Source organism: Alnus glutinosa, chromosome 1, assembly GCF_958979055.1.
Source record: "Alnus glutinosa chromosome 1, dhAlnGlut1.1, whole genome shotgun sequence".
NCBI classification, from domain to species: Eukaryota; Viridiplantae; Streptophyta; class Magnoliopsida; order Fagales; family Betulaceae; genus Alnus; species Alnus glutinosa.
The window spans coordinates 9,604,912-9,745,423 of NC_084886.1; the positions used below are offsets into that span (position 1 = coordinate 9,604,912).

General features: G+C 36.9%; 13 protein-coding genes and 2 long non-coding RNA genes across 20 annotated transcripts in view; 7 read left to right on the forward strand and 8 right to left on the reverse strand.

Annotated features, from left to right (window-relative positions):
* Positions 1-1,174: 1,174 nt before the first annotated feature.
* LOC133871435 (kinesin-like protein KIN-12B) lies at positions 1,175-14,001 on the reverse strand. 2 transcript variants are annotated; one of them, XM_062308893.1, is made up of 17 exons: positions 13,463-14,001; positions 12,614-12,754; positions 12,445-12,528; positions 12,243-12,368; positions 12,090-12,149; positions 11,948-12,001; positions 11,770-11,862; positions 10,677-10,772; positions 9,712-9,857; positions 7,620-7,769; positions 7,401-7,530; positions 7,092-7,308; positions 6,010-6,980; positions 5,828-5,926; positions 5,586-5,738; positions 4,717-5,517; positions 1,175-1,662 (listed from the first exon to the last, which is right to left on the reverse strand). In XM_062308893.1, exons 1-17 carry the CDS (start codon positions 13,757-13,759, stop codon positions 1,351-1,353), a joined length of 3,930 nt encoding a protein of 1,309 aa, XP_062164877.1. In that variant the 5' UTR covers positions 13,760-14,001; the 3' UTR covers positions 1,175-1,350. The 2 variants fall into 2 exon arrangements, with proteins under 2 accessions (XP_062164877.1, XP_062164872.1); XM_062308888.1 differs by having other exon boundaries at positions 6,010-7,308.
* A 3,398-nt stretch (positions 14,002-17,399) lies between these two features.
* Positions 17,400-20,089, reverse strand: LOC133871454 (probable jasmonic acid carboxyl methyltransferase 2). The gene is made up of 4 exons (XM_062308905.1): positions 19,930-20,089; positions 19,407-19,811; positions 18,035-18,289; positions 17,400-17,912 (listed from the first exon to the last, which is right to left on the reverse strand). Exons 1-4 carry the CDS (start codon positions 20,002-20,004, stop codon positions 17,559-17,561), a joined length of 1,089 nt encoding a protein of 362 aa, XP_062164889.1. The 5' UTR covers positions 20,005-20,089; the 3' UTR covers positions 17,400-17,558.
* A 6,578-nt stretch (positions 20,090-26,667) lies between these two features.
* On the forward strand, positions 26,668-27,398 carry LOC133858491 (cysteine proteinase inhibitor B). Its single transcript, XM_062293965.1, has one exon. It carries the CDS (start codon positions 26,783-26,785, stop codon positions 27,200-27,202), a length of 420 nt encoding a protein of 139 aa, XP_062149949.1. The 5' UTR covers positions 26,668-26,782; the 3' UTR covers positions 27,203-27,398.
* A 3,153-nt stretch (positions 27,399-30,551) lies between these two features.
* On the reverse strand, positions 30,552-52,347 carry LOC133871447 (probable UDP-N-acetylglucosamine--peptide N-acetylglucosaminyltransferase SEC). Of its 2 annotated transcripts, XR_009900857.1 has the most exons (29): positions 51,939-52,347; positions 50,603-50,748; positions 50,207-50,305; positions 50,066-50,116; positions 49,228-49,344; positions 49,090-49,146; positions 48,492-48,611; positions 48,052-48,114; positions 47,878-47,956; positions 43,412-43,521; positions 43,243-43,296; positions 43,073-43,140; positions 42,856-42,958; positions 42,416-42,618; positions 42,205-42,301; positions 37,588-37,659; positions 37,404-37,480; positions 36,856-36,972; positions 36,692-36,776; positions 36,418-36,585; positions 35,991-36,101; positions 35,821-35,907; positions 35,577-35,704; positions 35,408-35,490; positions 35,175-35,280; positions 34,857-35,003; positions 34,207-34,327; positions 31,089-31,384; positions 30,552-31,018 (listed from the first exon to the last, which is right to left on the reverse strand). XR_009900857.1 is itself a non-coding variant. In XM_062308898.1 (28 exons), exons 1-28 carry the CDS (start codon positions 52,099-52,101, stop codon positions 31,271-31,273), a joined length of 2,946 nt encoding a protein of 981 aa, XP_062164882.1. In that variant the 5' UTR covers positions 52,102-52,347; the 3' UTR covers positions 31,030-31,270. The 2 variants fall into 2 exon arrangements, 1 of the variants encoding a protein (XP_062164882.1); XM_062308898.1 differs by lacking the exon at positions 30,552-31,018 and having other exon boundaries at positions 31,030-31,384.
* An 8,155-nt stretch (positions 52,348-60,502) lies between these two features.
* On the forward strand, positions 60,503-64,091 carry LOC133871462 (small ribosomal subunit protein eS8). Its single transcript, XM_062308909.1, has 5 exons — positions 60,503-60,657; positions 60,760-60,832; positions 61,780-62,110; positions 63,565-63,734; positions 63,822-64,091. Exons 1-5 carry the CDS (start codon positions 60,654-60,656, stop codon positions 63,904-63,906), a joined length of 663 nt encoding a protein of 220 aa, XP_062164893.1. The 5' UTR covers positions 60,503-60,653; the 3' UTR covers positions 63,907-64,091.
* Positions 64,092-65,541: 1,450 nt separating this feature from the next.
* On the reverse strand, positions 65,542-70,123 carry LOC133858489 (peptidyl-prolyl cis-trans isomerase FKBP62-like). Its single transcript, XM_062293964.1, has 13 exons — positions 69,725-70,123; positions 69,539-69,625; positions 68,234-68,494; positions 68,067-68,141; positions 67,898-67,978; positions 67,610-67,804; positions 67,411-67,497; positions 67,085-67,260; positions 66,839-66,961; positions 66,572-66,718; positions 66,353-66,480; positions 65,904-66,024; positions 65,542-65,807 (listed from the first exon to the last, which is right to left on the reverse strand). The coding sequence occupies exons 1-13, from the start codon at positions 69,909-69,911 to the stop codon at positions 65,754-65,756; spliced, it is 1,722 nt and encodes a 573-aa protein (XP_062149948.1). The 5' UTR covers positions 69,912-70,123; the 3' UTR covers positions 65,542-65,753.
* Positions 70,124-72,302: 2,179 nt separating this feature from the next.
* On the forward strand, positions 72,303-82,389 carry LOC133871471 (protein transport protein SEC23 E-like). The gene is made up of 12 exons (XM_062308916.1): positions 72,303-73,332; positions 73,424-73,597; positions 74,530-74,691; positions 75,020-75,162; positions 76,117-76,192; positions 76,331-76,503; positions 76,626-76,707; positions 77,572-77,649; positions 78,194-78,355; positions 78,471-78,734; positions 78,997-79,101; positions 81,752-82,389. The coding sequence occupies exons 1-12, from the start codon at positions 72,580-72,582 to the stop codon at positions 81,896-81,898; spliced, it is 2,319 nt and encodes a 772-aa protein (XP_062164900.1). The 5' UTR covers positions 72,303-72,579; the 3' UTR covers positions 81,899-82,389.
* Positions 82,390-84,046: 1,657 nt separating this feature from the next.
* LOC133858593 (protein PUTATIVE RECOMBINATION INITIATION DEFECT 1) lies at positions 84,047-92,608 on the forward strand. The gene is made up of 9 exons (XM_062294072.1): positions 84,047-84,596; positions 85,473-85,582; positions 85,709-85,884; positions 88,375-88,680; positions 89,082-90,045; positions 90,143-90,857; positions 90,936-91,216; positions 91,289-91,958; positions 92,152-92,608. The coding sequence occupies exons 1-9, from the start codon at positions 84,132-84,134 to the stop codon at positions 92,386-92,388; spliced, it is 3,924 nt and encodes a 1,307-aa protein (XP_062150056.1). The 5' UTR covers positions 84,047-84,131; the 3' UTR covers positions 92,389-92,608.
* A 2,162-nt stretch (positions 92,609-94,770) lies between these two features.
* LOC133871480 (uncharacterized) lies at positions 94,771-102,102 on the forward strand. 2 transcript variants are annotated; one of them, XM_062308922.1, is made up of 13 exons: positions 94,771-95,421; positions 95,607-95,793; positions 96,051-96,123; positions 97,095-97,242; positions 97,432-97,541; positions 97,875-98,015; positions 98,091-98,232; positions 98,303-98,446; positions 99,148-99,308; positions 99,409-99,483; positions 99,643-99,781; positions 100,582-100,851; positions 101,753-102,102. In XM_062308922.1, the coding sequence occupies exons 1-13, from the start codon at positions 95,197-95,199 to the stop codon at positions 101,906-101,908; spliced, it is 1,971 nt and encodes a 656-aa protein (XP_062164906.1). In that variant the 5' UTR covers positions 94,771-95,196; the 3' UTR covers positions 101,909-102,102. The 2 variants fall into 2 exon arrangements, with proteins under 2 accessions (XP_062164906.1, XP_062164909.1); XM_062308925.1 differs by having other exon boundaries at positions 100,760-100,851.
* Positions 102,103-103,028: 926 nt separating this feature from the next.
* Positions 103,029-106,567, forward strand: LOC133866309 (G-type lectin S-receptor-like serine/threonine-protein kinase At1g11330). Its single transcript, XM_062302857.1, has 8 exons — positions 103,029-104,562; positions 104,738-104,838; positions 104,889-104,913; positions 105,038-105,195; positions 105,273-105,483; positions 105,699-105,936; positions 106,032-106,182; positions 106,269-106,567. The coding sequence occupies exons 1-8, from the start codon at positions 103,209-103,211 to the stop codon at positions 106,548-106,550; spliced, it is 2,520 nt and encodes an 839-aa protein (XP_062158841.1). The 5' UTR covers positions 103,029-103,208; the 3' UTR covers positions 106,551-106,567.
* A 280-nt stretch (positions 106,568-106,847) lies between these two features.
* Positions 106,848-109,751, reverse strand: LOC133871488 (pentatricopeptide repeat-containing protein At4g14190, chloroplastic). Of its 3 annotated transcripts, none has more exons than XM_062308941.1 (3): positions 109,254-109,751; positions 107,780-108,935; positions 106,848-107,059 (listed from the first exon to the last, which is right to left on the reverse strand). In XM_062308941.1, exons 1-3 carry the CDS (start codon positions 109,668-109,670, stop codon positions 107,043-107,045), a joined length of 1,590 nt encoding a protein of 529 aa, XP_062164925.1. In that variant the 5' UTR covers positions 109,671-109,751; the 3' UTR covers positions 106,848-107,042. The 3 variants fall into 3 exon arrangements, with proteins under 3 accessions (XP_062164925.1, XP_062164921.1, XP_062164917.1); XM_062308937.1 differs by lacking the exon at positions 106,848-107,059 and adding an exon at positions 107,162-107,522; XM_062308933.1 differs by lacking the exon at positions 106,848-107,059 and having other exon boundaries at positions 107,593-108,935.
* A 4,857-nt stretch (positions 109,752-114,608) lies between these two features.
* LOC133863224 (uncharacterized) lies at positions 114,609-115,217 on the reverse strand. The gene is made up of 2 exons (XR_009899376.1): positions 115,111-115,217; positions 114,609-114,959 (listed from the first exon to the last, which is right to left on the reverse strand). It is a non-coding gene; the product is annotated as an uncharacterized LOC133863224 (long non-coding RNA).
* A 4,429-nt stretch (positions 115,218-119,646) lies between these two features.
* LOC133872648 (uncharacterized) lies at positions 119,647-120,349 on the reverse strand. Its single transcript, XR_009901063.1, has 2 exons — positions 120,260-120,349; positions 119,647-120,028 (listed from the first exon to the last, which is right to left on the reverse strand). It is a non-coding gene; the product is annotated as an uncharacterized LOC133872648 (long non-coding RNA).
* Positions 120,350-122,121: 1,772 nt separating this feature from the next.
* On the reverse strand, positions 122,122-127,974 carry LOC133871505 (uncharacterized). The gene is made up of 5 exons (XM_062308946.1): positions 127,795-127,974; positions 127,362-127,550; positions 126,905-127,138; positions 123,506-126,019; positions 122,122-123,047 (listed from the first exon to the last, which is right to left on the reverse strand). Exons 1-5 carry the CDS (start codon positions 127,829-127,831, stop codon positions 122,374-122,376), a joined length of 3,648 nt encoding a protein of 1,215 aa, XP_062164930.1. The 5' UTR covers positions 127,832-127,974; the 3' UTR covers positions 122,122-122,373.
* Positions 127,975-134,947: 6,973 nt separating this feature from the next.
* Positions 134,948-140,512, forward strand: part of LOC133871518 (protein TIC 22-like, chloroplastic) — a 5,991-nt gene continuing 426 nt past the window's right edge. The window contains exons 1-3 of the mRNA XM_062308958.1: positions 134,948-135,612; positions 135,735-135,809; positions 137,300-137,356. Coding sequence (XP_062164942.1) covers positions 135,082-135,612; positions 135,735-135,809; positions 137,300-137,356 — 663 coding nt within the window. The 5' untranslated portion in view covers positions 134,948-135,081. The remainder of the gene's footprint in view (positions 135,613-135,734; positions 135,810-137,299; positions 137,357-140,512) is intronic.

The following is a 140,512-nucleotide window of genomic DNA, read 5'->3' on the forward strand; positions in this document are numbered from 1 at the left end:
ATCTATGGCACCTTCCTCCCCTTTATGTCTCTATCCTTCACCTAAATAACTAAAGAAGCAGTTGCCTTATCTTCGCTTGGTTGAAGACCTTTTGATGGTGTGGGGTTAACAAAAAAGCACAGCTGGCCGGCCTGTGAACAAAAGTATATCATTTTGTTTCACCAACCATGACCAATTTATCTTTCTCTTGCATGCAAAATTTCAACTGTTTGGGAGCCTGGAAAAAAAAAAAAAAAAGCATCCCAATTTTCAAAACAATGTTCGAAAGTCTGCAGGTCTAGACAATCTGAATTCAGTTCACCTCAGACCTCGTTTCTCTTCTGTAGGGCCAGCTTCCAAAGTCCAAACAACTCTTCGAATCTGGACGATTCTCTTTTACCTCTTTTAACGAAATGGTTGGTTTTGAATAGAGGGTCACTTTCAAACCCATTTCCCTCTTTAAATTATGACAGCTCCGGTGTTTCTGGTTCCTTTCAAAATTCCAATCCGGAAATTAATGGCTGGGGTTTGGAGGCCTACCGGTTTCCTTCCATCCGCACCCTCCTTTGAAATGGAAATGGTCCACTGGTAGGGATAAATTCAAGTCAGAGGACAAGGCCACAAGCTTCCTGTTTAATGGTCTCCATGACCTGATATTGTATGGTAATATATCAGGAGTCGGGAGGTTGCCAAGTAAGTAGTTGTGGACAGTCTGCTTTTGCCTGCCATTTGACACGGAAGGGGCAATGGACATACTTCTCTGATCCACTTGAAGATTGCTCCCTATCCTCTTGACACGCAAACCAAACACATAAATGACCTAAAGCCTGAACACATGGTTATAAGTATTTTTTGAGAACTTTCAACAGGTCCAGTGTCTCTGCAGCTGGGTCCACCATATCCATACACTACACTCAAACTTGTAAAAGCCCCATGTTGATGCAGACTAACATCTCCCTTTCCTTTCATCAACACCACATTTTGGAATATGAATTGGATGGAAAAATCCATTACGTAATGTGTGTATGTTGGATGCTTGTTACTGAACATATGCATGTGCGTGTCTCATTTGGTAGCCAAGAAGATTGGGGGTGGGGGTGGGGGTGGGGGGGAAGAGGGTAAAAGGACAAAAATTACAAATTCCAAGAAAAGAGGGAATTTTTGTTTTTTTGTTTTTTTATGCTGCAAGCAGGGGTGAATTAAAGAATATGATGATTCATTCAAATCTTATGAACTCAGGAATCTGAATTGACAAACAGAAATAAGAGAACATATATGTTGGTAATCACAATTGCTACAAATCTTACCAACCAGATCATCAACAGTAAAAATATGCTACAAATCTTACACCCTGAACAGTAACTTTCAGTTTTATATGTTGCATCGATCATAACCAGAGAACCATGACGAGGGTTCTGTGAGTTTCGGCAACTCACCATCATCTTTGCCATCATAGAATGACTCAAATTCCTCTCTCCATCTCTGGTCACTTGCATTATGGGCGTCCCCTGCTTCATACTTGGCATTATGAGAATCATCATAAATTGGCTGTATTGCTTCTCTAGGTAAACGAGAAGCAAGGACCTCATTGAGGGTGTTAATCTCCTTTTCGTGTTTTTTCTTCAATTTATCAACCTGTTTGTAGGCCTTCTCAGTTTCTTGCTCTGCCTCCGTAGCTCGCCTCTGCATATTTTAATGAGATTCAGGGTAGTCTATTTATCACAATAAAAACCACATTTCATGCATAAAGACTTTAAATTATGTAACTCTAACTTGGTGAAAGTTGAGACAGAAAGATTCTGCATGGAGAAACACTGAAGCATTTAACTAAGATCATAACTTGGCTCTATATTTTACGAAGTTCACGTCATTCAAATTTGAAGCAATAAGCTGTAACAACTTTTATAAATTCTAGAGCATGAGTCTTAGGAAATTGTGAAGCTTCGACTCTAGAATTATTTAGTGAAAAGTATAAGGTTAATGTGTTACATGTAGAGCTGCACAAAACCAAGAGTTTGGTCCACTTTTGAGTAAAACCTCAGCACCATTAAAAGAAAAAGAAAAATAAAACTGCATGATTTTAAAGTTGTGCCTCAAAACAAATATAAACATGTACCGCAAAACAACTTATGCAAAATGCAGGCAGAAAATGAGAGAGCAGAGCTGGTTAACTAAGAAAATAAGTGTTAACATGAAAGATAGTATAAGGTGTGTATTGGTATGCTATTGGCTAAATTTTTTTTTTTCTTCTTTTTAAATTTTATTTTATGAATAATATTGGCTAAAGTCTACTTGTGTGACACTATGGGAACAGACAATGAAGAGAGAGAGAGAGAGAGAGAGAGAGAACAAACATTATGAGGAGATTATTCGAATGAAATTAATCAAGTGGTTTGGGGGTTAAAAATCCGATTCAGTTTAATCGAGCTCTTTTGGGAAAATAGTTGTGGCAATATGCTACGGAGAATGAGGCTTTATGGGGATTGGTGATAGATACTAAATATGATAATTTAAGGGAAGGTTGGTGCTCTAAGGAGGTAATGGAGCCATTTGGAGTGGCGGTGTGAAGCTTTATAAGGGGGGGAAACGTTTTCAAAACTTGTTAGATATGAGGTGGGTGATGGATCAAAGGTCAGTTTTTGGCATGATGTGTGGTGTGAGGATCAACCATTTAAGATATCTTATCCGGACTTGTTCAATACTGCACGTACTAAGGATACATGGGGGGTGGATGCAGGTCCGACATGGGACTATTCATTGGAATGTAATTTTTACTAGACTCGTACAAGATTGGGAGGTGATGTGGTCTTTTCTTTCTTTGAGATGTTGTATTCTTTCAAAAGGCGCAAGTTTGAAGTGAAGTCTTATTTACCAAGTGTTAACCATTCCTATTGGATCCCCTTTTCATTGGAAAAGTATTTAGAGAGTTAAGGCTCCTTGGACCTTTGAGGGTAGTTTTTTTTGTGTGGATAGCGCATTAGGGAAAATATTGACTTTGGATAACTTGAGAAAGAAGAATGTTGTGGTGATGAAGTGGTTGAATGTGCACAAAGAGATGGGAGTCAATTGATCACCTTCTGATTCATTGTGCATAAAGAGATATAAGGAGCCTACATTTCAATTTATTGGGTGTTGATTCGGTTATGCCTAGAAAGGTGAGAGGGTTATTGGTGAGTTAGGGAAGTCAGGAGGGGCATGGTAACATTTTGGTAAATGAGCAGAATGCTCAGACCTTTAAAGATATAGAGATTTCGATGATTAGAGCTAAAAATGATTATGTTCAACGCTTTATACACTTGTTTCCAGCACATCATAACTTGTTTTTTTTTTTTTTTTTTTTTTTTTTTTTTTTTTTTTTCTAGTTTTTCAGATTTTTTTAACATTTTATCTTTGTCTCCTTATTAGGGGGGTAGAGCTAAAAATGATTATGTTCAACGCTTTATACAATTGGATACCAGAACATTGTAGCTTGCTCTTTTCTAGTTTTTCAGATTTTTTTAACATTTTATCTTTTCCTCCTTATTAGGGGGTTCTCTTGTATACTTCTTCTATTCTAAGGTTGCATCCCTCTAAGGATACATGGGGGGTGGATGCAGGTCCGACATGGGACTATTCATTGGAATGTAATTTTTACTAGACTCGTACAAGATTGGGAGGTGATGTGGTCTTTTCTTTCTTTGAGATGTTGTATTCTTTCAAAAGGCGCAAGTTTGAAGTGAAGTCTTATTTACCAAGTGTTAACCATTCCTATTGGATCCCCTTTTCATTGGAAAAGTATTTAGAGAGTAAGGCTCCTTGGACCTTCAAGGGTAGTTTTTTTTGTGTGGATAGCGCATTAGGGAAAATATTGACTTTGGATAACTTGAGAAAGAAGAATGTTGTGGTGATGAAGTGGTTGAATGTGCACAAAGAGATGGGAATCAATTGATCACCTTCTGATTCATTGTGTATAAAGAGATATAGGGAGCCTACATTTCAATTTATTGGGTGTTGATTCGGTTATGCCTAGAAAGGTGAGAGGGTTATTGGTGAGTTAGGGAAGTCAGGAAGGGCATGGTAACATTTTGGTAAATGAGCAGAATGCTCAGACCTTTAAAGATATAGAGATTTCGATGATTAGAGCTAAAAATGATTATGCTCAACGCTTTATACACTTGTTTCCAGCACATCATAACTTGTTTTTTTTTTTTTTTTTTTTTTTTTCTAGTTTTTCAGATTTTTTTAACATTTTATCTTTCTCTCCTTATTAGGGGGGTAGAGCTAAAAATGATTATGTTCAACGCTTTATACAATTGGATACCAGAACATTGTAGCTTGCTCTTTTCTAGTTTTTCAGATTTTTTTAACATTTTATCTTTTCCTTCTTATTAGGGGGTTCTCTTGTATACTTCTTCTATTCTAAGGTTGCATCCCTCTATGTTTTTTAATGAGATTGAATTGCTTACAAAAAAAATGTATAACTTATCAGTTAAAAAAGAAGAAGATGTGTGGTGTGTAAGAGTGTAGTGGAGGTGAGATGAGGGGTTCAAACCCACCAGGTACGTTTGTAACTTTGAAATTGAAATAAAAAAAAGAAATGTCATGTTTATGGTATGGATATTGCCAAGTTAGATATACGATCATTGCATAAAAAAAGTTATGAAGAAAAACATTTGCATCTAAACATATTTTATTCAACATGAATCTCAGCAATCCAAAGGGATAACGCATCAAAACAAAAAGCCAACATAAACTCACCTGGGCAGCAGCGACAGCCTCTTCTGCTTCTTTCAACCGCACAAGTAATTCTCCTGCAGCCTGCACAGCTTCAGCAGTGTCCCTCAATTGAGCCTGAAGTCCTTTATTCTCATCCCTAAAATATCTCCGCTCTTTTTCTCTTTCTACCCTTAATGCTGAAATTTCTGCAGCAAGGGCATTTATGAACTTCGACTCAGCACCCCTAACTCCTGCTTTTGCAGCTGCTTTCTTGACATCCTCTATTCCTTCCTGGATCCTCCTATGCCTTGCAAGCAATTGAATATGTTTCTCTTCCAAATCTGCATACAGTTCCAGAATGCGCGCATGCCCCTCTATAGCCATCTGCATTGCTTCCTGTAGCTCTTCGGTACATCTCCTCTCAGTTTCTAGTTCTTGCTTCCTCTTTTCGGCTAGTGATCTGCTAGCTTCAAGTTCAATTCTCAATTCTTCACAGAGAGAAATCCATCTGCTTTCTGCCTCAGTCCAACGTATTCTTTCCTGCTCAAGTTTCTCCACAGGACCCTCCTCAGTTGACTCTGGAATTGCACTAAGAGGTGGAGCTGAACTGGGCTCACATGAATAAGTCAATTGCAGTAGTGGATTTTGTTTTCGAGAAGCAGTGGAAGAAGAGTCTATGTAAAATTGTAGCTGGCTTCTTAAATCTTGTATCTCTTCCAACAACACTTCCCTCTCACCCATATCGTAGAAATTCCGATACTGTTCCAGCTCATCTTGAACTCTTTTTAACTCGATTTTTGTCGTTGAAACTTCAGGGTGATTCTCATATTTCTCCTTTAAAATCTGTAGACAACTCAGGTAAGATATATGCACAATATACTGAAAACGGAACTTTGAGAACAAAATTATACCTTATGCTCCTGTGTGAGGGACATTAGCTCTTCCTCCATGAACTCCTCAGTGGGTAAAACACCATCCATAAGGTTCTCCAGGCGAAGAATTTTATCCTCCCTTGTCTGCGCTATTATGGCGTTGCATTCCCTCTCATGCTTGTATTGTTGCACCTGTAAATGATCAATAGAAAAGGTCAGGCCAACACTAAAAGAAAATAATTGCTATAGTTGACTATCCGTAAAACTTGCAAGGGGCATACCAAGCGGTTAAGCTGCACAATCTCAGAAGTTTGCTTGGCACAGAAATCTTCTAGTGCCATTTCTCTCCTGATAGCTCCTGCCAAAACCTTCTCCACTGCCTGTGTGATAAAAAAAGAAAAAGGTCAACAACGCATGAAGAGTCCAAAGCGATATTTGTAAATCCAGCTTTCTCTAAACTTACTTTGGGAACTTGCTTCTTCAATTTGTCAGTAGACTCTGAGCCATCAACAGGCACTAGCTGTAGGTTTGAACTTTCATCAGCCTCTTTGACCTCTAGCTGCATTCTATTCTTGCAACTAGTACACATAAATGCAACTGAATCTTCTTCTGGTATATCACCAGGAAAGGTTTGCACACCGACGTCAACTTTGTCAACCAGCAACATTGGCTTAGATTCTGCAGGTTTGAACGAAAATCTGAACGATGACCGCCTTAGAGCTGAACTTTGGCGATGACTATCAAGAATTTCAAGACCATGGCGGATGCTTGCTGCCAAATGTTCAGTTGGTGAAAGCAAGTTCTTACTTTTTTGAGGGGACAGGGCATTAGAAGAGCTGCTTCTCATGGATTTATTGGAAGAAATATGAGCAGCCTCTGGGCTTAACTTCTTGTCATCCTGAAGATCTTTCTGGGAAGCAGTCAGCATTGATGAAGTCCTCAAGCTTTTCCGGCTGCAGCTGATTCTGGGTGAAACACTTGGAGTTGGAGACTTGAGTACTGGGGATACATCAGTCGAAACTATGCAGAGGCTAGGAGGAGACATACAATTCGCTGAGCCATTTGAAAAATCATTTGGTGCATCTGCACTGCAAATGCCAGCAGAAACTCCATTAAGAGGTTCAGAGGCTGAGCAGGAAGAATTATCCCTTACACTTTTGCTTGGTGATTCTTCATTTAGCAATTTACTAATAGATGAGCTAAGAATAGTTTTCTCCTCAGCGGCCGGCAGAGAGGGATCCCTGTCAAGTGTGTTACTTTCTACATGATTTTCCTCTACAAGGTTATCACAATTCAACACATTAACATTGGACAAATTTGAGGTGTTTCTAACAGGTTCTGCACTATCAACAATCATTATCTCATCCTGCTCAGATGCTCCTTCTTCCATCTTAACATCTGTATCCTCAGAAATTTGTTCCCTAACAGATCCACCTGCAGATGTGTAGCATCGAGACACATTAAAATCTTTAGGTGCCACAAATAACAAGTCTGAAGTTACTGTTTCTCTATTGCATTGATCAATTTTATTGTTAGCTTCACTACCGGCTATTTGCTTATCAACTTGATCACAGAGCCTCTCAACAGCTTCCTCATCAATTTCCATCTCCTCATCACCATCATCGTCAACACTATGTAATGTTATCGAACAATTGAGGTTAGACTTTAATAGACTCAAACTTCTACGGATCCATGCTGCTGAGTGGCCTCCATTTGAATCACTGGGGTTGTTGCAGTTTGCCTTCATTCTATGTAGTTCATCCTGTTGAATTAATCTAGTTAAAGTCATACTTACATGTTTAATTTTGTTTATTGGAGAAACATAAAAGAATTTTATTATGGATAAGAATATACCCTTAGCTCCCGTATCACTTCACGCAAGTGATTCACATCGTCCTGCATTACTTCATTAACAACTGCCTTGTTCTTAATAGCCTTGGCACGCTGTGCAAATCTCAATGTACTAAAAGTTTCACTCTTGCAGCTGCAATATATTGAGGCATGTGAACTTCCATTTCACAAAAGGAGAAGAAACAAGGCTGCTATGAGGAAAGAAGGTTTGAGCAGTATTACCTTTGCAAGGGAGAAATAGCACAAACCATTGCTAATTTTGCATTTCCCCCAAGAGATTCCTGCAGTAAGAATGTCAACCTCGAGTCTCTATAGGGGATATGTCTTTGCTTTCCTGTTTGAGAAACTTCAGCGAGAATGTTTATCAAGTTCCTGCACTCCAATAATTGACACAAATCAGACCAGAACTACAAAATGTTCTCTTCACACAACTCCATCAAGTTGAAAAAAAAATAATAATCAGTCTTGCCGGCAGTCTGCTCAAAGTCAGGAGATGTAAATTTAGACAGAATAAACATGGCAATGTTATTGGTACTTATTAGGAAAGATGCTGGCTTCCACTACCAAAAACAACAGTAGTTATCCTTTTTTCTGTTCTTTTTTTGCCTTTCTAGTTCAGATTGACATAGGCCTTTTTCCTCTATTCAGCTCTAACAATTAACTGCCAGTAATTGTCAAAAGCAACTCCATGACATGCAGTGTACCATGTTAGTAAAAATCCTGCTTGGGCAGTGAGCAACTACTATTGGGCAATTGTTAAAATTGTAAGTTCAGATAATGTCTAATTATTGAAAAGTTGTAAAACCAGCTATATGCGCATATTAACACTAACGTCTTAATTTATCTGTAACAGTCTGCTTAATGTTTCCCTTAATATTTCTAAACCTCTTTCTAAATACCACAAGTGGTTAAGTGCTTTGAAGAAGCAAAAATCATTTTTCATTGAATTTAGTTATATTAAGACTGCAAATTTGCAGGACAGAACTTCCATGCATAAGATTTTTTTTTTTTTATTTTTTTTTTGGTGGTACTTGTAAGAATTCAATAGCTTCAGAACAAAAATCAATAGGTACACGTTTTTTCCTTCATTCATGCTACAGTAAAGATTGTGTCAGTATCCTGTTCCAAAGTGTTAGTTCTATTCTACAACATTTTTGGTCCTGCCATTTGTCTGTTATGTTTGTCCTTTCAATTTATCTACATATTGCACGAATAAGTTGTTACCTTCCTTTCTCACTACTTCAGTTATTATTTCAGATTGATAACAAAATTCAAAGTTATGATCAGTGTACTAGATAAAGCGAAGTGTTACATATTACTCTTACACTAGTTAACATTTCAAAAAGTTAACTAATTTCTAATTTCCAAGAAAATAATGGGCTCATTTGGCAACGCTTTTTAGTAAAACTTTATGCTTTTTAGTAAAAAAGCAAAAAGTATTAACAAACAACTTAAAACACATAACACTCAAAACTATTTTCACCTTTATGTCATGTGACAACCAAAAAGTGAAAAGTACCCTCTTGTTAAACAAATCCAGTATTTTCAAGTACACTTGCTTTCTAAATGTCCTAAGCAAAAACAATAAGATCGGCGTCCAAAACTAATTTTAAATGGCACCTTTGATGTTGTACATTCTTGTACACTTACCACATATGCCAGTCTGTCCTTATCTTCAATCTACTTTATAGATAAGAAAGGTAAGCTAATATTAAAAAAAAAAAAAAAAAAAAAAAACCCTATAACGACAGTTTTCAGTTGCTCTGGAGCTTGATCATTATTATTATATGTCAAATAATATGGAGTAGAATCAACTCTAGAAGATTTTCCCCATCCATTACTCTTTGCTTTTTCTTTATTTCATTACTAATGAAATTGAAATGTTGACAAATTACACTTTCTATATATTTGCACTAGTATTAGGTCCTTTGGATTCTTGTTGTAGGCTGCTTTGGTTGTTCCTGTATATACTTCATGTGTACTTAGAGGCTTACTCTTTGCTTTTTCTTTATTTCATTACTAATGAAATTGAAATGTTGACAAATTACACTTTCTATATATTTGCACTAGTATTAGGTCCTTTGGATTCTTATTGTAGGCTGCTTTGGTTGTTCCTGTATATACTTCATGTGTACTTAGAGGCGCATTACACTTCTTTTATAAAATCTTTATTACTTATAAAAAAAAAGGTATTAGGTCCATTGGTCACTTTTTTCTGCATTTTCTCTGTTCAGTTCGTACATACTAGGTAAACCTTACATAAAATGAACATTGACATGAAATAATAAATGCAAGAAGATATGTTAAACCATACCCAAGCTGTGAGAGTGATCGATTTATATTCCCTGCTTCCTTTAAACGCTCCCCTGCTGCACCAGTTAACTTTTGTCGCTCTGAACCAGCTAGATCAACAAGATTTATTCTGCTTGTTTTGAAGCTGCTTAAACCATCTGCCTTGCTCTAAAAAATTGACGGTTTACTTAAAAAATTTCCAGCAAATATTTTGACACGGGGAAATAATGAAACAGAGATATTTATGATTTCTATTGTTTGTCAAAGCATCCAACTCAAAAGCAAAGTGTAAGGAAGTGGGCCAACCAGTATTGTCAAAGGCGAGCCAGGCGGTTGGGCAAGGCAAGGCATCTCTGAAACCTTGAGGCAAGGCTTCTCTAGTGAGGTGCTCACTTTTAGTGAAGAAATGACCGTAGAGTTCAGGCAAGCGCCTTAAGTTACAGGTGCTTGAGGCAAGCACTTCTTTAAAAGTTCCTATAAAAGTTCCTATATGTTCAAGATGGACCAAATATTTATTTAGGGAAATGTCTTTTAAAACAAAAGAATTATTTTTTTACCAGCATAAGTGACTAGAATCAATATAAGTGGGGCATTTCGTGGGTCCGACCAAGCGAGCAAAAGGCCAAAAGGCAAAACATTTTGGGAAGAAGAAAAGGCAGATCACATGTTTTATAGACTAGCTCTTATCCATTAGGCACAAAGTCACTTGATTATAATGTTCCAAGGCATTAAATACATATAATTTGTGGTCGCCTTTTGCCTTTGACAACATTGGAGCCAACAATACATATCAATCACGCTAACACCTAACGCACCCCCTCACGGGCAGGTCTATATAACAGTCAAGAACCAATGTGGGTCTTGCACTTACCGAGCAGAAGACATAGCCAAGAAGTGTTTCACACAATTTGGAGCAAAGACATCTCAATGAAAAATTGCAATTAATTACCCAATAATCTATAGTTCTCCATCATAAATAGTAATTACCTTGCATCGTGATTCAACAACACAAGTAAAAACAGTATGTGAACGGGAGCTCTCAGCATTTATACTAGTTGCACCGATCCTCCTGTTTGACAATCCCTGCATAAATTATTTGGTGGTAGTAAATATGATGCTTGAAAAACTAATCAGTTCACACTTACAAGTTGATTGTAAAATATAAAACCATCTTACCAAAGTAAAAAGCTGAAAACTAGGAAATCATTTAGAGATTAATCTTTGAGAACAAATGGAACAAAGTATGAAGTGTATGCACTATTAGCTTTAAATCGTTCTTTCAAAAAAAAAATCATTTGTTTTTTCGGTAATCTGACGAATGGCTAGACCTTATGTGCACATCCCCATAAATAAGGAAAGAACCCAGAAACGAGACATGCACTTTACATAGCCTTACCTTATTTTTTAATTTTTATACGATTTGTTAAGAATGACTTAAGGCTTAATGCTCTTGTGCCATACACCACTATTAAAATGCTTGAGGCCCAAGACACTTGAATTTTTTTATCCTTGAATCTCTCAACCTTAAGAAGCAGACATTAATATGTATTCTTTAAGATGATAACCTTTTTTTTTAATATGTATTCTTTTGGCATTCTTTGTCCAGTATCCTATCTATGCCCCCTTATTGCTTTAGTGAGAAGTAAATAGTTCAGATATTTTGATAAGTTTGCTAGACTGGAGAATGCTCTTGAAAACTTATACCTTTTGATTTGAAAAACATTAAACTAAATGATGCCCCTTAGAAAGTAGAATTTCTTAAGCTGGACCAACAATGCGAGGCACTCCAAAATATTATGCTTCCGATCATAATACTGCAGTAACTTTTTGCTGTATTTCAACTTCTTAATTGGGAAAGGAACTCCAATTACCTTATTCAAATCTCGCACTAACAAAAAGAAATTATTTAATTTCATGTGTATGATCCAATGACTATCAACAGAAGGTTAAGAACAGGTCTCTAAATGCATTGCTCAAAATTTCTCGTTCTGTGTCTAGTCATTCATAGCAAGGTCACAAACACCGTAGCACAATATGTATTGATGCTATACCTATAGTAGAAATACAACAAGGAGCTAACCTTTAATAAGAGCTGAGTCACATCCTTCATTGTACAAACAGACTCCTCTGTGAGATTTTCAACATAGACGCCAGATTTGACATCTTCTCTTATCTAGAAATATGCAACAAAGGACCTAAGAAGACTGGGTTTATAGCATAATAAAATTAAAGATGAAATAATTATAAATTCCTGTTACCTGGAGATTTCTTTGATTCGGATCCAACAAATCTGTGATTTGCTCGTTGTAAATCTGCAATAAATTTAAAAATCAAGTGGCATAACCTTACAAGCACAAGTATGTCAAGTATAACAGAAGTAGAAGTTTATAATTGCTCAACCTCAAGACAAGAACAGTAACACTGATATTCAAGTTGCTTGTCAGCATGCTTAATTTGCTCCTGTTAGGGAAACACAAAAGCACAAATTAGGACCATAGTTCTATAACATGATATTACCTCCAATGACTTCCATAAAGTACAGAATTAGCTCACCTCATTTATACGAGCAAAGAGTCGCTCAAAAACACGGGGGGTCAACCCTTGTTGATCACCGGACAAGTTTCCTTCCAACGAGACATTGGCCGGACCCCAAATAGTATAAGTCTTTCCGCTTCCCGTCTAAGAAAATCAATTTTCAGATTTATATGTAAGATAATAAAAAAGTCAGAAAAGAACAATGCAAACTGGAAGATACCTGTCCATATGCAAATACAGAACTATTGAATCCAGCCAAACAATTTTCAACAAGGGGTGCTCCTACAAGCTGGAAGATATCTTGCTGCAAGTAAAATAATATTTAGCACTCGACACCAGTAACCATTTGTTCATAAACCTAAAAACAATCATGTTGATATGGATCATGCCTGTGTGGCCTCAATGTCAGCGACTGAGTCAAATGTGAAGGTTTGTCCATTAATGGATAGCGAATCACTGGAAATTTTCTGAACTATCACATCACCTTCATCATCCGTCTCCTTGTGTGGCGGCCGCATTCGGACTATTACCTGAAAATTTGTGACAAGATCCTCAAGCAATCAGTAAAAATTTTTATGCTAATTCAGCTACTGAGAAAATGTAGTAAATAAAGATATCAAAATCTACAGTCTCAAACCTCAATAGCTTGGGTGTGCTAAAACAAAAACCACTGCGGAGTTAATTCCAGTAAACCATTTAATGGAACTAAGCACAAATGGTTTAGCATTCAAAAACCAAATCAACTTAAGCGACATGACTGTATGAGTTTGTTGAGGTGTCTTTATCATTTCTTCGGTAACAGAATAACAGAAAACATAAGATATGAGATTCAGACTATTTTACCATTTTGCCAACAGCCAAACCAAGATCATAAAACACAATTATCCAAGATTTCGTCTCTTCTGTTTTCCTTTCCTCCGCTTTCCAAGTAACCAAACATAAATTTAGTTTACTATAGGTAACGTGAGACTCAATTTCGGGAAAACAGAACTTTCTAAACATGATATGCGACGTTCATGTCCATTTCTCAGAAACAAAACAAATCAATCAGAAGCCGGAAGCACCAATAAGAGGTTACAAAGAAATCGAAAACATAGAAATCTTAATCCAGTTCAGATTAATAGGATGGTTTCACATTTTCTCAGTAACCAAACACACAAGACTCTGATTTTCTCGGTAGGCAAAAAGATAGAAAATCGAAATGAAACCAAAACCCTAGGGTTTACGAGAACAGATACCTTGACGCCGGAATCCGAACCTCCAGGTACGGAATTTTCAGGCACGGTCTCCATTATTAGCTTCCGCTTGAGAGGATTCGAAGACGGCGGCCTCGGTGGCAGCGGACTCTTCAACTTGGCCGGAGATTGCTTCGAATCGCAAGGCATATTGGGATCTGTCGGTGGCGCGTTCTCCTTCGCCGATTTCGGCTTCCTAGACGGCCTCGGCTTGGACAAGCTAGGGCTCAGCGACGAGGGTGGATCCGTCGAATGCGTCTCCCTCAAGATCGCGTTCCTTGGTTGCATGAAGTGCTTCATTGTGAGCACAAATCACAGAGACTTCTGGAGAGAGAGAGTGGAAATGACAAGGATTAATATTTGGGAGGACAAGGAGGCGAAAGAGAAGGATGGGGAAGAGAGAGAGAGACAGAGATGTAGCCGTTGGAGGAGGGCAGGGAATTTGAATTAGGGGAATTGTGAAAAGCACGTGTGTAGGGTCCTTCTTATTGCTGTTGTTATAGCCTTAAGGGAGGGAGAGAGAGAACGAAAACTTTTTTGAATATTTGTGTTGGATCTGGATCGGAGCGCTGTGAAGGGGGTTGGGACAAACCCGATGCTTAGACATGGGACCCGGCCTAACTAGTGCGGAAATGCTTATACGAAAAGAAATGGTACATGGACATTTTTAGGTGTATATTCTCTAATGTAGTAGTTGAATTAACGTTGAATTTCTTATGGATTAGTATTATATTTTGGATTCAATGATAATTTTTATCGACATGTAAAGGAGTATGTAATTTGAGGTGCATATAGCATTTCTCTTTACTAAATTTGATCTAAATTCAAGCGAATTTTTTTTTTGCTACAAGTAATGTTATATGCCATACCACTATCTCATAATTATCTTACAATCTACTTTTAGATCAGTCATTGTTAAAAGAAAATAAAAGAAAAATAATAATAGATTGACAATATCACATTAACATAGTGGGATAGTAGTATGGTATATAGCATTACTCTTTAGCTATTAGTAATTCTTAGAAAATTATTCTTCTTTTTTTATTTTTTTCATTTTAGACCTCAATTTTTAATCTGACCAATTTAATATGCGAGTTTAAAGAGATATTAAATTTAAGAATTCTGGACTCCCCTAAAACGCTCTCAGGGGACTCCCAGCCCACACCTCACCGCCGTTTAGATGCTGCTGTTGTGTTGTTGTTGTTGTGATTTTTTTTCCATCTTTTGTATTTCTTGGCAGTTAAATTTCTGTGTTTTTGTTGTATTTTTTTTGTTATGTAGGATTTTCTGTTGTATATTCTGTTGTGATCTCTGTAATGGTTACCCAATTGGTGTTTGGATCCTTCGGATTCTGCATCCACCATTTACTACCTTCACTGGTGGCTCAGGTTCTTGGCATCTGTGTCAAAGCTCAATAGGCCCGCATCTTCGGAAGCATTACCTCCGCGTACTTTCATTCATAGTTTTTAATGTTTTTTTATGTTTTGGGTTGCCTAGCCCTAGTTAATGGAATTTCTTCTTCACGTAACTATAAAAAATAATAATAATAATTTAAGAATTCTTACCATTTTTTACTCAAATAATATAAAAAAAAATACTATTATACATTTCTTAATTAAAATTATATATATAAAACTTGAACTGGAGTGGCTTGCGGGCACCGCCAATAAAGGAAATAGTGGCTCGTAGCTAGGGTTGTAGTCAAGCCAAGCCGAATCGAGTATTGAGTTTTTCATTTGTTTTCCTGAATTATTTGCATCAATCCACCTTGCTAAAAATTTCACCAATTTGTACAAAAGGTGATTCCTTGCATTAATAAAAGAAGTACAAAACAAGTTATAACAATGCCTACTTTAATAAAAGAAAATATGCACAAAAACACTAGTATCATAAGTTTTCTTAAAATTGTATATATTCTTGCATATTGCATCTCATTCTACTGCGTGCGTGCCACCGAATCACATGCAACCTTAATTAATTAACAATCAACCATGCTTGCCAAAGAGGTAATTAAGTGTAGCACATGCAGCTTGCACAATCACAAGCTGGTCCACTGCCAAGCCCCAAGGCAAATTAAGGGCAAGAGACTTGCATGTACTAGTGTTGCTAAAGAGGTAAGTCCGGCCCATTGGTCTTTGTGAGTGGATACTAACTGTTCTTAGAACTGAAAGAATAATCATTTTGCACATATGTAGACTTGCATCTAGCAAAAGGTTTAAGAAAGCTGCTACAACTATCAAAATGAAGAATAATCATTTTGATACTCAGCCACCACCTTCACAGCCTGGTGCACATACTAGAAGTGTGAGCATCTACAGTTTTTGTGGGTCCATTTCTTACCAAATTAATTTATAACATGAAATTAGTGATCATATCATACCATCACTTAGCATTTGTTAATATTGATCATCATTTTGCAAGCTAAAATCACATTAGTAAAACATGCAGTTTAATCTATAATACCGTTGTAAAAATCTAGGGTTTAATACATGTGAATCAAGAGTTTCATGCACAGTTTGAAATACATAAAGCTTAGCATTTGGCATCTTTGTTGTTGATTACTTACCTCAAGCGATAAATTTCCAAACATAAGCTTATTGCAAATATTCTAGCTCTTTACTCTATATTACACTCTAATATTATCCAAGGTTCTAAGTTAAAACCCTAATTTACACATTCTACCCCCAAAACTGTCCAAGCCTTCCCGAAAATCGTTGGGCCGGTCTCCACCATTAATTAGGACGATATTCGACACAATTCTTTTTTTTTTTGCCCTATAATGCATATTTTCTAATTTTCGCCCAACAAGCTCCTACCTTCCCATTTTTCCTTGACTCTAACGTGTCTATAAATTATGAACCCTTTTATATATATATATATAAAAGGTCACAACTTTAAAGCAAAACCTCAAAGATCCCAACTTTATTCATTTTCTCACACTTCCCGCTTGCTAAACACCCTAGGGATGTTCTTGATATGTCAAAAGTAAAGGATCATGTACTGACATAGGCTCAAAATGAAGTCTAGTCCCCCTAAAGTCTCAAGCTTTCATGCAATTAATTAAGGTCTATGTTCTTCTACCAAAATGATCTAACTTTCTCGAATTATCAATAAAAGCCAAACAAACACTTATACTAACACAAAAATAAGGCCCCAACATAGATGGTAACGAGCAAAATGGTTTAAGTTAGGGTTCTTTAAGGTTTTATACAAACTCTCGTGTTTTTCTAAGTTTTGGACGTATTATAGTTGTATGCAGATTGTGACTGTTTGAATGATTGTCCAAACCATTAGGACTTTCCTAAAATCTTGTTACTTACTTCATATAGCGTTGTTCAAACATTCTGACGTGGCATCGTTGTGACGATTTAGGGATTGTTCGGATAATATTAGTAAATTTTAAAATTCGAAGTATTTTGAAAAAACCAAAAAAAAAATTCTATGCTCTAATCATTAAAAATTATTTACCGACGCGCGGATCCTCCTCTCCTTCGTCTTTGCTGGCTATCTACCGGTGGTAGCACCGCCCCATTAAGTAGCTGCATAAATTTTTGGGAAACATTTGTCTAAACTGAGCTATGAAACTTTGGGAGTATCATACGATCAATTTGGAAGTGAACGGTAGTTGAAGGAGTAAGTGTAATTAACCCAAAATTCAACTAAGATTATAAATATATTGCCTTTTAATTTGTCTCGATGCAACCAATATTAGAAAGATTAAATTCTAATTGAAACCAATAGTGTTTTGGCGAGAAGATTTATTTTCCTAGTAAACTTCAACCAAATAGAACGTTTGTTCTGTGAATTAAGTTGGTTCCCATCATGTACATGTATGATCATGTGGTTTGGACTTGAAGGAAAACTTCAAATAGATATCTAATCCTTTATCCTTATTGATTTATATATGCACAAAACAAAAATTGTGAATATTTTGTCTCATAATAGCAAATTAAGCAAAGTGATCGATTGACGCATATTAATTATTACATAACTTTTGAAAAGTTTTAATTACTGAAAAAATTACAAGTTTAATTAATTATTTTTATTCAAGGGCAAGCTGGATCTACGTAGCCATATATATATATATAGCCTTAAAGATCTACTTCTTTGTCATGGAAAGGACTATATAAAAGTCTGCTGTCTTTTCTATGCACAGATGCTCGGCCACATGCTGTGCAAACCTTGCAAATAAGCTGTCCATTGCCGTTCCAGCTCCAAAATGAGTAGCCAGCATGGGCTCTGTTCCAGCTCTGATCCATTTTGCTACATTTTGCCCGCTCACACAATATTGGTCGTCCTCACTGGTGTCGCTATTATCCCAATCCACCTCAAATGTTTCAAGCTTCTCAATATTAAAGGACCCCTCATTGTCAATAATTTCCCTTACTTCACCCTTGAAGGGTCTATAGAGAGGTAAATTGAAGGAATCCACGTCACCCTCTTTAACAATCCCCTAAAATACAAATTAATAGTAATAACAAAACATTAATTATTTTAACGCCAAAGTAGACATATATATATTTCTCTCTAATTCATATTAATTAACATGCAATTTGAACCAAAAAAAAAAAAAACCTGGGCCACCAAATCAAGGAGCGATTTGGATAGCAGCTCCGCCATTTTACAACAATCATTGGTTGTAGGATCCAAGGCGCTCCTCCCAAGAAACGTAAGAAGCATATGCCCCCCGGGCATAATTTCCACAGCGCGTGAGCGTAGAAATTTGGAGAAATCTCTACGAAATTGCTCTTTGTACGCTTTAAATACACTGGGAGGGCTCGACTTTGCTATGAACACGTTCGCCTTGTTGTTGGAAAGCCCGTTAGGAACCTATCAATATTCTTAGCAGTACTGTTAATTAGCATATATGTTGCAGACATTGCTCAGTGAAAGGGTAAAATAAATTACAAGCTAAGCAGTTGGTTGATCAAGACAAAAGGGACTTGGGAGAAAAAAAGAACACGTATACAATCCATAGAGAATGAAAATTTGGTTAAGTCTCGCTACTGGAAAGAAGAGGGAAGAAGAGTTACACATCAAAGAGCAAAATCTGTTTATCAATTATAATATGTTCCCATTAAAGTGCAATAGAACACTTAAATTGATACCCTTAATTTGACTGACTTTAGGTCGAACCCATTATTGAATTAAAAATTAATAAAAACTCTTAAAATTTGAATTAAATATTAATAACCTAAATCAAACTAATAATCTAGAGTAATGCTAGAGACCGACCTTTTATCGTCCCAAAGTTGATATAACTTTTAAAATTATCATTATCATTACTTAAATAGATGTGTTTGGTGTCTTTTTTTGTCCACTTTCGCAAATTCTCAATTAAATCTGTGAAATTTACATGTGGTCTCACAAATTCAATGGTGGATATTCATATTTTTTGTATAGAGATTAACAAAAGATGTGCAACAAAATGAAACCAAACATTTTTCTAATCTAAATAAAACTAAAAGATCCAATTATTTATTTTTTGTCTCACATCACAACACTTTCTGAATTTTGTTTCCCTTTCTCTTAAAACAGTTTTTTTTTTTTTTTTTTTTTTTTTTTTTTTTTTTAACTATTTTCTGAAAACACAACCAAACAAAATTTTCTCAAAAAATTACAACAATGACACAATTATGCAAATATATGAGAAATGTTAGAGTTCTTTCTAGTATTCTTATGGGGTCCTTCTATGCTAACATGACACCCTATTTTTAATAAAAAAAAATATACAACTTGATTTTTCTTTCATGTTTTTATTAAAAAAAAAATGGTGTCATTTCAGCATAGAAGAACCTCAGAAAGACACTAAAAAGAGCTCTAACATTTCTCCAAATATATATATAACGTGATAGCCAATTAATCTCCTGCTTCACTTAAATATATATATATATATTCTCGTTATATATAATGAACGAAATAGGCCCATGATCGAAAAATAACGTACCTGAGAGAGCCAATGAAGACTGTTGGAAGAATGTACAAAATGTAGACTTTGGCTGGGGAAAAGCCTTCCATAGAAAGAACCTGCAAGTCCTGAAACAAAACAAGGCCCGAAGTCTCCCTTCTCTTCCTTCAGCTTCTTATAAAACGCAGGTAAAGACTTGAAAACAGTGTTGAAGTCATTCCCTGGAAGGTCGTTTAGGAAAACTTGGAGCTCCGGTGATTTGTTATTGGTCTGTTGATATATCCCATGGACGGTGTCTACAATTTCAGAGATCACCAAGAAGGTGTTGGGTCCTGAAGAGCAACCTAAGTCCGCCACCTGAATACATGTCGGAAAGGTGGTCATGCTAACCGCATTCTTTACAGCGTCTTCCATGATTGCCCGAACTTTCGTTATCGCTTGTCTCTGAGAAGTGAACAATTAATATTGAAACAAAAATTAGGCCAAGTACGTAATGAATGAACAAAAACAAAAAAGGCAATCAATGAAATTTGAAGAGAGAGAGAGATAGAGAGAGGCAGACTTGATGGATTGAGTTATTGGCATAGCTAGTTTCTCCCTCTCCTGCATTCATGTTTAATACGTTTTCAACATCCATGGCTTCCCACTAATTACTGCCGCCTATATGGCCTGTGTACTTCTCCTATATATAATTAGCTAGGACTTCGTACCTTTTTCTCTTCTTTTTTTTTTTTCCATTTTTTTTTTTTCACGTAAATCTTTCAGGCATTAAGAAGAATCATAACATAATATTTTGAATAAAAACGTACAAGACAATCCTCCATCTTGACTTACTTTAAACCATGATCGAAACACTACAAAAAAAAACTCCAATATTCGCGGGCGTGTATATATACAATACTTATTTTTACAACACACCACTAATTAGTAGGTGTCAAGTTATACCAAACTACTATTTAAATTTAATGGCGTTTAGATTTTGTCATGTCAGTACATATATAGTGGTATGTCATCTTGACAGACAACTAATGTAGTGGCATGTCATCTAGACACGCCGCTAAATAGTAGCGTTTTATATGGACACGTCATTGAATAGTGGCGTGTCTTTTTATTCACTGAAAATTCAGTGATGTGTCTAGATGACATGCCATCATTTAGTGGCATGCCTATGTAGTCACATCATTAATTGTTTATAGAACACTCTGCATACGTAATTCTAAACATTTGGTAAAATAGTAGCATGTTATAACTAGGGATAGGAAGCGGAACCTAAGGGAGTTTGCTCTAAATAATCTTTAATTATGTGTTCAGTGTACAAATTATTTGACGCGACCTAGATTTTATATTGAAATTCTAGCTGGAATATCGCTAGCTTACTCAATACTCGACCAACCAATCTTGGCTTATTCAACACGTACAGAAAACGTTGCCTCCTCAGTCCTGGCCTTCCCCGTACATATACCTTTTCTAATCTTATTCAACACATAAAATTATTTCTTTATTCCAATCTTATTGATATTCGTTACTTTCTTTCTTTTTTGGAATTAAATAATTTTTTTTATTTAATTCAGTGTACAAATTATTTGACGCGACCTAGATTTTATATTGAAATTCTAGCTGGAATATTGCTAGCTTACTCAATACTCGACCAACCAATTTTAGCTTATTCAACACGTACAGAAAACGTTGCCTCCTCTGTCCTGGCCTTCCCCGTACATATACCTTTTCTAATCTTATTCAACACATAAAATTATTTCTTTATTCCAATCTTATTAATATTCGTTACTTTCTTTCTTTTTTGGCATTAATTAGAGAAATTTTTTTATTTAAGTCGAGAACTGGCCCAGCTAAATGACAAAGTGACAGCTGCTGACAAATACCTTGCAACCAAAGTACTAAACTGTGGTAAGTCGACCAGCAAGTTTGAAAATGGGACATGGCTTAGGTGCTGTAATTAATTCAAACCCTTACATTAATTATAGCATAACTGCCGTAAAAAATTTACATTAATTATATCATAGGTGCCGTAAAAAAATTTACAAAAAATAGCCCACGTAGACTTTTTTAGTCCTTTATTCACATACTTATTCACATAATGCATCAAATACACCCGCTCTTAGCCAAATACACCCGCTCTTAGCCTCTTCAACGAAGCTTCTCAGTTTGTAACGTAGCGCTACAAAAAATTTGGTTTTTAGTCACGTGCAGTTAATTACGTGGTTACGTGTAGTGAATTTAATTGTTGCTATTGTACATTTAGCAACGTGGCCTATTATATATGTGACTATTTAGCCACGTGACTTTTAGCCTTGTGCCACCATTAAGTGGCTAAATGTATTTTTATTTTTATTTTAAAAAAGGAAAATTATATATTTTTAGCCACCTATTCCTAACCCACGTCGCCAAAATCAATATTTTTTTTTCCTTCCAAATATTGTTTATGATATACGTATACGTACGTATATCTCATTGGATCTGTAGAAAGGGCCGGTGTATCCGGCGAGATACGCGCCGGGTCTTCGTCCAACTCGTCGTCAACGACGTCGTCGAGATCCGGCGATAATACCCATGCCACCGATCGACGAAAATACCCACTCCAAAAATACCCATTTGGCCGAGAATGAGCAAAAAACACCAAAAGACACCAACTACTCCAGCGACTAACAAAAAGAACAACAAAAAAAAGTAACAAAAAGACCAAAAATCACCATCAAAAGGACCCATAAACCACCGGCCTCTTCTTCATCACTGACGACGAAAACGAGCTTCTCCGGGTGTTGGCGATCGAGTCGTGCATCCGGGTGGGGGAGAGTCATCATTTGTTGAGAAAAAAATACAAACAAAGTGAGAATTTTTTTGTGATGAAAAATGGGGAGAGATGAGAAAGCTGGAAAAAAGAAGAAAATGGGGAGAGACAAGTGAGTTGAAAAAAATAAGAAAATGAGGAGAGACGAAAGATAGAGAGATTTCTAAAAATTAAGAAGATCTGTCGCCTTTTTAAGGCGACAGATCCGGCTTTTAAAAAGAAACGAAAATAAAAAATAAAAAATTGAAATCAAAGACAAACGAGAGGCGCGGGACCCTTCCCTCCAAAACATGCAAATGACGACGTGGTTTATTTGCCACGTGGCCAATTGGCCAGCGACATGATCATAAAGTACTCAATTTAAAAAATGACCTAAATGCCCTTAACTTAAAAATAAAAAAAAAAAATTAAAATAAAAAAAAAATTAAAAAAAAAAAAAAAAAGAAGAAGAAGAAGAAGAAGGAAAAGGGTACTGCCGGAGGGGGTGGCCTGCGAGCCACCCCCAGAGGTGGGTCCGGCCACCCCACAACCTGGGGGCCGCGCGGCCACCCCAGTTTTTCTCTAGGGTGGCCACGCGACCACCCTAGGTTTTTTTGGGGTGGTCTGCGAGCCACCCCCAGAGGTGGATCAGCCACCCCAGAGAAACACTGGGGTGGCAGTCACCCCCTTTTCTTTCTTTCTTTTTTGTTTTTTTTTTTTAAATATATTAGTTTTAATATTTTTTATTAATAAATTTAAACCAAGTTAATAAACCAGTTTTTATTATTATTTTTTTTATTAATTGAGGGTATTTTTGTCTTTTAATCAAAATTAACATCCAAAATCGGCATATTCCGTCCATGTTAACAGGTCCGACTGACAGAAGGGGGTAAAATGTGTAAAATTGGTAGTTTGATGCTCTTTTTTGGTCGAATTGGTAGTTCATGGGGGCATCGCGCATTTTTTGATAGTTCATGGGGGAAAAGGTAATTACCCCAAACTAATAAATTGTTTTTGTTGGCATAATATAACAATGATCGAAGCAACAAAAATATGATATTGCAAACTATGCAAAAACATGAACAACATAATGCAGTTTTACCAAGCCTAATGGCTTTATGACACTCTATGATGAACTAGTTTACTATATCCTATACCTTCCGCAGCATCAGATCGAATTGGAGAAATTGTTGAGGTTGTTTGGTAAGTAATTGTGTAATGGAATATTTATTTGAATAGTAGTAAGAAGAGATTAATGTGATATAAATTTTGAGAATGTTTTATAGAAAAGTGAAAAAAATTTGTTTTGCAGTTAGTTTTTTTATTTGAATAGTAATAAAAAATTATTGATGTGATATAAAAAGTATAAAAAAGTTAAGATGTTTTTTATTTGATATTTTTGGGAGAAGTTAAATGGGAATTGAAAATTTGCCCTTTGATTACCAAACAACTTCGTTATTAGGAAGCTACATAGCTAGATAGCATGGTCTTTACACTGAATAGAGCTTCTAGTTTAAGAGCATCATTAGTGAGCTCTCCAAATTTTAGCTAAAAAATCTACTTTTGTTATTTTTAACTACTACTTTAATAAACTTCCTACATCAAACTCTCTAAATATTTCTCTATTTCAACTAGATATTAATTTTTTTTTATTGGTTTTAAATATTCAATAGCTCGTAAAATTTGTGAGCCAAATTTAGAGTGAAATTCTGACAAGAGCCAAAATAGAAAAATTATAGAGAATTTGTTGAAGTGGATTTTTTTTAGTTTTTCACCAAATTTTGGTGAAAATTTTGAAATGAAAAACTCACTAGGGATGCTCTAACAACTAGATTTGTCATTTTAAGAATATGCCTATGCATACCACGTGTACCATCAAATTTCATAGTGAGAAGTCCAATCATTAACATTCTTGCAAGAGAACTTTTAAAGGTTAGAAGTACATTATTTTTTTTTACAGTTTTCAAGACTTCTTTATTATTGTTAGTTTCAGGAAGGAAGCGTTAATATTATTTGTTATGCTCATTCGCACAAACATAATGTTCAATATGTTCGATCTCTCTTAAGATTATATAAAACCCCTTTTTTTTGTACTACTTGAATCAATAATAGCAGTAAGTTTCTCGATTCAAAATGCCAAATCAAAATTTAGAAACTTAAGTTCATACCAATCTAAAAAATTCGTTTTGTTAAGTATCAAAACAAATTAAGTATGAGAATGTAGTGAAACAGAAACTGATACAACGTAACAATTAAACAAATGCTCACTACATTAATGCTCTGAGTTGTCAAATATAAGTATTAGTCCCTTACCATGGGAGAATCACGTGCTTTTTAAATTAGCATATGAGAAGCACATGGTTTCATAATAAAGATAACAAATTAAAATAACGCCTTTACAAAAGCTATTAGATCAACAATTAATAAATACTGTTAATAATTAGCCATAACCATCAGCATATTATACATAATATATGCAATATGCATGCTAATTCAGTGTTAAACATATAATAATAACATGAGAACGATTAGATAAAATAGTTTAATTCTCAATCTCTTTTATATGAAAAGGAAATCCAAAAAAAAAAACTTGGTGAAGCTAATGACACATAAGAATATGACTTTAGATGCAGGCTGCATAATGCATTCAACAGAGACTCGGAAACAAATTGGCTCACACCATAAAAAGCATCCACGTTAAATGCTCTTAATTAGCATAATTTATGATTGCGTGTAAATACTCAAGCATGCATGCACATTAATTGTATGCTCAAAAGGCTAATTTGAATTAACTAAAGTCCGATTTGTTTACCGGTTTTAAAATCGTGCGTTTTTAAACGCATTCATTACTTGTGATTTGAAAATGCATACTTTTTACATTTTCAAACCATTTTTTTTTTTTTTTCAAATGCACTCCCAAACAATATATTTCAATTGGCTAGTTTGCAAGCATGCATGTAAAAGTGACCTATTTTTTTTTTAAAAAAAAAAAAAGAAAAGAAAAGAAAAAACCAAAAACCAAAAACAAAAACAAAAACAAAACTCATGCTTGCATAATACAACCAAATTCAAACAGATTTAAGTGACTACAGGCAAAGCTGTCATTCAAGATAATTAATTGTAGAGGTCACATACAAACTCTTTTAGATCATATAACTACGTCGCGTGTATGCATGTCATACAAGCGCAAACACTCTTGAATCATATCCAAATAGATTTAAGTTTGTGGTGAGAAAAAGAAAAGGAAAAGATTTGACTTTAAGTAGTCTTTAACATGCATGCATATGTTACGAGGTCCTTTAGCTAGGTTTCCTCAAATCAAAGTAATTATTATCAAAAGAATCAAGAGAAAACCGATAATCCACACACAGAAAACTTGCAGTTCGATCGGCTGAATATACGTTTAAATTTATACCTTTACCACTATAAATTGTGCACAGCTTATTATATTCCAAACAAGGGGAGAAATTAATCTGAAGGTATATGCATAGTGCATACTTATACAGGCTTTGATACATGTAATTTAAATTGATCTACATTAATTCATTAAATACCAAGACTAAAACTATCATGATTTTCATAAAATAATAATACAGAAAATAAGTATACATATATAAAAAAATAATAAATAAATAAATAAAAAGTCCCAAAATCCATAATTATAAACCTAAAAAAATTGACCATACATATCCAAAAGCAGTTTCTCTTATTTCATAACCCTTAATCTCACATTACTAACAAAAATGATAAATTTTTTTTGTAAATTTATAGGATAAAGAGAGAAAAACCGATTTCTTTCTTTAATTATAACTTTAAGTAAATAAATAAATAAAGGTCCATGGAATTCATTCTTTTGGAGGAACAAAATTAAATAAAAGCTCGACTTTTTCTCCCCACTTAATTATGCTGGGATGGGAAGAGCCGAAGAGGAGTGGAGGAGCTCTCCAGAAATAATTCCACTGCGCGCACTACGAATAACGGGATAAGCTTCCTTAACTCATGCGTATCTAAAAGTTTTTTTTTTTTTTTTTTTTTTAATTATTCTTTTTACAAATGAGTCGAAAGATAATTTTTTTTTTTTTTGTTACGTGAGAGAATATGTAAAAGGCGATTGACAAGTCGTCGCGCGTGGACAGAGAGCCCCATTTCCTTTCAGAAAGAAAGTGGTGGTAACTTGGCAGCTAGCTTGCCAACATGCAGTCATGCATGAATGTGGCACATCTGCCCTGCGTGTCCGTTCCTCCCATTCACAAATGCTTGAAGACAAAACCCAATCAATCACTCTTGCAACAGACACAGGCAGCATACCAAAACCCGAGGCGATAAGGATCCGGAAAGGCCAGCTGGGACACAGACTGAGAAGGAAAACAACCCAAAACAAGAGAGAATCCCGTCAGAGCTTCTCTCGTCGTTTTCCGCCATCTTTCAAATACGCGGCACGCCGTTTGCGTTGCTAGCTCTTTGTTTTGCGTGTCCAAACGACTCCTCCTCTCATTTATATAACCCAAGTACCCCCCAACATTTTCATACTCATCCACAACAAACACGCGAAAAAACGCATACCAATTAAAAAACCAAACAAAAACTAAATAAAGAATAAAAGGGTTGGTTACCTGATCGAAGAGCCGAGATGGCGATGATAAGGTCACCGGCAGGGAAATTGGCGACGGTCACCCTCTTCTCCCTCGTCTTTCTATCGGCGTACGGTTATGACGGAATGGTGGGAGGGAGGACGGAGGTAAAAGACGTGAAGACGAACGAGGAGGTGCAGAAGCTGGGGAGGTTCTCGGTGCATGAGTACAACCGGAGCCTGAGGCACCGTGGCAACGGCGACGGTGGCCGAGAGCTGACGTTTGTGGAGGTGGTGGAGGCGCAGAGTCAGGTGGTGTCGGGGATCAAGTACTACCTGAAGATCTCGGCCACGCAGAGTGGGGTGACGAAGATCTTCGAGTCTGTGGTGGTGGTGAAGCCCTGGGTCCACTCCAAAGAGCTGCTCAACTTTGGGCCTTCCACGCCCGCTGCACCAAAAATTGTTCCTATTAGGTTCTAATGTTTGGGTTGGCCGGAATGGTGAATGGTCTGTGATCACTTGGTGGTGCAGTACTCTTATTCTGATTTTTTCTTCGTTTTTTTTTTCTTGGTGGTGTACGTGGTGTTAGCGTGTGTAATTTATGTTTGCACATGTAATCAGTAGTATTAATAAATGCATAATAAAGTGGTTAGTATTAAAGTTTGTTAGACGAAAATTAATATTTAGTTGAAATAGAGAAAGATTTGGAGAGTTTGATCGATGTAGGAAGTCTTTTTAAAAGTGATAGATAAAATTAAAAATTAAAGTAAATTCTTGAGCTAAAATTTAAAGAATGAAAATGAGAGAGAGAGAGAGAGAGAGAGAGAGATGCATACTATATTTGGGAGGAAGAGGCGAAAGAAACTAGGAGATTGAGAAAGCATGGATCGCTGGTGAGGTTGGGACTTGGGACACAGATTGATGAAGTGTATTGTAATTAAGAACTGTTATTTTAAATGGACGGCGTAGATTTAAAAACTTGTGAATGGGCAATTTCTTTGAGATCAACGGGGATCTCAATCCCCCAAATACAGTGTGCAATCTGCATCTCTCTCTCTCTCTCATTCTCATTCTTCTCCTTCTCCTTTTCTTCATCTTATGCAATTGATTCGGACCGCAAGTTTGCAACAATCAAAAACTCTTTTCACTCTAAAAGGTTTTCTTCTTCATTTTCTTCAATCCACATAGGAAGGTTTCTCTCTTTCTTTTTTTCCTCAATGGTTTCCTTTCGATCTAAATTTTGGTTTATGGATTAACATTTTTTAGATTCTCTCCCATTCTCTGAAATTTTGAAGGCCCTCCCAGTGTTATTCTTTTCAACCTCATTGTCTTCTTCTTGTTCGTCTTTGTCAAAATTCCCTCTTCGTCTCCGAATTCATTTCTTTTATCTTTTTTTTTTTTCAAAAGTTTAATGGGTTTGCTTGCTATAAACTCTGTTTGGGTCTCTTTTTGCCATTGTGTTTGATGACCGAACTGTGCCACTCCTTTTCAAATGGTATGATAAAAAAGCAACATTTATGGCTTTTCCAGGTTCTAGTAGCTGGTTTGATTAAACATGTTGATTGTAGTTGTGCAAAACTTATAATGACCCAAGCTTCAAGTCAATCTATTTGTAGCAATTGCCGTTCATATCTTGACGAATCGCTTTCAGGGGTTAAGAGAAACTGAGCAGACCCGGTCAGCGAAAAAGGAGAATCGGTACGTAGTTCTGTAACAAGAAAAATGGTCGGCTAAAAAATCAGATCAAAAGGAAACCAAAGAGAGAAAAGCTTGCTTACCTCTGTGATTGATTATGGCGTTGCTCTTTCTGTAAACGAAGGGATACTGCTTTGGTGTAAACTCTCTTAAGCTTCAAAGAAAGTTATACTTTTTGAAAGGGAGAAAATGGAGAGAGAGGGAGGGACAACGAGAGATAGAGAGATAAAAGAGAAACTGAGTGATTTTTGTCCGAAACCAAGAGGCTGGGTTCAATTTTTGAAATCCAATACTTTTTACATGTGGCATATTCCATGCCGTTCTTGTAACGAACGGCCTGAATTATTAAAATTGGGATCCAGCAATTTCTTTGAGATTGCCGTGGATTCTAATCCGTATTTGGGAGAAAGGGCTGAAAAAAACTAGGGGATTGAGAAAGTATAGATCGCTGATGAGATTAATTGAAACTTGGAATGCGGATTGATGAGGTGTGTTGTTAAGAGCCATTATTTTAAATGGACGGCGTAGATTAAAAAAATTGTGAATGGGCAATTTCTTTGAGATTGCTGGGGATCTCAATCCCAAGACCAACCAAGGCCGGCCTGAATCTTTTGAATTGTAGGCCTTGCAATTCTTTAGAACTATATGCCCCCTACAATTCCTTGAAATTGCATCGGTTCTCAATCCCTCAAACTCTTTTGTAAATCGAGCCAACCAACTAGCTCAAATCTACTCCTAATTGTATTTTTGGTAAATTGGGTGCTCAAAAGTCCTTCTAAAAAATGAAAGGAAAAAGTATTGATTTGATCCTTGTGTTTTGTATTTGCAATAGATAAATCCTTAAGGTATCAAAATTGTCTTACCGATTCCTGTGGTTCCTATCGTCCATATATATCGTTAAACCTCCAAGTCAGCACTTATTTTTGCATACACTTGACAACCACGTCAAATTAAAAAAGTCACACCATTAATGACAGTCGACAGACACATCAATATCAAATAAAACAATCGAAATACAAGAAAACTTAATACCATTCTAGATGGAAACGAAATTTTGTGACTTCTACCTGGCTGGAAGATCATTTCGAGAGCTTTGAACATATTGGAGGGTTCAATGTGACTATTGTCACTTGAGCCGAGACTTTACCATAGTAGAGCAGCTTTTTGCAAAAAGAATACTGGCATATTGATGGGCCATATTCCCATCCCATTATCATAATTGTCATGAAAGGCATTATCCCTGAGACAATTTCGAGATTGTGACTACTTTGCGTCTGCATGCCTCATATGTGAATGCAGTAATCCATGTGTGCGCCTTACGTGCTTCACAATATGTGTAGTGGAAGAGAAAACTAAGGAAGAATAGGGTGACAAAATAATTCGAACCCTAAGCCTCTATGGTAAGATAACTCGGGGAATCTTAAGAATCCATGCAAATATGACAATCATTTGAAATAATACCTATCGTCTCTCTTTTATATAGGCTTGCAAAAAAAAAAATAGAATTCTAAAGAATAACTGAATAACATACCTATACATTTTTTTTTTCCATTAAAAAAAAAGGCAAGTAGGAGATACTAACTATAGCAATTCTATCTAGGCATGACCATAACACTTGCCTGCTATGAGCCACACAAGAGAGGCCTAAACAGTAAAAACCGCAGGTATTCCCTTAAAAGTCCAACTAAAACATAACCCATCTCTCATTAGGACAACAACAGGACTAAAAACTACTAATACTAATAAAATTGAAGATTCTTATTTCAGGAGTCGAACTCACCCAAATACATGCTCAACCACTTTGGACATTTCTATGAGACTACGAAACCACAACCACCGACAATACATGCCATCCTTGATACTCATAATATATAACTCTAATTCTAATAATAAATAATCATAATCCTAATAAGATTTCATATAACAATGAGATGGTAGCTTCTTCTTATCTTTACATTAGTCATGTTGGAAGCTTCCCGTGCAGCCCTTGCTTCTCACATTCATGTGAGTCACATAATAATCCTTCCCCCTTTAAACCCTTGTCCTTGAAAGTAATGTGAGACATGACTAACTCCGATAGTAATTGTTACGTGCTCATGTAACTGAATGTGATGGGCATATGGGTAATAAAAACTAAAGCTAGAATGAAGACTTTTGTCCCCGTGAGTTTTAAAATTATCATTGAATTTGAAATGAACCACTATTAAATTTCAAAACAATGGTAATTTTAAAAGCCACATCACCTTCAAATGATCAAAGAATGGACAAAAGATTCCTTCCGGCATTACTTGGGCAATGAAAGAGGAAACTATGTAAGAAAAGGATCGTAAGATAATTCAAAAAAATCCCAGGCCTCAATGGAAGGATAATTCAAGGATTTCTCATACAAGAAACCCTGCGCTCGCGCTTGCGATCACGCAACATTTAAACATAACACCCACGCTCCCTAACCCACCCCTTGCTCTTTACTTTTAACTTTGGTGGGACAAGTACCACAAATGCAAATTCAGTTGCATCGCATCAGATCTTGACACGCTGTACCTATGCAGCAAACAGCCCTCTTAGGGAAAAGTGATACGCGTCCTTCATCAATGAACAGCACTGCAAAGGGGTAGGATAAATGCATGATAACATTATCATATTTCACATACTCAATTAAGGTTAAGCCCACCTGAACAAGAACCTCTGATCCTTTTGTTAGTGAAAGCCAAGAATGAACATCACCATCAAGATAACCACTTGGAAGATGCAACACATCTCAGCTGACATTTGGACAACCAACCGACAGTAACCTAGAATAATCTCAAATGTACTCTTTGATTTATGTACAATCCCGTTTCCCAATCTCGGCTCCTATCTATCACAAGGAAATTCTGCATCATTCTCTCTTACTTTAAACGGCTGAGGATGTTGGCCAGAGCAGTACAGATTCCACATCTTGAAATAGGCTCGCTCCAGATTCCTAACCTGGATTTTTTTTTTTTTTGTTGTTGTTAAAATTGCATTCACGTTAGGTCACTAGCATCCATAACTCGAGCATAATAAAAATAACAAGTAACGCAATTATGTAAATGATAGAGCGTGTTTGGTTGTCCTCTCAGAAAGGGTTTTCACTTTTTATATGCTGAAAACACTTTTCAGACTACTTAACCAAACAAGTTTTCAGATGTGGCCCAACAGAAAAATACTTTCCAGTTTTCGTTTTCAAAGTACACAACGTAACATTTTTTAAAAGACAAAACACAGTACACTTTTAGAAAGCTTTCTCCCTACCTTCATATTAAACAATGTTCTACAATCACACACAGTTTATTTTTTATTTTTTTTAAAAAAGGGTTAAACACCTTTTTAGTCTCTGAGTTTTCACAACTTTATTTTTTAGTCCCTGAGTTTCAAATTGCATCACAGATGGTACCTCTATTTTAGGAAAAGACCGAATTGGTACCTTGGTTAAGTTTTCCGTCCAAAAACTAAAGATCCGCTACATGTCAACCTCAGAGGTTGACACGTGGCACTATATAAAAATTTTAAAATCTTTAAAAATTAATTAAAAAAATAATTCAAATAAAAAAAAAAAAAAAAAGGGTAGCTGGCCAAACCACCCCCTGGACAAGAAGAAAAAAAAAAAAAAAAGGCAAGATCGGTTTTGCCCTTGAGGGTGGTTTGCCCATAGGCTATGGGGGTGGTTCGACCACCCCAAGGGCAAAACGGAAAAAACAAAATTTGGAGGGTTTGGTCCTTGGTGGTGGTCCAGCCACCTCGGACCACCCCAAGGGCCAAAACCGATCTTTATTTTTTTATTTTTTTGTCAAGGGGGTGGTTCGGCCAAAACTGATCTTTATTTTATTTTATTTTTTAAATTTTTTTGTCAAGGGGTTCGACCAACCCCAAACCGGCCAACCACCCCCTTGTGTTTTTACTTTTTCAATTTTTTTTTTAATTTTTAATATATATTTTTTTAATTGATTTTTAAAGATTTTTAATTTTTTTATATAATGCCACGTGTCAACATATGAGGTTGACACATGGTGAGCCGTTAGTTTTTGAACGGAAAACTTAACCGAAGTACCAATTCGGTCTTTTCCTAAGATTGAAGTACCATCTTTGATACAAATTGAAACTCAGTGACTAAAAAATAAAGTTGTAAAAACTCAAGGACCATAGGAGTACTCAAAAAAAAAAAAAAAAAAGAGTAAAAAACACCTTTGAAATCATGGTTTAGTCTTTCTTGCAAGCCAGCACTCTATCAATGGGACTAGCTCACGGCCACCCCCTCATCCCTTTTTTTTGGTTAAATACGTTACAAGCCCATGAGGTTTCAAATTTTTATTTTTTGCTCCACATGCTTTATTTTTTTTTATCACATATGGTACGTGTGCTACGAGAAAAGATGAAAATAGTACTTCCGTCCAAAACTAACGAATTTTCGCGTCATCGACACATAACACACTTAAATTGCGATACCCATTCCTACATGCCACGTAAGTTGCTACATTAGCACTGACGTGATTACCACATTTTTTTAAAAAAAAAAATTAAAAAAAATAAGGGCTAGAATGGGGGTGGCCGAACCACCCTCGTGTCCCATGGGGGTGTTTCGGCCACCCCCAAGGGCTAAAGTGAAGAAAAAAGGGGGAGGGGGGGTTTGGCTTGGCCACCGACCACCCCTCATGGGCCACAGGGGTGATTTGACCACCCCAAAGGGCCAAAGAGAGGAAAGAGGAAGAAAATAAAAAGTGGGTTTTGACCGCCACCCCCATTTTGGCCCTTGGGGGTGGTTTGGCCACTCCCATCTTGCCCAAAGAGGGATTTTTTATTTTTTATTTTTTATTTTTTAAAAAAATATGTAGCAACCACGTCAACGCTGATGTGGTGACTTTATGTGGCATTTGGGGACAAGTGTCGCAATTTTAGGTGTTACATGTAGATGACGTAAAAATCTGTTAGTTTTGGACGAAAAATTGGACAAAAGTATCATCTCTGTCTTTTCTCATAGCACGGGTACCATCTATGATAAAAAAAAATGAAGCACAGGAAGCAAAAAATAAAAATTTGAAACAACAGAGAGCAAAAAGGTCCTTAACACCCTTTTTTTTTATAAGCAAGCAAAATATCATTAAAAAATCCAAAGCGCAGTCAAGTACACATGAAGTATACAAGAGGAGCTTCTAAGACAGAAAATAAAAAAGGACAAGAAAATCATGAAAGTTAATCACTAAGGAAGCTAGGAACGCAGCAGTCCAAGTGAAGAAATAATAATAAAAAAAAAAAAAAAAAAAAAAGTTCCAAGCTCCCCGTCCCTGATTCCCTTTTCTTTTTTTTTTTTTGAAATGAGTATAATTGTAAATTTCTACTGACTATCAAAAACCAAATGACGGAATCCTATGAAATAGGATGAAAGGATCGATTTAATAATGGGGACGAGTTAAGTAAAAACAGACACTAGAGCGATTAAAAGGCATTGGAACTCAGGTAGTGATTCAATAATTTTTCCTTTTTGTTTTGTTTCTTTATGTTTTGAAAAATTATTTTCAATATTACATCCAGACACTCGAGTTTTTTTTTATAAACATTTTTCAAACATATTACACAAAATAGAAAACACTTTTAGAAGACTTATCCAATACTCTAATATGTTTTTAGTAGCTAATGTAGTGCCAGATACTCTAGACATGAAGATTTCAAAAGGTGATCTGCTTCCTGAATATGGTTTTTATTAATAGTAATATAAAAAATAAAAAAATTGAACTTTATATTAAATAAGTAGAATTTGGTACTAATAAACTCACCCAGCGTGCTGTGTCAAACAGAGGGCAAGTCAAACGAGCTGCTTTAAGTCTGTTGGTGAGCTCCTGGAGCTTTGGGCGATGTAGCGCAAGTGAGACTGCCTTCTCTTCATATTCTTTCATACTTTTGGATATTTTGGTGGGGATGAAAAGAAACCAACCAGCGATTGAGAGGGGAAAAAAAAAAAAGAGCAATAAGCAACTTTTACTCTTAAACAAAGCCAAACAAAAGATGCACAACACATGCCAGTCAACTAAGGATAGCACTGCCAGCCCAGCTGAAAACGAAAGGCATGCAAGTCAACCACAGCCCTTAAAAAAACGAGCCTTTCAAAGATACTTCTTTTTGTATCCCATTACTATTACATTCCGAGAGATCCATGGAATTAACCAACAGCAGCTAAAATTTCACTTCCCTCAATTGCATACAATGAATAAAAAGTGCCACCAAGACCCTCCACAAAGAAAGCATATGAGATGGAAAGAATAGAAAATCCAATTGTAAACCTCAGAAGGCAGAGATGATAGTCACAAGGATATGGACCCTATGCTATTACTTATCAGATAAAAAAGAAAGAAAGAAAGAAAGAGATACACCATGTTCTGACCACACACCTACATTTTGAGTTAAAGAACATAACATAATTACCTACCTGCTAACAATCATCTCCTCTCCAACACCAGTGGCCAGACACAGTGAACCAGCAACTCTGGTCGCCATTTTCTCAAGGGGAAGGGTCACCATAGGAAGACCAGCCCATAGAACATCAGTGCCTGTTGTATGTGCATTGCATAATGGTCTACACAGAACAAAACCCAAATATCATTGCCATCAGCTGGATCTCATAGATCTAATTGTGCACTAAGGTAATAAAAGAAGATGAAAGGGAAAAAAGAGAGAGAGAGAGAGCAAGAGAACACATTGCCCATCTGCCAATTCAAGAGAAAACGACAAGTTAATAGAATTATACGTGTCAAGGAACAGATCTGCTAAAGCACTGCGTCTGATATGTTCGTGTTTCATGGCAACATCTGTGAAAATAATCTGATCTGGTTGTACACCCCGTTGAGTCGCATCTAGACATACCAAATTAAACAAGTTAAAATAAGAGTGAATGTATTTCATGCATGTTTTGCATCAATGGGTAGTAACACATTAAAAGGAACAACAATTTCTAAACATTTAGATAAATACAACACATACAGGCCCGAAGTCTCATTTCGCCAGCAGCTGGGAATCTAAGGAGCCAAAGTGCACTATTGGGGACACGCTTGAGAATATTGCACCTATATTGGACGAAGAAAAGATAACTGAGTAGCCTAATTGAATTAGCACCAATACATCACCTAACAACTAACTCATCCAAAATTACCATGCATTGAAAATGTCAGGATCCATCTTGTACAGCTGATTGAAACATGCAAAGATAAATTTGTCCTCTGGTAAGCCATAATCCGATCTCTTTGTTTGGCAGTTAGGATCCAGTACATCGAGATTTTTCTAACAAATGCAACACAAAAAGAAGAATCTAAGATATAACATGGATTGGGAATAATATACAGAAAAAAAAAAAGAAAAAAAAAAAAAAAAAAAAAAAAAAAGTAACTATGACTTACCTGCTTATAATCATTTACAAAGTAACAATGAGGAAGGTGAACAAGCTTTTCTGAGTAAATATGCGAAAAATGAGAAGGTGATACGAACTGCAAAGGTGGAAGCCAGAGTGAGAACTTAAACAGAAAGAAATTTAAGTCCGAAGTAGAGTAAAAAAACTTGAGTCTCCAACCTCATCAGTGACCAGATAATGAATATAACTAGCCCCCGTGGTTCCAGGGAATCCCATATAAGAAATCTGAATAGGAGCAGGCTGCATGGCAAATATTTCATTTCTTGCCCCCTGCAGAATTAAAATACAGAAGTATCAGAAAATTCCAAGATATAGAGGGATCTGAATCAACTAAACAAGAAAAAAATAACAGATAATGCAAAATGTGGTAAACAAAATAAAACACACCTCATCTTAATGCAAAATGTGGTAAACAAAATAAAACACATTTTCAAAAAATGAGGTGCAACAGAACATCTTGAGCCTAATTTCAGTTTTTTTCTTTCTTTTAAAAAAACAGCTTCTTATCTATCAAAGGAAATAGGATTAAAGTAACAAACTTCTAAATATTTTATACATCAAGTTACCAAATATCAAAAAGTGATACCTTAGTATAGCCATTAAGATTGACAAGGATTTGTATTTTATCCTCATTAATCAGCCTGGCAATCATATCAGATGACATGGATGACACATCTATGAAGTGCTCTGCTTCTGACTGAATACGCTGCCTCCATTCTGTGCCATCATCTGGGCTTAATGCATAGCAGAACACCTGCAACATAAACATATTTCTTAATCCCCAAGTGGCATAAAAAATGAACTGAAAAGGTTTAATCAGAAAATTAGATTGAAATCAGAGAAAGACCAAATTTACAAACCTCGACATTTTCTTTATCATGCATGCCAAATACTGAGCCCAAGAGGTGAGAAAGAGGATGGTTGCCAAAGTCACTACTCACATATCTGAAAACCCAATAGTAATAATATATAAGATCATGGAAGAGAGAGAGAGAAAGAGAGAGAGATGAATCTCAAAACATACCCAACCCTTAGGCGTCCACTCCTACCCTCACCCTTTATGGATAAGGTTGCAGGATAGTTGAAGGGGGGAAGTTTATAGCGGGATGCAATGAGAGAGCAGTGTGCAGCATATTTACGGCTACAAGAGAAATAAGACAATTAGCATATAACAAAATACAACAGTTTTTTTTTTCTTTTTAAGTGCAAACAGACTTTAAAAGGCGCAGGTATAAAATACAAAATTCAAACAATATTAGTCAGTAACCATATAACCTTTTAATCATCCAAAAGAGCTATCTTTTTTTTTTATATAAGCAAGCAAATTATAATTAAAAGCGCAACCCAGATACACACGAAGTATACAAGAAAAACGCCTAATTAGGAGAAGAAAAAAGTACAAGGAAATCATTAAAGCTAATCACTAAGGGAGCTAAGTATGCAGCTGTCCAAGTAAAAAGAGAATAAAAAAAGGTCTTGAGCTCCTCTATCGTCCTGATTTCCAGTGCAAGCATTGGATCAATGGGATAGACTACAAGTAAAAGATAGCTCCAAAAGGGCTATCTAATTTACCTGATTTCCAGTGCAAGCATTGGATCAATGGGATAGGCTATCGCATGGAAAGGTTGCACACTCGGAATAACTGACATCTGAAGGGAAAGGTTTAATACAATCAGAATTTTAATTCCAGACAATGAATCAACTCAAAGGACAAAACAGCACATCACAAAATAGCATGGAAAATGAAAAATGCAACCTTTATCTGTCTCTGGAGTATCCCTTCAACCTCAATAAATTTGCTCTCACGGTCGTCCCAGTCACAAACACACTGCACAAAACAGAATTTAATAACCCTTTGAACAAGGCATCTTACATAGCAGAAATGAATTTCCCTCATATGTTGAAACTGGATTCTATTATCCACAAGGGAGATTTAAAGTTCTAGTAAAGAATGTATATCCATTTAAGATCCTCCCGATACAAAGACACAAATTCGCATCATATTTCTACTTCCTATGCTTCATAAGGGAGCTTTGTGCCTATAAATTGAAATAATGAGGTGTTCAAAAAATATCATGAATTATCACTGTAAACCAAGTCAAAAATCAACAAGACTTTACATTCACACGTCATACTCTCTGAAATCAATGTAAAAATATCCAAAGATCTTGCATTGAACTATAATTATATTCTGAATGATAGATGAGCAGCAATCATTGCACATTCCATCCATCATATCCCCACTATTACTGTATTACATTCATTTGAAGATAACCCCCCCGGCAAAAAAGGGGGGGAGGGGGGGGGGGAAGAAAAGAGGGGAAAGAAAAAGAAATACGAAGTACCAAATTCCTTTAAGATATGCCATTCTACTATTTCCTCACAGTTTTGAAAAAATGTTAAATACAGAAAATATTCACACTTAATCTCAAATGCGGGAACAAAGAATAATAACAAAAGATGACTCTCAACTCCACAAGTTTGTCCAGCACAATGCATAAAATTGCATTTCCACGGCTAAGATATCCTTGGGCAAAAAACGTGGATTACATAAAACTATATTAATGTGTATACTATAAACCCTTGCAGCTGCCCAACCACAAACTGTACCACTTGCAGCCCAATTTTTTATTCCATACTTGCATTACTCATGCAAAGTTCCATACATTTATGAATTTTTGTGTACATTACCCATCAATTCAGCCATTATTAGTAATAGGCAATCAATACTTAACAACATGCCTCCACCTAGTGCGTAAGTCTCCGGGAACACATCAAGACACCAGATTTGATGCATAAACAAATTAGGTTCACACCTTAAGGTAGTAAGCAATTCTGAGGCACAAACATATGCCTTGATTGTTTTACACCAGAAATGCCCTTTTCTACTCAAAGCTTATGGCAGCTTGTTATTTAGCAGTCCTAGCACCTTTTTATCTATCTCCTTTAGAATCTATTTTTAATCCTCATTATGACCCGCTTATTGAGAACTGAAAATTGGTTTTTTCAGTTTCAAGATCCTTAGTGTTTCCCTTAAATCCTTGGGTTTAGACATTACTTTTGTGATCCTTAATCATTTCAAAAAGGCAGTGACATACCATTTTTAATTCTCCTGTGTACCTGCGTTACGGTTTATATATATATAAAAAATAAAAAAGAATCATAGACAAATAATTGAGAATTGTACATTTCTCATCCCTGAGATATATTGAGAATTCTAGTGTCAATTATTAAAATATATTTTTTTTTATAAGTAATAAACTTGTCTTATTAAAAGCGTAAGGCGCCCCTAAGTACACCGAAAGTATACAAGAGAAAGCACCTAGCTAGAAAGCGAAAAACAAAACAGCCCACAAAAAGAAAAAAAACCCAACAAACCCTCAAACAACAAAAGCCCTCAAACCCGAACCCTCAAGAAACACACCCTTCTACAACACGTGAGCCCTACTACAACGCGTGAGCCTTGCCTTTCCCATGCCGAGATGACGCGCTTGCCTCACCATAATTAATGGTGCTAACCAAATTCAAAATTCCCCTCCTCCCTTTGGTCTTCGGCCGTGCAACCTTAACTTTTCGAAATAAGTCCTCTTCAAAGGCATCCATAATCGCCAAGGACGCATCCTCGTCCTCAACACAATCCAATTCCCAATCCAATGCCAAGTTGGGAGGAAGAACACCCAAAGGGTAAGGGGAATCTCCTTCCTCCCCATCCCAGATCTCATCACCCTACTCCCACACAACCACCTCCCTAGATGAACCAAAACCTATTGGCTACTTCTGAGATTGGGATAACCCATTTACCCTGAAATCATCATCCTTGCCAACAATAGGAGTGACACAACTACCCAAGGAGGAGGGAAACCCTAGCACCCCAACTTCCTTAACTTTCAGTGTCGATGAAGACACAACCGTCTCTAAAACCGAGGTATGAATAGAAGGAGCTTTCACAGCCAGACTCAGGTTTAGAAACCCCGCCGAAGGCATCCCTTCATAGAAGAAGAAGGCTTAACGCAACCCTTCACGTAATCTGCCCCTCCTACTGGGTTCAACTCTAGAAGCACTGCCACTGCTTCCTTGGCTGAAAAATTGACAGGCAGCCTCATTGCTGCCATAGACTCGGCCACTAATTTCTTATCCAATAGTCCTGATCTGCTTTTCCTTGCCTTCTGGTAATACTTCTGGAAAGGTTTCGAAACCGAAGGCAAAGCGGTAGAACAAAGACTCTCACCCAACTCAGCCACCCCTGAGAGAGGGTCGGAGAAGGGCTGAGAAGGCCCCTCGGGACAGAGCTGAGGGGTCAAGCAAGCACCACCGCTTCTACTATGAAAAGGAAAGTAAACCCAACAGCAGTGCTTACCGATGCCAGAGAAGGCCCCTCAGACCTGCGAGAATCAACCAAACAACGAAGTCGCCAAAGTCGGCATGGGGGGAAAGTCGAACCGTGAGCCAACCTGATTCTCGAGCTCCCGTGAAACCATGACCTCTGACACAGCCAACTCGGCAGATGGATAATCGACCACTAGAGCGAAAGCACACCCACCGGCGAAGGACTGCCGTTCTGCAAAACTACCGAAATACACTTGACCCAAATCCGCCCCAAAAACAACCGCTGAAATCGAATCAGGATTCGAACAGAGTCCAACACTTGGAGAACCTAGATCCATCCTCACCCTCGTGGGCTTAGGCCTAGCCCAGCTGCCACACTTGAACTTCATACCCGACCCAACAAGCTTGAACCCAGAAGCTAAAGCCCGCTCTAGAGCGAACCGAAGACTGTCTAGAACCTTCTTCCACAAACGGATAAGACCTAACTTCTTCTTCTTCTTCCTCGATTTGCCGTCCCCAAGCAAGCAGAATTGCTTCTGCTTCTTCTCCAACGACCCAGACAACTGCTCCTCTAAAACAAAGCAGTTCACCGCCATTCTCTCATCTACCTTCGAAACCATTGACCTTGGAGGCTTGACAACCACTCCCCTCACCACCTCTACGAAAGACGGAGAAGCCCCACCAACACCCATCTTCTGTTTTCCCTTTAGGGAAGGCACCTCAGAACCTAGTGACCACCCTTAGCTTCAAAAAACTTCAGCAACTGTCGCAATCCCACAAACCGTCGCCATCCCCACCCTCCACGACCCTCTGGGAGCCAAATGATGCCTTTCCGACTACCCTCTGCATAAACGGCCACCTCCAGATAGCGACCGGCCTTGTTACCACCCCCACGGACCATCAGCACCTTCTCATCCTCATGGTAAGTCGTGCCGAAATCTTCTTTACCCGGAGACTCTAGCACCTCTACAACCGTATCCACCAGCCAAACGGTAACATTCGATACCCACATAAACATACCCTACAAAATCCTTCCTCCTTTCCTCCAAATGTAAATCTGCCTTATCATCTCACTGAAAAGAAGAATTTTTTTGCTTCCACGGTGAAACGCCTCTCCATATCAAAGCCGTATGGTACTCCACGTGCAGACCCGCTCCACCACCAGCCAAGCTCAGACCAGACGAACCAACACCAGACCAGAACACAACCAACAACAGAGCACTATGAGAAAACCGACCACCCGAGAACCTCCACGAATTTGAACAGAACAATGTCCGAGCTTCAACACGTCAAGAGAGAAAGGAACCCTAGCGGGACGCGCCTACACGCGCCACCGCTGTCTAAATTATCAATTGACAACAACAAAAGGGGGGAGGGGGGAGAAGAAAGTATAACGGTCATCATTGTATTAAAATAAATGTGGCATGCAAGGAGTAGATTCATTGTAACACTTGTAAAAATTTAGAGATTTATCTTAAAAAGAGTATGGCCTTCATTAAGAACAAAATTTTCCAATATGGATGTCTACAAGACTAAATAAAAATCTTTTTGAAACTGTTATTAACAATTTGTAAAATTCCAACCTATGATGAATTCTCCTAAGATGAATCGCTGATCTACATCCCGTGTATGAGGGATTGCACTCAGACTACTTCCCCCATGTAATATTCTTAAATATCAAATAATTTTCTCTAGTATATACCTCTTATTTATTTTTATTTTTTGGTACTTCTATTCATCTACTTATGCGCATTGATACTTTACTGACCAAAGCAAATAATAGGTATTGAAGCAATTTGTCCTTCCCTACCCCTCCCTCCCCCAACCCCTTTGGGCACAAAGCATCATACTTCCAACTAAAGCAATGACTAGATATTTCATATCAATGACTTGCAAGGCCAAATCCCATCTCCTTTGGGTATGTTGGACATGCAATATTTAACATTCCAACTCAAGATGACTTGCGATCATGATTGACCATTATGAGTTGATCGCACTAAAGGAACCAATTTGACCTTGTAATATACCATTTTATATTTCTACATACCTGTAACGTGTGAAGAAGGTTACAAGTTGCTTCTGGAAAGTCAGGGCGTAGAACAAGTGCTTGCTTGTAGCTTTTTAAAGCAGCTTCAACATGTCCACTGTAAAGTTTCAAAATCAGAACTTTAAGCCATGTAGCATAAATATAAGCCGACATATAATTATATACTCAACAAAATGGCTCCATAGCTCCTCAAGTAATCACTACGATGCACCTGTCCTTGTAAGCTGAAGCTAGATTTGCATGAGCTTCGGCCATGGTAGGCCGGATGTTGATAGCCCGTACATAGTCTTGAATGGCTTCATTAACTCTTCCAATCTCCTTGTATGTGTTCCCACGATTGACAAGTCCATCAGCAGCCAAAGGATCAATCCTGAGGACTTCATTGTAGCAAGATATGGCATCCGCATAATTACCCTGTGCTTGAGAAGAAGCAAGTAAAACCAGGATAATGAATATCTTTTTTTGATAAGTAATTGCAATTTATTCAAAATAAGTGCAGAGGGCCGCAACGCTGATACACGAGAAGTATACAAGAGAGCTCCTAAAAGGGACAAACAGAGAATAATTTTAAAAAATCTACATATCTGAATACAGATGCTGGGGAACAGAGCATATCCACCACAGAGAGAGAGCAAGAAGAGATGCCGCTACCTGCTGTTTATATATTATTGCTAAATTGTTGAAAGGAGCAGAAAGTCCCGTTGTTACAGACAGTGTTGCTTTATAACAGGAAGCAGCAGCACTCAGCATGTTCCTGCATGTGATCAGAGTGTCCATTAGGACAGCTTATATGCTTGTCACATCTCACAAAGAACTCAAAAGAACCTCAAGTTAATTATCAGAATTCAACAACATGCGTGCAACCTACCACTCCATATATATATTCCCAAGGTTAGTGAGTGCTTGAGGATGGTTAACTTGCAGGGCAAGACATTGCTTCAGAAAACAACACAAGAATTATGAGCATCATATGAGGAAAAAGCATGGAATGTAACTAGCAAAAAGTAAACCAGGAAAGGATGGATAGCATGAACCTACACGATAGCATTGAATTGATTCTTCAACTCTTCCAGAATCTTTTAAAGCATTACCCTTAAAAAATAACAAAACAAGAAACACCGGTCTAAATTAAAAGAAACAAGCGGAAGTAAAAATACAAATTCACTGTAAAGAATCCAGTATAATGGTAAGAAACAAGATGACCAACCAAATTATTGTATGCCTCCAAGAATTCTGAGTCAAGAGAGATAGCTTGCTTATAATGGAAAATTGCCATTTCCAGGTTGCCTTGCTCGTAATATATACTGGCCAAATTGGCTGCCCCATGTGTTTTAATGCAATGAATCATCAGTGGAAAATAAGTTAAAGCCATGCAATGGAACAGCTTAGATTTCTATGATTAAGGTAATTTCACATAACAATGTAATTAGATATGCAGGACTAAATCATAGAAACCATCATATACAACATGAATGAATCAGTATCAAGATATCAACTAAAGCTAAATATATTGGATGTTTGGAACAAGATACAAACTTCAATAATGTTCTCTCATGCCCTTCATTATGTCATTTCCAATCAAATAATGTACTTTATCCAGGATAAACCTTTATTAAACACAGCAAGAAGAAACTAAGATTAACCCAAAAGAATCACTACAGGCATGCAGTTTAGATCCTACAAATGCACATCGGGAAGCTAATCTGACATATCTGAAAAGCTACCTAAAGCTGCACCGTGCAAAAGCTGATGGACAGCCATTGCACAGCTAGAGAAGAAACATCCTCTTTTTCAAAAGAGGGTGACCTTTCCAACCCTCCCTTTTTTTCCTTTCCAACCCCAAACCATTTCTCATATCCTTTTTGAAATCTTTAACCCTATATTTTTTTTCCCAACTTTTTGATGGGTTTTGCATCAAGGTGATACCCTTAAGGGAGAAAACCTAGCACCTTTTTCTTCCTTAAAGTTCCCACAGAACCAGCACTGTTCAGGAACCTCCGCAGCAGACACAATCAAACATAGGGTTAATGCATCAAGGTGATGCCCTTGAGGGAGAAAATCAGCCCAGCCTTATCTTCCACAAGAAGTCCAGTTTCAAGCTGGGCTTTGATGCTGACAGAAGCACTAAACTAGACGTTAATGATTTTTATGCGAGAGCAATCTGTAGGAAGTCTTTGACTGGTGTTGTATTATGGAAAGCCTTTCTTTTTTCTTTTTTTTGATAAAAAAACTTTATTAAAGAAAGCGTAAGGCGCCCCTAAATACACAGGAACAACCAAGGCTAACCCGCAAAAACCCACAACACCAAGACCCAAGAAAACGAAAAACAAACTACAAAAGGGCCCAACTAAGAACAAGACTACCCACTACCCGCCAAGGCACAACAAGCCTACAACATGTGTGCCTTGCCTTTCCTACGCCTAGAGGGAACTTTCACGTTGCCATGATGGAACTATGCAAATTCATAAGCTCCTTTTTTCCTTTAGACTTCTGGCGTGCAATCAACTGGAATTCCTCTTCCATAGTATCCTGAATAGCCATGACCTCCTCCCCAAAATCCCCATCCATCGCCCAATCTAAGGACAATCCATCCCAATAATCATCTTCTTCCTCCTCCCACATCACAATCTCTCCGTTATGATCAAAACCAACTAGCCAATTTCGGGATTGGGAGAAACCATTCAAGCAACCACTCAGAGGAGATGAAGGACCTACCACCCTGCCATTGTTGACCTTTTGAAGCAACGCGGGAGGGACTGAAACTATCGGGGGAAGGTTGAGAAACCCCTTCCTAAAAAGGCCCTGATTCACTGGCGTCTCTGGCTTCTTCATTGCATGAGGCTTTGCCACCTTCTCCGTTGTTGGCTTTGCAATCGCAACCCTCTTATCAACATAGCCAACAGACATCTTCGTGGCTTCCAGGGAATCCGAAAGTAGCACATCATTCCACCTCACAAATTGCCCTTCCCTTAGTTTCTTCGCCCTCCTGTAGTAACACTAAAAAGGCTTAGAAACCACCACGGGAAGGGGAGAACACAGCTTCTCTCCCAAAACAACTGCTCCAACGAGAAACAGAGGGTCAAAACAAGATTTAGGAATCTGAAGCGTCCCCAATGGAGTGAAGTTAAAGACAGGAGTCAAAGGAGCAAGATCCGCTGAAAAACCCGGATCCGGTGCCGGCGAAGGGGGGAAACCGAATTCTTTAGAGGCTGGAGTCCGGCCAGAAGACACCGGAAACACCTGGGAACTGCTCAACTCACCCCCCGAAAGAAGACATAAACGGGGCCGTCCCTGTAACTGCCGCCAACGAGGGCTCCGACCTAAAAGAATCCCCAACAAAACCCGACGAAGCTGGACTCGCGCCCTCTGTGGCTCCCAACACTGTAACCTCCAAACCCCCAGGAGGAAGCCGATACAAAACCAACCCAGAAGACACCTCCGGTGTCGTCTCCAACAGGGATGGCGACGGATGGGAAACTTTAGGTTTGCGCATGAGTTGGGCCACACGGAAACCTAAGGGTTTTCGATTAAACCCCGACCCGGCAAAACGGTCCAGAACCAGAGAGGGAAAACTCATCTTTATGAAAAGCTAAACTCCATATAGCAGCTAGAACTTGATGGGGAAAAAATCAACAAATATGCAGCCATTGGATATTGGGAAGACAGGAGAGTTGCTATGACTCAATACTTTGTACCACCCTAATTACAAGCAACAAGCACAATAGCTATTCATAAGTGGTACAAGGAAGTTATTCGTAGAAGAGTGAACCAACAAATTTTATACCTTGGCTATGAGATTTGGAATTCAAAGAATGAAGATGTGAAGGTTTATATGTAATCGTCATGGATTGAATCCTAATCTGTCTTCAGGTTTAGCAGCAAGTAGACTTTACACCATGACCGATCTAATTCAAGTTGCATACGAAATGAAAGAAGAGTTTATAAGGAAGGCCTTAGTGAGAGCTCTAGTAGCAAGGAAAATTAGGAGTGAGAAAACAATTGTAGGCACTTGATTGGACAAGTTAGTTGACAGCAACAAGAAGTATACCATGTGGTAAAGACATACATTGAAGTCAAAGGCGGCCTTATTCAATAAATTATGCCTTCTAATGGCATTCTTGGTGCAGCTCCTATCTCAGTGGAGTCAAGTTCTTTTTGAGAGTGAGAATTCACAGCATAGCCAGGGCATGGCTTGAGAAGAAACATTTTTTCTTTTGGTTAAGTAAATGCAAGTTTTATAAATTACTAGGGCCGCCTTACCCTATTATTTATAAAATTTGCACTTATCAAAAAAAAAAAGTTTTATAAATAATAGCATAAGGCGCCCCTTGTACACACGAAGTGTACGAGAAAGACACCTCAACGCCGACCCACTCCAAACAACATCCCACAAAACAAACCAAACCCCTAAGCCCCTAAAGCTCTAAACCCACAAGCTTGTCCTCCCGAATATACTCCTCATCAAGGGCAAAGAGGAAAGCCACAATCTTATCCTCTTGCCCCTTGGAACCAAACCCCACCGTGGAACATAACAGAGACCACTCCAAAGGAGACAAAGGCTGGACACCACCCACAGACTCAACTAATCTTTCTTTGAAACAACCATCCAGCACTGAAGGAACATTAAGCAACAAAATAGAGAAGTGGGACGACTCAGAATCACCGCGATCTGCCAAAAAAGGAGAGGACGAGCTCGACTTGAGAAACCCCCGCCTAAGAAAGCCCACATCATCGTGCTCTCCTTGACCCACAACCAACTTCGGCTTCCTAATGTCCTTGCATTTGTGCTTATACTAAATTAGAGTCTTAGGCACAAAATCTTCCAAGCATAATATTGGAGGAACCCTACCTTCCGGTAATCCCACTCCGACGCAGCCAGGGCATGGCTTGAGAAGAAACATCCACTTTGGAAGCTTAAGACTAATATAAAAGAAAAGCAAGAAACCTTTTTTGGTCCAGAGACAAAGTGACCATTACAGTTTAACAAGTCAATAACGTTATATTTTCTTTTATATTTGTTTTTTCTGTAATTTCTGGTTCTGAGCCTCAGTTGTGGGCCTTGGTTTTGTTCCCCCTATTAGTAGGTGAGTCTTTTTTAGTTTATGGGCTTTGGTCCAGTTCAATTAGGAGTTTATTTACAAGTCTTAGTAGGAGTTCTAGTCCTATTAGCAGAACTTAAGATCTGGAGTATATAAGCATGTCATTGTAGTCAATTAATTCAGAGTTCAATAGTAAAAATTGAGTACTTTAATTCATGGAAAGCTTGTATTCCTAATTTCCTAGAGTTTTATTACTGTTGACTTTACCATTCAAACACATTGTTCCCGCCCAGGGACAGGTTCAAGATTCTCTGTTTCCTTCCTTTCAATTCCAAACCATATCCCTTTCTCATACCCCCTTTTTTTGTAAGTCCCCTTTCTCTACCCTTTCGAAACACTTAACCCTAAATTTTTCCCAAGCTTTTGACACAACTAACCCTTCTAAACCTACCTAGAAAACTCGTTTGCTGTCAAGTCATTTCCAGTTGTTTTCTAAAATCATAACCCACCACCTACTATTAGGTAAGAGAGCTACAAACTGAAAATTACAAAGGTTGTCCTACTTCAAAAGCATAACTGCACAGTGAAAAACCCAGAAGCACTCATACATATGTAGAAGTTTTGGAAGACTCACCATAGGCCATAACATAGTCTGGTCGCACCTGAAGAGCTCGCTGGTAACATACTATAGCCTCTGAAGGCATTCCCAGAGCCTGGAAAAGGCAAAAGAAATATCTTGTTTTTCTCTGACTACCTGACCGAGCATTTTCAGCTACCCGACCTTATTAGCACAATACAATTAGCTTACCTTATATACATTTCCGAGATTCAGGTAGGCATCAGAAAAGGTTGGTTTGAGCTTTATAGCTTCCTGAAAATGAAAAGATGAATCAACAAGCTAAAGAAGCAAGATGTACAGTGAGGAACTATCCAACATAAAATACCAATAAAATGTACTGTGAGAAGTGAGGACACAAAATGAATGCCTACCAATGCATACATGCATACACAGATACAATAAATACAAGTCTATAATTAATTTGCTTACTTATATATGTGCCTATGAATCCTCCACGGTGCCATCACGCCTCAACAGAATATATACACATATATGTGACATCACTCATACATACATGCATGCACATGCATAGACACACACAAATGCATGCACAGGCACATATAAAGACACACACACACACACACACACACACACACAAAGCATGATTGAAAGAGAGCTGGATTATTTACCTTGTAATATTGGAGAGCCCTGTTAAGATCACCAGCTTCCATGAAAAGGCCGGCAAGATTGGACCATGCAATTGCAAAATTTGGTTGGATTCGAAGAGCCTCAACATAGCAGTTGTATGCCTACAAAAAGCATAATTAATGACTTAACACAATCTCAGCACGCCGTATTATAGGATAGTATCCTCGCTTGCTCTTTAGCAACCAAATAAATAATGAAACAACTTAATCTCACATGCATATAGACAGAAAAAACTTATAAGGATCAGAAAATGACAAGGAAAACTCCCCAACGGACTTAGAGAAACAACTTGATGCCTCCCTCATGCTAATGGGGCTTCGACAGCAAAAATGATTCAAGTAAATAGTCGTGGTCAAGTTACAATGCATTTTGCTTTGTGGTTGCTGTGTCAAACATTTCATGCTATTTCACACAAAAAAAAAAATGTCTCCTTGTTAGATAGTCAAGAATCATTTACAGAAGTTATGCAGTGTTCAGAACAGTCTAAACAACTCTAGCACCCCAATTAAGTTGCATCAAACAGATCATTTTGATGTGAGAGAGAGAGAGAGAGTAAATGCTAAGCTGTCAAATTCCTACCTCTTGCACTAAACCTTGAGCTTTCATCAAATTCCCAAGGTTACTGTGTGCATCAACCTGCACCAATGAACAGAGATTTCACAATGATCTCTTAGAATCTGGTAGATTATAATAAATTTTAATTGAGACAGAGCATACCAAACGAGGGTTCAATGCAAGAGCCTGACGACAACATTGGGCTGCCTCACTGAATCTTCCTTTCCGCATGTATGCACTTGCTAAATTTGACCATGCATCAGCAAAATTGGGTCGAAGCTGCAAGACGAGAATTTAAACCAAATGACAACCTACTCAGAACAAAGATCCCCGACAATCAGTTTAGGAAATTCAACGTACATGAATAATTAACTTACAGCTGCAAAGGAGGTTGAAAATCAACACAATAAACTCAAAATGTAATAAAATAGCCATAGTAATCATGTTAAAGTGGGGCAAGGAAAAAAGCAGTCCAATTGGTAGTAAACCCAGAAAGGTGGCATCAAATAGAGTTAAAACACCACGAAACTGAGTATACAGATCAATTGTCTGTGTAAAAAAATGAACCAAACCAGCAGAACTACAACAGAAGAGGCCCCCTTTGGTTTGAGAAAGCTATTCAACAAAAAGACAGTGCCCATAAAAAATAAAAAAATAAAAATAAACTTACCAAGATTGCCAGTCTGCGTATAGATGATCAATGTTTATAGAATAAACAGTTTTAAAAAAGAAAATAAAAAATCTAAACAATCAGATCAACAATACTTAGTGTAATGATGGTCCAAAAGTGGTAACTTATGATTTTGAACCTCAACTGCAGCTGATGCATTATAATGAATAGCAATCACTACATTTATCTTGTTTTCAATGCTTGAGAAAGGTTATAACCCAAGTGTAATATCTGATAAGAACATGCAGGGAAAGACAAATAGAAGATATAAATGACAAATAGGTTGACAGGTATTGGACTACTAGGTTGACAGGTACAGCTTTAACAAACCTCGATAGCAATCAAATAGTAGCGGATTGCAAAATCAATATTTCCTTTCTCCTGTTACAGGAAAACAAAAGTATCATTAATTAGACCCTTGTAGCCTAAATACTTGAAGAGTGGCAACCATCTAAGATGCTTAAAGTATACCTTCCAAGCATTTGCCATATTTCCATAGCACTCAGCAAAGCGGGGGTCAATTCGAAGAGCTTCTTCATTTTTCGCAACGCACATATCAAAATCATGCAACTAAAAAAGAATAAGGCAGACATATTAGGATCAGATGCATAACACACACTATTGGCCCTTTCTCTATTCATGAAACATTTGCAACATCATCTAGGGCACTAAAGAAGGAATGATTATACAATCGTTTTTTTATATAAGTAATCGAGATAAAAAGAAAAGGGAAGAGAGAGAGAAAGAGAGAGCATAAGGCGCCCATGTACACAGGAAGTTATACAAGAGAAGCCACCTAATAGGGGCAAAAAGAACAAGATACAATCTAAGAGAGTTAAGAGTCAGATTGAAATTTTTTCTAACAACCTGATAATGGATTGCACCCAACAGAAGAAGATTATCAGTACGCTGTGGGTTTCTCTCATAAACAGCATTGCTGTGTTCCAATGCCTGCTTAAAATTTCCAGCTTTATACATCTGATGAGCAAGGGCCATGAGCATGCCTTCATCAACTGCAGTATAATGAAGAAGATTGGAAAAACAAAAACAAAAAAATTCAGCAACAGGACAAATGAAAAGTTTGAACATCAATGCAATTCAGAAGAGGGGGTGAGGGACCTTGGAGAAAACAGAAACAACATGAAAATAATCTACATTCCTCAGATAAACATCAAGGGCATAAAAGCCACAGCACATGAGTGGAATCTAAAATTAACTATCTATTAACATTGCTCTTTTATGCCCACAATTGACGGTGATTTTTTAGGATGTCTCGAGTCCAATGGGAAATTCCCTTCTTCAATAACACCAGTCACAACGATTGGCTTTTCCATGAATAGACTGAAAAGCAAATCACATGCAAAGATTCCAAAACTACAAAAGCAAGAACTCTAATAAAATCAGGCAGAATTTAAATTTTGTGTATTTAAACACCAATTGTTTAGGATTGAGGCTTAGTTGATTCAATTCAAGTTGACTGCATGCTTTTAAGCTGTATCCCTCTATTCTACAAACAGAATTGATTAAGTACAAACGTGAAAAGTTAGAAGAATGGTTCTATGCATTGAACGTAAATATCAGTCAATTCAAATCTTCTCCAGAATCACTATTTTTTTTTTTATAAGCAACTTTTTCTTGTTGAAAGCGTATGGCGCCCATAAGTACACTGAAAGTATACAAAAGCCATACAAAATCACTATTATAATGAGGAAGCTCTTCAGATCTAGATTCAATATCAAAATAGGGTCAAAATAAACCCTAAAATCATTCAAAGGAATAAAGCGTTTCCCACTACCAAAGAAAAAAAGAAAAAAACCAAAAAGCAGTCCACGAAAAGAAAGAACTAATCAAACAAATTAAGCTCTCAAGCTCTTAAACCACTAATTTTCTCAAACCTTAAGAGAAACAAATTAAAATCAGGATCAACTGTCCGGGAGACTTACTGAGGAAAAGAATTATTTTCTGGAAAATTTTCGTAGGAACAATTTTCTCACGAGTCAACCAGAAACAAAAAGCAAATTATGAAATAATATACAAATCGCAGCCAATTACTTAATTATGAAACTACGAAATCAATAAATCAACCACAGAAGAACTAAACCCCGTCCTCAACATCAAGCGAACAACTTGATCCTAACCCTAATTTTATAACACTAAATATCAAAAATCCAAATCAAAATTCAAGAAAGTACACATAAATTACCTTCATGTGAGTCCAAGGCCTGAGAGCGCTTGAGATTGGCCGCAGAAGAAGAAGCAGCAGCAGCAGCAGCAGCGAACGACTCATCGCGGGGCTCCGCTTTGTACGGAGCCAATTGGAGCTGTTGATTGAGGTGCTGCCGCGGATCGCCCTGCAGCGAGAGCATTGTTGCGCTTTGGATCAGAGGAAAATCTGGTGGAAGGGGGTCACGGCACCCTCAATGGAGCAAAGATTTTCACGCGAAGGAAAAGGAAGAGGGTTTTTTTCTCGAGAAAATTCTCTCTGCCTCTTTTTTTCTCCTTACAAGTGTTTAAGAGAGTTTTTTTTTTTTTTTTATAGATCGTGTTTAAGAGAGTTTTGGATCCTTTGAGAATACCCCTCTTCTACGTCTAGCTGTCTCTCTCTCTCTCTCTCTCTCTCTCTCTCACTCACTGTTACCATAGGGAACTTCTGGGACCTTGTCTTGCTTCTTTCTAAAGTTTTCTTCTACTACGCACAATCAGTGAATAACTCGGACAGTATCCAACTAGATAATAACACGTGGGATCACAGGAAATTTCAATATTTTTAGGGGTATTTTTGTATTTTAGGTGTAATATCTTTGGCTACGTGGTGCGTGCCTGTTGGTGTTTGTCTGTGATTTTAGACCGGGTTATATGGAATTCGTAATCACGCCTCCACTGTTTTTGCCAAAGCGCACGCGGCTACGCGACACGTAGTGGAAAAAAGGTACACGGAACTACGGAAGGTGATGTGGTTGGTAGAGGTTAAAGGCGTTTGGGAACATGAATGATTCGTAATTTTAAGGAACTGATATTTCACAAATGAAACCATATTCCATCAATAAATAAATTGTAAGGTTTATCTATAAAAAAAAAAAAAAAAAAAAAAAAAAAACTGTAAGGTTTAAGCAACAAATTTAAGTGAGATTTTTTTTTATATTTAAATATTTATTAAATAATTTTAATTTTAATTTTTAGTGTATATTTTTTATTTAAATTTTTTTTTTATTGTTTCTTGCTCTTAATTTGTTTTTCCAAACAAAATGTAGAATGACTTCCAAAAAAAAAAAAAAACAAGAAGAAGTAGAATTCATCTCCACTCCAAAACATTTAATTTCAACGAATGACATGTTTTGTGTTAAGTTACATATAATTTCTTTTATTCGAAACATTATTTTATTGAATTAACTTAGTCAATCTGTTAATTTTATGTTGCAAAATTGATTACTGCTTTAGTGTGCCATTAGTGTAACTTTTTATTTTTCTCTTTCTTTCCTTCTAATATCTTAATACTTTGGGATTCAATTTTTTGTATTTTTTTTTTTTTACCATAATTGAGACTTTTTTTTTTTTTTTGATAACATGAAATTCATAGAATTAATCAAGAGCTCTCATCAATTACAATAGGAAGGATAAAGGGAGGACACTCCCCCACCCGCTTAAAGTTTAAAGACTAATTCAAAGCAGTTTTAGCTAATACATGAACTGCCTTATTTGCTCCACGTTTAACGTGCCTAACTGCAAAAGAGCTGAACTCCTGAAGTTTAGAACGAATGTACTCAATGACCTGACCATACTAGTTCCAACAAGGAAAATCTTGGCACACAACATTGACAACAGTAAGACAGCCACCTTCAAACATGACACGACCAAAACTTTGATCGTTACACATCTGAATCGCCCTCCACAAAGCCACAGCCTCCGTCGTACTCGAGTCATGGACCTGAGGAATAACTTGTGCCAACGCTGCTATCACTTTCCCTATTCCATCCCGTAAAACTGCTCCTATTCCCATGGTCCTCAACGATGCATTAAGGGCCGCATCCCAATTCAGCTTCAGTAAACCCCCCGAGGGAGGCACCCACCGAAAAACCTCATGTCTCCATTTGAGAAACCATTATGTCAGAGCCACCCCTGTGCATGGTGTAATTAGCCAGAGTTTCTTAAGTCTGGAACACCACCTACTGGGAGGAGAGAAGCCCCTGTCAAGGACTAATGAATTCCGTCAAAGCTACAATAGTCTAGCTACGGTTAAGGCAAAAATAAAATCATCTTCATTCAACATCTTCATTCAACATCTCCCATACCTGTTTAAACAAACCCATCCCACCACTCTCCTGCAAAGCAAGGTTTTGCACCGACCATAATTGAGACTTAATTAAAGAGTATTGACTAACCATTTTACCATCATTAGAGCCTTAAAATATTTGTTATTAATCAAAACTTAATTATATTATTACTAATTAGGGCTACATTCCATTGAGGGCGGCCGCCTAATAAACCTAGCCATTGAGCCGGCCATGTCAATCTCAAAACAATCAAAATCTAATTATTATTTCTATCATTAAAGACAACTCAACCATCAATTTAACTTTTTTCATAAAAACCGAACCCTCAAAATCTCAACATATTATCCACCCATTCGAAATTCATCCAATAAAATTCACAGAACACCAAGGGTTAAAATCTTTAAGCACTACATGTATGTGTGCTGCTATGTTTCTCCATCCCAACGAATGTCCATTAACAGTTTGATCCCAACTTAACATAAAAAAAATCCATACATATTGAGACTAAAATTAAATACATGCAATGAGTTAAAGGATTATTAATATAAAAGAGGATTACCCATTTAGAGATTAACTCAAACTAGTACCAAATATCGACCAAACTTTTTTGGGTGTCCGAAAGGGAAATTTAAATTTTCACAAAAACACCACAAATTCTATGGGTATCACTAAAAAACATAAATACATTATAACACCCCTGAATTTTTCTCCCAACTATGAAGAATATAGACTATTTTGGGCTAGACAAAAGCCCAAATTTTTTAGGGCTAGATATTTTTAGGAAAAAAAAAAAAAAAACCTCACTCATCGGCGTAGTCGCTCATCCTTTGTTTCGATAGTTATTGATTTCCTCATTCTAAAGCTTTCATCTTCTATATATTTTACTTCAAATGTTGAATTTTGGTGAATAATTAGAAGATTAAGCTTCTTGTTTGAGATGCTCATAGGATGGTTTCGGTTGATATGAGAAATTTTAGGATGATTATATTATCCTATGGTTATCTAGAGTTCTAGTGTATTTGTACTAGAATAAATGAAAAGGCTTGAAAATTTTCCACAACTCGGGCTTTTATATAATGTGTATGACATTATTTTTCGCTCTATGATCAAGGTTAAATATAATTAGTAGCACTTTCAGTTGCCAATGTTAGGGTAAAAATATAATTTAATTATACGAGTTAAGCGAGTTGACACCAATTTGACCAATTTATTAATAATGTCTTATTTGGTTGATTTGAACCTTATTACGCTAAGTTTTTCGTATTGAGTTCACAGAATATGTCAAATATTACCCATCCTACCGTCTAGCCTTAGTGATTATCTCTCTACCACTATAGCCGGAGTGCAAAGAAGGTGACAATTTGACTTTCTTTGGCCAAATCACCATAAATTAGTCAATTTTAGATCATGTTTGTAGTCAATCTATCCTACCTCTGAAGCACCAGTTAATCCTCCAAAAGTCCTAGAAAACCTAAATTATAGCCAAAACCGCATGCCACCCATGATCCAAGGCGGCCAAAATTTCAAAATTTTCCTACATTGATCACGTAGAGATATGTCTTCTGATGTGTTCTTTTTATTTTATAATATCAATTTGAAATTTTTTCTTTTACTATGTATTTTTTATGTGCTAGATATAATAATGGTTGTAAAATTTGATGTTAATAAAATTGGTAAAATAAAGGCTAAAGGAACTTATCGGAAAAGAGGAAAGCGCATGAGGCGTGTTTGAAAAATTACCAAAAAATCTAATGGAAATAGCGTATTAGATGCCTAGAGCATGAATAAGAAATAGGGTAATGATATTATGTGATTTAACATACGATATTTTATCATTTATCAACTATATGACCATAACGATACATATATATATATATATATATATATATATATATATATATATATATATATATATATATTGGAAATTTTAGGCCTTCATTAAGATCATCATCAAACATTACAAGTCTTCGAAGTTATAGAATCATTAATAAGATTTGGGTATTCTTCCATCCATATTTTGTAACACCCCCGAGAATTAACTAACATATAGTGAACTTGATGCGCCTCCCAATACTCATTTACAAGCCCTAATAGATATATCTAACTAGTTAACCTTGTATACAAAAAAATAGCGAAAATAATTGAAACATACACAAGATAACATCTAAATAATTCCATAAAACATAAAATATCATGAGCAAATACTAAAAGTCTCAAAAATTAAACTTAATAACCAAAATATTACAATTCTCAAAATAACTTCAAATCATCAATAGGTAAAGGAAACTCCAACATAATAAAAGTCTCAACTAAACATCATATATTACGGTCGAGCCTTAATAAGAAGAATCAAATAAAGAATCCCGATCATCTCGCTATGCATATTTGACAAAGCACCGGCTCACACCGTCGTGGACAACTCACGTGAGTCTGATAAGGACAAACAATATCTTCCTTGATTGGGTCCCTAATTCTATGGAAATTATTAGACAAAGTCATGTGATAGACAAAATCCTGAGATATGTTTTAAGTATATGTTACAATATATGCGATCCTTTCCTTATACTGTATCATTCTTGGTTTGAGAAGATTGAACCAATGAATATCTTTACCATGTATACCCTATTGTACAACCTCTGTATATTGCAATAGAAATACTCTCTATCGTCGCCTTGAGATAGAGTTTATCAAAACGTTTTTAATATTACCGTCGTTATCCCACATGCTCTATAACTACTCATAGTCTAGCTCCTCAAAATATGATATGGACTATGTCCTCCACAAGTACATACAGTCTCAAATGGGCTTACCATCTAGTTGCTGACTAACTGCAAAACATAATTGTATTTCACAGATGGAAATAAAAATCAAGTGAAAGTCCGTGACTTAGTGAAATAAAATCACATAAAAGACAATTGTCCATCTCGTGAACTCATAGTTTAACAAAAAAATGTTTTCGCATTAAAATACGTCATTGTGTAAGGCATATTATATTAGTAAAGACGTATGTAATGTATTATAATTATAAATACATGATAGATTATGATCACACCGTTATAGCTCAATTCCATATAGTTTATTCGGACCCTTACCCATTATCGATAAGGTTTATGTGTTCTCTAAAGAACCTCTAGTACAATACCAATGCCTCAATACGCACAAACTAGCAGTCAACATAAAATAATTACTCTGGCTTTGACCTCGGGCAGCCACACTTCTAATAATGTCATATGGTCGTGACCACCATGCGTAATGGTTGCACTGGTCACTCAATTGACCTCTTGGATCGGAGCCAATGGCATAACATAAAATAAAACTAACCGAACCATAGGGCTTTACCCATATATTGGTAGCCCATGACACAAGGTAATGTCATGCGATACAACTTATTTGAACTTTATTTTATATGCATGCATGATAAAATACTTACACGAGCTCATCTCATAAACTTAGTTATATCCAATACACCAAATAAATAGTTCATGTGTTTATAAAGTATAGTTCGTGCAAATAAAAGTCATGTACAGTTTCGTTCATATGAACATAGTATGCTAAAAATGATGCCTAGTATCAATGTGAGGTTCACTCACTTGAGTCATAGAAAAAGTCCTCAAAACTAATATCAAACTCTCTACTGTGGTCCTCCGCAAAAACCCTAGTGTTAGCCAACTATCTACCTATCTATGACAAAAAACTAACATGGTTCTGAAACAGCCTGAGATCATTACCAAACCCAAAAATGACCCTACCAAACCCTAGGATGAGTCATACGATTTCTGAAAATTCTAAGGGTTCAATCTACTCAACATCTACGGTCTAAAACAATAAAAACAAACTCATACAATTTACGGTTTCTAAACAACCCAAACAATGTCATCAATACGAAACAATAATCAAATACACGAGAAAACGCATCGTACATACTGACCTATGGAGAAAAACCATGCAACAACGAATAACTTGTTAAACAAGACGTCTCACTAACACTGTGAGCCTTAGAAACTCCCAAATACAACCACAAATTAAAGAAACAACACGTCTCTCTTCAACTCGATACTCCAATAACCTGTGAGAACCTTGGAATTTGTGTAAATAGGTTGAGAGAATCTTAAGGATGATTTTTTCTTTTCTTTTTTTGTTTAAAAAAGAAAAGATGTTAAGGATGATTTAATAGGCTTTAGAAAACCTTAAAATCGCATTTAGAAGTAAGATGATTGTTCTTGTAAAAGGGATGATCAATCTTTAGGGTTTATGAACCCCTGAGATCAATCCTTCATGTTAGGTCAAAAAATTAATTATGAACCATCCAAATCTGATTCCAACTAACCCTAGGGTCCACAATATTGTATCTTTAATTGGGTTAGGATTAGGGTATTACATATTTGCTATGAAGATTGTCGAAGTGCCACATTCATCAAATGATGTATTGCCATGTTTACTTCTATTTTGACATGCATCATTACCGTGATCGCAGACTGTGAAGTATTTTGTAGCAAGTATAGTAATTTAATTAATGATTCAAAGATAACGCATGTATTATTTCAGAGCATCGCCCTTCAATATAATATTATGTATTCCTAGATCTCTACCAAATTTTACCTCCTTACATGCTGCAAAAGCCTTTGCAACAATTGGGTCAGTTATATACGGCTTGGTTGAGCACATGATTTCTAGGACCTTTCCCTCATGGTCTTTAACAATTACGCACATGCCAATCACCTTTAGTGTCTCATCAATAGCCGCATCCCAATTAATTTGGATCACACAACAAGGGGTAACCATCCATCTTGGTAATAGTGTATTTACAGTATGCGCCACTTTAATTTTCGTCTTCATCCACTACTTTGCACTTCTTACAAGTTGGGCAAGGTGTATGGGATCTTATCCAAATACCATTATATTTATGCGGAGCCAAATTATTCTGTCTACTGTGACCATTAATTCAAACTGCTCATTGTCAAGCTTTTTTAATAGTTCGCTTTACTATATGAATAAAATCCCCTTAACTGTTGGAACATTTTTGAATTTTTTTAATGTAACCCCCTCACAAATCATTTGATGATGGACATCGCCACATAATATGACATGTAGTTTACACCTCCACTCCACAAATTGGGCACAAATAATTGTTAGTAATCATTTTTTTTTAAAAAAAAATATATTTTCTTTGGTTGATGCCAAATAATTGCATGCCTTCCAAATAAACGTTTTCAGCACATTCAAGACATTTAGATTCAAAAACATTTTCCACACATTGCTATACACAAAGGCATTGGAGTTTTCACCCAAAGCTTCTATGAATCTATTTTTTTTCATATGGTATGCACTTTTTATTGAAAATTTTCATGTTGACGCACCGCTCCAAATTAATTGATTAGTTTGTCTATTGGTATTGATCGCCCTACTGCATATTCTTTTGAGCTCCATCTTCATTAAAAATCTCATTTACTAGAGGCACGGTCCACCACCTAATATTAATTTATTAGAGGCACGTTCTACTACCTAGTATCTTCGTCAATGAGTTCCTTGACTCTTTCATTCTTGTCCAACCTTGTGACAGACGCACCGTAAAGGTTGACGGATTTAGGAACCATTTGTCGTCCCAAATTATGATATTATACCTATCCCCCACATGTCACACAAGCCTTGCCTTTAGGAGATCCTTGGCATGCCATATACTTATTCATGCATAGGATGACCTATGTCCTGAAAGAGAATCTAAGAAATTTTATCACGGGTAACATTTCTCATTAAAAATTTACACCACCAACGTATCTAGCATTTGGACCAAATGTCACCCTTGCTTAGCCAACATAACTCTTTTAAAACATTCAAATTTTCTAAACCCTAAGCCAAATATAGATTTTGAACACCCCAATTTAGCCCAATTCATCCAAATAATTTTTGACTCATTATCCTTATGTATCCACTAGAAACGGGCATCAACAAATTAATTTATTTACACAAAAATTTTAGCAATTGGAACACACTTATATTATATGTTGGAATAACTTGAATTACCGCATTGAGGATAGTCTTTTTTTTATTTTTGCTTGTGATTAATTTTTTTTTTCCTTCCACTCATTAATACTGCTCCATATTTGCTCCTTTATATTATATATTATATGTTGGAATAACTTGAATTACCGCATCGAGAATAGTATTTTTTTTTGCCTGTGATTAATTTTATTTTTTCCTTTCGCTCATTAATACAGATCCATATTCGCTCCCTTATATTCTTGAAGGTGATTTTCCAACAACAGGCAACTACAAATCAAGAAAAATGTTATATGTAATTAAACAGACATACTTCCCATTAATTAATATATATGATTACGATATATACTAATTAAAATTAAATATGTTTCGACAAAAAATATATATAATTTTTTTTTGATACTTACCAAATCGTATCCGGTTGCAACAGGAGGATAGGGAAGTAGACTTGGATCGGGTCGGACTGTGACTGATATATAAGCGGAATGACGAAACCAACCTCGCTTGTCAACCTTCTTAAAAACTAGGGTTTCCGCATATAAAAGCCACCATCTAAAACACAGCAGGAGGCGCTGAAGGTGAGCCGAAGTAGGCAGAGTCGCTAGAAGAAGCAGGCCTCGTGCCCTCGATCTCTCTCACCCTCTGCAACCATGGGTAACGCAATCATCCCCGAATCTCTCTCTTTCTCTCTCTCTCTCTCTCGCTCGCTCGTTTGCTCGATCGCTAATGGAGGTCTGTGGTTGTTATAAATGGCAGGTATCTCGCGTGACTCGATGCACAAGAGGCGTGCCACTGGAGGCAAGAAGAAGGCATGGAGGAAGAAGAGAAAGTAATACGGCCCACCCTTTCTCACTCACTTATTTATTTAATTATTTATATTATAAGTGAAATATTCTCTTGCACTCTGTTTGGCTGGTCCGAAACGGTACGGGGATTTCCAATACCAATTTCCCTTAACCTCTGTTATTCTCTTCTTACGTTTTATGAGCATCCCACACAGGGCATTCACATTTCTCTTGTCGGTTGTCGTAGATCTGTTAGGAACTCTGTCTTCGTTCTGTCTATGGAAATCTGGATATCTGGTTATTTGGGGTTGCCTGATTCTTAAAATCAATGAATAGTTCTTATCCAAAGATGTGTTTGTGTTTGCGTTTCGATTTTCTTGCCTTAATTTGCTGCTGAAGTCTGGTTATTTGCTTAGAACGTGTAGGAGATGGTTAATTTTTACTCTGTTTCAGTCACAAAACAGCTCTTGACCTAGTTTCATTTGTTTTGATTCTTTGTTTATTTTGTTATTTCTTCGTTCCCTTGTCCTGATGCTAAGGATTCTTGCAATTTTGATTATTTGTATCGCGGTTTCCGATCTTGCCTAGTGTGGTGTATCTAAGCATGCGAATTGTTTGTTTGTTTGTAGTCACTGAACTTACGCTCAGTCATTTCCGAGTCATTTTATGATAGTGTTACATGGTTTATATTCTAATACTAAAGCCGAGTATTGGACTTAAAATTTCTGGGGAAGAAAGGCTTACTTCTCCTACTTTTGTTTTGCCACCAAATCCATATGTTATATTGCCAAATGTGTGATGCTACCACTTAAATTTATAATTTTTGATGTACTCAAAATTAATATAGTACCAGTAAGATAAAGCAGTTAGGTTCCTGAATTTCAGGACAGATGAGATGTCTGATTTGACTTTTTCCTGCTATACAACTAATTTTTTCTTTGCTGCAATGCTCATGAGTTTTGTTTTTATTTTTTTAATTTGACTTGTGCAGGTATGAGCTTGGCCGTCAGCCTGCAAATACTAAGCTCTCAAGTAACAAGACTGTGAGGCGAATTCGTGTTAGAGGAGGCAATGTGAAATGGAGAGCCCTCAGATTGGATACTGGGAATTACTCATGGGGTAGTGAAACTGTCACCCGTAAAACACGTATCCTGGATGTTGTTTACAATGCTTCAAACAATGAGCTTGTCAGAACGCAAACTCTGGTGAAAAGTGCCATTGTTCAGGTGGATGTTGCCCCATTCAGAGCGTGGTACCTTCAGCATTATGGAGTGGACATTGGTAGGAAGAAGAAGGCAGCTGCTAAGAAGGACACTCCTGAGGTACTATAAATGCTTTCTCCCAAATTATTTGCTTTTATTTAGATTAGTTATTATATGATGTAAAACTGACTGTGACTATAACATAAGAGTACAGTAAAATGTTAATTTCAGAAGTTCTGATTTAGCAATTTGTTTTGCCTTACTAATGCACATAAAATGTTTGCAAATGCAAATGCACCTCTCGTCCTTGTCTACTCTATTATATAGTTAATAGATATTATTTTCTGACTCTGCTTTTTAAATATTTAGTGAATTGTCTGGTAGTAAATGCCAGTACATTGATGGCATTTTCCCTTGTTTCTGTTGGCAAATTCTGCAAAGATCCTGAAGCAACCAGGTGTAATAGTAAGGGGGATCTTTTCCGAAAATATGGGTGTCTGATACTCTTATTCTGTTTTAGAAAGTTGTATGTTAATGGACTTAGGTTGCTGTGTTGCTTTGGGTGTTGCATTTAGCTTCCTTGACTATGACTACTTCTAACATCTTACTGGTAGTGATGCTATAATTCAGTTAGGTGATGGTAGCTACTAACATTCTAGGTGCTTTTTTATTTTTTTATTTTTTTTTGGGATGGGGGTTAGTTAGACTATTGTGGCGGGTGAATGTGGTGATTTTGCTTCTAAAGTTATGTTCAGTACAGGCTTTTGTGATGGTAGTCATGCATGAACTATGTTGTAATTATCTTATGAATCAAACTAAATAGTACAGTCTTTTACAAATGTAGCTGAGCATCATGTCTCTACTAGCAATTACTTGCATCTACTTCTACTTTGTAGTCCCTTAAGTGGAGGAAATGTGGTGGGGGTATAAGTTTTCTCTGATTGGTTGATGTAATTGACAAGTCTCGCTGGATGAGTTTGTCTAATATACTTGATCTGTTTCACAAAATTGATTCTTTTGGTTATTAGTTCTTTAGGTTATTAGGACGTTGGACCAATTTATCATTGCCAGCTTATTCTTTGTTCTTAGATATTGACAACTATGCGATACAACAGTTTAATTTTATTGGCCCACATTGGAAGTCTGTAACCTATGATAAGTGACAAAATCCCTGGATTAATATTAGTGGCGTGTACCCAGTTTAAAAATGGGATTTAGAGATGTCATTGTTACGGGGGATCCTTCTACTCTAATATCTTCCTTGTCTTTAGTTGTTGATTTAATTATAATGTATGAATACAACCCCTTCTATTTGTTCTGAATTCAAAGCCTGCCATTTCATTGATATTGGGGGTTCTTCCTTTCCCAATGCATGAATGGAGCCTTCTTTTTTGATATCTTCATTTATTGAGCTGCAATGTAACTCTAATGATGACTTATGAACTGTACATTTCTGTACTGTAAGTGCGGTTTTTTCTCTAGCATAGTGCCATGTGATATTTCTCTGTCCATCTGTTTTTATAGTTTATATTATAATATTTTGAAATAACAAGTTCCATCATATCACTAAGCAGGAAGGAGAAGGAACTACAGAGGAAACCAAGAAGAGTAACCATGTTGTCAGGAAGATTGAGAAGCGCCAGCAAGGCCGTAAACTTGATCCCCATATTGAAGAGCAGTTTAGTAGTGGTAGATTGTTGGCTTGCATCTCTTCTCGACCAGGCCAATGCGGTAGAGCTGATGGGTAAGTCAAAAGGTCTACTATTTTTTTTTTGTATTCAGCTTTCTGTGTCATCTGATTTTGTTAGCTCCCCATTTTTTTCCCTATCAGATACATCTTGGAAGGAAAAGAACTGGAGTTCTATATGAAGAAGATCCAGAGGAAGAAAGGCAAGGCTTCTGGTGCTGCTGCTTAAGCAGTTTATTAGTCATGCAGAGTCTGGTCTCTTTGTGACTTGTTTTAGTGCGTTTGTGTTCTGTTTAGATGGACCGATGTTTGTCCTTACTAATGCAACTCTCAAGATTTTGCTTGGCATGTCTAGTTGTTTCAAATTAGATGCTTTGACTATTTTATTATCCACAAGTAAGTTTTGAGCTAAAATAGCACATGCTGGGTGCTTGTCTCTTTATTGATCATTAGTACTATTTGTTATTGTTATAGCTGTGCCCCCTTGCTGCTGTTCGTGATATTTGAATTTGCTTTTGTTTTGTTGCTTTCTTTCTGTAATAATTGTAGTGCTTATTATTATTCCCAACTCCCAACTCCCAACTCATTATAATGCCCGCCTTCTATGGCATAGTTATTATTGGTTTTTAGATATTTCATCCCAACCACTTAGTCATTTACACACCCAATTTGGTACGAGGATGGAAAAGTGAGAGGGAGTAAGAGATAGAAATTATGAAAAAAAATGGGGAGCGAGGGAAGAGATTGTTATTCGACATTAAGGGTATTTGGTAGGAAACATCGAAAACTGAAAGGATAAAAAAACAAAAACACTCGTATTGCCTTTTTCTCTCCTTTTTTCTTCCCATTCTTTGAAGATCGAAGAATGGGCGTCGTTGTTGATGTATACGAGATGGTTCTATATATATATATATATATATATATATACTCTGTTAATTAAGAAAATGAGGTTCTTTGGATGACCTTCCGGAACCGCTTTCGCTATGGTTGCCCTCTCCACAGTCCCCACCGATAAGTTTGTCGTCATTCAGGTTGCTCTTCTTCCCTTTGGAAATTCTGCTGCTTAGGCCTACAAAGACCCAACGTGATTAAGCACACTCTCCCAACACATTGGAAAGGTACCGCTTTTGAAAAGCTTGGGAGAAAATCTGGAGCGCTACATAATAAGAGTTAGCTTTATGAAAGATTAGTGGATTTGATAGGAATTCGAGTTGTTCTATGAAATTAAATTGTTCCTAATGTAGGCACCAAAGACTAATCATCTTCTATTTGATTTGATCTTGCCAATCCCATGCGTAGCTGACTTCTTAAGTTTCGTTTATATTTGTGGTTTCAAAATATGCGAGCGCTAACGTGAAAGCCATTGCACATCCATTTTCTTGCCCTTTAGGCTTCACTAATAACATAAAAAGGGCACCACTTCTCTAATAACATCATGCTCTTATTAAAAATATCAATTTTAAGACATCATTGGAAAACATGATTTTTAAAATTTCTTGCTCCTTAGGCTTTACTAATAACATAGAAAGAACACCACTTTTCGAGTAACATCAAGCTCTTATTAAAAAGTATCAATTTTAAGACATCATTAAAAAACCTAATTTTTAAAAACCCAGTTAAAAAAATTTGATAAAACCGTAATTCGACCTTTAAAATCGTTTTTTGTTAATTAAAAAAAAATTGCCTGAAAACGAATCCTAAGAATATAGAGGCCAAAATTCTTTCCTATACGTTAGTTCTTTTGTTGCCCGGGCCATATAAATATTGAATATCTCTCACAACAGGTCAGCTATCTACTCTGGCTGGTGATCAGAGTCAAAAGTTTCAGATTTGTCTATTTTTCTCTCTCTAACTTATACAAATCTTAATCACAAAGCCTTGAGTTTTATTTGATTTTGAGCAGCCTTTTACACCTTATAGTAAACACATTACTTGGGTCTTTCTGGACCGTGACAATAACTACTAATATACATTCCACGACTCCTCACCAAATCCAACACACAGCCTCAATTCTTTAACCGTTGTTGCCTTGACTACAGAAGAGAGAAAGGGTCACTGAGAGGGGGCAGCTCTGTTTCATGCCTTGCCGTCAATGGTCATTGGCACTGGCTCCTGCTTTGCTTCTGCATTCTGCGCATACATGGTAGAAAAGCAAGTACTAAATAAGAGATCACAGATTTACAAAGACAAATCAAAGATAATGTTTATTTAAGGTTTTTAACTTACCGCTGATCTTGCTTGCTCATATTTGTTCATCTTTGTAAATATGCTGCCATAAAACTGGGCATCCTTCTTGTTATACTCTCTTACTTTCTCCTTCAAAATTTTGTATTCCAGTTTTACATCCCTGACAATACAACCAATATTTCAGTTTAGATCAACAACGTCAGCATCAAGTGAGTTTTGTTAGAGTATTAAGTTAAATTGAATTTTTTGACAAGAGTAAATAAGTTAAATTATTAAACAAGTTAAGGAAAAGTTTAAGGCCACACGGGAAGGAAAATGTTAGAATATATGAAGTAAATGATTAAATTCATCCATTCCTATAAACTTGGATTTTGGAATAAATAGTAATTTAACAAATTTAACGAGTCCAGGTAATTGAATATACACCAACAACCCTTTACAGTAGATCAGAAAACATATCCCATTATCCATGAAGCTGGTGAAAATACCTGTTATCTGGGTCTAGCTCAAGAGCCTTCTTGATATCCAGCTCTGCCAAATCCAAGTCAACAAGCTGTATGTATGCTTGCGCCCTCCTGTAAAGAGCTTTCACATTTCTACTGTCAAGTTCTAACACCTACATAAACACAAATCTCTAGATGTCAGCACATGAAACTGGAAGAAGTATAACACAATAATTATCAAACTAAAACAAAATACAAAGAGACCTTTGTACAAAGCTTCTCAGCCTGCTTGTAGTCTCCAAGTTTCAGCTTGCAGGCTGAATTGTTTAGATTGCAGGTGGTTTTAAGCACCTTCGCCTGCTGCTTCTCCTCATCACTGAAAGAAGAGTCATACTCGATGAACCTTATAGCCTGTGCAACAGAATGAAAGGTATTGTAAGCTAGTCCATATCCACAAGTGGGTAATATGGTATATATATCTTGAGCTTAAGCTTAGGTCAAATCAGAGATATTTTGAATTTTCATATATACCTTTTCATATCTCTTTGACGCTCTTTCATATCTACCAGTCTTGAACAATGCATTCCCTTCTTCCTTCTTCTTTCCAGCTGCTTCAATCTTCTCCTGCGTGTTCATATCCCAAGATTCCTTCTCCTACAGCCATTTACTCATAATTTAATAGATTAGATTATTCACTAAGCAATTGCTCCTGACGATTACCTCCCATCCAAAGAGGAGAAACATCTAATACAGATAAATGTAACACCTCACACTCACCTTAACAAAGGAGAGCAACTCAACTTCATAATGTACGATTGAATTGGCAGGAACAATTGCCAATTCTTGCTGTGTTTCAGATGGTCCAAAAGCATTCTCTGGTTGAATAGTCACCAGAGCAACTTCGCCTTTCTTCATGTTTTTCAAAGCTCTATCAAGACCATCAATAACTTGTTCTGGATAGAGATTGCAATCCAAAGCAATTAGCTATTTCGAATACTATCTAAAAATTACTAGAGAAAGAAAAACAAGGAAGATAAGCATGGAAGCAAATACACGTACAAGTGACAAATTAGAAAGAAACAAAAAAAAAAAATTGCCAATACCTTCATCGATTTTGAATTCGAATGGCTCTTCATCATGACCCTTCTTTGTAAAGATAGTCCCGTCATGCAACTTGCCAATTAGTTTCACTGAAACAGTGCAAGGACAATAACAAACTAAGTGGCACAAATTCACAAACATATTAAGGGCCCTAAAGTACCATAAATCTAACATATTGTTTCCAGTTTCCACCCACAATACCTTGAACAACTGCCCCATCATTTGGGCGCTCATATCCCTCTCCCTCCTTCAAGGTCTTTTTCAGAACTTTCTTGTCTTTGGTAATATCAGAAACAGCCTTCCAAGAGATCAACTCAAGAGTTATCTGGAGCGTGGCATCTGGAGGCACAGCAGCTTCGTCACCAGATGCCGGTCGACCCATCTCCCCAAATGCATCTAAAAATAATCAGCTAATACGATTAATAATTGCCACTAAGGTTATCAAAATAGAACACGTAAGTTAAATTAGTAGACAAGATCTGAGCTCACATTGTGGCTTCACTGTCAAGAGGACTTTCTCTCCTTTCTTCATTGTTTTCACAGCTTTTGCCAGGGCAGGGCAGAAATAGCCTGCATATGAAAAGAAACATTGCAGTCACTTGAAGTATCTAACTTAATGAGTGTCTGCGTGTGTGTACATATAGGAATGAAGACGGACCTTCACCAACAGTGAACTCCACCCCATCAGATTTCAAAATGAGTGTTCCATCTTCAAGCCGAGCTTCATACTTAACTGCAATAAAGAGAATGGTCAAATTATTAGTAGAAATTCATTTAAGTTGTGTATCAGTAATCAAAGGGAGAAGTACTGGATTGACAATATACCGAAAACTTCATCCAAGTCTTTTGGGTTCTCCCATTTCTCCCCTTCAGCAAGTATTTTCTTGAAAATGCCCCCATCTTTGCATATGTCCTTGACACTAGTCCAAGACAGCAACTCCACATCAAACTGAAGAGTGGCATTGGGTGGAATAGTTGGAGGGGATCCAGACTCGCCATAGGCCAACTCAGAAGGAATGGTGAAAATAGCCTTCTCACCCTTCTTCATGGTTTTAATACCTTCATCCCATCCCTTGATCACTTGTCCTGCAATAAATAAACATCAGCACGAGCTTGATCCTGAAAGCTAAATCCACAGACATGAAAAAAGAGGCAACAGGCCACACCAACTCAAAGCCACTCCATGAATAATAGCCAGGCAATTTTCCCAAGGGACAACTTATCACTCCTTTCCTTCTCAAGTCCTTTTGTGATGGCTTTGAACTCTTAACATTCCCAAGTTCTGGCGGGGTTTTAGGGTAATCAATACAACAATTTCACACAGAACAAAATTAGGATTCCGTTTTTTACTCCAAAAGAGATGGGAGGTTTGTCTTAATGGTGTAAATATATGAATAGAGCGTTAATTGCTAGTATTCATTGGGCAGTACACAAAAATAAAAATTGTGTATGAATCCAAGCCATGCATCAAAAATAATTAAAAAGAACGAGTCCAATACATTAAAAAGGCTCATGAGTTAGGAGAATTATCCCCCAAAAGCCATTAAAAATGGTGCATTAAACCATGAATTCCAGACCTCATAAAAGGTCGAGCATCCATTTCAATCCTATATACATGGGGTTCCAAATATTATTAAATCTTCACTCATTCTCTTATTCGTGAGGCAGCGAATTGTACTCTCAACTGCTGCCCATACTTTAGCTAAATATGCTTTGTCCTTGTCAACCGATTTGGTCTGGAAGGAGGAATGCTTCAAATGGATACTCTTCATCTAGTAAGGCCCATCAACAGGTTTTATAAGTATAATTGTTCACCTAGATCTTCAGTTGTAGCAACTAATTCTTCCCCAGCTAAAGGTCCAGAAAACATCTTTTGTCAAACTAAACTTTGATTGAGCTATCTAGAAAAAATTTGCTGCACTAACAGCAATGCGTCAACAAGATCATCAAGGTTCTTTCTGTCATGCTAGTACTCGTAAAATCCCTCTATTACAAACTCCTACATGTATCTACTAATGATTAAGAACCACCAAACCCAGCCAAACAGAGCCTGAAACACGAAGTTTGACTTGACAAATTCAAATGCAGAACACAAAAGCCAAAATGCCGAGTATTTGAGAGAAAAATTACCTTGGCCAAGCTTGAACTTGAACGGGGTCCCCCTATCACGGCTCGAGTCGAACTGAGTTCCATCTAGCAACGTCCCAGTATAATGAACTGCAAAAGCAACACCAACCCATCAACACAATCGCCCCACACACCCAAACAACAAACTCCCAATAAAATAAGATATAACCATTCAAGGCTTATGCAAACCTTCAACTTCGTCCCCTGTGCCAGGAGTCTCCCAGCCTTCACCCTCCTTGACCAGCTTCTTCTTCAGCCCGGTCTTCCCAATCTCCTTCTCTTCGCCCACCTTGAGAATCGGGCTAACAGGGTCATCCTCCGGAACGTCCATGTCCTCGTCCATGTTCGCGGTCGGGAACTCGAAGTCGTCATCCATGGCTAAGGCTGTAAACGGGTTTTGCAATGAATCAGAGAGAAAGCGAGAGAGATATCAGAGGCAACTAGCGCAATGCGAGAGTAATGCTTCCTTGGTATTGCCATGCCTGTGAGAGGCTGCCTTTTAATGGTGGCCGAGAGGAAAGGAAGGTCTCGTGGAGCGTCTAGAGAGTTCTGAAATCTCAAACAGTCTGGATTGTTCCAGACTCGGAACCGTCGCAAAGCCCGTTTGGTTAGTTTTGAAAAGTGTAAAAATTGGTAATTAATTTGGTGGGCTCGTATTTGAAAAAAAAAAAAAAGTTTCAATGTGGGGTTCACAGATTTTTTTATTTTTTATTTTTTAATATATATATATATATATACACGAAAATGAAATTACATCAAATTAGGGTTGGACGATCGAAAAAAAAACACTAAGAATGCAAGTACGCGGAGGCAATGCATCAAATTAAGACTCGGACCTATTGATTCTTAGCATGGATGCCAATAATCCAAGCCACCAGTAAAGGTGGTTAAAGGTGTATATTGAGTTATAAGGACTTAAACATCAGTTGCGTAACAAATATAGGGGACACAGAGAAGATATAGAAAACAAAACACCCAAAAATACAAAAGTGGAAAAATAAAAACTACACAGCATCTATAGGGAGGAGGTGCTGGGACTGGGAGTTCCCGACAAGTGTAAACCACATGCCAACATTGAAAGACCTCTATCAAGCAGTGAACATGGCAGGCTACCGTAAACCACTGACAGCAAAAGTAATGGGATATTGGGAGGAGAATTGTGACCTTTATGCGCTGGTAGGTGAGAATTACTTGCTAACGCGTGCAAGCCACGCTCTGGTGCGTGGGTGTCCGCAGGAGACACGACTTGTATCAGTGAAGGTGAAAGATGACGGTGATTATGATGGAGAGGCACTTGTCGTGCTGAATCTAGATAATGAACATAAATGTAGGTTTAAAAACTTAGACTTTAGATCCGAACCAAACTCGGTAGAAGATACGATGGAGGAGGGAGGAGACCCATGAGAGTTGCGTTGACATGTAGGAAAAGCAAATAAAATGCTTTCAAATAAGACATGGATAAGGCTAGAGTTAACTCCAGCAAAATAATAGCTTCCAAGGATGCGAGAAGGGGAGGGAAAAGGAGGAGAAGAAGAGTAAAAGGGAAGGGAGAGGAGGGGGTAGCGGATTTCACTACCTTCTTCTTGACAGCCATTGTTAGCAAAGAAAATTTCTTCAAAAGGATAGAGAATGGAGCGAAATATCATAATAGATATTTTTGAGTCGCGCAACCATAGATAAAATTGTTTTGCTAAACTTTTGAGAAGTACTTTTAAAAATTAAAAAATTTACAAAAAAATAAAATAAAATAGAAAAATAGAAAAAAAGTGTTGCTCTCACTCATAGGCGGTCACCTCGGCAGCCAAAAGTACACCATTTCTAATTATTTATTTTTTTATTAGAAAAAAAAGAGAGATAAATAAAAAACTATTAGTACTTCTCCAAATTTAGAGAAGTACTATACCTCAACTATATTCTCCAATTCAAGTCAAATTATTATCTAACTTTTTTTTTTTTAAAAAAAAAATTAACAATTACATCTATTTTTTTTACATATAGATCTTACATATTTAATGGTTAATTTTTAAAAAAATTGTTGAAGTTGTATAAGAGTCGGAGCATTTATCAAGTATTTTAAATAGTTTTTTATAATATTTTTATTGTAAGCGCGACACATACTACAATATGATTAGTGTGACATTCCAATTATTTCTATCAAAATTTTGGATGGAATTTAAGTCCAATGACTTATTTGTATTTTTCCTATCACGTAAAATTTTGAGTGACTTTTTAAATCTCATAAAACTATTTGCAACTCAATAAAACCATGCTCATTGATTTTACATATTTTTGTCCTAAGTTTTATAATTGAGTAATTAAGTTTTATTACCCTTTCAAAAAAAGAAAAAAAGAAAAAAAAAAGTTTTATTACCGGTCATGCACAGGAAAAACACACAGTTTAATTATATATATATATATATATATATATATATATATATATATATATATATATATAGAAATGATCCCTACACTCATTTCTCATAAAAGTTTCACAACAAGCTGATGTGGCTGGTAATATTTTATTATTTTTTTTGTTTTGTTTTGTTTTCTTTTTGTAAAAAAAAAATAAAATATTACCAGATACGTCAGCTTGTTGTGGAACTGTTGTGAGAAATGAGTGTAGGAATTATTTCTCAAATATATATATATATATATATATATATATATATATATATATATATATATATATATATATATATATTTTAAAAAACCAAGAAAACAGTCCCCACCTACGACTTTTGTTTGGGTGGCGTTACAGTACAAAGAGAAAGTGATCGATAATTCATCCCCTTGTTGATCTGGACACGAATCGAAAATAACATATGCGAACCATCAGATCCAGAATTTAGCGTTCCAGCGCGCGCAGTCATAGATTCACCAAACCTCCCAAACGCATCATTCTATTTGCGGTGACCCCTTTCTCTCTTCATTTCTCGAGGGGTCGCCCCTGTTTCTCTCGCTCCACAGTAATCACAAAAATCGCAGAAGCCAATTTCCAATCCACCTGAATTCCGCAGAATCTGAATCCTTTAGACAAAAGAGAGATGTCGGAGATGGCCAACACAGATCCCGAGGGTCTCGACGGAGTGCGCATGACGTGGAACGCCTGGCCGCGCACCAAGGTGGAGGCCAGCAAGTGCGTGATCCCACTCGCGGCGTCCATCTCCCCGATCCGCCCCCATCCGGACATCCCCACGCTCCCTTACGCGCCCCTCCGATGCAAGACCTGCTCGGCCGTCCTCAACCCCTTCGCGCGGGTGGACTTCTTGGCCAAGATCTGGATCTGCCCCTTCTGCTACCAGCGCAACCACTTCCCCCCTCACTACTCCATGATCTCCGAGACCAACCTCCCCGGCGAGCTCTACGCGCAATACACCACCACCCAATACGCGCTCCCCCAAAACCCTAACCCTAACCCTAACTTTGATTCTTCTTCGCTCTCGCCCGTCTATCTCTTCGTGCTTGATACCTGCATGATCGAGGAGGAGTTGGGGTTTGTGAAATCGGCGCTAAAGCGTGCCATCGGGTTGTTGCCGGAGAACGTGCTCGTTGGCTTCGTTTCGTTTGGGACTCAGGTTCGGGTGCATGAATTGGGGTCGGAGATGTCCAAGGTTTACGTCTTTCTGGGGAGCAAGGAGCTTTCCAAGGAGCAGGTTTTGGAGCAATTGGCACTCGGCGTTCCGGCCCGGCGAGCCGGTGGAGTGGGGTATCAGAAGGGTGCGCCGAGTGGGTTTCCAAATTCGGGCATTACACGCTTCTTGTTGCCCGCTTCGGATTGCGAGTACACGCTCAATGTGGTGGGTTTTGGGAACCCATTGTGTGCTTTGGTTATGCAGGGATGGTTTTGATTTGTTGAGAATTGGGTTTTGTGTTTGTTGTGCATTTCAGCTGTTGGATGAGTTGCCAACGGATCAGTGGCCTGTTCCGCCTGGGAATCGAGCATCACGGTGCACAGGTGTGGCTCTAAGTGTTGCAGCGGGATTGCTTGGAGCTTGTTCGATGGGCACTGGTGCTCGGATTATAGCTCTGGTTGGTGGTCCTTGCACGGAAGGGCCGGGCACGGTAAAAAGAGAAGAAAAAAGAACTATTTTGACTCGCGTGTTATTTGTTATTACTGCTTGTAATTTGTGCTTGGTGTTATCTTATCCTTGAATCGATTTTCCCGGTTGTATTGTCTGTTATTGGTGTTACACACGGTTCTTATAGTTGTTAATATTTATCTTATGCTATCGAAGTCACCTTTCTTGATACACCTTTTTGTGGTACTAGGAATGCATGATAATGTGGAACTAAATCTTGGTAGCTAATGGTAAGGCAATTTAATATTAATTTTCAATGTGCCGGAATTTAGCTTATACTATTAGGAGTTCGTCTAGATGATAATGATTTTTGTGTAAAATTTACCTAAACTATTTGATGCCCCTCTTATGGTGCCGGACATAAGCTACTCTTAGATCTCGCCCCTCATATGGATGAAGTGCCATACATTTTTCTCGATGCAATGAATTGAATTCTTATTCCCATTCCTATTTAGTGGAGTTAGTCACGTAGTTAATTTTATACTTTCATTTTTTAAATTCATATGTTGACATTCCTTTTTCCAGATTTTCAGATACCATTGATATAACACATTAAAACCTAATTCCATGCCAACTTAGGCTGGTGTGTTTATCGCCTCACCCAAAGGCTGAGGCTCTCGCATCATTTTTCTATTCAATGTTTTCATCAATCAAACCTGAGACTGGTCTATGCTCTATTGCTTGGGGAAAAACAAACTCGTCTTTGATCTGGAATTTACTTATTGTAAATCGTTATCTGTTCAAAGTTCTAGAGTTTGTGATGTATCTGTCGCTCTTGTTTTTTGTCTCCACAAGTCACCATAACCCTTGTTCTACCGTCCGCACCTCACTGTAATCCAAGTTCACAACCTTTGAATGCTCAAGGATATGATATTCGTTTAAGTTCATGATTATTGATTTACTAAAGTTTTGCAGATTATATCAAAGGATCTATCAGATCCGGTACGTTCACATAAAGATCTCGATAAGGATGCAGCACCTTATTTTAAGAAAGCGGTCAAATTCTATGAAAGTATTGCAAATCAACTGGTCAGCCAGGGTCATGTTTTAGACCTTTTTGCATCTGCACTTGATCAGGTCTGTGTTGGTCAGCTTCTTAATTCTGTTGTGACTCCTAGAATTCTTTGTTTTATTATTTTCATGTGACTCCTAAATGCATAACTGATTTTTGCATTTGGCTTTTTTAGTACTTTTTTTGTTGGGTATTTTGTGGCATATTTTTTTTCTCAGTATCTTGTAAAAGCCAAAAACATGTCTTTTGGCCTCTTTGTCAAACTTTTGATTGCTTATAGTTACAGCCAATTAATAAATCAGAGGTATCACATGTACATCTGATAATCAGAATGTTTATGCACTGTGGATTGCATTTGATTATGCTTTAACTCTTGGCATTTTAAATATATAGGTTGGGGTTGCAGAAATCAAAGTTGCTATTGAAAAGACTGGTGGCCTTGTTGTTCTAGCTGAAAGTTTTGGTCATTCTGTATTTAAAGACTCTTTCAAGCATGTGTTTGAAGAAGGGGAGCAGTCTCTTGGACTTTGTTTTAAGTGAGTTCATCTTTAAAATTTGAGGTTTCCTTTTCTTTTTCAATAGCATGTGACCTACTTTTTCTCAGTCTTAAATTTTCCCCATGTTTTTGACATATTTTGTTTCTTTAAACTTGTTTGTTTCCCTAGCACCACTTAAGCTATGTTAGATTTGGTGTTGCACTGGTGCTGCAGCACCAGGATTATGGTTCTTTGATTTTGACTTCAGAGCTCATAGATCTATCTGTTTACTTGTGATGAAACAACTAGTGGCTTTAGAAGTATTTCTTCTAATAAGGAACATTAATAGGATCAATGGAAGTGGGAAAATTCAGTCAGAAGAATGAGGCATCACTCAAAAATGAAGAGAGAAAGGAAATGAAAAATAATAGAGAGCGATTTTATCTGTAGAGAAATCAAGAAGTGGACAGTGCAAAAGCTTCTAATAGTGAATTTACAATTAAAAAAAATAAAAAATGCTTCTAATGGCAACCTCAAGGAGAAATTTTGGGCTATCAAATTACCACTCCTGGCAAGGAAAGTGAACTCTCTCCTCTTGTTATATAAGAATACATGTATCCTCTTTCCTTAAGAGCTAAAAGATATGAGATCTATTCAGGAAAATGACCATTTTTCTGTAAATGCCAATGTCTATCCTTAGTGCCACCCATTACAACGAGGGATTCACTTTGGGTACCAGGGAGAGAAGAATAATTAAGCGTGTTTGGAGTGTATTTCTCTAGAAATAGGGGAAATGAGAAAAGGAACAAAGAAGAATGGGTGGGAAGAAGGGAAAGAGAGGGGGGGGGGGGACTTCTTAAATTCTAGCATCTGTTACTTGCACAATCGCTTCACACGCGCACACCTTTTACTTTTATCTTCTGTTGCTTTGTCATTATCCAACCCTTTTCTATTCATGGCCCGTGTTTTATGTTGTAATTAATTGCAATCTCACTTGCAACTAATTTGTTTCAGTGGCTCACTTGAGATCAATTGTTCAAAGGACATCAAAATCCAGGGGATAATTGGACCTTGCACATCTTTGGAAAAGGTTGGACCAATTAATACTAAGCCTGATTTTGTTTCTCTTGATGGGATTGTATTTTAAGTTTATTTAAGGTCCATGGAAAGAAGATTGGACCAAACGTTTAATGGTGGAATTTGATGCTGATTATTGCAAACCTTGCAGAAAGGACCTGTTGTTGCTGATACTGTCATCGGGGAAGGGGGTACAACAGCATGGAAAATGTGCGGTCTTGATAAAAGCACTTGCTTGACAGTGTTTTTTGATCTTTCATCAAGTGATCGGTCAAATACTCCAGGAACTGTTAATCCGCTGTTGTACTTGCAGTTTCTTACAAGGTATGTTGGTAGATTGTATCAATGTGAGACTACCATAAGTACATGTACGGGAGAACATGTGTGCCTCTTTTTTCTTTATTTGGAATGTGATTGACTTTGGATGGTCTTAAATGTAATTGCAGTTATCAAAACCCTGAAGGTCAATTAATGCTTCGAGTGACAACTGTTAGTAGAAGATGGATTGATAGCGCTGTTAGCTCAGAGGTTTGCAATTTTCAATTTCCATATCTCATTTTTTATGACATTTAAAGGTCATTTCTGTTACTGCTTGAGAACCTTTTGTCCCTTTGTTATGGTTTGTTGTGGTAGACTTCATGTTTTGTATGAATTTGAAGGCATGAAACCTTAAAATTTATGAGATTTTCCGGGTTCAATATACAGTATAAGATAACCACCTAACTAGAACATATCACAGATAAATGCAAAATTAAATAGTAAGGACACTGCTATATCTTTTAGTTTATCTAGCTGGAAAAGCCCCCAGCCCCTCTTCTGGTTGTTGAACAAAAGTGTATTGAATTGTTGCTGGAAGCGCTTTTTGATATTTGATGTGGACTGTGGTAGAATAATCTGTGGGAACTCTTGAGATGAATTCCATTGTCATGAATTTGATATGGTTTAGGCAAATAGTTGGTAAGGGAGATTGGCAGGGGAGTTACTGCTGCAGATGTGTGCGTGTGTCCATGTTTCTAAGAAAATTTGTCTGTACTTATGATATTGAATGGTCGTCATGTTTTATGTCTCCATGCTGCATTAGTGCCAGTTTTGTTCCTCGATGATTGCCTTCATGAATATTCAAATTATAGTATGCCTGGGTTGATTGAAGCTACTGTTAAATGGTTGGCCATATTTCAGCATGTATGTCTTGTTGCATGATATTTAATCTCTCTCGGTTTATATTTCTTGTACTATTAACTCCCTATTAACTGTTGAGTTCCTCGATCTGTACTGGTTGATTGGAGATCTCGTTTGATGGTTTTGCTCCATTATTACAGTTTATAATTTAGAATGCATTAAAAATCCATGAAGTGGAGGTTAATGCTGATAGGAAAAATATTGCCTTTACAGGAATTGGTACAAGGATTTGATCAGGAGACTGCTGCTGTAGTAATGGCAAGATTGACTTCCCTGAAAATGGAGATAGAGGTATTTTACAAGTTTTGTTGACAGCTGTTGATTTTTTCTTGTATTTTAACAGTCATATGTATTTGAACATCTGTTGTATCCCTAATTTTCTGCTTGTGTTTATTGTCTCTTAATGCTCATATGTTTAATCTACAGCAAGTTCTATTCTTGTTGGAATATATGGTAGTGGGAGTTCAAAGAGAAAAGAATGAACAATTTAGAGATAGTTTTTATGTGTGGAGTCAAGTATGAAGATATTTGGAACTTGATTTTTTATTTGAGAGTAATGCTGCATCTGAACTTCTGCTTTTAATCAATCCAGTTCCCTTTTAATCAAATGATTTTCTTGTTGGCATTCGTATGCTGGATCTGAAGTTTTGATTATTTTTTATTTTAAGAGCAGATTGCAGCTACCTTTAAAATCTTGCTTTTATAAAACATACTGGGATTTCTAATTTCTTGCTTCTTCACTAGTGGAACTATAGATTTGTTATATGTTCATTAATGAAGCTCTTCAACCCTAAAGCAAAGTAAACCCCATGATGGTTGATTTTGTATTAATCAGGAAGGGTTTGATGCTACACGGTGGTTGGATCGGTCTCTCATTCGCCTCTGTTCGAAATTTGGTGACTACCGTAAGGATGATCCTGCGTCTTTTACATTAAATCCTTCTTTTTCGTTGTTCCCTCAGTTCTTGTTTAATCTGCGACGATCACAATTTGTACAGGTATTAACATGATGGTTTTCATCTTCTCCTATTTTCCTTTTGTTATCTTATATAACATGTTTACACGTGTCTAATTTACACCCTTTTTTGGGGTGGGTTTATGGGGTACTGGCAGGTTTTTAACAACAGTCCAGATGAGACTGCCTATTTCCGCATGTTGTTAAACCGGGAAAATATCTCCAATGCTGCTGTTATGATCCAACCATCGCTGATATCATATTCATTCAATTCGCTGCCTGCACCCGCATTATTGGATGTGGCTTCCATTGCAGCTGACCGTATTCTCTTGCTGGATTCTTATTTCAGTGTCGTAATTTTCCATGGAATGCAAATTGCTCAGTGGCGTAATGCAGGATACCATAATCAGCCAGAACACCAGGTATCTACACATAATTGTCCTGGAAATGGTTGAAACATTAGAAGTTGACCTGAAATTTATTGTCATAGATATATGTTCTGTAAAGATTATGGTTACCAAGCTTTTTTTAAATGTTATGAGTTTCTATTTTTGATAGTTTTGACCAATCCATAACTGAAATCTTTAGAAGTTTTAAGCTTCAATTTAGTGATTGGTTCCCTGGGTTGTGCATGTGTCTGATAAACTTTTCCATCTAACTTATAATATACGTGTTTTCTTTCAGGCATTTGCACAATTATTGCAAGCTCCTCATGATGATGCCCAAATGATCATTCATGAACGTTTCCCTGTCCCTAGATTGGTGGTATGCGATCAGCATGGCTCCCAGGTTTGTAGAGTTTTTCATGTTTCTGTTTTCTGAAAGCAGTACTTGTCATTGTTTTTAATTCTTCTTCCAAAATGAGTTTTCTTCTAATGGGTTGCTGCACACCTTTCCTATTTTGTATTCAGTCAATGAGTATTAGCACAAGCTAGCTATCCAAACATTCATAGAAACTGATTCTGTGGTGTGTAATTTTCACTCTCTTTATAACAGTAAAATAGTCAACTAGAAAGAGTGTAGCTAGATGAGATTATCATAAGATAGATTGCTGGAATGGTCCTTTTACTTTGCCATTGTTATTTATCTCACTTTTTTTTTAAAAAAAAAAATTTAATTAATTACTTATTTATTTTTTTATCAACAACTTTGCCATTGTTGGCATCTGGTGAGAAGGCAAAGATTTTATGTCTTGAATCTGCATAGTGGCAAATTTTTGGATATAAATTGTGGACTTTGTTGCATTTGTTTTGATCAAATGACAATTCTAAGCTGCAAAATGGTAGCTAACCCTTGACCTCCCCAAAATCTCTTCCCTCTCATGTCTTGGATCCAAACCCCACAAGGGGCACACTTGGCTAGCAGACCTGCTAAATGCTTTTAACTTCTGCTAATTAGATCATGCTCTCATTTTCAGTTCTAAAGGTTGGCTCTATGTTTTTGCAAAGTTACTGTAGCCTTCTAAGGATACTTATTTATGCACAAACTATAAGATAGATTTTCCTGGACTATTGTTCTTGTCTTGATATTAAATATATTACCATGCTTAGTTTTTTGTAAAGTTCACACGTAAGTTATGCTTATGCCTTTTGTCTTGGCCAAGTAAAGCTTCTGTCCTTGGCTCCTCTTTTGTATTTAGGAATTTAGTAGCCTTTTGCCTTAAATTTCAACAAATTAAATCTTGATCTAGATACTGTAGTTGAGGAATCATTTATAAAAGATTCTTGGTCTTACAGTTTCCTTCTGTGAGTAAAAGTTAATTTTTAGAATATTAACTAAGATGAAAACCATCGAACAAGCATCATTGGTTCAATGTTTGCATTATCCTCACAAAAATTATCTACTCAGTGAACTTACTAATCACGCTGTTAAATGCTCTTTCATCCCAAAATAGATCAGGTGTTTTCTTTATTGGGATTACCCCAAAATATATGGGAGTTTAAAACTATGTAAACCTTTTCATATTACCCTTAACTTTGAACCACCTTTTTTACAAATTTGAACTGACCTTGATGCAACTAAGGATATTTTAGTAAGTTTTATATTTATTGTCTTTCATTAAAATGTGTGCTATTTACAATCATCCATAAATTTTGGTGTGGAGAGAGTAGAAGATTACTCCTAAATAAATTCAGTAAATTAAAGTGATGATTGTCAACTTCTGCCACTACTGCCCTGGCAACTGGAGGGCTGAGGGTGTTGTCTCTTCCTATGTAGTTGAATGGATAGCATTACAATCAAACTGTTGTAATGAACACCTTTTTATTTTGAAAGGTTGCATGCTTGTCAAAACAAGAGTTGTTTCTGATATTGGTTTACTTAGTACAAGAGTTGTATCTTTGGACGGAGGCTTTTTTGTCACCCGTGTCTATTAGTTTCTCTGATTTTTTTGTTCGTTTTTCTTTGCCTTCTTAGGTGTTTCCTTGTGTATACTTCCAGTGTACTTAGAGGGGCGCCTTACGTTTTTTATAAAATTTCATTTACTTATCAAAAAAAAGAAGTTTGCAGGAACATGTGCTTTTCATTCGCTTTCTGAATTGTAAAGTTTGCAGGAACATGTGCTTTTCATTCCCTTCTGAATTGTAAAGTTTGCAGGAACATGTGCTTTTCATTCCCTTTCTCCTTTCATACCTATTATAATTTGTTTGAAAGGAAAGGAAGAAAAAAAAAATTTACCTATCAATTTTTTTTTGGTGTGTTCTTTCATTTCTAATAAATTTTCCTTGTTTGAACTTGAAATTTATAAGAAAAGAAAAGCAACTAACTTGGGCCCTGTTCTGTTTACTACATGTACATAAATCTGTCTCAACTATATCTCTTGAAATACCCATGGGACCGCTATCATCAAAGTAGTTAGAATTATGTTTAATTTCAAATCACTTTTTGAGATCAGACTAGTGTTACCTGGGCCTGTTACTCTAACCTGGGTTACCAGTGCCAAACAAGATGATCTAGCAATGGTGTAGTTACGAGACGGTTGTAATGTTTAAAATTTTTGGAGGACGGATCTTTTGGTTATCCAGCACTGTTTTCAATGTTTGTGTGTTTAAGCTGGCGAAAAACCATTGATTTTGGCACATCTCTTGAAGTATCCTGGTCTTGGCTTTAGATGACAAAGGGGTGAGGTGGGGTGGGGTAGGATTATTGGGTGTTGTGTTCAGCTCTTGTGAGATATCTCCGTCACATTTACATATTATAACTGCTGTCTTCAAATCCTCAGCGTGTGCAATACAATTTCTACTGGCATGTTGATGTTTGATTTTGGTCACTAGAGTTCCTGAATCTGGTGATGTAAAACTATTTTTTTTTTTTTTTTTTTTTGTCTTAGATTAAATCATAATTTTTGTGTAGTTCAACCAATGTGATTGATATGATATTTTTAACTTTCGTTTTATGGGAAGCTTAATATGGTTTTATTATCTCATCCCGTGCTGAGCAGGCTAGATTCTTATTGGCGAAATTGAATCCATCAGCTACATACAATAATGCTCATGAAATGGCTGCTGGGTCAGATGTAATCTTCACAGATGACGTGAGCCTTCAAATTTTCTTCGAGCATCTTCAGAGGCTAGCTGTGCAATCTTGAGAGCCAAAAAGGGTCGAGACATATACAGTTTCTCTTATGGGTTTTGGTTAGAGGGAATTCAAGCCCTGTATCCGCCTGTTCCATTCGGTTTTTTCCTTTCTTTCCATTGTTTTTAAGATGAGAGATCAGACCCCGGATCATTTGAAAAATAAGAAAAGCTTATGTTATTCTTTGGGGTTCTGGGGAGGTATTGCTTCCTTGAAAGAATAAGGGAGGGACATAGATGTTGGTTGAGTCGATGAGTTTTGAGTTATAGGGAAAGAAAGGTATGATGGAGTGTAACTTAGAGGCTTCAGCAGAGCCAAGCAGCAAGATATATTGTCAAAATGATATTCTTTTACACCCTTTGTTCTTTTTTTTCTTTTTTTTTTTATTGTATTCACCCAGATCATAAGTATGCGTCGTGTATCAGACTTTTAAGTTATATACTCAATGGGTTGATGCTCCTAGGTTGGAAAGTTCTGTAACGCCAGTCATTTTGTTCATGTTCATCTCTCTCTCTCTCTCTCTCTCTTCCCAGTGGTTTCTTCTTTGCTTAACAGATTCGGACTACTCAGATTTTGTGTGCGCGCGTGTTCCACAAAATCTGAAAGGTTAACGATTGTTCAAGTATGCAAAATATTAACGGGAGGGAGGGGGAACAGCGTGCTTGCTTTTTGTGACCTTTTCCTTTTGTCCTTCCATTTCCTATCTTCTAAACTAAGCTTTTGATTTTCCTTTTTGAGATACACGTGGTTACTCCTACTCCCATCTAATCCCATCTAATCCCAACCATTCATTTTTTTTGGCGTCATAGTCTTTTCTTATTTTAGCTGATCCTCTTTAAGAATTGGAAAATTAATTGCTTGAATTAGTTATTTGCAAGTTTCTTTCTTCTCCTCGAATATGCACAGTAATTTTGAGAGAGACGTAAACATGGCCGTCCAATAATTTAGAGTTAAAAAAATTGTGAATTCCATAGCGTACGGATGTCTCATGTCTGCACTCTCCTGGTATTATTGCCTCCAGTCCCCGCTATGCAAAAGAATACATCAAAGCTTCAAAACGATCAGTACCAAACATTTTCCTTATAACTGGAGCGTAACTGCCAGGTCAGCTTTTAATCAGCCGTCTTTATTTATTTGCACTAATAAAGTCATTGAGTCTTTTATAAGCCGCATTTAAGGTCACAATCCCCAAATTCTGTTAAAAAGATCTTTCTTTCTTCTATAGCTCACATGTTGGCTTGGCATGACTACATTTTTTCCATCTGTTCTCCACCTCCTCCTGGCCCTATTAAGGCTGACTTTGATGTAGTTATTCGACCAGATTATGCAATGGCAGTTGCTTTTTCTTAGTATTATGATGGGAATATCATTGAAGCTGCCACCAAACGCCTGCTTACTGCTGATGCTTCTATTCGTAAAGCTCAAGCTGCATTGTTAGCTGCTCAACTTGCACCCTCTAGTGGGTGCTGCAACTCCTTTATCTTATAAGGGGATGCTTGCTTTTACTGCCATACTTGCCATCAATAGTCCCAACTTGTTAATAGATTGGAATTTCTTTAGCATGGTTTGTGACATTCACTTACGATAGGTGATACACAGGGGATGAAAACCGTCTTCTTGCAGTCCTTTTTTAATAATAATAAAAAAATGAAATATAATTAAAAAGTGTCTTTTGATGTCACATATCAGAAGACACTTTTTGATTATATTTTATTTTGTGACATCAGAAGACACTTTTTGATTACATTTTATTTTTAATTAAAAAGAGACTGTTAGGGGACGGTTTTCCATCCCCTGAAAACCATTTTCCTTTCACTTATATATGCTTTCTTTTCAAAGTTGGTAGCCTTTGAAAATTTCACATGGTGATAATTTCAAAACACATTGTTTAGCTAATTAAGTAGGTGTTTTCCACCTTTTATTTTGACACATTTTTAATTGGTCTCTCATTCTTTCATTTAGAAAAGAAGACTGATACATGCACAACAAAAGTGTGTACAACTTGTGCACAATCATATGAATGAGTCTCATATGCATTGATCTCACCCATGTATGTAATTGTGCACACTTTTTTTTTTTTTTTTTTTTGGAGTGTTTGTACACACTTTTGTTACAACAAAAGTATTTACCCTTCATAAAAACCCAATCGTAACCCTTTTTCTCCTTGGTGAGTAAAAAAACAAAAGGTCACAATCCCCAATCTCCCTCGCGCCAAAAATTCAAAACGGAAGGAGGAACCGGAGAATATGCTTTTCAACGATTCAGAAGAACTGGACCTCGAGCTCGAAGAAGAAGCGGAAGCCATATCGTACTGTGATCCGGCCCCAACATGCTCCCAAGGGCACCGATCCACGCTCATCATCCACACCCAACAGGGCGGCTCCATCTGCCTCCTCTGCTTCTCAAACCTGGTCGCCGACCCTCTCTCTCCCACTCTCCACGTCTCCTACGCCCTCTCCCAGCTCTCCCTCGCCGTCTCTCAGCCCCAATTCCTCCAATCCCTCCGCTCCCTCCACTCCCACCTCCTCGTCTCCCCTCTCGTCAAGGCTCTCTCCGCATTCGACGACGAGCCCATCGCACGCCAGCTCATCGATCTGATCGTCAATCTCTGTGGTTCTGGTGATGCATCGCTGTGCGCTCAGTTTGTCGCCATGCTTTCGGACCGCCTCGCGTCCGGCGCTTTGGCGTGGAGTCGCCGCCAGGTGTTTACGGTAATGCCATCTGATTTTATTGTTTTGAATTTTGAAATGCTTGTCAAAGTTAATCATATCTTGCCCGACTCTCTGTTTTGGTTGTTCGGAAAATAAACGGAAAAACGAAGGAAAATCGAATTTGTAATTCGTATCTGTTTCTGGTGGTGGCCTTGGTTTGTGGTGACACATTTTGATCATTTTTCCTAGTTTTCACAATTTTCTTTTATTTTGTACTGAATGATATAACTGAGAATCAGACAACTGATTTTCTCTCTCCTTTTTTTATTTTTTATTTTTTATTTTTTATTTTTATTTTTTTATTTTTTTTTAAAAGTCTCAAACCTTCTCTGCCTAATCCAAACCGGTCCCTCTCTCTCTGATCTCAAATCCTTTTCACAGCTGTGGTGATTCCTTAGGACTCCACCCTGTGTAAGCTTGATAACTTTTCCAAATAAGCTCAAAGATGTGGTAAGGATCGTCAGAGGTGGTAATGGAGAACTAGAGTCAGTGTCTGATCATGAAAGCTTAAAGGTGTGTATGGGAGAGAGGACCTGAAAGTTAATACCGTTGATATTATCTCATCCTTTGTTGGTTATTTTTTTGTACATATACCTGTTTATTGTATGATTTATTTTCTTCTCGCTACAATAAAATGTTTTACATGATGTAATAAAAAGTAAAATTAAAAAGAAATGAAACAAAAATTATGCATCAGCTAGACCATGAGGATCTTTGCATTTAATGATTAGGGTTACAGTTTACAATGGGGCCATTTTTAACATCACATATGCATTAAAAGACTCATTGACTTCTTAGGAAGCAATATCTTTCCTGAGAACCATATTTTCTAAGTCTTAAGACATCTCACTTAATTGCATGAATTCTTAATTGCAGCTTCACTGCGTTGGGGTTCTCTTAAACTGTCAGACATATAATCTCTATGCCCACATCAAAGACAAATATGGCCTTGTTTCCAATCTTGTGGCAGGTCTTCAATTGCCAAGGTAACAAAAAAAGCAAGCTGGCTTGTGAGACTTACCTTTTTATTTTTCCCTACACATCCACCACATTATACTACTTACCAAAAAAATCTACGACTTTATATTAAGTCCTCTATTCCTTAAACACAGTGAGGAGATCCGTGGGGAGATCCTGTTTGTTCTGTACAACGTATCTGTTCTCCAGTATGCATCAGAGGATGGTGATGGAACTGATGTTTTACTGGCCTTTTGTCCTAAGATCTTGCACCTGGTGATGGATGCCCTGATGAAGACCCAAATTGATGATGTCCGCTTGAATTGTCTAGGTTTGTCTCAACTGCTTCTAATAGTTTCTTTCCTTATTCCTGAAAAATTCACGTACGGTATCTAGTTATTTCCTTTGGGAAGTCTAGTTGGAGAGGCAGCAAGAAGTGAACAACATTTTGGGCAGATGCCAAGAGCCTTTTCCCTTGAAGGCTTTTAAGGAACCATAAATACACAAATATCTTCAGAATAATATGAAGAGGAAAGTCGCAAACTAAATCATCATTTACAGAATATGTAGGTAGTATGCATACCGTGATATTACATAAGTCAGCCCACCACATGATTATATTTCCATGACCATCAATATTTTATTTTATTTTTTTGGATGAATTAATGCCTTATAGACCAAACACAATCCAGAAATACAACCTCTCCAGTAAAAACTGGATGCAATTCACCCAAGCAGAGAAAAAACAAGACTGACTGCTAATTAACATCTAAATCTACACCAAACAAAAGAACAACATTACAACAAAGGGTGTAGATTCCAACTATGCGCTAGATTTACATTGTGAGCAGTCCTCTTGACAGTACCCTTAGCCATAATCCTCAACCGGACCTCCCATTTAATCTGAGCCACAATAGCTTCTTCTGTCCTAGGAGTATTGCCATGACACAAGTCATTTATTTGCTTCCAAATGTGAGACACCGTAGCTGCAAAACATAGCTTACACAGGCTAACTTGCAGACTTTTAGAACATCTATACTCCAATTTGCAACATCTGTCCACTCCACAAACAGATCATAAATCAAGCAAGAAGCCATTAGATTCCTCCATATTCTCCTACTAAAACTGCACTGGAAAGAGAGGTGGTCTATACTTTCCTGTCTTCCAAAACAGAACTGGCACAAAGTATCACCTGCATAGCCCCATTGACACATTCTATCTTTGGTTACAAGAGCATCTCTAAACACCAACCAAAGCAGGAACGAGTGTCGTGGAATCGCCATGGGGAACCACACAACTTTATACCAGGACACCTCAGGTTGCCTTGTCCTTAATTTCTCCCAAGTCTCATAACAAGAGTAAACATCATTACGTGAACTCCATATAGGCAAATCGGCTTCTCCAATCTCAATTTCAGGAAGCCCACTTTGAATTTCAACAATACTATTAGATCTAGCACAAGGCCAGAACTAGTCCCCATTACGAATAATAGAGGAACTTTAGCTCCTACACAACTCCCTGCATCATAGATATCTCTGAAGCCAATTTTTTCAAACAAACAGCCATCTGGATGCCAATGGTCATACCACAAGAAGATTTGGCTTCCATCTCCTACTTTGAACTGAATGAAATTCTTAGCCAACTCCCTAAGCTTAAGCAGCTTCTTCCAACTCCAAGAGCAAGAATGAGGGATAGAGACTTGCCAAAAGCTCTTCCCCTTTAACCAATTAGCTTCCACCCAAGCAACCCAAAGAGACCCCGCTTGAACAAACAAGTTCCAAATATGGTTCAGCATGGCTGCTTGATTCCATATTTCCAATCTTTTAAGCCCCAAACCTCCTTCTCTTTTAGGAACACATACTTTCTCCCAGGCTACCTTAGCCTTAGCCTTAGAGTCACCGCCACACCACAAGAACCTGTTAAATTTCTGCTCTAACAGCCGGATAATCTTCTTGGGAAGGATAAATACCCTAGCCCAAAAGACTTGTAGACTAAACAGCACGGAAGAAATTAATTGAAGCCTTCCTGCAAAAGACAAATGCCTTACAAGCCAAGAGTCAATCCTAGCCGTGATCTTAGCAAGAAGGGCTTCACAGTCAGCAGTCGAAAGTCTCTTAGAAATAAGAGGAACCCCCAAGTACTGAACTGGAAGGAAGCCTTCAGACATCTGCAACAACTCCAACATAGCCTTCTTATCCTCTACATGGACACCAGCACAAAAGAAAGTGCTCTTAGCAGGATTAGCCTTTAGACCCGAGAGATCTTCAAACTCAGCAAGAACAGTCTTGATGGTTCTAAGAGAATTCATCTCAGCACCAGAAAAAATTAATAAATCATCAGCAAAGCATAAATGATTGAGCATCAAAGACCTACATTTCGGGTGAGATCCAAAATTAGCAGTATCCAGAGCTGCATCAATCAATAGCCGAGAGAGAACTTCCATGGCTAAAACAAATAAGTAAGGAGAGATAGGATCCCCTTGGCGTAGTCCTTTTCTGCCTTGAAAATAACCAACCAAAGAGCCATTGAGTGCAACGGAGAATGTTCTCTGCATATTTAATTTTTTTTTTCATACTAAGAGACTAAAATCGTTATAGCTCTCAAAAACTATGGTAGTCTAGAAACCTACTGTGTGCATGTTGGCTTGACTATAAGGTGAGACTTGTCCAATAGTACATTTCCATATGCAGTAGTCACTCTGGCACTGCATGGAAAACTCACTCATCCAGATGCACTTTCTTTTGAGTCACCATCATCTCATCTTTTTCATTATCACTGTCATCTTCTTTCAACTAACAATTTTCCAATTATACTTGCGTAGCACTCCTGACGGTTTTGTCTCAGAGAGGGTTTTTTGCTAATGTGGATGCAAATGACACAAGCAGCATGCTGTATGAAGCAGATAACTTCATAGCAGCAGAAGATGGAAAAGATGGGCCTCCTCTGCATACCATCTTTGCTGAGGCCATTAAAGGCCCATTGCTTTCGTCAGATAGCCAAGTCCAACTGAGCACACTAGATTTACTCTTTCATTATTTGTCTTGCGAAGGTGATTCAGGAAAGCATATCCAAGTCCTGGTAGAAGAAAATATTGCAGATTATGTGTTTGAAATACTTCGATTGTCAGGTGAACAAACTTCCTCTGCATATTTAGTGTAAAAAAAGTACTCTCTTTGTAATTCAACATGAACTATCAGACTAGCCACTGGAACCAGAGATGATTCCTTTGAAGTAGAACCCACAATTGACAAATCAAATCAATGGTTCAGTTACTGAAAATTTTGCTAAGTCCAATCTAATTTGCCTCAATTTTTCTCATCATAAAGTTGTGTGCTTGGAAAACTTGATTCTGATTGTGTTATTTGCTAAAAATCTCACAGTTATGTGACTTAATGCATGTGAGCCTTATTCAATTATATACCGTAAGTTTTTTTTAAAAAAAGTGATCTCCATGCTTGTGACTTGATGCATCTGTTTGTACTGCGAACTTTTGTTTTGTGCTAATGAATTTTGTCTATTGATGAACAGAATGTAGGGATCCAGTTGTCAACTCTTGCATTCAGGTACTTGATCTTTTATCAATGGCTGAGCAAGCCTTCAAACAAAGGCTTTTTGTTGGATTTGCAACTCTGATTCCAGTATTACGTTATGTAGCTGAAGTTCCTTTTCATCCTGTTCAAAGTCAGACTCTAAAGCTCATATGGAACTGTGTTTCTGATTGCCCTGGGATGTTATCTAATTCTCAAATAGAGGAGTTAGCTCTTGTTTTTACTAGGATGCTTAAAAAGCATGCTGAGGGGGAGATGGGCATGCTTCCTCAGACATTGATAATGGTCTGCTCAGTCTTCGTAGCTCTTATGAAGCTTTCATCTTCTCACGGGACTCTAAATCTGGCAAGATTAGTTCAAGAAGCATCAAAACATGCCATTTTAGGCTGTCTAGATATCTCCGAAAAACATCCCATTCAATTTTTGCACTCCTTGTACCTACTCAAAGAGGCATATCTGTACAGTCATGAAGAAAACTTCAGCGAATCCAGTAAGATGGAACTGCGAAAGTGTGTGGTGGATATATGCACGACACATTTATTGCCTTGGGTTGTAACAGCTGTCAACGAGATAGAGGAGAATATCGTCCTTGGGGTGCTGGAAACTTTTCATTCAATACTGCTTCAGGATTCTGATATCCTAGCCATGGAACTTGCAAAGGCCCTGGTTTCATCATCTTGGTTCAGTTTCTCATTTGGATGTCTAGGCTTATATCCTACAGAGAAAATGAAATGCAGAGTATATCTGATGCTCAGTTCACTTGTGGATGTACTTCTTGGAAAAGACTCTGGGCAACCCATTAAAGATGCTGCTCTATATCTGCCATCTGATCCTGTAGATTTGTTGTTTTTACTTGGGCAAAAGAGCTCTCATAATTTGGAATTGTCTTCTTGTCAATCTGCCATTTTACTGATGTTATACACCGGTTCTTTATATGATGAAAGGTAATTGATCTCATGATTTCATCTTCCTCCTATCACTCTGTTTGATGGTATGCTTATCTCATTTCTTTCCTCACATCCATAGTATCTTCTTCCCCAGACTTGCAGATGAGAAGTTGGTTTTAGCTTCTCTAGAGGACTATCTTCTTGTAAATTGTAGCGATTTACAATCTGGGGCTGTTGATTCGCTTGCAGTGATGCGACTGGTGAATCTTTATGGGCTTTTCAGGGGTCTTGCCGAAATGCGCTACCAAATCCCCTACAGTTTGAAAGCTGAAGGGATCCTTTTCCAGCTGATGACTGAAAATGAATGGGATCTGCCTTCTACAGGAATTCACTCTGTATCATTAAAATGGTTGTTTCAACAAGAGAAAATCAGCAAGCAATTGTCTTATCAGATTCTGAAATTCTGCAGAAGTGATAGCTCAAATGGGACCGACATTGTTGTCCATGGAAGAAATGATCAAGTTCCATATGCACAAGCAATTGCAGAGCTAGTAGCAGCGGGAGATAACTATGGAGCAACAATTTTTGTTTGCTTGTTAATAGAGCTTGCCAAGAATGACGGCCAAGAACATGACATAGTTTTAGTGGTTAATCTCGTAGAAACCATTATTAACATCTTTCCAGATGCTTCAGAACAATTATGTTTGAATGGCTTAGGGAAGGCAATCTACACTCTTTATTATGATTCAAGTCACACATATTCCCCACAGATATTAATGGCCACCTCGATTTTGATTTTTAACATTTTAAGTTTGGTGCGGCCTGAGATTCTTATTGATGATGAAAATTGGCTTGCAGTGATTATGAAGGTGATTAATTTAACTTTGACCAGCTCTAATTTGCTTGCAGTTGTAGGAAGTTAACCAAAAAGTTTACTTTATTTGTAGTTGATGAAGTACTTTAACCCCTTAGAGGCTGCAGATAGGTGGAATCTTGAAACTCTCGTAGTAATTGGGATTCTTTCCCTGGTTTTGCACCACTCCACCAACGAAGCACTCGTAGAAGCTTCAAAAACTATTCTGTTCAATTCTTCTCTCATCTCTGCAATCAACAGCACAATCTGTGCTGCCAGCTTAAAGGGGCCTGCTTTGGTGGACCATGATGAGGGAACAAGCATAGGAGAAACTTTGATATTTGCGCTTTTACTAAATTACTTCTCTTTAAGAAGGTCAGTGCCACCCATTATACACACTAGCATGATTTAAGTTTTTGAAGCTAATTTTTTTTGTTGTTGCTCCAGTTTGCCTGCTGTTCTACCAGGGTTTGTTGATTGGCAAAATTTCTTTGATCCGCAAAATAGGACACAACCACTATCCTTCATTGGCATCCATTGCCATGACCTATGCAGACTCATGCATTTTGGGTCTTCTCTGGTGAAGCTTGTTTCTTCTTACAGTCTGTTAGAGTTGCTTACCCGATTATCAGACCAGTTATATGAAAAGCACTTGGAATCGAAATGCACTATGGGTTCCCTAATGTCTGTAATTGCTGTATTAGAAGGGTTAGTTTTTTACAGTGATCCTCGAGTGGCTATGAACTCTGGCATCTGCCTATCAATAATTTTGGGATGGGAAAAGCTGGATATGCAGGAGACAACAATGGTTGACAAGAGCAGTTGGTGTAGGCTGATCGTGGAAGAGCTAGCAATGTCTTTGGCAGCTCCATGTTTAGCATCAAAATCTTTCATTAATCATCACAAACCTGCAATTCATGTAGCTGTGGCGATGCTGAAACTCCAAAAGGTTCCTGGGTGGATGAGATCTGTGTTTGATGATACCTGCATATCTTGCTTAATTGAAAATCTTGCAACAATTAATGTGAGCACAGAGATGGTATTGTTGATTCAAGAGCTACTGGATTCTGAGTTCCTGAAGACCGAACAAATTGCTATTCTGAGTAGGGTCCTCCAGGTGCAAATTCCTTGCTCTATATCATGCTTTTCTATTTAGCATCATTATTTTCTCACTCACTGCCCTTTACTGCAAGACTTCATAACATTCAACACCTTGACATCTGAAGGTAAAAGCAATTAAAGGCAGTGTAATAAAAAAGAAAGATAACGAACTGACTATTAATTTCCAATTAATGTTGTTGATATTGCAGGCTCACAGAAAGCGTATGTATGCTGACAATGCTCCAGATGATCGAGCCGATGAGCATGTGAAGAAGATAATTACCACCCCAGATGATATGGGAGAAGTTCGTGAGTATCTTGTTTACTTGATGTCGTCCAAGTCATCTCTAGATATGGATTTCAGGGGATTACATTTTGGGAAAAAGAGACTGCTAGAAGAGATAGAGTTGTTTTTTAGGACCATAACAGTTGAGGATGACGGCTAATGGAATTGTGTTAGCCCATTTTGCTTTGTTTGAATGAATATTCCTTGTTTGATCTTTTTTAGCACTATCGCTTAGGGACCAAAGCAGTTCAAGGTACTAAGGTGCTTGTCTTTGTGAAGCAAAACCCACATCTTAAAGATAGCAAAGAATTTAGAACTCGAATAGACACTGATGATACATATATAGAGAGTAAAAGAGTCTTTGGATATTCAGTACATATATATCAACGAGTATTTACACACACACACGCATGCATGCATATGCATGCTATAAAATTTCTGTAATTGAAAATGACTTGGTACTTTAGTTGGTAAAGAGCACTGCATCAGTAAAAAGGTTGCAGATTTACTCAAGGTATATCTCATACACATGAATCTTTAACTCCACAATTTCCTTAATGCTCCGTTTGTTTCGGCGTAAAATGGTTTATAGAAAATGGTTTCGGCATTTTTTAGTGTTTGGTGGGGGCAGAAATAATAGTCGATCTGGAAAATGATTTTCGTTTGACCAAAAATGCTTAGTAAATTTTGGAAAATGATTGACTCTTTTCCTCAGACGACAGACATATTCGATCATCTTTGAAATGATGCAATCGACATTCACATTCAAGTAGTCAAGCACCATCAAAATTTGGCTGGTACTGAAATTCGACAATGTCTAGTCACTGTCGTCGGATTATGTCGACTGGATTCTGGCAACCTTCGTCAGAATCCGGTGGGCCCAGATTCCGGCAACCAAGATGGTTGGATTCCAACTATTTGGTCGGGATCTTGCCAGAACTACCGAATTCCAGAATTTGGCCAGAAAGGTCGACTTCCAACCTACTGGTCGGGATTCTGCCGTTCTGTGCAGAATTCCAGCACAAATGACCAGATTCTGGCCACCTTCACCGGAATTCGGCCAACCTAGATTCCAACAAAACTATTTGAATTTCGTCCTTTATCGCCGGAATCTTGCTGGTCAATGACGGAATTTCGTCACCGGTGATTTTTATACTATTTTACATTAATATTTCTCTGTTGTGAATAAAAATTGATTTTTATAAATTAATATGATTGAGTGAAAAATATAAAAAATATTTGTGACTTTCTGTACTCGTCAAACACCGAAAAATGTTTTCGGCGAAAAATATTTTTCTGAAGAATGACTTTTCTAAAATCATTTTACGTCAAAATAAACAGAGCATAAGAATGCCTGGCATTACCAAAAAAATGCTGATGATTGGCTTCTCTTTTGATGGCCCTTAACTTACAGCTTCTTTCTTCTTCTTGGCTGAACAACCAGTTTACTTATTTAAGGATGACACTGCCCTCTGCCTCCCCCCTACCCTGAATCTTCCTCTCTTCCATTTTATCAATGCCCTACAGCTAGAGACTAACTATACCTTAGCGATGAATTTAGGGTTTAAGTTGTTGCAACGCATATGGTGTCTACAGGTGTTTATCTGCTGTATCATATATTGTTTGTTACTTAAACTGGGATTTCTGTGATGGCCATGGTAAATTAGCTTACTGCGTCCTACCAAAGATGAAAGAGCCCTTTCTCTTCCTCTGCCTCTCAGTCTTTTGCTCAACTGTGTCTTTTAAATTTTGCCCCTGTGAACTAAAATCTTGGCTTCGTTACTGATGTGACACAATTTCATGATAAACCATTGGTTATACTTATACGCGAATATCAATACTTGAAGAAGCAAGGAAAATATATAAACAAAAGCTCTGAATTGGTTCTCTCTCTCTCTCTCTGGAAGCTTTTGCTACCTCGCAATTAAAATTCATTCTCTCTCATCCACTCCACAAACACCAGATTCTGAGTCTCAAATTTTTCTCAAGTTTAGCACAAACCCGAGCAACTAAACTCTCAAAATGCACATTTGCTACAAATATTAAGTCCTCCAAGGAGGGGATGTGAATTTAGCTGGGGCCGATTTATGTTATGTGAAGGTATGATCGGAGTTCACAACCTACACAATTTGGTTTATACAAATCCATCTGTTTTCGTTAAAAAATTATGTGTCGAAATTTAAACCCCCCATTTTTCAGACTAAAACGACACAGCAGCCAATGCCATTTAAATAGCTAAAACTTGATTACCCTTTTTATAACTCGAACACAATTCTTGTCTAACTTTACTGATGTGTCAATTTATTTTTTATTTTTTAAGAAAATGGCCTATCATTTTTCTCCCACAGGGCACAGTTGTTTCATCGTTTTTTGAAAAAAAAAAAAGAATGAAAAAAGAAAATGCCATGTAGGCACGGGCATTCAGAAGCTCCTCGTCATTCATTTGTTTCATCTCAGGGAGGGACGAAAATGGGTCAAAGGAGCCAAATTTGAAAAAACTGGCGCCAAAACTCCCCATATCTCCAGGACCTAACAAGTTCAAGCCACACCGCTTGATTCTTGAAACCCATCACCAGCTAATCCTTACCAGACTGCCCCGACCCATCCAAGTTCCTGTCCCCGTCCGAGCTCACCGGAAACTCGCCGGCAGCCACCGAGTTCATAACCCAACGTGACCCTCTCGATTTTGGACTTTTCCCGTCATATTGGATCCATCCCGGTATGAAAACGAACTTAAATTTTTTGGTTTAACGCTAGTGGGTTTGGGCCCTGACATAGCTGGCCCAAAATTGCAGCGCCAAGGATTTCCAGGTTTAAAATCTGCACAATGCCTCAAGTTCAACCCAATTATAAACCATGCCGTTTTAAGCACAGTGAGTCTTCTAGTTTTCCGCTCTGAACTTGGTGATTTGGGAAAGAAATTAGTTCTCTTGGAAAATATGCTAGTGGCATAGAAGGAGTCTCAGTTATGGACACAGATCAACCACAGACAGATGAAGATCCATTTCTTGCATTCATCGATTACGCGGGGTCTATGCTCTCTCCCGAAGGCGAGGATGATCAAGACCTGAATGGAAACAGAGCGGAGACAGGCGGGCCCGGGTGGAGCTGGATTGCATCTCGGATCCTCAAGACTTGCATTGCCTATTCGAGTGGTGTCACCGCCGCGATTCTGCTATCTGATCTCTCTCAGGTATTGTAAATCCAACTTTTACTCAAGTTTTTATACCGTGTTTACTGGTCAGACAAATGCAGGAAAATAAACGAATGCTGGAAATATTGAATCTCACCTTTTGAATCAAGCGAGCCTAAAACCGCAAAGCTATTATGTCTTGTACACTCAGCAATTCTTTGGTTGTTTTTTTATTTTGTTTCAAGGCCTGGAGTGAGCAGCACAGGCGTGGGGCTCCAAAGAGAGTGCCGGAATGTATAAATCAATTGAAAATGAAACATAGGAGAGCAAAGCTTCCGAACACCATTTCTATTGACGCTATATATGAGAGGAATTTTCTATCCTTAACAAGTGTCTTGGAAGCTGTTATCCTTGATGCTTTTGCTCTCCCAGGTAGCCTATATTTAGAAGTTTATCTAATTATTATTATTATTTTTATAAGTAGAAGTTTATCTAATTATTGGTATACGTGTGGACAATAATGGTACATTACTATTCAAACTTTCATGCATCCTTGTCCTTTTTCTTTTGAAGCATTCAGTCAATTATTCTTCTTTGTAATGCCGGTATGAACTTGTATTCTGATGCCTTGTCCAATGTTTTCTTTTTCGTTTTTAATTTTTATGTTGTTATCTTCTATTTTCTTTCAGGTACAAACATATACATGCTTACTTTGGGGGATTTTCAAAGCTCCAATACCATTGATCTTTATCTCCACCGTAGGTAAACTACTGAACAATATTGCACCTACAATTGGTCTTGCACTTACATCTTTGCTAATAAACGAGATGTAATCCGAGAGGCCATTTATTTTTCAATGAGAAAAGTAATGCTTGTAATGGCAATATTCTGAGTTCCTAGTATTTAGAGTATTAAAATAGGTATTTCTACTTTGAAATCCTTGTCTCTGAACTTCGGATCATGTAGTTGAGAGCTCTTGCACTAAGAACTATGTTTCTCTATTTTAGCTTTCATGTGGCTTTGCTCTTGGTACTTATTCCACATTTATTTGCTGGCCAGGCAGTCGAATCATTAGCATGTTGAGCTTTTGAGTGTCAAGCTGATGTTCGGTTGTCTGTATATGCATTTGGATGCACCCTATATGTTATAGTTGTTTGGTTTAGTGATAAGGAGGGAAAAAGATATGGGGTTGCAGTATAACAATCGTGGAAAGTTTTCCTTGTGGACCCATCAAGAATTGCCTCTCATATTTTGTTGGATTTGAAGGGGAACTTTTTTTCTCTTAATGATGGCTCAAAGGTTTTCATTCTCTGATTTTCTGCTTCTCTCTTTGCATAAGCATAAATAGGAGAATAAATGACAGTTCTCTTGGTTTCAATCTGAGCATTTTAGATTTTATTGCTTGGAATATACCAGACTACTATATTTCATTGACTAGGGAAAAAGTCTGCTGGTTATGGACGTATACAATTGATAATTTATAGCTGAATTATTTGGGGCTAGTATTGGAGGGGTATTTATGATTTGGAAGAGTATATTTCTTGCCATAATTTCTTCATGTTGTTTACTTAATGCACAACGTGCTTAGAAAACAGTGGCTTTAATTTTCTCCAGTTGAATAATTGTTACATTTTTGCCTTTGCTTCTTTTATATCCATTTTACATCCACTTAAATTGTTTATACTTAAAAGGTCCTGTGCAACTAAAAACAGATATTTTTTTTTCTATAACAGATACTACGATTTGGTGGATCCTCACAATGGGGTTCTGAAGAAAGGGAGGGAGATTTTCCTTACTGGATGTTATCTTCGGACCGCCGCTGAAGGATCTGGTTCTCCACGACTTTTGCCAACAGAATATTTAGTGATTTTGTTAGATGAGGTAACTCTTGAGATTTGTCTACCCATCTTTTCCTCTTCAGGTTCGACTCCATTAAACTTTTCCAATTGAAGTACATCAAATTTTGAAGAAGGCCCAACTTTTGGTCTTTGTTTCATACAAGGAAAAGAAGAAATGGTTCAGGATTTTCTTTCCCACTGCTGTTGTTACATTTTCATTATCTTAATGTAGGAGGAAGATGATGATGCAATGCTGCTAGGAGCTCAGTTTTGTTCAGATTCTTTCTCTTCCATTTCTCTTGATGCAGTCAACAAAGGGGCTTCTTTTTCATTGTATGCTAGGTAAGATTTAGTTACATGATTGTTTTTTTTTTTTTGCTTCTTAGCAGGTCAACCTTACGCTAATTCTTGCAATAAAGTTTTCCTTTTTATGATATCTTAATTGTATTAGATTATAGTGTTTCCTGTTTAGTCTGATTGAAATAAAAACACTGAACTAGTAAATTATTGTTACATTGAATGGAGAAGTGGAGCCATGATCAAATCTATATGTATGTGCATTGATTGAAAATTTCCAAAACCGAGGATAAGTTTATATGACACTTAAGTGTTTACTTCCTGACGGCGTAAGTTGTCTCTGATTAGAAATGCTTACCTTTTGTTTTTTGTCTGTAGGATTGAATCTATTGGGCCATTGGAAATTCAGGGAACAGTTGGTAGGTTACAGATAAAACAAATTACTCTTGTTGATAACGATGGTGTCAAGTTAAAGTTTCTCTTGTGGGGTGAACAGGTTCTCCTTGCTAATCTTTTCAGGTAAACTCTTGCCCAGGATTGCACCTTTCTTATTTCCCTTTTCCCATATATGTTTGTAACTGAATTCCTTTTCAGTGTTGGAAGTATGCTTGCACTGGATAGACCATATATTTCAAGTTCCATACAGAGTGCCATTGAAATAAGTGACGAGTTTTGCCTTGAATATGGTAGTGCAACCCAATTATATTTGGTGCCTTCCATTCAACATGAGGAACAAGTAAGTCATGGACTATAGTATGACAAGGTGCTATCATTTTTAGGATATTCAGTTAACTTGTGTTACTCAGGTGTGTGTAGCATTGACACAAAATCGGTATCAAGGACCAAGACTGCTGAATACATTGGATTCTAGTCAGGATTCAAAAGTTTCTCAAGTTTCCTTGCCCTGTGATTCACGGGGTTCTATCGACTTCAGTAATTATCCTTTTCAAGTGAGTTTTCCTTCCATTATATTTCCTTGCTCTCTTAGATGCTATTTAGATGTGGTTCTGTTTTCTTTTGTTTCTCAATGAACCAACTAGCATATGCTTTTAAAATGATGCATTATTTGATTTGTTGAATATGGTTGCATTTTTAAACTCTAGAGGCAGCCAGGATATAGACTTAATATTCTGGCTTTTTAAACAACTGTCCAAGTCTTATCCTGTGGACTACCGTCATCATTGTATCTCAGTAATCATCTAAGATTACATAGTTGACCACCTGTACTTGAAGTCGACCTTCTATTTTTATCTAGAGTCTTTTTCTAGCTGGACATTTCCTCCCATTCCTTCTCGTGAAGACTTAGTAATTGTCAGTATCTGTCTGGGTTCACTTCTGTTTTTCATTTTTCTTGCAAGCCTGTAGCATGCCAATTTAAGTAATGGAGCATCGTCGGATCTGTTACAGTTACATGCTGTTAGGATACATCAACATGGAGTTGCTTTATGCAATCATCTGAATCTTATCCTATTTGTATCTACTTGCTAAGCAATCATATATTATACATGAAATTGGCTACCTGCATCTTTCACCCTTGTGTTCTAGTGTGAGGTTGAATCTTGTGTTATTGTTCAAAGTTGAATCTAGTATTTGCCTTTAAATCTCTTCGTCGTTTATAATTAACATTTCTCACTTGTGCAAAGTTTTGCAGTCATTTGTGACAGACCTTCGTGACAAGATGACTGGCATCAGCCTCTATGGTATTGTTACAGATATTATTAAAGAAAAACATGTCACAGAAGCTATTTTCTCTCTGAAAATTGAAGATACCACGGGGGCAATTTGGGCAAAGCTACATTTGGTCAAATCTTGGTAAATTAATTTTGCAAAACTATCATACATCCATTTTCTGCCAAGATTATGAATCTTACATGTTATCTATGTTTATTTCGCTCAACTTATTTTTCTTTAGGTCACTGGGAAGATTAAGCATTGGTCACACGGTGTATATTTCTGGGTTAACATGCTCTATGACGAAGCAAAAATGGTGGGTCTAACCTTGGCAATCATCTTTTGTAGTTACTTTTTACACATTATATAGATATTTCCTAGATTCTTGTGGTTTTCTAGTATGATTTGTAATTTATTGTATTTCTAATGGAGTTCTGCTAAAACATCTAATCATGTTTATTTATGTGCTTGACAGCCTGGAAGCATTATGGTTTGAGGATAATATTAGGTCTTCTTTCTTCAACCTCAGTTGCCTCCCCGCATTGCTTAACTCTTATTGTCTTCATAAATGTTCGAGCCTTTGTGATCTATCCAGCCAGACTATCTATACACAAGTATGGGTTTCTCATGACTTTTGGTTTTGGCTCGGAACTTATTACTAATAGAACGGGATTTCCATGTCTATTGCATTTTGTGCCATTGTTATACAGTTAATATATTATGTTTTCCTTTTCTCCTGGTCAATCAGGAACAATAATTAGCAGTTATAACGTAACCATGTGCTTCAAATTAATTATAATGTTAGAAGAGATGGGAAACCCAAGTCTGCCCTTTACTAGATTGTAGTTTATGATTAGCTTTCTGAGAGTTTATTGACACAAATCTGGCCACCCATATTCAACATGCAACTTAAGTTTGAAGAATGACATATCCGATTAGTGGATAGCAAAAAGAAAACTTTAAGGTTGGTTCATTTTAGTTTGAGGATAAAATGAGATTCTTAGAAATCGTTTGTCAGATTCATTTTCTGATGTCTGTCGGAGGTTTATTTGAAATTCCTGGAGACACTTATCAAAAAAAGTTATTTAAGCAATTTACTTGCCAAGCACAGTCCCCAGATTTTAGTGGGTAGATGATGTACTTTACTTATCAAAAAAGATGCCACAAAAGCGCAGGTTTTATTTTATTTTTATATATACAAGCCCTAAAATGCACTTTTTTGATAACTTATGATGTACAAGCACTAAAAAAAAATAATGATTTTGATTTGGCAATTGGCACTTTCATTTATAGGGGTATAGCATTGAGTGCATCTTTTATTATTGTATATAGTTTCATGTTATAGCCTTTATCCTCAATACACGATCTTTTATCCACTAATTATTGTTTGTTTTCTCCCCAAACTTGTGGACAGATATGTCGAGTGTGGCTTGACCAAATTGCACATTGTCATGTCAATACGAAATTTTCACACTCTCATTGTGGTCATTTTGTTAACAAGACACCTAGTGGAGTTGTGGAATGCAGCTTCTGTCATTACAATTGTGATGCTGAAGTTGTGCGTACTTTCCATCTGGAAATCACTCTTGCAGATGAGACTGCAAAAGTTTTCGCATGGTGTACTGGTCAAACGGCAGCAGAATTGCTGCAAATATCTCCCGATGAATTCTATGAGCTGCCTGAGGTAAATGTCTATATTCATGACACCTTATTTTTTCGGTAAAGGTTGGTCCCATTTTTTAATATCACCCAGCTGCATAATAACAAAAATTGGTTAGTATTATTTCTTTTAGAGTGACAAGTTGCTTCAAAAAGTATTGCTATATTAATTATACCATGATAACTTATGATTTACAAGCACTGCAATCATGTGCATTTTAATTTTTTTTTGGCACTTTAGCTCCATAATTTTTCTGAAAGACACCTGGGGACTGTGCTTGGCAAGTAAAGATACATTTACTAGAGTAATTATAGTCATGTCCCAATTCCATTATCTAGGAATTCTTTTTTAATCAACCAAGGGTATTGAAAAGCATATATGCTTGAGAGTTGATTACCAAGAAGCAGGGAGCAATGTCAATAAAGAATTCTTGTGGCTGATCCCAATTAGTTGATTTAAGGATTATGTCGATTGAGTTATGCTGACAGGGAGAGACATAAGCTTAGGGGTCTGTAAATGTTCTTGTTATGAAAGAAGATACTTGGAGAAATATTTAATTCCTTTGAAAGAATTACTGCTTCACATCTCTGATAACCAATATATTTGGTTTTTCTCTATTTAGATTGTGCTTTTCAAGCCTGAGAAATATCAGATTTTTCCAAGTTATTATGCGTCATTAACCATTTTCTATATACTGTTACAAAGTCTTTTGAGTTAACGAAAGCTACTACAGTACATTACATCAAATATTTGATGCTCGTACTTGTGTCAATGAGCATGTGTACTCAAGCATAAGTATCGTAACCTCATCATGGCCTGATTATGAGGACAGACAGATGATAATTTTGTGATGCTATGAAATTGAGGTTTTTAGATTAGAAACTGCTCCTGAAGTTTCTTTTTCGATTTTTGATCTCTTTTCCAGGAAGAACAGGCGATGTATCCTTCTTCGCTAGAGAATGAGAGGTTCATGGTTGCAGTAGTTAATTGCAAGAGGCAGAGTGATGGAATTGGAGATGGTCTCATCCTAGAAAATGATGCCGTGTCATGGGAGATAACTCGTGCATTGAAGTGTGAATAATATTTTGTTGTATATATAGGAAAAAGGATGTTTTGGCTATTCGACTTCACTGGAAAAAGTTGGTCTGGAATTCTGTCCAGAATGAAGTAGATAAGTAGTTGCTGATGGCCTTATTATGTAACACCCTCTTCCCGCAGGAAGACCATATTATGCATTGTTCAAACCAGAAACGCAAGGATACAAGAATTCCATAAACTCAGAATCAAAGTAAACTAAATATCTCGTCATAATTAAAACAACTAAAACCATCGTATCACAGTTACATCTCATCCGTTGAAACTTAAGAAAGTGTTCCGAAACATAAAAGAAATAATGTGCTACAAGCACTTATTTAATCCTCTTCTAGGTGAAGGCTTTTGACTTTAGTTTCACTGACCTGCAGAATCATCTGCAATATCATTTGACCCCGATTTGGATGGTTTTTTTAAACATAAAAACAAAGGCAGTGTTGAATACTTAAAAAGTAGATACATAATACAATAAAAGAAGTTGGAAACAATTTTTATTCTAAAAATATCATGAGGCACAAGTAAAATATTCACACATCAAAAAAATTCTTTTCCTTTAATCTCTTGAATGGCCGATACATAACTACACCATATTTAAGTTGTATTAGCTATACTTCTCCCTCTAGAGTCCGTCCTACCCATCCATGGGTTTTTGTAGGGTGTTTTCTATTAGAATTGTTGGTGGTGGTATTTGGCATTGTTTGGCAATTTTGAGTGGTTTTTGGTTTGGTTAATATCCAGTTATAACAGGTAAAATATTTTTCGCACCAAGGAACCTACCCCTTACCAAGCGGCAAACCGCCATCCATGATGCATTAAACCTACTGTGCTACAATCCCAGCAACACAACTGGTCCGACACCAAAGCTTGAACTTGGCTGCTCCCACCAGCAAAGCATAGGGGCCCTTCTTACCTTCATGTCCTCATTGAGATTGGATTTAGATGCCATCAAATAGCTCCTTTCAAAATGTTAAATATAAGCCTGGATATTTTTGCTGCTTCTGTGGAACTGTTTGCTTCGCATAACGAAATCAAAATGTAGCACAATCTCTCCTATGTGGCATTTCCAGCCAAATGTGGCTGGCCCTAAGAAACAAATAGCACCGCGAGGAGTCGATCAGCGACAATAAGATAGTAGTTCTAGATTTTTTGTGCTTTTGAGTAAAACATTTCAACCTGCGGTCCAAACGGGAAGCTTTGAGTGATAGAAAGTCAAAACCGTTGACAAAAAAGCTTTCGATAGAAATATCTGTCGAAGAAAAGGTAAGAGGACCAGAAGCAATGAATCAATAATGCTTTCAAAATCTGCATCCAGCCATCCAAAATCTGAATTCTCAAAAACCAGAAGCGTTGAACCTATGGGACTTGATCGAAATACCAGCTTGTCAGCTCTTCTTGTCTTGCTATCTTGCTTTTGTTTAAAGTTTGGCTCTGCCGGCTCTGCCACAGACACCATCACAGCAGCTAAATTCATCACCGACCCTGAAACCGTAATCTCTAATGGTGGTGATTTCAAGCTGGGATTTTTCAGCCCTGCAAATTCAACCGATCGCTATGTTGGGATATGGTATGCTCAAATTTCTGTGCCCACTGTCATATGGGTTGCTAACAGAAACATGCCCCTCAAGAATTCCTCTGGAATTCTAACCATATCCGAAGATGGCAATCTGGTGGTATTAGATGGGCAAAAGAAGGTTCTTTGGTCATCAAGTTTAACAAATTCTGTTGTCAATTTGAGTGCCCAGCTTTTAGATTCTGGAAACCTCATCTTGCAAGGAAACACTACAGGGACAATGATATGGGAGAGTTTCCAACATCCTTCTGATTCATTCTTGGAAAAGATGAAAATTAGTACTGATGTTAGAACGGGTAAGAAAGTGCAGCTGACATCATGGAAAAGTCCTTCTGATCCATCCATTGGAAACTTCTCTGCCGGTATTGATGTTCGTAATCTTCCCGAATTTTTTGTTTGGAATGACGGTAGCCCATATTGGCGGAGTGGTCCATGGAACAGCCGGGTCTTTATTGGAGTGCAGAAAATGAAAACTGTATATCTTGATGGATTTAGTCTTGTAGACGATAAAGAAGGAACATTCTATTTCACTTTTTCCTATCTGAACGAGTCTTTTCGAAAGGATTTTGTCTTGAACGCGCAAGGAAATCTACAGGAAAAATATTCCGACAATGGGGAGGATTGGGAGGTCGTGTGGTCAACTTTGGAGACTGAGTGCGATGTTTATGGCAGGTGTGGGGCATTTGGAAGCTGTAATTCAAAGAATTCACCAATTTGCAGCTGTTTACGGGGATTTGAGCCAAAGAATGCAGAAGAATGGAACAGAGGAAATTGGACTAGTGGATGTGTGAGGAGGACACCCTTGCAGTGTGAGAGGATGAACATTGGCAGTGAAAGGGGCAAAAAAGAAGGATTTTTGAAACTGACGATGATGAAAGTGCCAGACTTGGAAGATTGGTCCTCTGATTTTGAAGAAAAATGTGGAACCCAATGCTTGGAGAATTGTTCTTGTATAGCCTACGCATATGATTCTGGCATTGGTTGTATGACATGGACAGGAAGCTTAATTGACGTACAGAAATTCTATACTGGCGGAGCTGATCTTTATGTTCGCTTGGCCTATTCAGAACTTGGTGGGTTGTTTCTGTTTTCTCTCTAAATTTATCTTATTCTTGAAATTTAAAAATGTTGCGAAATTGGTAAGATTGTATTTCAATCCAACCCAACTTCCCAAGCTAAGGAAGCCCTTGTAAACATAATTCTGTTTTACTTTGGATGAATTAGTTTGATGTTTTCTCTGATTTACAGACAAGATGGATAATGTGAAAGTAATCGGCACTGTCACAGTGATCATAGGAGTAATGAATAATCATAGGAGTAATATTCATTGGCATCTGCACTTACTTACTGTGGCGTTGGAGTTCAAAACAAAAAGGTAAAATTTTCATGATCTTTGTAGCTATTGATCCTCTCTTCTCCTCTCTGTTCTTTCATTACTATTTACCAAAAAAAATTGATGATATGTAAATTCCAATTAGCTCAGTGAACTAAGAAATGTTACAACATTTCTGCATAGAGATTACTAACTACTATTGTATGAACACTTAGCAACGAAATATCGTCGTGAGGACAAGCATGGAGAAAACGTAAACCAAGTTTTACTCCAAGAGCTACCATTATTCAGTCTTCAGGAGTTGGCAAGTGCAACAAACAACTTCCATGTATCAAATAAGCTTGGGCAGGGTGGATTTGGTCCCGTATACAGGGTAATATGGTTGTTCTTGTAGAAGGTTATTGTCTAACAATTTGAATATGTAGTCAATTGGTTGTTGTTTGTTTATAGGGAAAACTGTCAGATGGAGAAGAAATTGCAGTAAAAAGACTTTCAAGAGCCTCTGGACAGGGGCAAGAAGAATTTATGAATGAGGTGGTGGTGATCTCTAAACTCCAACACCGGAATTTGGTTAGACTCCTTGGCTGCTGTGTTGAAGGGGAAGAAAAGATGTTGGTCTATGAATACATGCCAAACAAAAGTTTGGATGCATTTCTCTTTGGTTAGTTCATGCTGATGCCCTTTGTTAGTATTTTCCAATATTACAATCTAAAATAATCTACGTCGAGAGGCAAAAATGGAATTATATTCTTTGATTGTGGTATTCTGATGTGACCTCACCAAATTGCTTGTGTTACAAACATGATGTTCGCTCATCTTACAAGTTTAATCCGAATGCATTTTCTTTCTCTTGTTTGGTTTGAAAATTTTCATTAGATTCAGTCAAATCAAAACTTTTAGATTGGAGAAGACGATTCATCATTATCGAAGGAATCGGTCGAGGTCTGCTGTACCTTCATAGGGATTCTAGGTTAAGGATTATTCATAGAGATCTAAAGGCAAGTAACATCTTGTTGGATGAAGAACTAAATCCAAAAATATCAGATTTTGGCATGGCTAGGATTTTTGGGAGCAATGAAGATCAAGCCAATACTAAAAGGGTCGTTGGAACATAGTAAGTATATACCTTTGTTTGGCCAAATTCACTAAGATAATAACCCTAATATTTGATATAACAAGATTTGAATGTGTCTTATTGTTAAAATTCAGCGGCTACATGTCTCCTGAATATGCAATGGGAGGGCGATTTTCAGAAAAATCGGATGTCTTTAGTTTTGGAGTGTTGTTACTAGAGATAGTTAGTGGAAGAAGAAACACTAGCTTTTACGATGACGAGCAGGCCATGAGCCTTCTAGGATTTGTAAGTCTCCTCTATCTCATTGCCTCATTTTTTAGAACTTCCATTACTTGTTTCTAAGAATTTCAATCTTGTTTATATGTTTCCAGGCATGGAAAATGTGGAATGCAGAAAACATAGTGGCATTAATAGACCCAGTGATACGAGAACCATGCTTTGAAATGGAAGTTTTGAGATGCATACATGTCGGGTTGCTGTGTGTGCAAGATTTTGCAAAAGATAGGCCAACTATATCCGTTGTTATTTCCATGCTTAAAAGTGAGACTATTGATCTGCCTCTTCCAAAGCAACCTGCATTCATCGAAAGGCAAATTGCCCCACGTGCCGACTCCCTTAACAATGTTCCTGTTACAATGGTTCAGGGCCGATAGCTTGTATGTGTTTTTTTTTTATTAAAGAATAAACACACAATCAGCTTCTGCTACAATGGTTATTCATGTTAAAAGACTTCCATTGGCTCTGGAAGGGAAGCCTCACCAAATCACCACTAGCTTTTCTCTAGGATTATTTGTACTAGTCTTTGATTTGATTACTTTGCTTTGTGAGCTTAGAATATGTGATAAGGATAGAAATCCTTTATAATAAATGAAGATTGGATTACCCTAAAATTAGGATTAGAATACAATTGAAATTAATCAAATCGTTTGTACACAATCAGATTGGTGAATGAGAGCATCATGTATCACTATTGGCCCTTTTCTATTGGTGAAGGTGAGTATCCCTGTAAATCCGGTGTCTTCATTTTCTTTATTTCTTTCTCTTTCTCTTCCAGTTTCATTTTCCATTTACTAGGAAACTTCTTCAACCATCGTCCACTTTGTTGGGCTATATGGACTTCCACCATCATTCACCTTGCCACATGGTCAAAGATTGAGGAAAGCTACAATGGACGTGTAGCACCCGGTTCAAAAAAAAAAATAATAATAATAAAATAAAATAAAAATTGAAATTCTTCCCTTCTTATTTTTTTATTTTATATATATATTGCACCTCAAGTTTCTCTCCAAGCCAACCATATGGTTTCAAAACAAGCTGCCACTCCCTCACATGATTCATTCTACAGAATTTAAAGAACCTAAAGGACCATGAGTCATAAATTCTGTGGAAAATTGTTCTTTCGAGATTTGTCTGAGATATTTAATACATAGATCCCAATAAGCATATCTGGGGTTGGTGAGGCAATGGGATCCCCAATAGCTGAAGACGAAATTCATATGAGAAAACATAAATAAACGGGCCTCCGCTTGAGCCTCCAAAGATAAAGGTACATGAACCACCATTTGATCCCCATCAAAATCTGCCTCTATTCTTCTTTAGTTATCCGGGAGACGATCCCTTTGTTTCTATTGCATTTTATCTCATTGTATCAATGCCAATTAAATTGCAGTGCAAAAGTAAACTCAAGCAAACACATGAAGAAAAGAAATTAATCCACTATAAACCTTTCTCAGGTACCAAAAGATACTACTAACTGTAAATTATACCGGTCCATCAATGAGAAATCTATCAATTTATCATACAAAAAGCATGCCACTTTCAGGTTGGATACAGGAACAACTACAGTAATTCTAACAAAGATATCTTTGATGAGCTAGCTTACCTTGACTTCGAGACTCCCTTCCCTTGTATTTTAAGACTAAATCAATGAGGCTATGATAAGTCCATTTTCTCTTTTCTCTAGCTTGAGGTTCAAGGGAACAGTAGACCTCTTCGCAGGTTCTAAGGAAATGCCCCTTCCCAAATGCAGCGAAAACCAGAGGATCAGTGTTCATTTCCACAGGTCTGTAAAGATCACCCATCCTTCTCCATGTTTCTAAAGCCACAGTTCCATCAAAGCCAATACTAATTGCATCAAATAGAATTCCAACAGTGACCATATCAGGTTTCACACGATGGGATGGTAATTGGGAAAGGAAGGCTCTCAAATGCGTGAAATCTTTAATTTTCAAATAAGCTAGCATGATAATGTTTGCAACTGTTACATCCCAAGAAACTTTTGCTTCTTCCATCTCCCGAACAATGGAGTCCATACCTTTTCGGCTCAAAAGACAAGCATGAGAAAGGAGGCGAAGGCACCAAACAAGATCAGTTGCGCCAACAGTTGATGAAACGTCAAGTCCCAAGTAATCTAATCTTGAAAACATATGGTTCCCAATATAAACCCTGGCCAATTTCCTTATCACATCATCCTTTAAAGGGGTTTTTGAGTTCAAAACTCTTCTATAAGCCTTTTCCATCTTTTCCAAGATCCCAAATCTAGCATAGGCCTCAAGCATTGCAACCAAGGTAGATGACTGCAAATCCATCTTTTTTGAAAGCACTGTTTGATATAATCTTTCCATTCTTTTGAGTAACCCAGCTTGCGAAAACTCTCGGATAAGCAAATTATAAGTAATGTGGTCAGGTGAACATCCATCCAATTCCATCTTCTTCACACACATACCCATTTCATCATACATTTTATATCTCCCATAAGCTTGAATTAACCCATCATAGGTATCAGTTTCTGGTGCCAAATTAGATTTTTTCATCTCATTAAAGTAAAACAAAGCATCATCAAAGTTCCCCTTTTCCGCAAAACCATGAATTATTGAATTGTAAGTTCCCAAAGAAGGCCTAAGGCCGTGACTGTTCATCTCCAGGAACAACGTCACTGCTTCTTCGATCACACCCTCTTCACCTAACAGCCCTATTATTTTCTCATAGTAGAATTCATTAATCCGCGATTTCTCTATGTTCTTCCACGTATCGAACACCTATTCAATATATCAAAACTTCAATTAGAGATACAAACGAGGAATCCAAAAAAAAAAATCCCGTTTAGTTGAGCCTAATAAAGTTATGGGTCGACTAATTTCGCACTTTCTTGTAAACAAACACAAGCAAAAACATAGAACTCAGAATTTTTATTTTCAATACATTACTTCTGCTTTCTCAGCCACCGAACAGAAAGTAACTTCGCACCCAATCAAAGATAAGACACACATCATCAACAACCCTCAAAACCCAGTAGAGGGAGAGGGAGAGGGAGAGAGAGAGAGAGAGAGAGAGAGAGAGAGAGAGAGAGAGAGAACCTGAAGAATTTCATGGGACCTAGAGGCATGTTTGAGGAATCTGACGACAGCCCAGAACTGGTCTTTAGTCCAATCTCCATCATCTCTGAGTATTAGCAAAGGGCAAGCGTTCTTCTTGCTGAGCTTTCCAAGCAAGTCTCTGATACTCTGGTGCTCATAGAATGTCTCAACAGGAAGGGTAGGGTAGCTTGTGGCATTGCCGTCCGGGGTTTTCGCATTTGAATGTGCTGGCGAGGGCTGGAGAGAGGAAAAACTATTTTGGGTGGTGAGGAATGGGAATTTGCGGTACGGTTTTGTGAGTGTGGTTTTAGGGAAGAGGAAGTTGTTGTTGCTGGGACTGGGACTGGGACTGGAGTTAGGATTGGAATTGGGATTCCATGTGAATGCTATATAGTTGCACTGGATATGAAGGGCCATGGCGACTGGCGAGCAGCTTTCATTCTTTGGCTTCCTCCCCTAACTTTGCGTCTCTCCCTCAGACTTACACTCTTACCTTTTTTGCTTGGTTCTTTTATTTCGCTGTCTATCGGGAACTGTTTTATATTTTATAATTTTATTAAGTAATGTAAGACCGCGTTTGTGATTCTAATTTCGTTGATAAAAAATACGATTTTAAATTAAATCGTAAAAGATAATCATTTGAGAATTGCTTTTTAAAAAGTAAAATGACTCTTGTACAACAGTTGAACTCTTGCACAATAATTATGTAACTATTGTTTAAGGTCTTAGAGACATGGAGGTGGGTCTCATGTGGTACGTTCCACTACATAGGTCCCACGTGGAACCTATTCCATGTTTTTAGAGTGGTGCACAATAGTTAATTGCACAACTGTTATACTTCAATCACTCATCTTTTAAAAAATTGTGATTTAAAAATGTAGAAAATTACTTTTTCAAATCGTAGGCAATTGAGTGTTTTTTTTTTTAAACACATAATTTTAAAAGGCTAACTTGCGATTTTAAAGGTTAAACTGTGATTTTGCCAAATGCTTAACTGCGTTTTTAAAAATTACTTTTTCAAATCGTACATTTTAAAATCGCACTTTTTGAAATCACAAATCCAAACGAACCCTAACACATGAGGGACTTCTAAAATTACTAATTTCAATGATTGATTACCTATTTTCTCTTTTTTTTCTTTTTTTTTTTCAACAATCAGCCTTTATATGGGGGGGGGGGGGGGGCGGAGGGCATTACCCTTTATATATTTTCATTGATTCTCTCTTTTATTTTCAAGAATGATATGACTTTTAAAATTATTATTAAATTTGAGATTAGTTATTATTAAATTTTGATATAATAATAATTTTAAAAATAGTGTCAATTTTTGAAGATAAAGAAGATGAGTGTCTTGTTATTGCATTACTCTTTTCAATGTCCATTTCGAATATCTGTTACTAGCCAAATAAAAAGAAAAAAAAAAGAAAAAAAAAAAGCCCCTTTAAAATGAAACTGGTATGCTATTCATATTTATGTATATTTTTATTTTATTTTAATAATAACTGATTCAACCGTTATGAAATAATTATAAGATAAAAATAAATATTTTTAACATTAGAGACATGGAATAACAGATGCCGGAATGCTTTGGACTCAAAAGAGTATTGAATATTATGTGTGCAACCTTATATTTAAAAAAAAAAAAAAAAAAAAAAAAACGTTTCTAACTCCACTTGGATGGAAAATTAGATAGAGGGAAAACAGTCTATTCCTAATAGGCTAATAGCAATTGGAGTTTGCTGGCATTACAAATGAAAAAGACAAGGTAAAGGAAAAGAGTAGCTAGGTTTAGCGTGAACAATTCTTGTGGCATCTTTCTCACAAAACCCGTTAATGTATTTTAAGTAATTTTTTATGTCAGTTACTGAAAAAAAAAAAAAAATTTAAAACATATAATATCAATCAATATAAAATAAATGTGATAGATAGAATAAGAGAAAATTAAAATTTAATCCCTCAAACTGCTAGTTGTTTTGCAAGTAGTCCTACGAACTGTCAACGCTTAGATTTTGGCCCCCAAACTACCAAAAAGTTTTAAAAATGCATATTTTATCGAAATATACTTATAATATCCATGCCACATGTTATTTTTCAATTAAAAAGCTAAAAAAAAACTAAAATTTTATTTTTTATTTTTCATTTTAAAAAAATGGGTGTTTGGTGCGAGCCACCCTCTAGGGCTGGGGGTGGCTTTCGGGCCACCCTGAAATGGATCTAGGGATCGAGCTAGGGGTAGCCCGAATTTGAATCTTGTTTACGTCATTTACCCTTCATTTTAATTAAATATATTACGTAGTCTTTACTAGTACTTAAGCCTAAAAAAGAGTATTAAAATATTAATTAAATGATTAAACCAATAATTTTTTTATTAACTTAAGCTTTTGAGACATTAGATGAATTAACAATTTCCACCTCCGTATATTATTATACATGCTCATTGTTATACAAGACTTTCTCTCCATTCTACAAGCATATATAACACGTACACATGGAAACTTATTATCATATTCTCACACCCATGCATATATATATATATATATGGCTCTTGGACAGCTAGCAATTCGATCAGCTTCGTGTATATATATAAGGGTTTGATTCCTACACTTCACCGGTATAACAATTGTACAACACCCTTTCACATAGGGGTGAGCTTCACACACTGAACCCCACTCTCATGTAAGGGAGTGTTGTGTAATTGTTGTGGTGGTGTTGTAAATCCATCATTTTCCATATACATATATATACAGATCCACTAAATTTAAAGCAGTAATTATATATAGGGTTGGTGGACATTTTTCATAAGTGCAGTAACATTTGCTTGACCAACGCCCGCGACATTCTCCGCCAACAGCTCCCTCGTCATCCCTACATGCATTTCCTGTCGCAGTGGGCTGATATTCTGCATCTCCCACGCCATGGTTTGCTCAGAAAAAGGCATGTCTTCCCCATTGCTAATCTCAAAAACATGTAAAGAAATCCAAAAAAATAATAATGTATAATAATAAATAAGATCAAATCTGTGACTGAATATATATATATAAGAGGTATAAGAGAAGTATAAAGCTACTAACCCATGTCGATACATAGTGTTAGAATATATTTTTCATATTACGTAGGTGTTTTTTTTTATAATAATATTTTTCATTTAGGTTTGATTTCTTTGAAAGGTTTATTTCCATTATGTTTATATTCTCTAAATTAAGTTTATCGATATTTACCTTATTTAAGTTTATGATTTATTGCTCACTACTCATTACCTCTTTATAAATAAAGAGTTATATATGTAATAATGTTTAATATATATAGTGAATAAACAAGATGTACATAGCCCATACATCTCTCTCCACTTTCTGCTCTCTTTTTCTTTTTCTTTCACATAATATTATGGCAAACAAATAAACCTTCACACGAGATTTAGCCATGCTAGTCCTCACCTTGCGGAATTGGAATGGCTATTATAAGTATTCATATATAGTATATTAGTTGTTTGTCGTTATGCCAAACTCATGGCAATAAAAATAATATAAGTTAAATTTGAAGATAATTTTGAAATCTACAGAGTATGCATGGTGCCCCATCCCATTATAAAAAAATAAAAATAAAAAAATAAAAAAATCTATACGCAACGAGACTAAATGGGCTTTCCAAGCTAAGAGACACTAGTAGCTTTCTTTCACCCGTCCCACACAATCAACCCTTGTTTCTTTGCTTTCATTTTCTTTTTACTAGTATTTGTGCCACATTGAAACGATAAGACCTTTCAAAACTGCTTTCCTTCTCTCTTTTCTTTTATTCTTTTTAGCAACCACCAGCAAATGATTAAGCAACAAAACTGAAAATCTCCCTTTTACCCTCAGGATTTGTAAGAAAAGAAATATAAAACAAGAAATTAAATGATCGTGAGGTGAGTCGCTTTCCTTGAGAATTTAAGAAGTTATTTGCCCCTAGCCTCCACCAATTCATCAGAATTGCTATGCACAGGTTTACAACAAACACTTTTCTAGCTAGTATACAATGGAGCCCTAAAAAACTTTTGTAGTTTGGTTGCATTTTACACAAAATGAAACGAAACCAAAACACTCTCAGTGTTTCTATTATAGCAAGAGAGAGATTTCAATTTTAAAGTTATAAAAAGTTTTTATAGAGAGAAGAAGAGAGAGTTTTATGTGTCTTAATATGAACTAGAGCAGACAATTTATAGTGTTAAATTAGCAGTTTTAATGTATGTTCAAATGTCATTAAAATCTAACTGTCAGATATTAACAGACACTTAATTTTTACCGTTAGAATAAATTTATAAACAATGGTTATTTAATTATAACTATTAGATCGTACTTATTAGTAATGATTACTTAATCTCAACCGTTAGATCAAATTTAATTTGATTTTATAGTTGACTTTACTAGTGGTCAAGTAAATCCAACCGCTGGATTTACCTTAGAAGGATCCTACGACCTAGATCAAATAACCAAATCGTATGATCGTCATTGTCCAAAAATCAACGATCATGATTTCATCGTTACTAGCTCCAAGTGCGCCCAACAACCCACTGTCACACAGATGCACATGCACACGCGCGTGTGCTTTCCCCCATACTAAAGCATACGGCGCGCGTACACACAAATGCATAAACCCAAATATTGCTTGCTTTAAAGCAATAGCTTAGTGTGAGTTTAGTCTTGTAAATGCCAACTTTAATTTTTCTTTTTCTTATATGAGACTCTCTTCTTCCTTCTTCTTCCTAAGCTCTTTAAAAACCTTCAACATTTTCAAACCACAAACTCTATACATATGCACATACTAATTTTGAAAACTATGTTAACAAGATTTTATGTAGCAAGAAAGGTTCATTTGAGTGCTAAAAAAAAAGAGAAAAAAAAAAAGTTTCTTTTGAGATACCAATTGCAACATTTTAAGTTTGATGTGCCTCACCATTTGAAAAATATGTCTATTATTTATGCATTATGCTAAGAATGAGTTTTTTTAAAAAAATAAAAATAAAAATAAAAATTCTAATGATTTACTATTTGATTGATAGATTGGTTCATCTTACATTAATTCCTCCGATTTTAACAACTATTACAGAGTGAACATTTTCGACTATATATGATCATTATTAAAACCAGATTTCACAAGAAGTTAGAAGATTACTTTCTTGTTAATTATTTAGTTATCTACAGGAAAAAAAAAAAAAAAGGAACCAAGAGAACGTTTGGAAGTTTGTAAGGGTAATTGAAAAGGAAGTGATAGTTTGAGAGCATAAAATATAATTTATCATTTTTCAGTTTATATAATAGAATAAAGTTTTCCGATCAAGCATAATATATTCTCACACCCCATACATAAAATATGACGTTCTTTGATACTAACACATGCATGTATACTTATGATATTTGAAAGAAAACATAATGGAATAGAAAAATAATTAAAGACAATGGCAAAATAATAAAATAGACACAAAATTTATGTGATTCGGTCTATGACCTATGTTCACAGAATAAAACCCAAATGTCTACAATACAAAAATCTTTATTTATAGGGTCGGTGGACATTTTTCATAATAGCAATAGCATTTGCTTGACCAACGCCCGCGACATTCTCCGGCAACCGCTCCCTCTTCATCCCTACATTTCGTGTCGCAGTGGGCTAGTAGTCTGCATCTCCCACGCCATGTTTTGCTCAGAAAACTGCAACTCTTCCCCGTTGCTAATCTCAAAAACATGTTAAAAAAATACAAGAAACAAAATAAAAATAATAATAAGTAGATTGGTCCTTGAATATAACGTGCTTAATTGGCATGAATAAGATCAACTCATGATCTGTGACTGAATATGTATATATATATAAAGCTACTAACCCATGTCGATTTTAAAGATGAAGATAATGAATATGGCAAACAAATAAACCTTCACAAGAGATTTAGGCTTAGCCATGCTTGTCCTGATCACTACTACCTCTTCAGAATAAGAATGGCAATTATTGTAAGTATTTATAGCATTAGTTGTTTGTCGTTATGCCAAACTCATGCCGACAAAATAATAGTGGTGAAGTTATATGGAAAGATGCGAATGAGCCCCTTAATTTGGTACCTTAAGTTTGTAAATGCATTTATATATACTTGAATTAAATTTAAAGCTTTTTGGCATCAGCAATTGTGAGTCGGCCGTAATTAAACTTGGGGTTGGATTATTCATCTTACTTTCTTTAAAGTATTAATGGGAGAAACAAGATGATTTGAAATCTATATAGTATACACAGTGAGCCTAATGGCCTTTCTAAGAGACACGAGAGTACCTTTCTTTCACCCACCCCCGCTCACACAACCAATATATCCTTCATTCTTTGCTTTCATTTTCTTTTTATTACTTGTGCCATATTGAAACCTTTGAAAACTGCTTTCCTTCTCTCTCTCTCTCTCTCTCTCTCTCTTAACAACCAGCAAATAATTAAGCAAAAATTTTTTTAAAAAAATCTCCCTTTTACCCTCAGAATTTACATAGCAAGAAAGATTCATTTTAGATACCACCACATGAATTGCAATTTTTTGATAATTTGAGATGGAAAGTGTTTCAAATAAAAGTTTGAGAGGACATTACAAATTATCTGTTAGTTGGAGGGGGTATAAGTACTTTGTTCTTAAAAAAAATAGGTAAGAAGGGGCAATATATGTCACCCTACCATAACATATCGAGGTGGCCGCGCAGCGATCTTGACTACAATAGAGGGACGGCCAAATGACGTCATCATCTAAACAGAGGGGTACGGTGGCTGCACCACCTATCTGTTTAGGTAGGGATGACGGCATAGCCACCCCCTCCCACAACAAAGGGGATGGTCGCATGACCACTCTCTACCATAACAAATAGGTGTGGTAGCGTAGCCATCTTCTCCCATAATAGATAAGTGTAGCTTGCAACCACTATTTCCTGGAATAGAGTAGACGGTTGCACGACCATCCCTTATCTACCACCCCTTTCATTAGTTTTTTTTTTTTTTTAATAGCACATTTTCACATTGAGTATAAATAATAAATTCAAAATAACTTAGACGCACGTACTAGTCACATGACGTTTCTATCCAAAATAACTGTTAAAACAGTTGCACAACCATCCCCAATCTAACACCCCTTTCATTAGTTTTCTTTTTTCTTTTTTAACAGCACATTTTCACATTGAGTATAAATAATAAATTCAAAATAACTCAAACACACGTACTAGTCACATGACGTTTCTATCCAAAATAACAGTTAAATGTGATTCGGGGGGACAATTCGGGATGTTTTGATAGTTTCTTGGTCCGAACTATGTACAATATATAAGTTGTAGTTTTAAGGTACAAGTGCAAATAAGGTGATAATTTGAGAAATAAAATGTTATTTACCAAAAAAAAAAAAACAATTAATCGGGCTGGTAACACACACTGAACCTTAGATAGCATCATAGCACGTATTAACTAATCTTTTTTTGTTAAAGAGTTTTTTGAAACATTTTTAGAGCATGATTAACCCGATATATATATGTAGGTAGATAAATACTACATACCACACAAACATTTCACAAAGTTTATGTAGCAGAGTTTAGTAGTTATTAATTTATTATTATTATTATTATTATTAACGGCTACTAGACCTTATCCCGTTGCTTTGCGGGATATCGTGTGTGTGTGTATATATATATATATATATATAAAATAGGGGAATCAATGAGAAAAGAGCCTATAATTGCAACAAGTGTCCTTTTATAACATAGCCAAGTGTCCTTTTAAAGTTGAACTGTACGTTTAATTTTGTCAACCAAAAGGCACGTTTAAGTGAAGTGAAACAATAGTTACAAAAAAAAAAAAAAAACAAAATTCTAGTGAAACAATGCGTTTGTCAAGCAAAAGACACGTTCGTTTATAATTAATGTTTGAATTGAAACCGTACGTCGATCACATCTCCAGAAACCAGGGAAACAGATCGAGGTGAAGGAAATTGGAATGCCTTTCTGCGTTTTTTTGAAATTCATATAGTAAGTGCTGATTAATTGATCTTAATTCAATCTTTTCTCCAGAGGTGAAGGACTAAAGATCACAGCAAATACTTGATTGATCGGCATCTCACATGAACATAACATGAACATAGAGTGGTTTCGGTTTTCAAGGACGTATCTAACGTTTTGGACCAATCTACGTGTCACCCATTTCATAGGTTTCCATGTTGTTTCTTATGGGTTCTTTTGTTTTTTCTCCCTTTTTCAAAGGACTTTGGACTTCTTCTTCTGCAAAGTTGCAGTGGTCTCTACCAAAAGATAATGAACAAACTTCATATCAATTTCAAGGTAAATTTAGATTATTAAATCACATTTTCTATTTATGCCTCTATAAGAGCGTCTCTAACAATGAAAATTATAATAGCCATTGAAAAAGTATAACTTTTTACTTTAACTACTGTTTTTCTCATATTCTCTCCAACAGATTCACTATTCAACTCCCTACTTGCATTTAAATATTATTTTCTATTCTTTTTTTATTTTATTTTTTATTCTCCTCCTTTTCCCTTCTTTCTCGGTTTCTAGCTTCATACACTTCTTCCCCCCTCCCCCTTTCTTCTTTCTGTCCAATCACTCTTTCTTGTTCTTTCTTTTTCTTTTCGTTTGAAACACACCGAGGGAGAGATCGAGGGATTTAGGGAGAGGCCCATGAGAGGAGAGCCAGAGATGGAGAGACCCGAGAGACCGAGACTGATCCGAGAGATAACCCGCTGAACCATACCACACAATCAACCTTCTTTCTTTGCTTTCATTTTCTTTTTACTAGTACTTGTGCCCCATTGAAACGATAAGACCTTTCAAAACTGCTTTCCTTCTCTCTCTCTCTCTCTTAAAGCAACCACCAGCAAATGATTAAGCAACTAAACTGAAAATCTCCCTTTTACCCTCAAGATTTGTAAGAAAATAAATATAAAACAGGAAATTAAATGCTCGTGAGGTGAGTCGCTTTTCTTGAGAATCTAAGAAGTTATTTGCCCTCGACTCCACCAATTCATCAGAATTGGTATGCACATGATCGTATACAATGGAGTTCAGAAAAACTTTTGTAATTTGGTTACAGTTTTACACAAAACAAAACTAGAACACTCTTAATGTTTCTATTATTGCAAGAGAGAGATGGACTCCAATTTTAAAGTTACAGAAAGTTTTTAAAAAGAGAAGAAGAAAGAGTTTTATGTGTCATTACAATCTAACTATCAGAGATTAACAGAAACTTAATTTTCGTTGTTAGATTAAATTTATAAACAAAGGTTATTTAATTATAACCGTTAGATCAAATTTAATTTGATTTTATAGTTGACTTTACTAGTGGTTAAGTAAATCAAACCGTTGGATTTACCTTAGAAGGATCCTATGATTTAGATCAAATAACCAGATCGTATAATCTTCATCGTCCAAAAATCAACGATCATGATCTGATCGTTACTAGCTCCAAGTGCGCCATCAAGGTGCCACTAGCGCCCAACAACCTACTGTCGCGCAGATGCACATGCACACGAACGTATGCTCGTCCCCATACTAAACGCACACACACAAGTGCATAATACTCAAACATTGCTTGTTTTAATGCAATAGCTTAGTGTGAGTTTAATCTTATAAATGTCAACTTTAATTTCTCTTTTTCTTATATGAGTCTCTCTTCTTCTTAAGCTCTTTAAAAAGCTTCGAGTTAAAACATTTTCAAACCACAAACTATATACATATGCACATACTAATTTTGAAAATTGTGTTAACAAGATTTTACGTAGTAAGAAAGATTCATTTGAGTGCTAAAAAAAAGAGGAAAAAAGTTTCTTTTGAGATACCAATTGCAACATTTTAAGTTTGATGTGCCTCACCATTTGAAAAATGTCTATTATTTATGCATTATCCTAAGAATGAGTTAAAAAAAAAAAAAAAATAAAAAAAAATAAAAAAAAAAATCTAATGATTACTATTTGAATGATAGATTGGTTCGTCTTACATTAACTACTCCGATTTTAACAACTATTACAGAGCGAGCATTTTCGAATATATGAACATTATTAAAACCAGATTTCACAAGAAGTTAGAAGATTACTTTCTTGCTAATTATTTAGTTATTTACAGTGAAAAAAAAAAAAGAAGAAGAAGAAGAAGAAGAAAAAGAAAGAAAGAATCAAGAGAACGTTTTGAAGTTTGTAAGGGTACGGTAATTGAAAAGGAAGTGATAGTTAATTTGAGAGCATAAGATATAATTTATCATTTTTCAGTTTATATATATGATAGAATAAAGTTTTCTGATATTCTTTGTATAGATAGTCTCCATTCCCATTCATACTAGCAACATTTGGCAATTCCACAAGCATAAAATATTCTCACACCCATACATAAAATATGACATTCTTTGATACTAACATATGCATGTATACTTACGATATTTGAAAGAATACATAATCGAATAGAAAAATAAAGACAATAGTGAAATAATAAAATGGATACAATGAATTTACGTGATTCGGTTTATGATCTACGTCCACAAAATAATTAAAACCCAGATGCCTATATTTTGCTATTGTTCATTTTAATGAGTTTATAATACAAAATACTTTATTTATAAGGTTGGTGGACATTTTTCATAATAGCAATAGCATTTGCTTGACCAACGCCCGCGACATTCTCCACCTCCCGCTTGCTCCCAATCCTTACATTTGCTGTCGCAGTGGGCTGATACTTCACATCTCCCAAGCCATGTTTTGCTCAGAAAACTGCAACTCTTCCCCGTTGCTAATCTCAAAAACATGTTAAAAAAATACAAAAAATAACATAAAAATAATAATAAGTAGAATGGTCCTTGAATATAACGTGCTTAATTGGCATGAATAAGATCAACTCATGATCTGTGATTGAATATGTATATATAAAAGAGGTATAAGAGAAGTATAATAGTATTTATATATATATATATATATATATATATATATATATATATATATATATATATACAAAGCTACTAACCCATGTCGATATTAAGGATGAAGATAATGAAAATGGCAAACAAATAAACCTTCACACGAGATTTAGCCATGCTTGTCCTCACTGACCTCTGCAGAATTAGAATGGCAATTATAAGTATTTATAGCATCTTACTTTCTTTGAATTAAGTATTAATGGGAGAAAAGGCGGCCCCCCAAGATAATTAGAAATCTATATAGTATACACAGTGAGCTTAATGGCCTTTCTAAGAGACACAAGAGCACCTTTCTTTCACCCATTCCCGCTCACACAACCAATCCTTCTTTCTTTGCTTTCATTTTCTTTTTATTACTTGTGCCACATTGAAACCTTTGAAAACTGCTTTCCTTTATCTTCTTCTTTTTTCCCCTTTTATTTTAAGCAACCAGCAAATAATTAAGCAATAAAAAAAAAAAAAAAAATCTCCCTTTTACCCTCAAGATTTTACATGGCAAGAAAGATTCATTTGAGTGCTAAAAAAAATATATATATATGTTTGTTTTAGATACCATGGTGCGAATCGCAATTTTTTTAATAGGTTGAGATGGATATTGCTTCAAATAAAAGTTTGAAACGACATTACAAATTGTTTGATAGATCGATGGGGATATAAGTACTTTGTCCTTCAAAAAATAGGGAAGCAAGGGCAATGTCACCCCTACCATAACAGATCGAGGTGGCCACGTAGCCATTACGTTCACAATAGAGGGATAGCCAAACGACATCCTCTTCTAAATAGAGGAGTACGGTAGCCGTACCACCCATCTGTTTAGAGGATGGCGACACAGTCACCCCCTCTCACAACAAAGGGGATGGTCGCGCGACCACTCTCTATCATAGTAGTAGTAGCATTTGCTTGACACAGCTACACCCATCTGTTATGGTAGAGAGTGGTCGCGTAGCCATCCCCTCCCATAATAGATAAGGGTGGCTTGCAACCACTCTTTCCTGCAACAGAGGGGCCATCCCTATCTACCACTCATTTCATTAGTTTTTTCTGTTTTTCTAAAACAATGCAGTTTTACATTGAGTATAAATGGTAAATTTAAAACAACACAAACGCACATACTAGTCAAATGACGTTTCTATCCAAAATAACGGTTAAATGTGATTCAAGGGGACAAGTCTGAAGTCAGGACGTTTTGATAGTTTCTTGGTCCGAACTATGTACAATAAGTTGTAGTTTTAAGGTACAAGTGCAAATAAGGTGATAGTTTGAGAAATAAAATGTCATTTACCCAAAAAAATAAACAAATAATCGGGATGGTAACACACACTGAACCTTATATAGTACGTAGTAATTAATATTTTTTTGTTAACAAGTTTTTTGAAACATTTTTAGCGCCTGATTAACCCGACATATATGTAGGTAGAAAAATACATACATATATAGCACTCCTAGTATTTTTTAGAATTTTTTTTTGTTTATTATTATTTTTTTAAAGTCAGATAATAAGTAATTGAAAGTGAACACTAAAGAATAAAAGTATAGCACTCCTAATATTTTTGGGGGCTACTGTTTTAACTAAGTATATAAAAGATGTAATTTCTCGTACCTCCTTTACCGAAATAACTAAATAAATAGAAGTAATTTCGTGTACCGAGAATATCGACTTGTCTGTCTATGCTTTTGAGTCACAAAGTTGTTAAATGTGAGGATTTGAAGTGGTAAGAGCAGGACAATTTCTTGATTTGAAAAATGTTCTCTTCAGTTCACAAATAAAAATAAGTAAACAGGACAACACAAAAAAATTTAAAAAAAAAAAAAAAAAAAAGTTGTGGGTCTTTAAGGTTCTGTGAGAAGGATCAGAAATTCACAATCATAAGCGACATGGTAAGTAAAACATGTTGCAGCAGAACCACCCAAAAAAAGGGCTCTCGGTAAACAAGAACCGTAACACACAAGAACAAAAGTCCGAAGACAAACAGTTGTGTATAACGCTGACAGAATGAATATGTAATACAGGTACCTTAAAATCTACGCAAAGTACAAATTAAAGCTACTATCAAACAGACTAGTTTCCAATGACCAAAAGTTCACCGACACAACTTTACCATTGAGAAGTTGAGTGGGATGTGATCCCCATTATATACTCTCACTACATTGAATATATCCTCTAATTTATAGATGTGCAGCAGACAAATTGTACCCAATATGGTCTCCCCTTGACTTTCCTCTTTTCTCTCTTAATTTCTGAAGGGTATCTAGCTGGGGAGTTCCATTCTCTTTTTGTCTCTGTCTTAGCAGCCTGAGATGTAGGCGATTTGGTATCTAAAATGGAGTTTACTGTTGTGGCAATGGCACCATTATCTTTTGCCACTGTTTCATCTTTCTGAATTGCAGGAGCTGGAGTTTCTTTTGGTTTCTTTGACTTTGCTTTGCTTTCAAGGGAAGCCTCACCCAAAAGGCTTTTTAAAGGAGTGTGTTGCTTTCCGGTACTCCAGTTTGTTACCTTGGCAATAATCTCTTCGTTCTTCTTTCTCCCCTGTGATTCATTCACAACATTAGTAAGAGAAGGAAACCACCCCGCCTGCAAAGATGAGGACTGCTGTTGCGGATTCTGTCCTGTTTGAATTTCGGAAGCACCCGTCTTTTGGTCACTCCCATCTTTTGATTCAACTAATGTCATGAAAGATGGTGCCTCAAACATATTGTCAGAATGCTGTCCCCCAGGTGCTGCTTTGGGCTTCTGCAAGTGGGATTTTTCTGCTTCTGTCAATGCTAGGGAATCAGATGATGGAAAAGCTTCAGCTTCACTAACTCCTGGTGCATCTGATTGGATAGAAAGCACTGTTCCATGCATAAAAGACAAGCATATAGACTGAATTAATGAAAGACGATTCTCATTTACCACAAAAAAAAAAAAAATAAATAAAAGGAAACCATAGTTATCAAATTAAGGTATTTATGCATAGATAATTAGAAGCATCAAGGAAAGAGGAGAAATGTTCTCAAACAAGCCAAATAGACATGTTCTCAAACAAGCTAAATAGACGTGTTCCAAATGTTTGAAATTATCAGTTTGATTTATTAATAATCAAAGAAAAAATAATAGTAAAAGTGATTATGTACCATCCAATCAGATGAGAACGTTTGATTTTTTAACAAATTGTGGTTACATAAATTAAATGGCATAGTAGAGAAGGGTAGCAAACAAAATGTTACATCGATATGCCAAATCAAAGAAAATTCTGACTTACAAAGAGTTCCTACCAGCCTGAATCTCATAGAGAGAATAACAAATGTACCTGAAACAGACCCCCAGTTGCCTTCCAAACTATCAGTTTGGCTAAACGAGTCAACTGCAACATCAACTGCAGATGCAGCACTCTGTTGCTTAACAAAGTTACTATCACCTTCCAAAGACTCCGAAGTGATTACAGAAGCACCCCCACCAAACTCTCTAGCATGGTTATCTTCAACAGCATCAGAACTTTGAACAGAAGGTTCGGTCTCTAAAGGAGAGATATGTGATTCTTTTATCATTTGGTCTTCCAAAGTCTTCTGCAATGAATTGACCTCTCCACCATGATATGACTCATTAGCAGCACTGACTCCAAGAGATTCTACTTCCACTTTATCATTGCCACTGAATTCATCTTCTTTTATGCCAGCATCTGAAAAACTATTGTTGCCAACTATGCTTGAATATGAAACCTCATCCAAATGCAAGCATTCATGTTCTGGTAACTTCTTCACAGACCCATCAACTATGTCATCTGCAACAGTTTGCGATTCATGAAAATTGCTAGTGGATTCAAAAGTCAGTTTTGACTTCATTGAAAGTTCATCCTCTTTAGGTCCTTCCCGGGTTTCAATTCCGCCTATATCACACTTTTCAATTTTTCCCTTTTCATGAACACCAGCTTCATCACCTTGAGGTAAGTCCAATGTTGGATCAACTAAGGATTCAGAGAGAATACCAGCCGATTTAGAATTTGATGTTGAGATCTTGGTATAATCTTTCTCTGTAGCACCTATTCCATTGTTATCTCCAATAGCATCAAATCCTTCAGTCCAAGCTTCCTCACGGTTACCAGCATCATCCACGCCAAGTAGGTTTGTTGCTTGGTTGATTCCAGCATCAGATGAGAACTTTGTAGTATTTTCTGGAAAATTCACCTGTATTTCATTATTGCGAATATTATTGATCTCTTGCTCTTCATGAGTCCGGACCATGTGATTTTCATCAATGTCTTGGGCCACAACTTCCACAGAGGCTCCTATTTCATCAGTTGTGACCTTGATCGGAGACGAATCAGTTTCCTCCTCAACAAGCACTTCATTAACCACATCCTTGCTTCTCCCACCTTCTCGTTCACCACTGTCCTCCAGAATATCTGAAGAAGGCCTCTCAGTTCCTTCACTCAATTGCCTTGACTGGAAAGTGGAAGAATTCACAGAGGCTCCTATTTCATCAATTGTGACCTTGATCGGAGACACATCAGCTTCCTCCTCAACAAGCACTTCATTAACTACAGTCTTGCTTCTCCCACCTTCTCGTTCACCACTGTCCTCCAGAATATCTGAAGAAGGCCTCTCAGTTCCTTCACTCAATTGCCTTGACTGGAAAGTGGAAGAATTCACAGAGGCTCCTATTTCATCAATTGTGACCTTGATCGGAGACACATCAGCTTCCTCCTCAACAAGCACTTCATTAACTACAGTCTTGCTTCTCCCACCTTCTCGTTCACCACTGTCGTCCAGAATATCTGAAGAAGGCCTCTCAGTTCCTTCACTCAATTGTCTTGACTGGAAAGTGGAAGAATTCTCCTCAGAAGCAGAATCTTCAGCACCATCTTCTTTATCTGCAATTTTTGCACATGAATCTAGGATTGCATATTCCTGCAGCCTAACACCTTTATTTTCTTTTAAATCTTCAACGATGTTCTCAGGAGGGTCTATTATTGATGTATCATCAAGCACAGAGAGAATATTTACATTTTCATTTCCTTCTTCCTTTCTGTTGCAACCCTCAATTATATTACCAGAATTGGCATAGGGAATTCCTTCTGCAGCACCCCCCATAACTTGAGAAGCATCAATAGCAGCATTCACTTGATTAGCAGAATCACCAGGCACAGAGAGGACATCTATATTGTCATTCCCTTCCTCCTTGATGTTGCCACCATCAATTAAAAATCCAGAACTGGCATGGTTTACTTCTTGTGGAGCATCCACCTTGACTTGAGAATTACCAATAGAAGCACTCACATGATCAGAAGAATCAACTTCAGGGGCAAGATCATTTTGGCTCATCTTAGAACTGGAACCGTCATCATGCTCTTCCTCTGACTCAACAGCTATATCAGCTGGCACAGGATCTGGAGCTTTTCCAACTGTTTCTTCCAACTTTGACACTGTCTCAAATGATTCGCCAGCAAATCTACTGGGTGAGACCATAGAGTCTGTTACATTTCTATCTAAATTAGTTTCTCCAGTTCCCTTCGTATCAGTCTCCTGTGCAACATATGCCAAAGACCATTTGGTAACATCCTCACTAGCATTGGTCTTCTCATTTTCTTGTAACGCATCTGTCGGACTTTCAGGCTTTATAGCATTTGAGTCACTGGGTGGACCTTTCCTATCATGACTGCATACAACTGATTCTTCAGTTATACAGTCTGAAATAGAACTTGTCATTGAACTGATAGTAGAGCTTGACTGTGGTGTACTCCCCAACTGATTTGTTGTACTTTCAGGAACTTCAGGATTTCCCATTTGGCTGCTATCCATTGAAATATTTGGTGGTTGAATAATATCTGCACATTTATATAGAAATAATTACTTTAAAAACCAAGTTATAGGGAGGAAAAGGAACTTGTTAATTTAACGTCACATATTACATCCCAAAAAACATGCCTGATACAAGATTTAATGAAGACCCTTCTTGGAAGAACAAAAAATAAAAGTGTTTTGATGGTTGCACTGGAATATCTCTCAGGTGTCAAGAACAAAACTATATGCATTCAAGATACAGAAATGGACAAAAATAAATGCAGAGATTAAAAAAAAATCACTAAATGTAGTAAAAAAAACTATATATTTGGTAGACGTAAACTTTACCTAGTAGGTCTAACTAAGGTTGACCATCATCTAAGTGGGATTCAGATCCTATACAAAAACATACTTAAAAATGTGGAAAATTATCTTATTGTGGCACTGAGATCCCCTATAAATGATTATTCCAAAATTTATCACTGTTTATGAAAACTTAGTATCATAGCATAAGGCAGAAAACGTTTTCCTTCTTACTAGTTCTGTAAGACTCCGCTTCCTTAATATTTTAAAATTGTGCTCCACTATGAAGAGGGCATATGATTACGATAACACTCCAGTCACCATTTGAGAAAATAGTGATTTTCCCAATCCAAGCAGGTCAACATGATAACAAAGATTTTTCCTTATGTAAAAACGAGGAAGAAAAAAAGACCAAAGACTCTAGAGATTGTGTACTTTTTAAAATTCACCAAAGCATTATTCTATTGCAGATCATATTTTTATATGATGGAGGTAGATATTATCAAGCATAGCCTTCTAACCATAATTGAATGTCTCAACTACTCCAGCATATATTGCTGAACCTTTATTTGTGATGTACAAAAACAGCTAATATCAATAAATATTGAGGTCCACCACAAGCTTACCAGCTATGCCACCATCCTCAAATGATTGGCTGACGTTCGGATCGTCGTTGGCACCCTTGTCCACATTAGTTGCTGATTCTCGAACATCCTCAAATCGTTCTTCAATTCCTGAACCACTACTATCTAAAAATTCTGTAGCAGCATCCGAATATAGTTCATCTTCTGATCTATTTGATCTTTCCCCAATTCCACCACTACCCTTCCCACTGTTACTTGTCTCCAATACTTTAGGACCTTTAAACACCCAAATTCACCGACAATGACACATTAAATTCAATATATATAGCGTTCTATTTTAATATTAGAAAACCAACGAAAAGAAATATATTGTTCTTTCTTTAAGATTCAAATGCCAATAATTTTTTTTCCTTATATTTTGTCAGTAACTAAACAGAGCACACAAAACAGAAAGAGAAGGTGTACATATTTATATCCATATAAAAGCAGGAGTTCTCACTAGGGAGTTTGTGATCTTCATCAGAGAGGCGCTCATCATCAGAAACAGTCTCCTCTGAGTCAACCAGAGTGTAGCCTTCAACAGTTCCGCAAATCCTCTTGTGCGCTCGTCTGTGTCTGGCGCTGGGGTGCGGGTTTGGGAAGGGCCAACCACATTTGCGACAGACATAGACTCCATGGCCCTCATTCCCTGCACCATCAAGAAAAACAAAACCCCAAAACTTCTTTCACAAACAAAAAATCAGGAGAAAAAAGCACAAAATTCCAAAAACAACTTCCACAAAAAAGACTTGGAAAGAAAACCCATCAAAATTTCCATACCAAACCAAGAACCAGAAACCCAACAAAGAAAAGATCCAAGATTTATCTACATACATAAGAGGAAAAAAAAAACACACACTCATACAAATGATACAAGAAGAATCAAACAAAACCTGGTGTGTGAAGATTGCTCTGATCTTGGTGATCCATCTCCTTGGAATGATGTGAAGCAACACTTACAGTTCACAGAGAGAGAGAGAGAGAGAAGTAGAGCAGACCAAGAGGAGAGGGTTTAGAGAAGAGAAGAGAAACCAGAAAGCACTGCACTTGACACTTACGGGTAAGTCTTTTCTATGTGGGCCATTGACTGGTACGTACGGTGAGAGACAGCGATGCCTATGGATTTTAATTAAAACTAATACCAGAAAAGGCTGTTAAATAACAATAATTCAAAAGCGCTTTACGTAGTTGTACTTTTGGGGGTTGCCCAGTGGGCAGATGCATCTTTTTAGTACAACTACTATGCAAGTGTTGTTGACTGCAATTTTTGGCTCCGTTGCATCTGAAGTAACCTGCATAACACGTGTTTTGGCCCCCAATGACTCTTATATCATACGTAACGCTTCAGCCTGCTTTTAGGGCATCTCAATTCTCACCCTTTTTTTCGCTTTCTAGAACAACAATGACTTTGACGTCTTTGCCTGTGAGTCTGTGACATAACTTTTCCCACAGCGAAATATATAAGAGTGCTAGATCCACCAGGTCAAACCGTATTACTCTTATGAAAGAGACTTTGACGCTCTTTATCCAATCATATATTGCTGTGATTTATGTACGTCCCCGATGAATACTATAATCGGTGCAATTAGTTATATTTTATATTTCCCGATAATACAATACACTTTTACTTTTCTTTTTCTTTTTCTTTTTTCTTTTTTTTCCAAGTAAATTTCAAAAGAATTGATATGTTAGGTGAGATACTTTTCCTCTTAATTTGTCTTTTTCTTCTTTCTTTAATTACGTTTCAAATTCAAAGATAAGTGGTTACATTTTAAAAGTAGGAAATTTATACTTGTTTAATAGTTTCTTTCAGCGTGTTTAGAAAAATAAGTAGAAATACTAAATAATAATAAAATAACTATAAGACTTGTCTTTAAATATATAAAATTATAAATATATAATACGAACAAATATTTGCTTGCGTTGATACTTGTGCTGTCTTTGACCCTCTAGACTCTTGGCTGTTTTTAAGAAGGAAAAGAAACAGTTGCCTCTAATTGTCGATTGCAATCAACAATTGTAATCGCTTCGCCTCAGACAATTAGTGGTTGTTGGAATTTATAATTGTACTATATAATCATCATTTAGAAATAGACGTTTTTTTTTAATGTTTTGGGCCACCCTTGAACCTCTTTTTAAGACTTATTTTAAATGATTTTTGACCTTTATAAATAATTAGAATGCTTTAAAATATAATAAAGCTCAATAATATTATTATTTGTTTTTTAGGAATAAAAATCAATTTCATTAAATTCGAAACGAAAATTTTATATCAAACGCACTAAAATGACGTCATTTTATATATTATTATTATTATATATAAGGGTATGCGATTAGCGATTATTAACTGCATCCGCTTACTCTTAAAACCGCCTACAAAAATGGTTATGTCCTTATACGATTAGTGGGTAGCAATTATTGGGTGGTCAATAACTGTCTGCTTGTACATCTCTAATTAGAGAGGAGGGCAATGCCCATTGATAATATTTATATATATTGATAGTTTATATATATATTTGGGCAAAAAATTAAGTTTGGCCTCATTCATAATTTGACTCTCTAGTGAAAAAAATCTTATTAGTCTCTGTCTAAGCCCAATCGCCCAAATGTTAAGGGTCTGTTTAGATTTGCGATTTTAAAATGTGCGATTTAAAAAAGTGATTTTTGAAAACGCAATTAAGCGTTTGGCAAAATCGCAGTTTGGCCTTTAAAATCGCAGATTAACCTTTTAAAATACTGCATTTTCAAAAAAGCACTCAGTTGCCTGCGATTTGAATAAGCACTTTTCTGCGTTTTCAAATCGCAATTTTTTAAAAACGCAATTTCCAAACGGTTCATTTTCTACAATTTGATTTAAAATCGCATTTTTTTCTCTACGAAATAGCAATTTCAAACGCACCCTAACATGAAATCAATAATTTACAAAATTATTAAATTTAGCAATATGCAGTTAATGCAGTCACAAAGCAGCATCTATGCGTATAATTTCAATAGAATCCTTAACCAGTGCACAATGCACTGTTATTAACATGGTTGCATTTAAATATGATGGGTATATAAAATAAGCCGCCGCCCCTCTCAAAATCTCTCTTCTCTCTCCTGATATCTTTTTTCTTGGTGCAGCCAGTGAGGAGGTTCCATCCTCTCCTCTCTCATTTTCTTTATGTTTTTTCCGGTTTTCTTTATTTTGGTATAAATTCTATCCCTTCTAGGGAGTTTTGTTCCCCCAAGCTAGATTCGGTGGTGGTTGATGTTCTTCTAGTCCTTCCAGGACTATGGAGATTGGTTTTTTTTTTTTTTTAGCTTTTCCTTGTTCTTTTTTTCTGTTAGTTTTTCTGGCAGAAGGCTACATGTGACGTCTGTGTTGGGGAACGGTTTTTCTGGTGTGTCTCCAGCTAGTTTTTATGGCTGTGCTTTTTTTATATCTTCTTTGGTGCCAGATCTGTGTTCTTCGGCTAGGTCCTTCATGACACGCGCCTCTGATTGGTGGTTTCAACGGTCGTCTACTGCAGAGGGAGGTTCCTAGTGAAGGCGCGTGTTTACAAGCGCCAACGTCGGTGACGGTTTTTTCCCGACGCATGTTTCGTTTGGTTTTTGTTTGCATTTTTATTTATTTTTCTGTTCACAGTCTGCCTTTGTAATGCTCAATTGTTACTGGACTATTTGTTGGCATAGTAGCTAGATTAACCATCTTTTTATTTGTTTAGATTGTGCTTAAATGTAAAGAGTGGCTCAAACGTTGTTAATGTAATGTTTGTGTGTTGTTTAGATAGCTATTTTAAGTCAGATTTTTCTGGCTTAGGGTGTAAGGGGACTTGTATCTCTATTCTTTGTAATTTCCTTCGGGCGTTATTCAGTAATATATGGTGACTCATGTTATCTGTTCAAAATAATAATAATATATTTCTCTTTCTCTTCAAGTATAATATTTTTACTCAACTCTTTTCACTTATATTAGAAATTATAAACTTTATCTTGAAAGCATTGTCGTAAATCAATGCTTTATCTTACACCCTTTGATAATATTGTTAGATGTTGGATGAAATGGATGAATCACTATATATGTTTCCTTTTCTTTACCAAGAAATAAGAAGAATATCTTTTCAAAAAGAAAAAAGAAAAAAAAGAAATAAGAAGAATATCAATGAATCGCTAACCATTATTTCACTTCGGAAATGTGGGGTCGCAAAGCGCCGTGATAGGGTATTGGATGAACTATATATACTGAAAATCTGCTCGGTATGGGAATACATCTTTAGAATTGTATTGCTTTGAAGTTTGACTACATATTTTGTCCATATATCCCATTTCCATTATGCAGAGAATGTTATTTATGTGGAGACCGTTCCGACTGGCAGCACAGCTTGTCCGGACAGGAGCTTTAGGGGATGCTTAATTTCCTAATAGAAAAGAGGTGGTTACTTGAGATTTTGATCTTATGTCTTTGTGACACCTTGTTTCTAGACGTTTAAAAATTAAGAGAACTGTTATATATCAATCTCTTTTATAAATCCACCATTAAATTTGTGAGACCTACATGTGGGTCACATATATTAAATGATGGATTTGTCGATCTCTTGTACGGAAATGAATAAAAGATAGAAACCTAACATTTCTCAAAAACTAATTGTATATGTCCATTGAAAACCAAATAGCTCGTCTCTCTTTTCTCCTCCAGCAAGTTCACCTTCTCTTTCTACATCAACGACAATGTGAAGCCTATTGGTGGGTTGGTAAGAAGACTAAGTAAAATGATTGCCCAGTGAAAAGTTGGAGCTGCTACGGTATGAAGCAAGTGGGAGTGCTTGTCTGTGTATATAAGTCTAAATCGTTATAAGGGTTGTTAATGTACTTACAATACTTTGCATGTACTACAAATCTTTATTAGTAAATTGGTTTATTGAGTTTAGCTGTCTCATAATAGTTTTACAATATAATGTGTTATTCAAAAGTTTTCACTTTGTTAACAAAAATAAAAAAAATAAAAAAATTGTGTTGTCGAAGGATTGGTTTATGCTTTCTTAATTAATTTGGTATCTACTTAATACTTATCATTTTGCTGCATAATTGTTGTTTGTTTGCACTGGGGTCTAAATTATGCGTTTCTAGCTAGCGGAGGTATCGTTTAAACCCTTCTTCTTCTTCTTCTTCTTCTTCTTTTTTTTTTAATTTTTTTTTTAATTTTTAATTTTTTATAATCGATGACAACATTCTATCTTGTTTTAGGCAAATTCTCTTGAATGGTGTAGGATGCAGAGGAAATTGGAAGTATATGAGAAAGCATCATTCCAAAAGATAAGTGAGGAGAAAATATCCATCTTCTTTAGCAAAAACACAAGTCTAGAAACAAATGAGCAAATCTTGACTATTGCTGGAGGAGCCTTGCTACACAGGGGATACTCATCCGTCTCCTGTGAGTCTCTTTTTAATAAAAAACATTTTTTTTATTATAAATGGGTGCTGGAGACGGATGAGTGTCCCCCAGCAAGCATTTCCCTTGCTGGAGTGCAATCAACTCAAAGTTACGAGAAATATTTGTGCTTACCAGCTTTGGTCGGGAAATTTCTAATTATGACCTTTAAAAGACAAAAAGTACTATAAAAAGACATAATATGGAGTAGGTTTAATGATTAGAAAGTGAAGTTCCTCTCATGAGTAGGGAATGAGATTCCACTAAAAGTAGTAATTCAAGCCATCCCTACGTACGGTATGCGTGTTTTTCAGCAATCTAAGACTTTGTAGGGGCATAAATTTCATGATGCATAAATTTTGATGAGGACAACAGAAACAAGAGTTAAGGATTTATTGGATGAGTTGGAAGAATATGAGGAGATCTAAGACCATCGGTGGTTTGGATTTTAGGGACTTGGTAATTTTTAACCAAGCCCTTCTTGCTAAGCAAGGCTGGCTCATCATTCAGAATCCGAATTCTTTTGTCTCTAGACTGCTTAGTGCTAAATATCATCCTCAGTCTAGTTTGTTGGACTCTAAGACTGGGACTTGATCTTCTTTTGTTTGGAAGAGTATTTATAATGTTAAGGCTTTGTTGAAAGTTTGAAACAAGGCCTAGTTTTGAGGGTTGGTAATGGATTTTCTATTAACATTTGGGAGGATCGTTGGTTACCCACCCCCGTTACTCATAAAGTTCAATCTCCCCAAAGGCTTGTAGACCAGCTTCACATGGTGGGGGAGCTCATTGACTATAATCGAGGTATCTGGAAGGAAGACATTATTAGAGATAATTTATTTCAGGAAGAGGCTGATGTGATCCTCAATATCCCTCTTAGTCCATGTCTTCCCCCTGATAAATTGATTTGGAATGAATCAAAAGATGGCAAGTTCTCGGTCAGGAGTGCTTACCACTTGGGTCTATGCATTAATGACCTTTCTAAGGGGCAATGTTCTAGGGGATTGGAGAAGTTAATTTGGAAGTTTCTTTGGAGTTTAAAGGTTCCAAATCAGGTAAAGGCCTCTACTTGGCGTGCCTGCCATGACATTCTGCCCACTAAGTCCAATCTTTTGAAGCGTAAAGTGATTGAGGAAGACATTTGTCCTTGCTGTAACTTGGAGATGGAGACTTTAGTTCATGCCATTTGGCTCTGCCTTACGGCCTAGAATGTATGGGGGGGACTCCAAGTCTTGCTTTCAGAAGTGTAGCATGCTTTGTAATTCTTTTAAATCCCTTTTTGAGGAATGTATGTTCAGATTCTCCAAAAAAGATATGGAACTCTTTATTAATATTGCACGTAAGATTTGGCCGAGAAGAAATGCTCTCATTTTTTTAAGGTTCTTTTAAACATCCTTCGGATGTTTGTCCTTAAATCTGCGATGATTTCTTTGTAAGATTACCGTAATAGTTTGTGCCGTGACAACAATAAAGGGCAGGAGCCGGATGTATCTACAGTTCGTCAGTGTCAAGTATGGGTAGCTCCTCCTCAAAGCTTCATTAAAATCAATTGGGATGCGGCTATAAACTCTAGTAGAGGTTGTGTTGGTTTTGGGTCGGTGGCCAGGAGCTGTAATGGTGTTTTTTTGGCTGCCAAATGTATTGTGCACCCTCAGAAAATAGAGGCAAAATTAGTGGAAGCCTTGGTAGCTTTTTGGGTAGTTAGATTTTGCATGGAGATGGAGTTTCGTGAGGTAATCTTTGAGGGAGATGCGGCTCAAGTGATTGATGATATTTGTTCTCCTCTTCCTCATCTTTTTAATTCTGGCCATATCACTGAAAGTATTGCCCATGACATTTATCACTTGACATCTGCCAAATTTATTCACATTAAAAGGGAAGGAAATGCGGTTGCTCATTGTTTAGCAAAATTGGAAGTCCACAAGAATTTATCTTCTTGTTGGATGGTTCAGCCACCGGCTTGTATTATTAATTTATTGGTTAGAGATCGTCTGCATCTCTAGATTCTGTTTGGAATCACCTTTGTATTTCTCCAGTTTTAATGGGAAGTTTATTCTTCTGTTCAAAAAATAGAGTTGAGGATTTATTGGATGAGCTGGTATAACATGGGCTTCTCCAAGTCAGATGGTGGTTTGGGATTTCGAGACTTAGAATGTTTCAAGTATATTGTGGAGAAATCGAGTCACCAATTGGAAGCGGAAGAGGTTGAGCTTATGGCGGCTGTAGCACAAGATTTAGTTTAGAAGAAATTCGATAACCCATGGGGGGATTTCGCCCATCCTTTTCAATTGACAAATGAAAAGCAGATTAGGCGCGAGGATCCTACGGCTCACTCAAGTGTGGAATGTTATTTCATTTGGTTTTGTTAAAGTAAACTAGGATTTTGCTGTGGACAAAGAAAATAAGAGGATGAGGATTGACATAATAGTTAGAGATCATGAAGGTTGTCTCTTGTTAACTATGCGTGGTTCCTTCCTAACCATGTATAACGGATCCTGTTATTTCTGAGGCATTAGCAGCAGTGCATTGTGTAGATGCATTCCTTTGTGTAGTTCCTACTTCCTCCATATTATGGGATTTTCAAACTTCGGGTAGGGTAACACCTAGTGGTGCCATTTTTTTCCCCCCTTTTTTGGCTGACTATGACTTGGCTTTTGCGAGTCAAAACCACCCAAAAGGCCAAAACCCTCTTTTCAATTCAGCCAAAACCCCTCTTCTCTTCACCTTCTTCGTTCGCACTCACTCAATATCCCACCCTTCCTTTCCCGAGAAAATGAACTCCGAAAACTCCAAACTTTTCCCACCATCCAAACAACCCCCACAAGGGCCACAACTCAATCTCCAACGAGCGTTCTCCGACCTCCAAAATCATTGCTCTAACCTCCTCCAACACCTTCCCAACCCCTCTTCCCTCAAAACCCAATTTCAATCTGCCGTCTCCAACTTCCAGAACCATGCAAAACACGCCCTGGACCCCAAAATTTTGGGCTCTTCTTATGGGAAGAACCCGGTCTGGGCTCGGATTGCCGAACCCAATAAGACCCAGCTCACGACGGTTCGCCAATCTGGTGCTGGTGGCGCCCTGTCGGCCGAGGCAATTGAAGAGCGGCTGGCGGGCGTGCCCGTCTACGCGCTAAGCAACGCGGTCGATGAGTTCGTGCTGGTTTCGGGCGTCTCGACCAGGAAATCTCTCGGGTTGTTCTGTTTCAAGAAAGAGGACGCGGAGGCGCTTCTTGAGCAGATTAGGAGCATGGACCCCTCAATGCAAAGTGGGTCCAAGGTGGTGGCTGTTGCTCTGAATAAGGTGGGTGCCTGGGTGGTTGAATTTCTTGGTTTTACTTTGCAAATCAGTGCATTTTTCGGTGTTTAGGAAGAGAATAAAATTGGTGCAGTTGGAGTCTAATGGGATTTTGTTCTTTCTTACAGGTCTTTCAGTTGAAGCTTAATGGGGTGGCCTTCAGGTTGATTCCGGAGTCTTCGCAAGTCCAAAACGCACTTATGGTGAGATATTTAGTGGCATAAAGTTGATTAACCTTGTGCTAATGTGAGAATTGATAAGAAATGCGTTATTTCGATCTAGATAATCGTGGGATGGTTATATAGGTTGCCATTAATCGGATATTATGTGAACCGGGGCTTCAGACCTCAGTATGATAACTCTTCCTAACCTTAAACAAAATAAGTTAGAGTTTCCATGTTTATTTACCTTTAGTGAGAATTCTGAACATATGTATGTCTCAGAGCTTTCATTCTAATCCCCACTTTCATCGGTAGATCATATATGGTATAGATAGAATATAAACCTTTCCTCTTTGCCTCCAACAGAAGTTTTCGTTTCCTGTGAAATTCTTTGGAAACAATTTCTGAGAAAATGCCTGCCAGAAAGGCTTCCATCGGCTTGTGCACGAAATTCAAACATAGGGAAGCTCTCATATGACAGGATATTTAACACTCTTCCTCACACCAACACTTTCATCCTATTGAAAAGTAGGTTAGAGACACAGGAAGAGTAAACTGTATGAAAAGATTGTAGAACTTAGGGTTTGGGAACCCATGATCATGATACTTTTCGATTCAGCTGGCTGTTCATTTTGGATAGTAGGGATTAATCTGATCTTTCATTAATCTAATATACCAGATGATACCGTTAGGTTTTGATTTTAGTTGCGGCTATATTGATTATGTGTTTGCTATTTGTGAGTCAATAACTAGAATCATGAGCAACACAGACAAGCAAAATTTATATTGATCAAGTGGACTATCATTCATAAAGTTAACAGTGGTTAATTGCAACAATCTCTTTGCTTGACCTTAATTAACTTATGATAAAAGAAATTACAAAATTGCTATCTCCATGGTGGAGTTGAGGAGCTACACTCCGACAAACACTCACTTGGTGGTTGGCGCTGCCTTTTCAATGCATGGCATGGAGGAGGTTGTTGCTTTTTTTTTTTGGTGGGGTAGTGTCAGTTATCATCGCGTCATTGATTCTCTCTCTCTCTCTCTCTTCTTATTCTCCCTCCCTCCTCAGCCTCCTTGTTGGAGGAATCAGAGCACTTCATGTATGCCCATTTGGGCGTGCTTCAACTGGGGGACAGTGAACTGAATGTGAAATGAATTTATTGACCTCTGCAGTATTGGCACTAAATCTTAGACACTTTCTCAGCCGAAATATATAAGACCAATTTATGATTTTGTTGAATCTATTTACTATGACCTACTGTTTGAGTATATCTGAAAGATGTGTAATAAAGGATAAATAGAATATTTAAACAGTTAACTTCTTAATAATTTTTGTGTGAATACTTCTCTTAAGAAGAATGTGAGCTTGATAATTATAGAGCTGTTCTCCCAGCCAAAAATATATGTTGTTAGTTCCTATTCTTTTCTGAAAACTTTTTATACAAGAAAATTCTTTGATTTTACCTAACAATCATTACTGTAGTGGTGCTGCAGTATATATTAACAATTATTTCTTCTTCTGTGTGTAGGAGATGGAAAAGGCTGGTATTTCTGGCGATGGCTTCACTGGGGTTCCAGTTTTCCAGGTTCTTTTCTTAGCATGTCCGATCTAACTGATTCACATGCTGCTTAGGTGTTATAATATGTATGTGTTGATTGAGAGAACAAAGAATTTTCAAGACATGTAAAAACTAGTTTAATAATTGAATAAACATATAATAATGTGTAATTATCTTAGAAAAAAATAAATGAATGAAGCATTTCCGACTTTAGACCTTGAATAATGACAATGGCAACAAATCTATTTTAGAAAATGCATGGTTGACGTCTAAGAAACAAGAATACTTCAGAATACTTGTCGTACCCGTAGCCTGTGTAATGGATTTGTTGGGATGCACAGTGTATGTGTGTTTGTGTGTGTGTGTGTGTTTTTTTTTTCTTTTTTCATGTATACAAATATGGTAGGGTATGGCTTGGATGTGGATGGATATATAAATTATTAGAGAGGATACCTCCCATGTCCTTTTTTTCTTCTTTTAACATTCTAGTTACTTGAAAAAGATGAAAGAGGGGGAGGGGGGGAGAGAGAGTTAATTGCAAAACAAGGGGTCTAGTGATTTAGAAAATTAGAGACCTTCAAAATTCCAAACCTGTATAAATATCAAACATAGATCATGGCCCCCTCTTCCCTTCCCCAACAATTCACACCACCACTGCTTTCCACCATCTCCAGATTTCATCATTGTAAGACAGTCAGTGTCATTCCAATTGCTGCACTCTAAACCATACTTCTGCTGCCTCTTCCATGACTGCCTGCCACCCTCACTGCAACTGCTGCACTCTAAACCATGCTTCTGCTACCTCTTCCATGACTGACTTTATGGTGGTCTTCAAGGACATCATTTTCTAATGAAGAAGAAATTAGAAAGGGTAATATTCATTATGACAAAGCAAGTCAGCCAGTTTCTTCAGACTCCTCGTCATCTACATTTGACTGCTGTCCGAAGAATTATACGCTATGTTCGCGGTACTTCTGCCCGTGGCTTATTCTTTCCTGCCAGCAATTCTACTCGCCTTGCCGCTTATAGTGATGCTGATTGGGCTGGTTGTGCGGATACTCGTCGCTCCATCACTGGTTGGTGTGTGTTCTTAGGTGATGCCTTGATCTCCTGGAAAAGTAAGAAGCAAGACAGAGTCTCTAAGTCATCTACGGAATCTGAGTACCGCGCTATGTCTCTTGCTTGCTCAGAAATTATTTGGCTTCGTGGTTTGCTTGCTGAGTTAGATTTTGTGGAGACCGACCCTACACCTCTACATGCCAATAATACCAGTGCTATTCAGATCACGGCCAATCCTGTCTATCATGAGCGCACCAAGCATATTGAAGTGGACTGTCACTCTATCTAGGAAGCCTTTGATGCTAGGATTATCACTCTTCCACATATTTCCACTGATCTCCAAATTGCGGATATTTTCACCAAGGCGCTCACCCGTCATCGACATTGCTTCCTAAGTGGCAAATTGATGCTTGTTGATCACCCTGCATCAATTTGAGGGGGGCTGTCAATGGACAGCTGTCTATTTGAATGGACAAGCTGCAGAAAATCGTTCTGAGAGACTTGAGCCAAGAGAATTGTGCCGAGAGGGACAGACCACCATGCGGTGAAAACTCAAAAACAGAAACCGAGAACCGGAAAAAATCGTAGGAAAAAAAAAACTTAGCAATTTGGCTCTGATACCATGACAAAAATATTATTTGAATGGCTGAATTTAGCCTTGAGTTCTGTCTATTATAAAGACTTTACATGAATGCTATACATGGAAAGAAAATAAAGTCCCGCATAATTCTAGCCCTATACATACAAATCATAATCGGTCAAATATATATGCCAACCATACAAAATGAGAGATGGAGAAATAAGGAAAGAATAAGGAAAGAAATAATGAACAATTATGGACAGCACAGCTGTCCATTGACACATTATATATCTATTTTTTCTTTGATTTTTACCTTGTTAACGTGCATGGTGGAGACATATTCCATGCAAGTCATATTAGAATCTATATATGATACTATTCACTACAAGCTATTGTTGTCATCTTGGATGCATGATTGATTATTAAGGTCTTTTCTGTATCCACCCTGCATGAATTTATTTCCTTTTGAGCTATGTAGTGAGATGTGGCTTGGAGTCAAAAGGAAACTTGCTCTTGGATCATTGTTCTATTTGCCTTCGTTATGGATAAATTGACTGGGGAGCTTACCTGTCCTTTGGACCTGTTGCGTAGAAGTGGATTTGAACCATATCACAATTAACATGGCCATACCATGTGGAACTTGCATGACTTAGAAATATATAGGTTGTAATTTAGTAAAATGGGAGTTGGAATGAAGTGTCAGTAAGGATTGATGACCAACCCATACACAAAAGACCTTGTGTTATCTAAACGAGAGATTCTCTTATAAGTTTAAACCACTTTGGATCACTTCTGACTCTTATGTGAATATTGAGTATTTGTCACTTGAGGAATGCTTTGGGAGAGTTATAACTTCAACAAACATTATGGCATAGAACGCAAGGTTGTATTAAAACATCTACTGGATGAGCTTGTTGAATTGAAATTTTAGAGATTGATGAGCAGTGAGAGTAGATGGAATAAGAATTGCCCAAAAATTGGAGGTGGCACGACTATGGGCCAAATTGAGGGAAGATTGGGTAAGACGGTTTGGTAATGGGTGAGGTAGTTTCACTTATAAGGAGTGGTAGGGTTGAGAACACTACAAGGACCAGAGTAAGCCTGTTATATTTCAATAAAATGTCTTTGAGAAAATTTAGGTTCTTTAGGATTAGGTGTTGTTGGATCGTGTTTATAGTCATCTTAGTCGTTGAGTTTGTGTGAATAGAAGAATATGGTATGTTATAGATTTGCTGGCCCTGATGGTCTTGAAAACTTTTATTTTCCTTTATTTATGTATATATTTTTTTAATGAATAATAGTTTATTAGAAGGAAAAACTCACGTAGACGAAAAGTATACAAGAGACGGAACCACCCTATTGGGGTCGAAAATCTAGAAAATTAACAAGATCTACAAGAATTTTCCTTTATTTTTTCCTAGTACTATCTTGATATGAACTGAAAAAGCTTGAAGAAAAAGAAGAAAATCTGCAGTGTTTGCCATTCACCATGTTAGCTTATCAAAGTTGCAGTGGATAAATGGGATATGTGCATTGTCTATTGT

What these genes read in the sequence shown, in the direction of transcription:
- LOC133871435 (XM_062308888.1), bottom strand. Translation starts at nt 13,759, where the DNA reads ATGAAGCACTTCATGCAACCAAGGAACGCGATCTTGAGGGAGACGCAT. An exon ending in CTGACATTGAGGCCACACAG is followed by an intron (nt 12,529 to 12,613) that starts GCATGATCCATA and finishes TTTTACTTGCAG; the next exon opens with CAAGATATCTTCCAGCTTGT. An exon ending in CTGTATTTGCATATGGACAG is followed by an intron (nt 12,369 to 12,444) that starts GTATCTTCCAGT and finishes TGATTTTCTTAG; the next exon opens with ACGGGAAGCGGAAAGACTTA.
- LOC133871454 (XM_062308905.1), bottom strand. Translation starts at nt 20,004, where the DNA reads ATGGATGTTGAAAACGTATTAAACATGAATGCAGGAGAGGGAGAAACT. An exon ending in CCAATAACTCAATCCATCAA is followed by an intron (nt 19,812 to 19,929) that starts GTCTGCCTCTCT and finishes TTCACTTCTCAG; the next exon opens with AGACAAGCGATAACGAAAGT. An exon ending in TCCTTGATTTGGTGGCCCAG is followed by an intron (nt 17,913 to 18,034) that starts GTTTTTTTTTTT and finishes TTTGTATTTTAG; the next exon opens with GGGATTGTTAAAGAGGGTGA.
- LOC133858491 (XM_062293965.1), top strand. Translation starts at nt 26,783, where the DNA reads ATGGCGATGATAAGGTCACCGGCAGGGAAATTGGCGACGGTCACCCTC.
- LOC133871447 (XM_062308898.1), bottom strand. Translation starts at nt 52,101, where the DNA reads ATGCTCTCGCTGCAGGGCGATCCGCGGCAGCACCTCAATCAACAGCTC. An exon ending in ACCTTCTTCACACGTTACAG is followed by an intron (nt 37,660 to 42,204) that starts GTATGTAGAAAT and finishes TGTTTTGTGCAG; the next exon opens with TGTGTTTGTGACTGGGACGA. An exon ending in AGTGGACGCCTAAGGGTTGG is followed by an intron (nt 36,777 to 36,855) that starts GTATGTTTTGAG and finishes TTGGGTTTTCAG; the next exon opens with ATATGTGAGTAGTGACTTTG.
- LOC133871462 (XM_062308909.1), top strand. An exon ending in CTAAGAAGGACACTCCTGAG is followed by an intron (nt 62,111 to 63,564) that starts GTACTATAAATG and finishes ATCACTAAGCAG; the next exon opens with GAAGGAGAAGGAACTACAGA. An exon ending in CAATGCGGTAGAGCTGATGG is followed by an intron (nt 63,735 to 63,821) that starts GTAAGTCAAAAG and finishes TTTCCCTATCAG; the next exon opens with ATACATCTTGGAAGGAAAAG.
- LOC133858489 (XM_062293964.1), bottom strand. Translation starts at nt 69,911, where the DNA reads ATGGATGACGACTTCGAGTTCCCGACCGCGAACATGGACGAGGACATG. An exon ending in CGTCAAAGAGATATGAAAAG is followed by an intron (nt 66,719 to 66,838) that starts GTATATATGAAA and finishes TCTGTTGCACAG; the next exon opens with GCTATAAGGTTCATCGAGTA. An exon ending in GAGCTAGACCCAGATAACAG is followed by an intron (nt 66,025 to 66,352) that starts GTATTTTCACCA and finishes TTGTATTGTCAG; the next exon opens with GGATGTAAAACTGGAATACA.
- LOC133871471 (XM_062308916.1), top strand. Translation starts at nt 72,580, where the DNA reads ATGTCGGAGATGGCCAACACAGATCCCGAGGGTCTCGACGGAGTGCGC. An exon ending in GCGAGTACACGCTCAATGTG is followed by an intron (nt 73,333 to 73,423) that starts GTGGGTTTTGGG and finishes TGTGCATTTCAG; the next exon opens with CTGTTGGATGAGTTGCCAAC. An exon ending in CTTGCACATCTTTGGAAAAG is followed by an intron (nt 76,193 to 76,330) that starts GTTGGACCAATT and finishes CAAACCTTGCAG; the next exon opens with AAAGGACCTGTTGTTGCTGA.
- LOC133858593 (XM_062294072.1), top strand. Translation starts at nt 84,132, where the DNA reads ATGCTTTTCAACGATTCAGAAGAACTGGACCTCGAGCTCGAAGAAGAA. An exon ending in GTCGCCGCCAGGTGTTTACG is followed by an intron (nt 84,597 to 85,472) that starts GTAATGCCATCT and finishes TCTTAATTGCAG; the next exon opens with CTTCACTGCGTTGGGGTTCT. An exon ending in GGCTTGCAGTGATTATGAAG is followed by an intron (nt 90,858 to 90,935) that starts GTGATTAATTTA and finishes CTTTATTTGTAG; the next exon opens with TTGATGAAGTACTTTAACCC.
- LOC133871480 (XM_062308922.1), top strand. Translation starts at nt 95,197, where the DNA reads ATGGACACAGATCAACCACAGACAGATGAAGATCCATTTCTTGCATTC. An exon ending in TGATGCTTTTGCTCTCCCAG is followed by an intron (nt 95,794 to 96,050) that starts GTAGCCTATATT and finishes ATTTTCTTTCAG; the next exon opens with GTACAAACATATACATGCTT. An exon ending in TCAGTAATTATCCTTTTCAA is followed by an intron (nt 98,447 to 99,147) that starts GTGAGTTTTCCT and finishes AAAGTTTTGCAG; the next exon opens with TCATTTGTGACAGACCTTCG.
- LOC133866309 (XM_062302857.1), top strand. Translation starts at nt 103,209, where the DNA reads ATGCTTTCAAAATCTGCATCCAGCCATCCAAAATCTGAATTCTCAAAA. An exon ending in CTTGGCCTATTCAGAACTTG is followed by an intron (nt 104,563 to 104,737) that starts GTGGGTTGTTTC and finishes TCTGATTTACAG; the next exon opens with ACAAGATGGATAATGTGAAA. An exon ending in GATCCTCTCTTCTCCTCTCT is followed by an intron (nt 104,914 to 105,037) that starts GTTCTTTCATTA and finishes ATGAACACTTAG; the next exon opens with CAACGAAATATCGTCGTGAG.
- LOC133871488 (XM_062308933.1), bottom strand. Translation starts at nt 109,670, where the DNA reads ATGGCCCTTCATATCCAGTGCAACTATATAGCATTCACATGGAATCCC. An exon ending in GGTCCCATGAAATTCTTCAG is followed by an intron (nt 108,936 to 109,253) that starts GTTCTCTCTCTC and finishes TATATTGAATAG; the next exon opens with GTGTTCGATACGTGGAAGAA.
- LOC133871505 (XM_062308946.1), bottom strand. Translation starts at nt 127,831, where the DNA reads ATGGATCACCAAGATCAGAGCAATCTTCACACACCAG. An exon ending in GAGCAATCTTCACACACCAG is followed by an intron (nt 127,551 to 127,794) that starts GTTTTGTTTGAT and finishes TTGATGGTGCAG; the next exon opens with GGAATGAGGGCCATGGAGTC. An exon ending in TGAAGATCACAAACTCCCTA is followed by an intron (nt 127,139 to 127,361) that starts GTGAGAACTCCT and finishes GGGTGTTTAAAG; the next exon opens with GTCCTAAAGTATTGGAGACA.